Here is a 144,179-nt window from a genome sequence, read left to right as displayed (position 1 = left end):
TTAGGGAAGTGGAGGCAGGAGGATTCACAGTTCAGGTTCATTCTTAGCTGTTAGGCCAGTCTGGACTAAATGAGATCTTGTCTTCAAAAATTAGTAAATAAATAAAATCAAAGTATTTCTAAGATATAACAATGTTTACATATCTATATAATTAAATTCAATAATTTTCATAATCTTAATAATGGCAAAAAGCTGATAAAGGGCTAAATTTCAACATCATTAGTATGATATTAGAAATATTGTATGCCTATAGAATGAACTATTAACATGTAACAATCATTAACATAGAAGTTATGTTATTTATAAATATATTTATTAAAATTAATTGTGGTCTGCATCTATAGCCTAATTCTTGTCAGCATTTCTTTTCTATTATTTGTTTTGTGTGTTTATGTGGCAGGGAGGTTTGCACACAGGCCACAGCTCATGTGTGGAGGTCAGAGAACAGATTTGGGGAGTCGGTTCTCTTCTGTCCTGTGGGTCCTGGGGCCGAACTGTGGTTATCAGCTTGGCAGCCACTTTCCCCACTGAGCCTTCCCACTAAATCTGCATTTCTTTTTTTTTTTAAACATAATTTTTATTGATTCTTTGGGAATTTCACATCATACACCCCAATACCACTCATTTCCCAGTCCCTCCATATTGGCTCACCTTTGTATCATCCCTTCCAAAAGAAAACAATAATAAAAAATAAAAATTACAAATAATAACACTAATTAAAAGCCCAAAGAAACAAAAAAGCAAACAAAAAACAACCCACTTCACTCCTCCATCTTTCCAGCTTCTCCATCACCATTTCATTTGTCTTAGTGCCGTTGGGAGCTGTGGTGTGTCAAGCAGTATACTCTTGTCCAAACAGCTTTACTTGCAAATGTAATATGTTGTTGGTCTGGTTCAGGGCCTCCGGCTTTGGCACACCATCAACACCAGACCCTCACCGAAACTCCTCCTGGATATCCTGCTGTTGCCCTGAGTCATGGAACTCCTGTGGCCATGGTTCCCCAGGACCAGTCCCTTCTTGTGCTTCAACAGGTCATAGATGGGGTAGATGCTGGGGTGCCAACTCAAAGCCCTGGATGTGTGCCTGGGTGGTAGCTGAGTTGGTTAGTCACAGCTGTGGGGGGCCCAAAACAGCTTCACCACACACCCACCATGACAGGCCTAGGAACCCAGACACAGCTGCCATGACAGGCTTACTGGCAGGTACCACCCAGTGCTCAGAAAAAGCCATAGACAAATGTCAGCCAATCCCCTCACCCCAATCTCTGCTATGATAAAAATCCCACGCCGCCTGGGTTTGGGGCTCTCTACTCTCTGGTCATGTGGAGGATCCAAGCTCAAGCTTGAGTAAAGGCTCTTTGCTTTTGCAAATCTCCGTGATGGTCTTCTGAGGGGTTCCTGCGATCTGGGCATAACAGCAGCCTTTGAACTTCAACACACAGTTCAACACATGATTAAACACATGGTTAATGTAGGCTACTGTGGTAACACAGACCCAGCTGGATCAGGGCCATGGACCCAGACATGGCCAATAGCAGCAGCTTGGGCCAGTTGTCACCATGGCCCAGGGTGGCAGCACAGGCCTCTCAAATCAGAACAGGCCCAGCAGTCCTGTGGTCCCCAGACTCCAACAGGGCCCCAGGTGGCAGCCCAGACCCCAGGTAGCCACACCGCCTTCAATGACAGGAGCCACAGACATCAACATAGACCTGTCTGCAGTAGGGCCACAGCTTGGGCCCAGACATCACTATGACCCAAAGTGGCAGTGCAGGCTACCCCAATCTGTAGGGCCCCAGTGGCAGCCTGACCTTCAGATACCAACATGGACCCAGATGTTGGCCCAGACCCCTGGGTGGTAAAAGGAGCCACAGAAATCGTCTCAGACCCTGGCTGTGGTAGGGCCACTGACCCAGACATGGCCATCAGCAGCAACTCAGGACCAGATGACACCATGGCCCCAGGTAGGTAGCTCAGACCACCCAGATCTGTACAGCCCTGGCAGCAGCATGACCCTCGGGCATCACCATGGCCTCAGATGTCCTTCCAGACCCTGGGCATTTACACAGCCTTCGGCAGTAACAGGAGCCATGGACATTAACGCATGCCCTGGCTGCAGTAGGGCCACGGACCCAGACATGGTCCTCATCATAGCTAGGGCCCCAGATGATACCACAGCCCCAGCAACACAGACCACTCGGATCAGCATGACCCTGACAGCTACACATCCCTAGGACCCCAACATGGCCACAGGTGGCAGACCAGAATCTAGACATTCTTGTGGCCTTTGCTGGCAAAATGGGCCATGGACATCAACACAAACCCCAGCAGAGCAGAGACCATGGACCCAGACATGGTCCCTGGCAGTAGCCAGGGCCAGGATTTCACCATGGCCTTGGGTTACAGTGCAGGTCTCTCAGATAAGCATTGCTCCAGCTGCAGGGTGGCCCTTGGACACTAACATGGCCCCAGGTGGTGGCCCAGACCCTCAATGGCAACAAGCACCATGGATATCAACACAGACCCTGGCTGCAGTAAGGCCATTGACTCAGACATGGCCCGGGCAGCAGCTCCGCCCCAAGGCCCCCATGGCCCCTGATAGCAGTGGAGGCTAACTCAGCTCGGGGTGGCCCCTGTGGTGGCATGGCCCTCAGGCACCAATGTGGCAGCCCAGCCCCCTGACGTGTTCACGGTCTTTGCTGATAACAGGTGCCACAGACATCAGCAGACACACAGCTGCTGCTGATGAACCCAGACATGGCCCTTGGCAGCAGCCCAGGCCCAGAAGTCAACATGGCCCGGGGTGTCAAGCAGGTCTCCTACATCAGCTTGTTCCTTTTCGCCCTTGCCTCTTCAGATCTGCCTCTCTCCACAGGACACAAGCCAGTCTGTGTCTCTCTCTCTCTTTACCATACCCCACCATATATTGGCTCACCATGATAGTGCCCGACTGCCAGTGGTTCCTCCTCCCTGCCCAGGACAAGTAACCCCAGGCAGGCGGTGAGTGCCTTTCATTTACTGGGCCCAAATTCCTGCCTTTTTTTTTTTGTTTGTTTAAACAAATGTGCTATAGTAGTGAACAATCTATTTTTTTCACTTTGGTGGAGGTATGATTGACAGATAATGCTTGTATGTACTAGGGTTTAGCTCAGTGGTAGAGTGCTCTTGCTGAGCACATTCAATCCCTAGCATAGAAAGAATGAAAATGTGTTTACTCAAGGTGTTTAATGTGATGTTTAGAAATACAGATAGATTGTGAAATGATTACTACAACCCATACACCATCATCTCTTATATTTACTCTGTGTGTGTGTGTGTGTGTGTGTGTGTGTGTGTGTGTGTGTGTGGTGTTTAAAGTCTGGTGAGGATGTAGTTCAGTGGTACATAAATTTTCTGCCATGCAGAAGGCCCTGAATGAGATACTCCACACGTTCAAAAATAGAGGGGCTAGGGGTGTGCCTTAGATGGTAGGAGTGCTTGCCTGGTGTGAAGAGGCCCTGGGTTCAATTCCCAGAACTACACACACCTATAACGTCAATACTTGGGAGGCGTAACTGGGAAGAACAGAAGTTCAAGGCTGTCCTTAACTACATATCTCATTCAAGAGCAGCTTAGGCTACATAAGACCATGCCTCAAAATAAATAAATAATAGTAATAGGAGGTAAACAATGTTTTCTTTTATTGAAGATAGGTTTTTGTTTTTTCTCTCCTGAGTGGGACTCCATTGAAACTGATTTTTCATTTGCGGGCAGTTATCAATTGGAGCTAGCTTCTGGGTTAGGGAGGGGGAGGGGTGTGTGTGCCCACGTGGCTCTAGGGCTCATCTGACGCAGACCCACGCTGCTGCCACAGTCTCTATGGTGCAATGCTTCTCAGCCTTCCTAACGTGGCAACCCTTTAATACAGTTCCTCATGCTGTGACCCCCAACCTTAAAATTATTTTTGTTACTACTTCACACCTGTTATTTTGCTACATTATGAATCATAATGTAGGGGTTGGGGCTGGGGATTTAGCTTAGTGGTAGAGCACTTGCCTAGAAAGCACAAGGCCCTGGGTTTGGTCCTCAGTTCCTGGGGGAAAAAAGACAAAAATAAATTGTAATGTAAGTATCTGTGTTTTCTGTGTTTTCTGATGGTGATAGGCGGCCATGTGAAAGGATTGTTCAGCCCCTCAAAGGGATCTCAACCCACAGATTGAGAACTGCTGGTTTAGAAGGACTTGTCTCCTTGGCATCCTCTACCCCTTTTGGCTCTTACACACTTTCCACTTCCTCTTCAGGGTTTCCTGAGCCTGAGGGGAGAGATTTGATGGAGACATCCCTTTTAGGACTGGTATTCCAAGACCTCTCAGTCTTTGCACTTTGTCCAATTGTGGGTCTCTGTATCTGTTCCCACCTGCTGCAGAAGCTTCTCTGATGATGGTTGAGCAAGGCACTGATCTATGAGTACAGCAGAATGTCATTAGGAGTCATTTTATTGCTATGATCCTTTAGCAGAAAGCAGTATTTGGTTTTCCCATGGGTCCATGGACTATCTAGTCTCAGGTTCTTGGCCAACCAAGTAATGTTGGGTGGAATGCACCTTAAATCAGATCTTGGTTGGTTATTCCCACAAACTTTGGGCCACTATTGTACCAACATACCTTGCAGACAGGACAACATTGTAGATGTAAGGGCTTATAGTTGGATTGATGCTTATCATTCTCTTCTGGTAACTTGCAGAGTATCATGACCATTAGTCAGGGGGGGATAAAGGCACTAGGTAGGCACCAGGTTGACTTCTCCATGCTCAGTGAGCTTCTGTAGGTGTTTTCTCCAACAATAAAGACTTCTGGAGATCAACTAATAGCCTTGGTAATAGCCTGTGTTGTTTGGGGGTTCCCATACAACTCCTTTGGCCAACAACTCCATTAAATGTAACTGATTCTCAGTACTGAAAACTTCATTTGGTGATGAGAGATATTCAGTTGGGGCTCTGTCTCCTTTGTTATGTGGCTGCTGGTAGAAGTTTCTGTCCCTCCAGCAGCTCCCAAATAAACTCACCGAGGCTTATATTAATTACAAATGCTCAGCCAATAGCTCAGGCTTATTACCAACAAGCTCTTACAACTTAAATTAACCCATTTATATTAATCTATGTGCTGCCACATGGATCCTGCCTCTATCTGTCCTCCAGCATGCCTTGCATTCTCTGTATCTCCTGGTGACTCCTCTGATTCCACCCTTCTTCCCAGTGTCCTCAGTTTGGCTATCCTGCCTATACTTCCTGCCTGGCTACTGGCCAGTCAATTCTTTATTAACCAATGAGAGTAATATATATTCACAATGTACAGAAGGATTATTCCACAGCATATGGCAATTTCATTTGGATTGACTATATGTATGTATATACTATAGGAAGCATCTACTGTATTAGGGTTTCACACACCCCTCCAAGGGCCCTTAGTTTTAGCTGTCCCCCCATATTCCCTCACTTGTCCCCCTTTTCTCACATGTTCCCCACTTGATCCTCCCATCCCAGTCTTCCCATACCCCATCCATCTATAAATGTGTATTCTATTTCCTCTTCCTAGGGGGATCCATCCCTAGTCCCTAGTCCCCTAGTCCCTTACTCTATACATACGTACTCTAAACTATATATACCTATACATGTGTATCATACCTATATATGCATATGTAGGTATATGTAGACTATATACATGCACATATATAGGCACATGTACATGTATATGTATATATACATATATGTAGGTATATATATAACCTCTGTGGTTATACACATTGTAGCTTCCTTATCAATGACTTAACAGCTAACATTCACATATAAGAGAATACATACCACATTTGTGTTTCTGGGTCTGCACTACCTCACTGAAGACCATCTTTTCTAGCTCCATCCATTTACCTGCAAATTTCATTGTTTCATTTTTTAATGGCTAAGAAATATTCAATTACATAATTACACCACATTTTCTTTATCCATCCACCCATTGGTGAACATCTAGGTTGTTTCTAATTTCTGGCTATCATGAATAGAGTACCAATGAACATGGTTGAGCATGTATCTCTGTAGTTGAATGAAGTGTCCTTTGGCAATATGTTCAAGAGTAGCATAGCTGGGTCTTGAGGTAGATCTATTCCTAGTTTCCAAGGAACCACTACACTTATTTCTGTAGTGGCTGTATAAGTTTGTACTCCCACCATCAGTGGAGGAGTGTTCCCCTTACTACAGAACCTTGCCAACATGAGCTGTCATTTGCTTTCTTGATCTTGGCCACTCTGACTGATGTAAGATAAAATCTCAAAATATTTTTGATTTACATTTCCCTGATGACTAAATATGTTAAACATTTCTATAAGTGTTTCTCAGACATTTGAGTTTTCTCTTAAGAATTCTGTTTAGAGCTATACTCCATTTTTTAGATGGGTAATTTGTTTTCTTAATATTCAGGTTTTTGAATTCTTTGTTTATTTTGGAAATTAGCCATCTATCAGATGTGTAGTTGGTAAAATTCTTTTCCCATTATGGAGGCTGCCACTTTCAATGATGGTTCTCTTTGCTGTGTAGAAGCTCCTCAGTTTCATGAGGTCTCATTTTTAATTTTTATCCTAGTGCCTGTGCAGTCAGTGTTCTGTTCAGAAAGCCATCTCCTGTGCCACCGAGTCCAAGACTACTGCCCACCCTCTCCTCTGTCACAGGCAGTGTAGTGGCCTTATGTTGAGGTCTTTGATCCACCTGGAGTCGAGTTTTGTGCAGGGTGATAAGTACAGATCTATTTGTGTTGTACATGCAGCTGTCTGATTTGACCAGCACCATTTGTTGAAGATGCTGTCTTTTTTCCAGGGTATATTCCTGGCTTCTTTATTAAAAGTCAGGTGTCCACAGTTGTGTGGATTTATGTCTGTGTCCTCAATTTATTCCATTGATCAAACTGTTTTTATGCTATAGCTTTGTAGCACAACTTGAGATCAGGAACGGTGAGACCTCCTGCAGTTCTTTTATTATTTTGGATTGCTTTAGCTATCTTGGTTGTTTTTATGTTTCTCAATGAAGCTGAAAATTGTTCTTTCAAGATATGTGAAGAAATGTATTGTAATTTTGATGGGGGTTGCATTGAATCTGCAGATTGCTTTTGGTAAGATGGCCATTGCTGCTATATTAATCCTACTGATCCATGAACACAGGAGATCTTTCAATCTTCTGATAATCTTCTTCAATTTCTTTCTTCACTGTCCTGACACCTATTCAGGATTTCAGTGAGCAACTCCTATGAGTTCTAAAAAGGATGACTCTGTGATTACACACCTATTAGAAGTTATGGCCATCATGGGAATACCTGTACAACCTGAGACAGACAATGCCCCACCATGTCTCCAATAAAATGAGACAGTTTTTGCTTATTACAATATAAAGCATGTTACAGGTATGCCACACAATCCCATAGGCCAAGCAGTCGTAGAAAGACCCAATCGGTCTTTAAAGGATATGCTAAATAAACAACAACAAGTAACAATGACTCCTAGAAATAGATTGCATAGTGCTTTATTAACCTTGAATTTTCTCAATGCTGATGAGAAAGGAACAACAGCTGCAGAGAGACATTGGACAACAGAGAAAACTCCTGAGCTAAACCAACTGGTTTATTTCAAAGATGTGTTGACTTCAGAATAAAAACCAGGACATGTCCTACTTTGGGGAAGTGGTTTTGCTTTCATTTCTGCAGAAGAAGAAAAAGCTATGGATACCAACAAAAATAATAAAAATTCGATTCGAACAGGAGAAACCCCTTGATGAGGAGAAGTAAAAACTCATCCATTGATGTGACATCTCTACAAGTTGTAAGAAAAATTTAACAACAAGGGTTGGGGCAGGGTTATGTTTTTGTCTTTACAGGATTATAGAAATACCCATTTTCCAGAAATCATAAGGCCTTGGGTATCCAGACATCTAGAGCACAAAGAAAGAATCTATTGGTACCATTCTACACAGGGTAATATCTCATTGCCTAACATCTATCTCTTTAACTTTAGAAGAGTTGTGGTTCCGATTCAATTATACACCAAGCTGGCTTTGGAGTTGGAATTTGGCTCACTCCTTCTCTAAACCCAAGCATATTGCTAAAAGAAAAGGTTATGAAATTCTGTCTCATATCAGAAGAGCTATCTGGTGTGGAACAGAAGAAAACCAATAAAAAGGGACTATTGTCGTCAAGATTCTACTTCTCTCCATGCTTACTCTTGATTTATTGGAAACCTTTCTTACATGTCATGTCATATTTAAATGCAAACTTTCCATTTTGATATTAATAATGTTCAAGTTTTCCACAGTAAAAAATAAGTCTTTTCCAACAGCAATCTCTGAAGTCTTCAGAAGGAAGATGGGGCCCCACAGAAACAACTCTACCCAGTCCAGAATGATGCCATAGTATTCATAAACATTACTCAATGATCAACCTTGGACTGAAAACTCTCCAAGATAATTTCATAATGAGATGGTTCATCATACTACACTTCTAGCCAGAATCTCAATCTTACCCATTACTCTAAGACTGGTTGCAGAATCTACAGTTAGTCCAACTGAGACTTAACTATCTGAGTTTTCTTACAGGACCCCACAGAGATAACACCGCCCCCTGAACAGCAAGAGGGAATTCTAAGAAAATGAGGCCCCCCTTTCCTCAAAGGTTTCATGTTTCTCAGGGTTATGGATAATGGTTATAGAGTCGGGGGTGGAAGAAAACATTGGACTCAGTATTCCCCTTAAGAAAAGAAAAAAAGGGGAATAGATAGGTATAGGATATTAAGGTAGATTATTGTATATACAATAAACTAATTTAGTAAAATATCAGCCTTAGATAAATTGCACTGTTATGGATTCTTGTAGACTGATACAAATGTAAACTATTTTTATATTCTTATTCCAGATAATTTGTATATTGATACAAATACATAACGATATTTGTTGTAATGTATATATACTTCTACTCTTATTTGAAATGTTTGTATATTGATATAAATGTAAAATTATATTTGTCATACTGTATGTATGTTCTACCTCTGTTTAGGATATTTGATATATTGATATATATTCAGGATTATTGTTATATTGCATATTGCACTATACATTCCTACCTCTGCTTTAGCTATTTTGTGTATTGTCACAAGTTTGAGGTCATTGTCCTTTTACTGTACATTTGCTTACAGACTGTTTACCCTGTTTATGTGACGCCTTAGTCCTTAGGTTATCTAGGTAGATAAGATTTACAGATTTATAGTCACCTATGCTTGTCATCTCTATAGTTATGTGAGTTAGGGTCTCCAGACTTACAGAAACATATGTCAGATGGATAGGTAATCTTAAAACACTTCATAGACCTAGAGAATATGGCATTTAAATGTTTTGATAACTTAGAATTCTGTTGACATGATACATGATTGCTCCTGGCAGCACTGATCTGACCCCGAGAGAATGTTGGGCTTCTGAGACATTTCCATTTGGAAGTTTGTCTTCTTCTTGGCACAAAGTGGCCTACTGGGCAAAGAACTGTCCTTGCCTTGACTGCTGACAGTAAAATGGTCTGACAGATACTCTAGGCCTGTAGCCAATTTGAATGCACCAACGATGCTGAGAAACATTAGGTGACTGTCCAGGCTGCCAGCTGTCTCTGTCTACTCTTGCACGACTCCCAAAAGTTGCTTGCATCCTTCTTCCATTTCTCAGGTATCATTATATTCCTTCTCAGATCTTTGATGGGATTGAAGACTAGCAGTTATAGTTACAATCTTCTTGTATCTTAGCTAGAACATATTAAGTATTAGATTTAGGTTCTTCAGGATAGGGCACCTTTTGGAATGTTCTCTGTAACATGTCATTTACCCATGCTCCAGACTTCTCTGGACTTTAGTATGTGTCTCTTGTTTGATGTTGTTCATGTTGGTTGTAGTTCCATCTTATCTAGGTCATTATCCCTTACTCCTCCTGGATAATATTTGATAATCATTCCTATTGTATATAGTTTTGTATTAGGTTAGAACTTTCTTATTTAGACAAAAGGGGAAGATGTAGTGGGTAGCTGTTCCAGTTTTGACTTTGAAGTGGGAGCCCTTAAGACCTGAGATCTTTATGTGCCAGCCCTCTTGGCTCCTCACGATCCTGGATGCTGGATTGTAGACCAAGTCAGAGTTCTCCAGAGAACCCCACTGGACTGCACCTTACCTCTCCCAGATCCTGTAACTGACCCCTTCACTGGTTGTAAGTTACCCCAAAATAAACCTCCTTTTAACTACCAGATAAACTATGTGGAGTTGCCTTGTTAAATCCCCACTTTAGTGTGACCTTGTTGGAGGAAGTGTGTCACTGGGGGTGGGCTTTAGGGTTTCAGAAGCTCAAGCCAGGCCCAGTGTCACTCTGTCTTCCTGCTGCCTGCCGATCCAGATGTAGAACTCTCAGTTCCTTCCCCAGCACCATGTCTGCCTGCATGCTGCCATGCTTCCTGCTGTGATGACAATGGACTAAACCTCTGAACTGTAAGCCAGTCCCAATTCAGTGTTTTCCTTTATAAGCGTTGCTATGGCCAGGTGGTGGTAGCACACGCCTTTAATCCCAGCACTTGAGAAGCAAGTGGATCTCTGTGAGTTTGAGGCCAGCCTGGTCTACAGAGTTAGTTCTAGGACAGCCAAGCTACACAAAGAAACCAAACAAACAAACAAATAAACAAAAAGTTGCTGTGATCATGATGTCTCTTCACAGCAATAGAAATCCTAACCAAAGGCCAGGTGGTGGTGGTGCTCACCTTTAATCCCAGCACTCCGGAGGCAGAGCCAGGTGGATCTCTGTGAGTTTGAGGCCAGCCTGGTCTACAGAGTGAGATTCAGGACAGCCAGATCTACACAGAGAAACCCTGCCTTGAAAAACCACAAAAAAAGAGAAAGAAATCCTAATAAGACAACATGTGTTGTGTGATATTTTGCTTGTGTTCTGACAAATAAAGCTTTCCTGGAGATCAGGGAGCGGAGCTAGCCAATAGTTAACCATAGAGTCTAGAGGTCTGTACAAAGAGGAGACAGGAAGAGACAAGGCTGGGTGGAGAGAGAAAGTGATAAAGCAGAGAGGAGATAGGATCCTGGCCCCTTTGGGCTGGAGGATTCTGAGAGGTAGGAAGTGACTGTGGCTGCTTCCCTGCTTCTCTGAGTTTTCAGCTTTCACCCTGAGATCTGACTCCTGTTTTTTAATTGATAAGACTAATTAGGATCATGCTTCATCTGATGCTAAAGAATACCAGTGTGCCCAATCAACAGGAAGTAGTCTAGAAAACTATGCCCACATTCCCCCAAAATGGATTATGGATATTTATTATCTTCTAAGGGGGATTGGTTACAAGTTGTTATTGGTAATAGTCAGGAAAAAAAATCTGAACAAAGGAGATTAGATCTCAGGGATCTCATTATAATGGGAAAAGGGGGGATATAGAAATGATAGGGGAAAAGGGCAGATTATTGAATCTAATTTAATCCCCAAAACAACTATTAATCTTAAATTTTTTTTTTTTTTTTTTTGGTTTTTTTTTTCGAGACAGGGTTTCTCTGTGTAGCTTTGCACCTTTCCTGGAACTCGCTTGGTAGTCCAGGCTGGCCTCAAACTCACAATGATCCACCTGGCTCTGCCTCCCGAGTGCTGGGATTAAAGGCGTGAGCCACCACCGCCCGGCTTTTTTGTTTTGTTTTGTTTTGTTTTGTTTTTCGAGACAGGGTTTCTCTGTGTAGCTTTGTACCTGTCCTGGAATTTGCTCTCTAGACGGGTCTGGGCTCGAACTCACAGGGATCCTCCTAGCACTGCCTCCCAAGTGCTGGGATTAAAGGCGTGAGCCACCGCCACCGCCACAATCTTAAATATTTTATATTGGTATGGATTTTAGTTTATTGATACAAATTTAAAGTTATTTCTATTATATTGTATGTACACATATACATATATACATATTTCTACTCTTGTTTAAGGTATTGTGTTTATGCAGCTCATTTAAAAATGTATAATTAAGAAATACAGACTAATAGTCATCTATAATAGTCAAACTTGTAGTTATATTAGGTATGTTTTCAAGGTCATAAAAAGATATATTTAGATATATAAATGGTCTTCAAACACTTCAAAGACCTACAGAATATGGCACTTAATATATTTAATAACCTAAGGCTTCTCATGTCATTGAGACATGTATGCTGTTGGCAGAACCAATCTACTTCAGAGAAGATGATGGACATTGAAGAAAGTTTGTTTTCTTTATGGCTAAAACTAGCCATGTGGGCAAAGAAACTGACTTTTCCTCAATTGCTGACAGTTATTGTCCAAACTGTACCAGCAGGATGTAAGGAAAGCAACCACCAAACTTTGCCAAGACAAGGTAGGACAGCCCTTCAGAATTCCCTGCTTTACCAGGAAGTTTGTCAGATATCCTAGGCCTACAGGCCAGAACTGGATGCCCCAACATTACAGAGGAACTTTGGGTGACTGTCCAGGAAGCCTAATGTCCCTGTTATTAGATAACATTTTGTCCTTTTGGGGTCTTTGATGGATTTGAAGACTAGATAGTTATGGTTTCTTTAGTTATGATAAAAGATAAATTAGGTACAAAACTTTGGACCCACTAAGATAAGATAGATAATAGAGTATTTTTCTCTAATTTTACCAAATAAAAATTGACTGCATATTGTAACTGTAATTCTTACTTGGTAACTGTTTTTGTTGTATATAATTTTATTATGTTAAAGTTAAAACCTTTCTTTTTAATTAGACAAAAAGGAGGAAATGCTGTGGAATAATCCTCTTGTACACTGTAAAAATTTGTCATTCAAATTGATTTAATAAAATGCTGATTGGCCAATAGCCAGGCAGGAAGTATAGGCAGGGTGGCCAAACTAAGGATGATGGGAAGGAGAAGGGCAGAGTCAGGAGTCACCAGTCAGATGCAGAGGGAGCAGGAGATGAACATGCCATGCTAATAAAGGTATTGCCACATGGCAGAGAGTAAATAAGGAATATGGGTTAACTTAAAATGTAAGAGTTAGTTAATAAGCCTGAGCTATTGGCTAAGCATTTATAATTTATATTCAGCCTTTGAGTCTGTTATTTGGAGCTGGACAATTGGGACAGGAAACATCCATTTACAACATGTATATCTACACACCAGAAGAGGGCATTGGATCCCATGGGACTACAGTTATAGATGTTTGTGAGCTGCCATGCAGGTGTTGGGAATTGAACTCAGGACCTTTGGAAGAGCAGCCAGCACTCTTAACCACTAAGCCATCTCTAGCCCCCTAGATTTATTTTCATTTTATGTATGTGAGTGTTTTGCCTGTGAGCCAGGTACATGCAGTGCCTTCAAAGGCCAGAAGAGGGAGTTGTTGTATCTCCTGCAACTAGAGTTACAGACAGTTGTAAACCAACAGATGGGTGCTGGGAATTGAACCCAGATACTCGAAAAGAGCATCCAGTGCTCTTAACTGTAGCTGGAGTTTTCTCCAGTCCTGTCTGGGCCCACAGCCACTCAGACCCAAATAAACACACAGAGACTTATATTACTTATAAACTGTGTGGCCGTGGCAGACTTCATGCTATCTAGTTCTTATATCTTAAATTAACCCATTTCTATAAATCTATACCTTGCCACATGGCTCGTGGCTTATCAGTATCTTTACATCTTGCTTCCTCTGTGTCTGGCTGGCGACTCCTTACTCAGCTTTCCTGTTCCCAGCATTCTCCCCTCTCTTTGTCCCACCTATACTTCCTGCCTGGCTAAGTGGCCAATCAGCACTTTATTTATTAACCAATCAGAGCAACACATTCACAGCATACAGAGCGATATCCACAGCACTTAACTGCTGAGTTATCTGTGATGTGTGTGTGTTTAATCTTTATGTTCTTAAGTAGACAGTACATAGTCCAATATGGTGCTGTGTACCTGTATACTCATCATTTGGAAGACTGAACAATAGGCTCTTGAATTCCAGGCCAGACTGAGGCTATACAATAAATTGTCTCACTTCCCCTCCTCTCCCAAACAGACAAAACACAGGTAGGGGCAGCAGGCAAGCAGGCAGGCAGCACATTTATTTAGTATTCAAGGTTTTGTGGGGGTTTTTTTTTTGTTGTTGTTGTTGTTTTTTAGTTTGAGGTAGATATCAAGGGTCTGGAAACCCTAGAATTATACATAATCATACAAATGGGGAATTATGAATTCAATAATTAAGTTAAGTAATAAATAGCAAGGAAAAGTGCAAATAAGTGAATACTACCTCCAAACTAACAACTGTCTTTTTAGCATGTACATTTTATATGTGAGTTTCTCAAATCAGCATTTGAAAGATATGCTAGACTCTTGTTAAGAAAAATTATAGAAAAAATGATACTTAAACTAGGAAGAAAAGTATGTTTAAATTCACTAATCTAACCATCAGAAGTAGAGAAAATGATTTGGAGCAAGGTGTAGAATTGGCTACAGAAAAAGCAGGAAGCCTGAGCTCTGGAAGTATTTGCTGTTTCTCGGGCAGGTAGCACTTGGTGACTAAGTCACAAAGGCCTGTTTCCCGCCCACCCAAGGCTTACACTAACAGCTGGCTCTGGAACTAACCTCACAGAAAGGAGTTAGTGTAGTGGTAACAGGAGAAACTGAGGAACTAGACACAACCAGATCATCCAGTGCAGACTCTGGAACTTAGTAGTTGTGTTAGCTCACACTTTCTGAATCAGCTTGCTCATCTATAGCATTATCTTATCATACTATCCCAGCTTTGCACTGAAATAATGTTCTTATAAAGATGTCTGTTGTAAGAATTGCTCTGCCTGTGGTGAAGCACAACTTAATCCCCACTCAGGAGGCAAAGTTAGACAGTTGTCTGTGAGTTCAAGGCAGCCTGGCCTACCTACTGAGTTCTAGGATAACCAGGGCTACATAGAGAAACCCAGTCTCACAATTCACACACACACACACACACACACACACACACACACACACAAAGTAGCATAGTAAGGTACCTGACAGAGCACTGGCATGTAGGAATCTCTGGGTTCAACTGTTAGACATTTATGATACTAAAGAATCATAACCCTGCCAGGTGGTAGTGGCATATACCTTTAATCTCAGCATTTGGGAGGCAGAGGCAAGAGGATGTCTGTGAGTTTGAGGCCAGCCTGGTCTACAAAGCAAGTTCCAGGACAGCCAGGGCTACACAGAGAAACCCTGTCTAATAAAAAAAAAAAAAAAAAAAAAAAAAAAAAAAAAAAAAAAAAAAAAAAAAAAAAAAAAAAAACCACGGGGCTGGAGAGATGGCTCAGAGGTTAAGAGCACTGACTGCTCTTCCAGAGGTCCTGAGTTCAATTCCCAGCCACCACATGGTGGCTCACAACCATCTGTAATGAGATCTGGCGCCCTCTTCTGGCCTGCAGGGACACATGCAAGTAGAACATTGTATACATAATAAATAAATAAATAAATAAATAAATAAATAAATAAATAAATAAATAAATAACCACAAGAAAAAGAAGAAGGAGAAGGAAGGAAGGAGGAGGAGGAGGAGGAGAAGGAAAAGGAGAAGGAGAAGTCATAACCCTAAGACTTTGCTTGGCAGCCGGGTGGTGGTAGTGCACACCTTTAATCCCAGCACTCAGGAGGTCTAGGTGCAAGAAGGGTCCAGTTTTGTTAGGAGAGAGAAAGGGAAATGGTGATAAGGAAATACTAGAAAGGGAACTGAAGAGATGACTGCAGGGAAAGGCACTTGCTGCCAAGCTTAAGGACCTGAGTTCAATCCCTGGGCCCTGCAAAGTGGAAGGAGAGGAGAGAACCAACTCCAGTAAGCTGCCCCCACCTGGCTGTCCTGGAACTCACTCTGTAGACCATACTGGCCTTGAATTTACAGAGATCTGCCTTCCTCTGCCTCCTGAGTACTGGGATTAAAGGCGTGTGCAACCATGCCTGGCTCACTACACTCTTAATAAACAGGATAACTAAGATTTACATGCATTCCACTCATACTCCATCACTTACTCACAACTGCCTGTAATTCCAGCTACAAGAGATCTGGCCTCTGAAGGCACTTGCACACATGTGTTACACATGCACACAGATACATAAATACATACACATAAATAAGATAAAAATAAATCTTGAAAAAAATTTAGGGCTGCAGAGATGGCTTAGCAGTCAAGAGCACAATACCTTTAAAAAATTTATTCTATTTTGTGTGTATGAGTATTTGGCCTTCATGTATATATGTGTACCATGTGCATGCCTGCTGTACACAGAGGTCAGAAAAGTATGTTTGATGCTTTTCTGGAGTTATAGATTGTTGTGAGCCGACACACAGAGTTCAGTTCCCAGTACCTATATAGTGGCAGGCATGGGGAACAACCTCACAATGAGAAAGCAGCCCAACTCCATTTTAAAATCAGGAGGCATTTTGTTCTTTTTCAGAATTGCAACTGTAACTGCAAGCCATTCTGTGCCAGATGTTCTAGGGAGAGTTCCTTAACAGCTTTGTAATAGTAATACCTGGTCTCGCTTCTGTAACCATGTCTGCTTGCAAAATCCCTCTTCCACCAGGAGAGAGTGGTGCACACCTTTAATCCCAGCGCTCAGGAGGCAGAGGCAGGAAGATCTCTCTGAGTTCAAGGCCAGCCTGGTCTACAGAGCAAGTTCCAGGACAGTCAAACTGTTATATAGAGAAACCTTGTCTCTGAAATTCAAAAAGAAAAAGGAAAATCTCTTTCCCTGTGTTTTTGCCCTGTAAAAAGGGTGTGGTGGCTCCAAATCAACCCAAGCAGACAGAAGAGGTTCTGAAAAGCAAGATTTATTATTTGTCAGAGGCTGTGGGAGTATTCAGCAGGTGACAACTCATGTTCAGCAGGCTGACCCACTAGATGAGTAATTCTCTGATGGGGAGCCCCGCTTGACAAAGACTGTGGGGTCGCTGACTGTAAATGACTGGTTGCTTCTGTCTGTAATTTTTCTCATTTCTTCCCTAAAAACAGCTATGGGTGTTTCCCCACTGCTTATGTGTTTATTTCATGTATATATTCCATCTATTGGGCACACTTATAGTTGTGGATGGTCAGGAAGATGATTTATGCTTAAGCTGCATAATTCTGATGAATACTAGGATATTTTTCATAACTGACATAGGAAAGTAACAGTGTTCTCAATCACAAAGACAGCTAATTTTAGACATCAGAACAAATTCAAAACAAACTAGCTGCCCCTGCAGAGAATACACAAGGACAAGTCCTCAAGTGTCAGTTAAACAAAAGTCAGCTGAAAACACTGAGACATGGCTCCCTGTACAGGTCCTCTCTGTGGTTGGCTTTCTGCGGGTACTCCTAGCCTCAGGGTTCAGCTAACTAACTGTTTATTATTTAAGTCCTGGATTTCAATGTCATTTTCTCTCTGGGAATCCTGACTACTCAGAGGTAAGTGTTACTCACTGGCTGGTCAGTGCCACCTCCATAGCCTGAGACAAACTGTGTGGCTTACCATGTGTTATGAGAATGGGTCAGACCCTGAAAATGCAACGTAATTGTCTAAAGTTTGGCTGTTGAGTGTGTGCGTGTGTGCTAAAAGGGAGCTATAGCTGAGTGTGTAGAGGGAGGAATGAGGAAGAAGTGTGAAGATATGTAGCTGAGTGAGTAGAGAGATGTAGAAGATGTAGCTGTATAGAAGAGAGATGTGTATGCAGGGCAGTGATGTATGTGTAGAGAAATTAGTGAGTAAAGAGTGAGTGATATAGAAGAGAAATGTAAGTTATGAGTGAAGAAATATAGCAGGGTAGAGAGTTGAGGAGAGATGTATGGATAAAAGAGAGAGCTATGTAGATGAGATGTATAGCTGTGTAAAAAAGAGATATAACTGTGTGAAAAAAGATGTAACTGTATATAGAAATATATAGCTGTGCAGGAGAGAGATGTATGTATGTAAAGAGAGATATATATCTGTATTTAAAGAATGTAGCTGTGTGGACACAGATTTTCAGAAAGAGATTTTTTTAAAGACAAAGTAAAAGAAAAAGTTACCATAAGAAAGTGTGTTTCTTCACTGCATTCATGGATTTTTTTTTTTTGCATACCCCGGGCTGCTGGAGGCTGGCCCTCCAGTTAGCAATAATTATTGGGCAGCATTACAGAAAATTATCAATCAAGGATCACAGTACAGACTTGGGAGCTGACTGTGTCCCTGAACATTCGTTTCAACAAGTATTTAAGCATAAAACCCATAGACATCTGTGTAGATGTAAGCAACTGTCTTATTAAAATAAGAAACACAGAACCAATGTAAAAGAGAAAGCCGAGAGGTCAGAGCTCAGAGCTAAAATCTTACCTCCTGCAGTGCTCCTACCTCCCCGAAAGAGAGCTACTTCCTGTGTGTCTATCTTTACATAGTCTTTCTGTTCTGCCTTCTCATTGGCTGTAAACCCAAACACATGACTGCCTCGTCACTGACTGTAAGTACCGCCCTCCAGGTCTTAAAGGTGTGTGTCTCCAGTGCTGGCTGTATCCCTGAACACAGAGATCTACCTAGCTCTTCTAACCACCATGCTCTTGCAATCGCTCTAATAGCTCTGACCCCCGGGCAACTTTATTTATTAACATACAATGAAAATCACATTTCAGTACAAATAAAATACCACCATACATCTGTGCCAAGTTACAGTTTCGTTTTCCACCAGTCGGGATTCAAAGATTAGCGGCTTTCCCTGTGTTCCGCCATTGTCAGCCAACAGAATGGAAGCTTTCCAGTCCAGCCAATCAGATTCATTTGTTCTTTCTCTTGTTAGGGACAGCCATGATGTTTTTAGAGAATAAAGGTGCAAAACAACTATTTCTATGGTTTAAGGAGGCAGTTGGTCAGCTATTGGAAGGTTCCCAGCTCCCCCAAGGCTTGGAAACTTGAACTTTGTTTCATTCTACAGGTAAAATGGAGTATGAAGTCAAAATGGCAGCACTTAGGACAAAGTGCTTTTTGCCTGTTCCCAACATGGGAAATTGGCTTGGTGCTGATCTCTTGAACCTCACCTTAGGGGGAGACAACTGCTGGCTGACTCTGGTATATACGAATAATGCTTTCTTTGATTTGGCTATATTTTGGGTTGGTGGTCTTTCTCCTTTAACAACTTCCTGTAACTGCAGTTCCAAGTTGATCTTATCCTCTAGCCTCCTCAGGACCTGTGCTTGCACACACACACACACACACACACACACACACACACACACACACACGGGGGGGGGGAGAGAAACAATTAAAAAAATACAAATCATTAAAAAATTAATACTGGTCCAACTATTAAACCTATAATGTGGTTTAATTTCATATTTGTGCCCATGCCCAGTCCATGTAGATCAGCTCTTATATTTCTTAGCAATGTGCTAAACGCTAAACGGACATAAGCCTAGACCTAGCTCATTAGATTTTCCAAGTGTTCTGGTTTGGTTGACGCCATCCTTTCCTAAACACTACAATATGACCTGTTATAGAAGATTTATTTTATATTCAATCATTTTCATTTTTATCTCTTATTTGTTTATATTGCACAAGAGTCAAACTAGTCAGTAGTAAGTAAATCAACACAGTTGGGGAAAGGGTCCCTGAGGCTCCACCCCCATGGCTGATGGCTGTCTGGGCAGGCAGCTGTGGCCACATGCAGCTTACCCACACCCAAAGAGGCAGCACTGATAACTTTGAGGGTCTTGTTAGGATCCTACCCTCACTCCTCGGGATCTTACGTCTTCAGTCATCAGCAGACGCTGGCGCTGCGTGGTCACGCAATCTGCACCTTCAAAAAGCCAGATGTGGACCCCACTCTCTCTCTCTGTTCCCTCTCTGCTCTCTCTGTACCCTGCTCTGCTCCGCTCAGCTCCCACCATCTCTCTCTCTCTCTCTCTCTCTCTCTCTCTCTCTCTCTCTCTCTCTCTCTCTCTCTCTCTCCATCCTGACTCTCCCACCTCCTATCCCCTCCTTCCTCCTAATAAAGCTCTCTGTAACTCTGGTAGACGTGGCCGTGGCTCATGACTTTTCATCCAGCGCCGGTTACCTATCTATCACTTATGAGAATGGCATCTGCCTCTAGGGACAGGCACAAGGGTTAATCCGGCAAGGCTGATCAGGCATCTGGCTAAGGACCACTCTTCCCAGAATTCCTGTGCTCTAGTGCAGCCCTGGGTGAAGGGTGAAAAGGGCCAAGAGAAAATCACCTGGACCCTGACTCGACCCCAGGACCAGGGCTTGAAATCCCACCAATCCTTGAGTTTGCCCCAGAGTCAGGCCACAAAATATCCACCAATCCCAAGCCACCCTGTGGAAGCCCTGCTCCCCAATAAATCCTATACACGGTCTGTACCCTGTTCAGTTTGCTGCCACCTTACCCTAAAGGCGGCCACCCTCCTGGGTTCTTTCTTCCCAAGAAATCTCTTGAGTGAGGTTTGTTGTGCAGTGTGACATTTTTGCTGGAATGGCACCCAGCTGTAACAACTTTCCCTGGGGAAACTTTCCCCTGGTGGAGCCGAGCTGGAACAACTTGGCTGGGGAACCCTCTCCCGCTGGAGCAGAAACCTTTCCCTGGAGCAGGGCTGTAAGCTGCTATGTTAAAGGTGACTGGTATTCCTTGGCTCCCGACTGCCAGGATCCCTTTCCATCCCAGCTGCAATGCCTACACCAAGAGCTGACAGCCTGAGATAGGGTGGGTCTCTGCCTAAAGTTTTAAAGGACAGAATTTGTTTTTTCTCTTTCTATTATGCTTTTAGACTACTAGACTATGGATCTGCACTCTAAAGCCTCCTCCCTGCCTTGTGGCTACCTGTCAGTGGCTGACCTCTGGGCTTATCTTCTCCATTGTCCTCCAGGCAGCTTCAAGATTTATGGCTTGTCCTCCAGGGTTTACTCTTTACAATGCGTTCATTGCCCTGGAACTTCCACTTCAGGCCCTCCCTAATTCTTTTATTAAGGAAACTAAGAACTCCAGGAGGAACACCTGAGTGGGCTCTCTGGTGTCATCTGATGGCTCTCTTGGGACTCCCCAATATTTCTAGTGACATTTCCCCCCTGCTTTTTCTTTAACTGGCAGAGAAGATGAACCCATCCCTGTACCCTAGACAGAAGGGAGGATGGGAGGGGCACTTGTTGGGGAACCTGGAAGGAGTTGAGAGGAGACATGATCAAGATACATTGTTTATATGAGTGACATGGTCAGACAATCAATTAAAAATATTACTAAAAAAAAAAAAAATGGTGCCCGGGTGGTGGTGGAGACAGGCAGACCTCAGTGAGTTCAAGGCCAGCCTGGTCTACAGATGAGTTCCAGGACAGCCAGGGCTACATAGTGAAACCTGTCTTGAAAACCAAATAAAAAAATTTAAAAATGAAAAAATAAAAAGAATGAGATTATGGTAATCAGTCATCTGGCAAAATGGCTAGGTTCCGGGGACTGAGAGTGAAAGCTAGGCAGTGGGTGTCTACAGTGGGTGGAGAAAAGGTCCCTGGGAGTTACAGGAATGCTGGAGGACGGCTGCTGTGTGTGTCACCCTGAGGGCTGGCTGAAAGGCGTGGAAGGGAGAGGCACAGGTCACTAGGGCAGAGTCAGTGACCAAACGGGGATTCGGCTGTGAACGGCAGTCTCCAGAGAAAACTTATAAGCAGGAAGGATGGGTCTTAGCACCGGACTGTGGAAGGAGGAGGAGACTTTTTGGGGACAATGTCTCATTAAATACCTCTGGCTGACTTTGAACTCTATGCAAATCTCAGGACTCAGGAGGCAGAGGCAGGTGGATGGATCCCTTTGAGTTCATAGCTACCTAGTCTTCATTTGGAGACCCTGTCTCAAGAAAAGTAGAGAGGAGGAGGATAGGGAGGGAGGAGGGAGGGAAGAAAAGGAAATGGAAGGGAAGGGAGGGGAAGAAGAGAAGGGAAGAAGAGAAGGGAAAAAGGAAGGGAAGGGAAAAAGGAAGGGAAGGGAAGGAAGAAAAGAAGGAATTTGTATTACGAGCTGCGCACCACTGACTATTGGAGGCATCGGGGTAGACCAGTTGGCTCCAAGAACATTTGTAATGGATGAAACCAGATAAAATTATATTGAGTGAAGTAAGCGGGGCCCACAAGGGCCACAACCTCACATTCTCTCATGTGCAGACTTGTCAATCTCTGAGTGTCCGTGGAAGTCAGGAAACTAGGAAGAGTACGTGGGGTGGGGGTGGGGGGACATTGCTTTAAGGGAGGGGATGCAACAAGGCGAGAGTAGAGGGAGAACACTGGCATGGGAAGGTCTGAGCGAGGAGGAGGGTAGGAAGATTTGGGGAGATGGGGCAGGGTACCAAAACGAAGGGGATATGTAAAGGTCCATGGAAACCTACCATCTTGTAACAAATGAAAAACATGAAAGAAATTGAAGTGGTTTCCCTGCCTTTCCAGCTAGGTGATGCTGTGCCAAAAAGCCTCAGCAGGGGTCCCACTCCCAGGTGTGGAGCAGCTGGGTAGGAGTTGGTCCCAGAGCGCCCTCCCGCCCACAAACAACACAGCCTCTTGTCAGTCCTGGTTGCTCAGAGAAGACTGTTGCGGAAGACAGCGCGTGCATCTCAACAGTGGCAACATGCAGAGACATCAAGCTAGAACTGAGCTCGGTGCTCCCTCTCTGCTGGCGAGAGGAAAGTGCTAGAAGGCACTATGTAGGGTGGCGGGAGAGGGAGGAAGGCATCAGGGCGACCTTAGATACCCGAGAGTCCAGGGATCACAAAACCAACCCTCTCAGAAGGGTGTTCCCACCCGAGTGATTACAGCATGACTGCTGGAGGGGATAACTGACCACCTGATTGGATCTGAGCCGCATTCCCTGGCACGGAACCCATGCACGGCACTATAAGCCTGGTTAACAACCCTTGCTGGGGAGGGGCCAAAGGTCCCAGAAGTGGGACAGAGATTAATACTGCTGCCGTTTAAATGTGTACATTTATATCCATAAACAAAAGCTACTCTAAGCTTTAGTCAGACGGGCCTCTCTTGACAGCGAATGGCTGTGGATGCAGAGACCCGGGGATGCCCAAGGTACCGAGAGGAGAGTAAGTGAAGGTTGGGGGCTCAGCCATAAACAAGACATCTGCACCACTTTCTCTAACGCTCAGGGAGCAGCAGGAAGAGGGAGTGGGAAGTACGTAAGAGCTGGGAGAGAGTGAAGGGCTGTGGAATATGCCAACCTCTACGCAAACGTTGCCGTCATGAAATTACAACTTCGATTACATAAGACTGGGTGATCAACTATCAGTGTAGGGAGGAGAAGCCTGTGTTCAGACCCCTTAGTGGTAAACACTGGACCATGACATTCTGGAAGAGGAGAAGTCATTGTGTTCAGTTATGTACCCACTGCTAACCCTGTCAGACCCCATTGCATAGTTCCATAGCCTTGGAAGGACAGACATCCATGGTTAAATTCAGTGAGTCTCAAAACAAAATGAATAGTCATGAATGTGAGGAGGAGCCTGGGGGAAGGTAGACAGGTAACAGGGAGTGAGGAGAGAATGGTCAGCATGCATTATGTACATAATGCATGTTAGTACAACAGTATGAAACAGCTGGAATCACCAGAGAGCAAGTCCAGTTAATAAAAAAATGGTTAAAAAAGAACCTTTTTGTCTGTTTGGTTTTCTTTTTCAAGACAGGGTTTCTCTGTGCGGCCCTGGCTGTCCTGGAACTCACTCTGTAGACCAGGCTGGCCTCAAACTCAGATCCACCTGCCTCTGTCTCTGTGTTGGGAACTCAGAGATCCACCTGCCTCTGCTCCCCCACAGCCCCGCGCTGGGATTAAAGGTATGCGCTAGCACCCCCACAAAAGAAAACCTTTCACAATTGTAACTCTATGACAGTGTAGTAATAGGAATGCATTCCAACTGTCGGAAGGTCCTGAAGATTCCATTTCATCCACAAGAGGGCACGGTCAACCAAATAACAAAGTCACAGAGGCAGGCCATCAGCGCATGCAATCCCCAGAGAGAAGAGCAAGCCCTTTCCAGTAGACCTAACTGAAGTCTCATTAGTACCTGTGAATTTGTCCGTGACAGCACAGAATATCTTGGAAGAAAAAAAATGTGTTCACATTTTGAACATAAGACTAATATTTATTCAAAACATCATGTAGAAAGCACTTTATAGGGAACAATATTTTGTGAACTTCTTTAGACTTATGCGTGAAATTTAAGAAAGGGCTGTAGAGAACACAATACCAAGACAGCATTAAACTATTTTCACAGCGCCTGCCACTTCATATTATTAGCTCTTTGTGTTGTTTTATCTTACATTGTTATGTCTTGGATGGGCAGAGGGTTTTTTTTTTAAATTATTGTTAGCACAGTATTCCGTTTTACTATGACATTTTCAAACTAAAAATATTTTCGTTGATCTTCCCTTGCTGGCCCTGCTCTAACTAACTCCCTCTCTCCTCTGGTCCTTCCACCCCCAGCAGCCTCCTTTGGGTCTTCACATCGCAGTATCCTTTTCTCCTCTCTCCACTTTCTTGACACCTGTCCCCTTTTGTGGACTCAGTTTCATAGCCTATACCTATGCTCACACCCACATACATACAACATACACATACATACATACATACACACACACACACACACACACACACACACACATTCACACACATTGTCCATCTGAGTTTGGACCCGACTCATAATATACTACTTTCCAGATTTATCTATTTTCCTGTGAATTTCATTTTTCCTTACAGTGAATAAAAATTCTAGTGTGTATATATCATGTTTTTATTATTATCCATTCATCTGTTGAGGACATCTCAGTAGCTTTCATTTCCTGGTTATTATGAATAAAGCATAAGCATGGATGTGCAGGTATTTCTGTGGTAGGATTTGGGAGACCTTTGGCTCTCTATCAAGAGTGGTATAGCTGGTCATACCTACCGTAGTTTTATCTTTCAGATTTTGAGAAACTCCCATATTGATTTCTGTGACTGATTTCCCCCACATCCTCCCAGCATTGTTGTCAATTATTTCCTTTCTCTTTTTTTTAAGTCATTTGTTTTTTTTAAAGATATATTTATTTATTATGTATACAGAGTTCTGCCTGCATGTATGGCTGCACACCAAAAGAGGGCATCAGATCCCACTATACATGGTTGTGAGCCACCATGTGGTTGCTGGGAATTGAACTCAGCACCTCTGGAAGAACAGCCAGTGCTCTTAACCTCTGAGCCATCTTTCCAGCCCCGTTTTTTGTTTTTTTATATAGGAGCCCTCTCTACATAGTCCTGGTTGTCCTGGAACTCGTTCTGCACACCAGGCTGGCCTAAACTCACCTGCCTCTGCCTCCTGAGTGCTGGGATTGAAGGCGTGCGCCATCCTGACCAGTGTCAATTCAGCATTCATATGAGCACATAAAGCAAAACATGATTGAAAGAAGAGTGTGGAAGAAGGCTTTACAGGACTTGTAATGTGTAGGGAGGCCCTGCAACTGAATTAATGCGGCAACTGAGGGAAGAGAATGCAATGCTGTCATGAGGGAAGAGAAACACAACCAATAAGCACAAAAACAGAACCACAGCTATGTGGGGACTTACCCAGGCAGTGTGGCTTTTTCAATAAATGCTGGTGGACATGAATGAAAGGTGAAATATGTATCACTGCTCAGTGAACTATAGTACAATTGTGAAAGGCAAAACTGTAACAATGTTACTAGGTATGGAGACGCACACCTTTAATCCCAGCACTCAGGAGGCAGAAGCAGGCAGATCTCTGAGTTCACAGCTAGCCTGGTCTACATTGTGAGGACAGCCCTGAGCTCTCAGGGTGAGGGATTTTTTAAAGGGAAAAACCACAAGCAGGGTGGTACAAGTCTTGGCATCATGATTGGGTGAGGGTATGTAACCTTTGAACTTACTGGTTGGAGGTTACAGTTATCATTTTTGGAAAGAACTGGACAAGTCCCAGGCTCTGTCCTTGAGCTGTCATGGAGGCTGGCTGGCATCACACTGTTCACATTGATGTACACATGCATGTAGCTCTAAGTTGGTGAGGGGTCCCAGACAGCAAACAATGGACTGAACCTTGAGCAGTCAAGAGTATGTGCAGAAAGGGAGCTACTGCAAGGACTATGTTTTTGTTCATGGCCCTCCCAGAAACTGCTTGCTCAATTCTCAGGAAACTGAAATTGTGTCCTGATCTCTGAGAGAAGACTGAGCAGCCTGTTATGGCAATCTGTTTGGTCCTTTCAACTTAACTCTTAACTCTTCCATTACTGCCCCAAGTGTACCAGGAATGAAACCTCTACACTCACAACAGAGATGGCTCTTATTCTAAGGTGCATTCAGTCAGAGACAGCCATTGTCTTAGTTAGGTTTCTACTGCTGTGAAGAGACCCCATGACCATGGCAACTCTCATAAAGGAAAACATTTAGTTGGTGCTGGCTTACAGTTCAGAGGCTCAGTCCATTATCATCATGGCAAGACATAGTGGCATGCAGGCAGACATGGTGCTGGAGAAAGAGCTGAGAGTCCTACATCTTTATCCACAGGCAGCAGAAGGAGACTGTGCCATACTGGCCAGACTTGAGCTTGTAAGACCTCAAAGCCTGCCTCCATAGTGACACACTTCCTCCAACAGGGCACGCCTCCTAATAATGCCACTTGCTATGGACCAAGCATTCACACAGGAGCCGACGGGGGCCATACCCACTGAAACCACCACTGCCATCTATCTGTTAGGGACTGCAAACGTGTCCCTCACTCCTGACTCCATTCACACTGAAGAACAAACCGCCAGAGTCTCAGGACCTGACTGCATTTAGGGACAGCTTTGCTGCGGAGCAAATGTGAAATGAACACGGCGGGGGGGGGGGGGGGGGGGGGGGGGCGGGGGGGGGGGGGGGGCAGATGTAATGTTTTGGAACAAACCTAAATTCTCTTTTTTTCTTTTTGTTTTTTTTTTTTTTTTTTTCCGAGACAGGGTTTATCTCTGTAGCTTTGGAGCCTGTCCTGGATCTCACTCTGTAGACCAACGAAGATGATGATGACTTTTAAGAGGCTGATTACTAGGCCCTGAGCCCCCTTAGGCTAGAGGGGGAGGGCCCCGCATGGCGCCTCCTCCCCACCCCCACCTGCTGTACTCCTGGTGTCTCCACGCCCTTTTGCCATCTTTTCCCCTGCCAGTCACTCGGCTCCTTTGTCCCTTTTAGTGCTTGTCTTTGTTCCAGTTACCTGCTGCAAGTGCTTGAGTTGGGCCTGGGCCTTCCTCTGAAGCTCACAGTGTTCAATTTTAACCAGTCCAGGTACTCTTCTCCCCTAATCTGAACTGTGTTTTGAGCTCCAGCCATTGTCCAGGACTGTGTTAGAACTGGTCAGACCAGCTGCATTCCCGCTGCTGGCTTCCACTGGATCGCCATCCTGCATCTGCCCGGAAATGTCTCCTGTCACCTCAGCACCACCACCCATCTCATCTCATCTGCAGCCATCCACGGGATAAGGACCAAGAAGAAGATGATGGAGTTGGCCACGCCTATTCAGACTTTGATTTGGACAGCTCACCAACCCTTGAAGGGGCCAGTCTTAACAGCCTGGTTAGTTCTGTACCTACACCCAGGTTCCTCCTCTACCCTGCCAGATTGCTGCAGGAGCCCGATGTGCCTGCTTGACAGTTGAAATGCTGACATTTCTTTTTCTCCCATGCATCAGTTTTGCACAGCTGTCATTTTTTTTTTTTTTTACAGAATTGCAGCAGTCTCAGAGGTGGACATGTGGACAAGTAGTACTAAAATAAAAACAAGGAACAGGCAGTTAGCCCAGATCCTCTCTAGTACCTGGAAAAAGCAATGACATTCTTTTCAATAAATATCAAGCACTGCAAAATAGAAAAAAAAAATAGTACTTGTGATCTTGAGATTGTAATTCAGGAAGACTATCAGCCATCAGTTTAGGTCACCAAAGCTCACAAAACTGTCCTTTTCAAGTGAAGGAAGTATGTTAATCCCTTGACTAAGTAGTTTGTTGAAATCTGTAACAGATGATATTGAACCTAAAGAAAGTCTAGAGAAGATGAATTATATGTTTGAAGTTGTGGTAATCTATAAGCAGGTGCAGAGAGGCCATAAGCACTGATTGTCGTCAGATGTCAATGGGTTTCCATCATGTCAAGTCACGGTGTCTACAGAGTCCGTCTACACCATGGCTTGTCACTTCGGAGCTTAGTTTCTGTTTTGTTAGTTGGCTGTGTAGTGCTGGGGGGTTGAATTTAGGACCATGTACCTATTAAGTGTCTTAGTTACTGTTTTATTGCTGTGAAGGACACCATGACACACAGTTGACCAAGGCAATGTTATAAAAGAAACCACTTAACTAGGGGCTTGCTTATAATTTCAGAGGGTTAGTTCATCATCAGGGCAGGAAGCAGACAGGCATGGCCCTAGAGCAGTACCTGAAAAGTTTACCTCAAAGCCCACACACAGGGATACACTTCCTCCAACAAAGCCGCACCTCCTCCAACAAGGTCACGTCTCCTAATCCTTCCCAAACAGTTCTACTCACTAGTAACTAAGTCCCAATCATATGACCCCATGGGAGGCATCTCATGCAAACCACCAAGTACGGTAATCATCCTTCCACTGACCTACCGTTAGCCTTTAAAGTATTATAAACTTACAGAGAACACCAGAGTCACCCTGGGCTGTCTCTTTCTTGCTCTCTGTGCTCTCCTGACTTGGCTGATACACTGCTCCTGTTGAGGACCCGATTATGACCCTAGTGAGTGGAGGACAAAGCCAACCAGACTGACTCTAAGCCAGTGGTTCTCAACCTTCCTCACACGGTGACCCTTTAATACAGTTCCTCATGTTGAGCTGACCCCCAACCAAACAATTATTTTCATTGCTACTTCATAATTGTAATTTTGCGGAGCTGGAGAGATGGCTCAGTGGTTAAGAGCACTGACTGTTCTTCCAGAGGTCCTGAGTTCAATTCCCAGCAACCACATGGTGGCTCACAGCCACTTGTAATGAGATCTGGTGCCCTCTTCTGGCTTGCAGGGACTCATGCAGGCAGAGTATTGCATACATAATAAATAAATAAATAAATAAATAAATAAATAAATAAATAAATAAATGTAATTTTGCTATTGTTATGAATTATAATATAAACACCTGTATTTTCTGATGGTCTTAGGCGACCCCTGTGAGAGGATGCTTGACCCTCAAAGGGGTTGTGATTCACCAGTTGAGAACCACTGCTCTAAGAGACAGAGAAGGAACAGCCAGCTCAATGTTTCTACAGTGCCAAAGATTCTACAGCTATTCAAAATATTAATGTGTTTGATCAGAATGGATTAGATCAACAGAATCACGATCACTGTTTATAACATAGTGTACATGCATGAAGTACTTAGTATTTTGCAAAATATTTAAAAAAAAACTAGAAATAACTGAGTGCTGACTAAAAGGGGAAAGAGGCCAACTTCCCACTAGAAGAAAATCAAAACAAGCGAGGGCAGCGGTGCACATTTGCCATGCCAGCACTCAGGGGGTTAGGGCAGGAGGAACATGTGTTAGAGGCTAGCCTGGGCTACATGGTCTATCCTATTTCAAGAAGTCCCCCAAAACAAAACAAAAAAGAAAAGCAAACACTGGTACTCTGTTTAAACACCCTGGATAGCTGGCTGCAGTGGCGTACACCTTTAACCCCAGCACTCGGGAGGCAGAGGGAGGCAGGCAGATCTCTGTGAGTTTGTGAGTTCGAGGCCAGCCTGGTCTACAGAGCAAAATACAGGACAGGCACCAAAATTACACAGAGAAACCCCATCTCGAAAAACCAAAAAAAAAAAAAAAAAAAAAAAAAAAAAAAAAAAAAAAAAAAACAGAAACAAAAATATAACATAAATAAATAATTCAGAAAAAATTATGACTTTGATGTACAAGTATAGCATTATTTATATATAAAATTACTCCATAGTTGAACACAATGCTACACACACATATATTTATGAATATATGTGTATGTGTGTATATGTGCATATACATGTATGTATATACACAGACACTCACTCATGATACCTTTATAGACTTCTTTAAAATACTCACAGTAGAAATATATAGAGTGCAAAAGAAAAATGTGTTTTTTTGGTAGCTTTGTGAATGATGACTTCTGTGGGTTACACAGCTTTATTTCCGTTTGAATTTCAGTTTTTGAAAGCAGAACTATGCTTTTTTTTTGGTTTTTCGAGACAGGGTTTCTCTGTGTAGCTTTGCGCCTTTCCTGGAACTCACTCTGTAGCTCAGGCTGGCCTTGAACTCACAAAGATCTGCTTGCCTCTGCCTCCTGAGTGCTGGGATTAAAGGTGTGAGCAACCACCGGTCGCTAGAACTATGCTTTGACATCCAAAACTTTCTAAGATCTTACAGCTTTGTAAAATATGGGAGAAAAGCAAGACAACTTCAACTATAAGAGAAAAATAATTCTCTTATTATCACTTAGAGTCAACTTAGCTACCTCTAAAGATTCTTAGGAAATTTGTGAGGGATTTTTGTTGTTGTTGTTGTTTTAAAGATTTAATTATGTATCTGTTTTGCCTACGTGTTTGTCTGTTTGTTATGTGTGTGCCTGATCCCTGTGGAGGTCAGAAGGCATAGATTCCTCTGGAACTGGAATCAAAGGTGACTGTGAGCCACCATGTGGGTGCTGGGATCTGAATGCAGGTCCTCTGTAAGAACAGGTGCTCTTAACCACCGGGCCAACTCTCCAGCCCCATGCTTGGTTCTTTATGACCTTGAACTATCGAGCCTTCTGCCTCCACCTTCTAGAGCTGGGACTGCAGACAAATGTTACCATCTATGTCAAGATTGTGTTTTAACTTATGCTCGCAATTATATTTGTAGAAACAAATGTTTTCTTAATGGCACGCACAAAAAATTCTAAGCTTAGAAACAATCTAGTTCTACAGGTCTTTATCAACAATTTAAACACATTTGTGTCTCCAGAAATAATTTAAACACAATAGTGGAAAAACAATAAGATTTTTTCTGGCTCTATGTATTTGAAAAACAAACATTTTAAGGAGCCTGGTGCTAGAAAGGGGCTTGGAAAAGTCTGCTCCACAGGTGACTGTCTCATAATTTAAACTATTACTACAATGTTTAATATGTCTCATCTTCGTATAGCAAGGGGGCCTCCCTAACACAATTCTTTCTGTTTTTTTTTTTTTTTTTTTTTTTGAGACAGGGTTTCTCTGTGTAGCTTTGTGCTTTTCCTGGAACTCACTTGGTAGACCAGGCTGGCCTCGAACTCAGAGAGATCCACCTGGCTCTGCCTCCCGAGTGCTGGGATTAAAGGTGTGCGCCACCACTGCCGGCTGGAAGATTTTAACTATTTTTATATGTATGGGTGTTTCGCCTGCATATATGTCTGAGTAGTACCTGTGTGCAGTGCCCTCAGAGGTCAAAGAGGCTGTTGGATCTCCCAGGACTGGAGTTACAGATGGCTTTGGGCTGACATGTAGGTGCTGGGAATTGAACCCTGATCCTCTGGAAAAATAACCAGCATTCTTAACTGCTGAGCCATCTCTCCAAGCCCTAGGAAAAATGGTTTTGAGACAAGGTCTCAATGTAGCCTAGGCTAGCTTTGAACTTTTGATGTTGAGATTACGTTTGTGCTGCTATGCCCAGTGGCCCCATTTATGCAGAGCTGGGGACTGAACCCAGGGGTTTTCACATGCTAGGCAAGCACTCACCAGGTTCCTAATCTGTGGCTTTAAAGGTCTGTACTTCTGGAGCAGGGCGGTGGTGGCGCACGCCTTTAATCCCAGCACTCGGGAGGCATAGCCAGGCGGATCTCTGTGAGTTCGAGGCCAGTCTGGGCTACCAAGTGAGTTCCAGGAAAGGCGCAAAGCTACACAGAGAAACCCTGTCTCGAAAAACCAAAAAAAAAAAAAAAAAGGTCTGTACTTCTGGATCAATCATGTATCACTGTGTTTGAACTCTGAAAATACATTCAGCTTCCACACAACACCTCTCCTACCTTTTACACCTGTGTTTCATGGTTTGAGAGTTTAGGTGCCTCTCAGTGATTCTGGCTTTCATTTGGTAGTTTTGTTACATGCAAAAATTCAAGGTTGTACTGTGAACCAATAGCTGTGGAGCCTCCATGGGACTGGACTAGGCCCTCTGCATAGGCAGAGAGTTGTTTAGCTTGACCTGCTAAGGGGCCCCTGGCAGTGGGAACAGGATCTGTCCCTGGTGCATGAGTGGGCTTTTTGGAGCCCAGTGCCTATGGTGGGACACCTTACACAGCCTTGGTTCAGGGGGAGGGGCTTAGACCTGCCTCATCTGAATGTACCAGGCTCTGCTGACTCCCCATGGGAGACCTTGCCTTGGAGGTGGGAATGGGGGTGGGGGGGTTGGGAGGAAAGGCTGGAGGCGAGAGGAGGGAGGAGAGGGGCATCTGTGGCTGGTGTGTAAAATGAACAGATAATTTCTTAATAATAAAAAAAAGAAAAAAAAATATCAAGGTTGTCAGCCTCTCTGGGCTACCAGTAATGTGTTTAATTATATATTCACACACCCAGGAGTAGAACTGTGTTTCTTCTCTTGCATCACTCTTCATGCCTGGGGCTAAAGGAAGTCAGAAATGGGAGCTGGGTCCTCTAGAATATGAGTCATGGATGGTTGTGACCACTATGGAGGTGCTTGGAATCAAACACAGGTCCTCCTCAAGAGCAACAAGAGCTCTAACCTCTGAGGCATCTCTCCAGCCCTCTACCTGCCATGTTCATATTCATTCATGTACACATTCATTCATGTACATATTCAAAGAGATTATGTACTTAACAACAACATTTTTAAAATGTACTTTAAGAACTGTGTATGGATGGGTGCAGGTGTGCAGTGCCTGGAGGTCAGAAGAGGGAGCCGGATTCTCTGGAACTGGAATGACAGATGGCTGTGAGGTGCTATGAGGTGCTCAAACTGAACCCGAGTCCTCTGTAGGAGCAGCTAGTGCTCGGATGACCACTGAGTCATCTCTCCAGCCCTCGTATGCCATTTCTTGATATTTGTTACTTGTTCACAGGAAATTATAAAACAGCTAACAAACCAAACTCAAACAATTTTTTTTTATTTAAAAATCCACCTCAAAATTCAGTTCTGGGTTTTAGTTTTTGTTTAAAAAGAAGCGAACATTTAAAAGCATCCAATGTTACTAGTCTACAATTCATCTAGTTATGAACACTTAGCTTGTGGACTGAGAAAAAAAGCATAGTACACAGATTAGGCACAGTACTGTGGCCAGAGGGCCAGAAATCAGGGCACATTGTGTGCTCAGGCAACAGTTAAGAGGTCTGAACGGAGGAGACAAGCCTCAGCTGTGGACATTCTGTCCTCTGTGTCCCCTCCCCAAGCCATCAGTGAGTCTCAGATCAATGCATAGAGATTGTACGTAACTGGGGCAGACAATGGACAACGCTAGCTGCTTTCCAAGTCATACGGCAAAGCCGAGACAGACAAGTGCAATTACACGACACCAATTCATGGTCTGGACGTCCCAGTAGACAATGTCATTGTCCAGGTGACAGACTCGCACCGTTCCTCTGCTGGATTCAGAGGTCTGGCTGGGGGCGTTCACGACTACAGGGTCTCACAGCACAGCAAGGCTTCCATGGTTTGAGAATTGGGGCAGTGAATACAAATCACAGTACAAAACTCTTAATTCATTTACTCACAAAAGCAATAGGTGCTACATACAAGAATCAATTAAAATGACATTTCTGTTTTTTAAATGCAGATATAAAACATTAATTGCATAGGGATTTAAATATAAGGCCAAGAAGAGTATTAAGTAAAAAAAAAAATTGTAGAAAGGGCACTACGGTGTCAAAGAGAGACTTTCATTCTTAAGAGTAATAATCTTGAATTACTGTCTACTTAATTCAGAATCACAGTATGTTGCTGTAACTGACAGTGAGTGTCAACTGTTTCATTAATTCTAAACCAACACTAGGATTAATAAAGACTTAGCTGAAGCTCTCTGTCTAAACCTGATCAGTGTATTAGCACGTCAGTGCCCTGTACGTACCTCATTAGTCATGTGATCTACCTTCTGCAAGTAATGTTTAACACGTGTGAACACGTGTAAGAGCATCTCGTCAATCCACGTGCGGATGATGTGGGGGCTTAATAGTGTAACTAGAGACAGTCTTCAAAGGTGCAAGATCCCACCCAGCAGAACCTTCACGCAATGGACCAAAAACACTGTAATTAACAAAAAATAACAAAGTTCTGCTATTAAAATCTAAGTATACACGAGCCAAAGAACTAGGTCTTGACACCAGTATATACATTATCCCCAGTATTTTGGAAAAAAACGAAGGAGAAGTTCTTTTAAGCTACCAGTTACCACCTTCAAGGGAGAAGCCCATTTATGAACCGACTTCTCGTTTTAATGGTGTTAGGCTGTAGCTCCAGCTGGAATTTCCAGAACTAAAAGTAGCTCATTTAACTTAGTATTGTTATGTAGAGTAGTGTGAGGAGACAAAAAACTCCCAAGGGAATTCTGTTAAGGTACATGGGAAGACCCAAACCAATGTTTGAAATGAAAAAGTGCATCAATAGAGTAATACTACAGGTGTGTTAACTAGGAACAGACATTTCTCTGTGAACTAAAACTCAATTTCCCCACATTATTTACATGTTACAAATTCAACACCACACAGCACCATTTACGATCTAATTTGCTTGAATATGTCTGAGAGGTCCTTTTCTCTGTCCCTGCTTGCTCCAGGCTCTCCTGAGAGAGTCAAGCATCGGCAGCTTCCCTTGGCATCCATCTTTTCCTCAATTCTCCTTTGTTCGGCAGTGGCAATGGTTATCTTCACTTCACACTCTTGGTGGGAGTTTCGGACTCTGTGGACTGCCTCCCGTCCGTCCACGCTTCCCGGGTGCTCTTGAGGGCTAGAGTCTTCTGCTGGTCCACCACCACGTAGTCCACTCTCTCGTCAGCCACGCTGCCAGACCCACTGCTCTTTTGCTGAAAAACAAAGAAATCCCCCCAAAGTGCCGTCTGTGAGAGCGGTTCTGAGTGGAACTTAAGATTTAAAAATAAATAATATGCTGGGCATGGTAGTGCACACTGTTCATCCCAGCACCTGGGAGGCACAGATAGGTAGGTGGATCTCTACGAGTTCATGGTCAACTTGGTCTATGTAGAGAGTTCCAGATCAGCCGGGGCTACAGAGTGAAACCCTGCCTCAAAAACAAAGAAACAAAGACAGATATATGCAGTCCTGAAATTACATTAAAAAAAAAAAAAAAGACACTGCCTCAGTTTAACTGTAATATCTGTCTTCTCCCTAACTTGACACTGATTTCTCTTAATTTTAAAATTACATAGAACCATTCAAACTAATACTACCATCACAGATGAAAGTCATAGAAAACCAGGTTCATCTAAAACTCAGAGACCAGACTCTCTCTTTAGCTTATGTGGACCCTTTCAGGCCTGGATCAGCACCAGTACCAACCAACTGCTTCCTCTAAGAAAGAAATATTCAAAGGAAAACAAAACTGCAAACGGTGAGGTGATCCCTCTGCCCCTAACGTGCACCAGACACGGGGTAACTGAGAACAAACGCGGGTGGTAATGCTCCGTGGGGCTCTCGACAGCAGGGAAACAGCTAAGATCGGAGGGGAATGGTGGGCGGGGCAAGCCTCTGCACCCAAGGCCTTCGCCAGGAATGTGGATTGATACAGTGAGACAGGGGTGGGGGGGGGGGGGGGGGGGGGGGGGAGATATGGGATGATGTGGGGTGGGGGGGGGGGGGGGGGAGTGGGGGGTGGGGGGGGAAGAGATGATGGGGGTATGTGGGGTGGGGGTGGTAGGGAAGGAGGTGATGCTGGGGGTCAGGGTGGGTGCTCCTGATAAGTGGAGCCTCTAAGGAGGCTGATGTGGTCCTAGAGTAGTTATCTCAACTGGCTTCAGGCAAGGGAACTAGAGATGCTCTGTGCAGGAAATTCAGGTCTTCAAAGTTCAACCCTGAATTTGCAATAAAAAAACGCATAAACACACTAAGAGGCAAGTCATTAAAAGTGTAGGCTAGCGGAAACAAACACAAATTCTGGCCTCTGAGGACTTCAAATACAGAAATTACTGTATCAGACTATAAAGTGTCTGTAGAGTGTTAATGGGTAAATCAGAAAAGGCATTAAACATACAAGTAATACAGAGAAATTAACATCAGTTAAAATGAATCCAACAGAATTTCATTTCAGAGAAAAATATACAATAATTGAAAACAAACAACAAACAAACAAAAAACCCAAAGAACTCTCAACGAAAAAGAACTAAAAATTAGTAAATTTGGTGAGAGAGCTAAAAATTATCTAAAATTAGACAGAGAAAAAGACAAAGATGTGGAACCAGGTGTACTGTCTTAATTGGCAGGTAAGACAGGATATGAGCAGGGAAGCAGCATGGAGAGCCACCGTGACAGATTTCTGAGAATGAGAAAAACGTTATAAATGGGGGTGGGGGGGGGTGGGGCAGCATGACTTCTACCGAGCGGATCAGTGAAAAGAAGTCGATGTCTACACACACTTAGGAAATTGCAAATTCAGACAGGAACGAGCTGAGAAGCAGCCAGACAACAGACAGGACATGTACAAAGGGTGCCTTCCACAGAGGAGGGCAGTTGACAGTGGAGGAGGGTCCCTACGCGGGAGAGGCTCAGTGAAGGACTCATGTCACAGCTCAGCTCCCTGCCTGTGTGTGACAGTGCCCTTTCCCACACAGTAAACCGAGCCTTTCTCATTCTGTTAGGAGACGGTGCCGTGTAAACACAACTGCGCTGAGCTTTTCTCTGGCACAAATAATGACGTCTTTCTTCTTTTCTTTTCTTTTTCATTTTTTCTTTCCGAGACAGAGTTGTTTTGGTGCCTGTCCTGGAACTCGCTCTGTAGACCAGGCTGGCCTCGAACTCACACAGATCCACCTGGCTCTGCCTACTGAGTGCTGGGATTAAAGGCGTGCGCCACCACTGCCTGGCTATAATGACATCTTATATAAGCAAATTTCTCAATTTTTTTCAAACTTAATTTTAAAAATTCAAATTTATTATACTGAAAATTATCTAATTATGTCACAAGGGGGAAAAAAGGATCTCAACAAAACCTATTTCCAAAATAAAGACACACAACCTGAAAGCCTTCCACTTCAGGGACTTTTACAGGCTCTAGCAGAGAATGTGAGCTCTGAGAGGGAATGATGAAAAAGAATTGACATGTAGGAAAATGTAAGAAAACATGACAAATAATGTAGTAAGTGTGGCATCCCAGGAGCTGAAGAGGGCTGGGGTTTAGAGTGTACCCTGCTCTTGCAGAGGATTGGAATTTGGTTCCTAGCACTCATGCCCAGTGGCTCCCAACCACATGTCACTTCAGCTCCTGGGAGCCAATGCCCTCTTCTGGCCTCTGAGGGATCCTGCACTCATGTACATATACCCACACATAGATTAAAAGTTAAAAAAAAAAAAAGGATTATAATTAAACTGTCTAACTGGTAGGTTTGATGGAAATGAAATTTAAGAAAAAAATAGCACATGATTTGAGTCATATTTTCCCTTTCTTTCTTTCTTACCAAGGGCCTCTCTAAGTAGCCCTAGCTATTCTGGAATTTACTATGTACACCAGGCTGGCCTCAAACTCAAAAATTCTCCTGCTTCTGCCTCTTGAATGTTGGGATTAAAGGTGCGGCCACCATGCTCAGCTAAGACATATCTTCTCACTCTAAAGAGAGTGAAAGCATGGACAAACTTTGTTATTTGTTAAGTAATCATTTCTACACTAACCACAATGAGCAGAAAGTGTACAACTTCCACACCTCCACAAATCTAGCGTCTTCATAATTCTGTTGCGTGTGACTTAGGAAATAACAGTCACTAAATTTAAATCGGCTCCTAAGACTTCCCCAAAGAAGACGGTCTTTCCACATGTGCTTGAACTATCTACAGAGCATGTCTCACTCACCTTCCGTGGCGGGGTGGATTTCCCAGAATCCAGGTCTAGATCGAGGTACTCGACCTGTTTATCTCCTTTGGGCTTGATCATAGGGCTGCTCCCTCCATCAAGGCTGTTACTGCCAAAGAGATTCTGAAAGCACAGAAGAGCAAACAGTGGGCAGACATTCAGGAGCCACGCTCTTCCCCCGCCCTCCTCCTTGGGGGTGGGGGTGGGGTGGAGGGGGTGGGGAAGGGTCACTATGTTGTTGGAGGCTGCTCTTCAGTTCCTGGGCTCGAATTTAAATTTAGTTAAACCAAGACTTGGCCTGAGGAGAGCTAGCCAGCTGATAACTACAGGAGGAGGCAGTCATATTTCTCAGTGGAGTAGCTAGCTCAAGTCAATAACCCCTTACCTGCAGGCAACCCCACCCCCTCTCCCCGCCCTACACACACGAAATTCTGAAGAGCAATAATAAAAAAGACTTAGACATCAAGACACAGGTGGACGCAAAACCTCAAGCAAACGTTCTTTTTTGTTTGTTTGGTTTGGTTTTTTGAGACAGGGTTTCTTTGTGTAGACCAGGCTGGCCTGAAACTCAGAGATCCATTTGCCTCTGCCTCCTGAGGGCTGGGATTAAAGGCGTGGGCCACTATGTCTGGAGGGTGCTTGGTAAAGACTAAGGCAGTTTTGGAAGGTTTGTCTATGTACCCAGCTCAATTACATCTTTATAGTGAGGGACCCTCATACATCTTGCTTGTAAAGTGGGGAGAGTGTCTGGGAGGAGCTGGAGGAGGGGAAGGATATGACTAAAATGTACTGCATGGAAAATTTAAAAGTAAATACCCACATTTAATTTTAAGTTATTTAGAGAAAAATAGTTCCGAGTATGTTAACTAAAGGCTATTGATTGTGACTCTACTCTTTTTTTTTTTTTTTTTTTTTGGTTTTTTGAGACAGGGTTTCTCTGTGTAGTTTTGGTGGCTGTCCTAGAACTCGCTCTGTAGACCAGGCTGGCCTCGAACTCACAGAGATCCGCCTGCCTCTGCCTCCCGAGTGCTGGGATTAAAGGTGTGCGCCACCACCGCCTGGCTACTCCACTCTTCATAGTTAACTTCCTCCACTTTCTCTTAGCCTGATCTCTTGCTCAAAGGAACTGCATGATAAAATGACTCTAAAATCAGGTAGCAAAACCAAGAACAAAAAAGCTCGAGGTGGAGAAATAAAACAAACTTAGCAAGGGCTTTGCGACCAATGGCGCTGCAGCTCACAAGAATCAGAAACATTTGGATGCTCAATTAGAATGGATGGCACCCCCTTTTCCTAAATTATGAGAAGAACAAAACCCCTGCAACACACAACCACAATTTTTTTCCCTCTGAAGGATGGCACTCTCAGCTTGGAGTGTGGATAACACTCTGTGTCTGAAGGTGACGAGTGTAAACACACTCACGCTCCGTCTTTCCCTGGCTGGGGTAGTTTTACAGTATTTTAAAGCTATACCAGTGATACATCCATCCCTAGTACCTGCACAGTTAATTCCAGCTGGCTGTTCCCCAGAGAATTTGTCAGCTCCTCGCTGAAGTCTATGTCTAACTCAGTAGAACTGGCCTTCCCTTTCATCCTAAAGTAGGGCTGGAATTTAGCTTGTGAAAGGATGTCTATTGGCTCTTGCTCCAGTCTGGAGAACAGCCAGTCTCTCTCTACACCAGCCTTTCACCCAGTATTTTCCCCACACAGTTTTTAGAGAAACTCTAAGATTCTGAGACTCATCATAAGCATTTTGCACATTAAGTAACAAAATAACAATAGTGCTAGGTTTTTCTAAAGTTTTTAAGAAATGTACTATCTAATAGCATTTATGGCAGGAGTGCTGGACCAGAATTTAACTTTTGGACGCCTTATTAAGGGTTCATTTGATGGATGTGTGGCATGACCTTCACACACACACATCTGATGTGGTATGAATCTGTCCTGATTTTTCGGAGACTATTAATTTTTTTTTACACTGATTTAATAAATCCAAGGGCATGTTAGATCCTGTGAATTTCCATGGCATTCCATCCACACATGGTGTTCCAACAGTGAAGAATTCTGAGGAATCTTAACAATCCCATTCTTTTCTAATGAAGGGCCATGTGGGCCACTGAGTCCTGGCAGCTGGCGGCTTGGGGAGCTGGAAAGGGACACAGTTGACTTTTCAGTTGTATCTGGCACACAGCTATTTCTTCTTGGGTCCTTAAAAACAAAAACAAAAACTCTACACGTATGTGTTTGCATGTGGATATGTGCACATGTGTGCAGGTACTCGTAGAGGCCAGCAGAGGGCACTAGACCCCTTGCGGGTAGAGTTACTGCTGCGAACCATCTGGAGTGGGTGCTGGGAACTGAACTCTGGTGCTCTGTAAGAGCAGCAAGTGTTCTTAGCTGCTGGGTCATCTCTCCAACCACAGCTTGGGACATTTTTTGCTTATTTGGATATTTTAAAAGTTCATTAGCTCATGTTTATTTGGACATATCAGGCAAATCAAAGTACTTTCCTGCCTTAATGTCATAAGGTACACACAATTCTTAATTTTATTTCCTCAGCTTGACTTCTGATTGTAATTTTTTTTCTTTTAGTTTCCCTTTAGCCTAACCGAAAGATCACCAGAGTGACGTTCTGCCTAAGACAATCCTTCCAGAATCCCGTCATAACCTGGGCCTGGAGGATTTCACTGTAACACAGCTGAGAATATTTGAAATGAGCTAGAGCTGTAATGGCTGCAAACCCCTGGAGAGTGGATATGAAATGCCCTTCCAAGGGTGATGTGTGGGAGGCCTTGATCCTCGCAAAGGCACTACTGAGATGGTGAAGTCTTCAAGAGGGGGGTCTTCACTTACGTCACTGGGGTCACAGCCTGAAGAGGGTGTGAGATCTTGGCTTTCCCACTTCCGTACAGGTAACGAGGCAGGCAGTTCTGCTGCAGCCATGTGCCACCCCAGGCCCAAAGCAACAAAACCGAGCAACCACACACTTCACATTCCAAGAAAAGCAACCTTCTCTCTTTATAAGTCGGTTGTCTTAGGAATTTGTTACAGTGGTGCAAAGCTAACACAAACCTTCATGTTTTTCTTTTTCTCCTCCTCCTCCTTTTTTTTTAGTTTTTCAAGACAGGGTTTCTCTGTGTAGCTTTGGAGCCTGTCCTAGAACTCACTCTGTAGCCCAGGCTGGCCTCAAATTCAGAGATCTGCCTGCTTCTGCCTCCCCAGTGCTGGGCCACCACCCATGTTTTTCAATGACTTACAACTATACTGACAGAATGATTTGACTGTGGCTTGTACTAGACTATGACGGGACTTAAAAGAGCAAAAGCACTTGAAACATAGTCTCTGATTGTTTCTCAAGTATAGAAAGAAGGATGTGAGGGTAGAAGTGTGGAGACGGAGATGGCAAGCACGTCGGAAGCTGGCCTGGTTTCAGAGGGCAGCTCAGGACGGAGAAATGAATAAGACTGCACATACCGGATCTTCACTGGACAGGTTCGGGTTCATGGGGACGTAGTTCTCTTCGCTGTCGTGAGAGTCGCTGCTCGAGGTCGTACTGTGCACAGAGTCAGGTCGAGGGGACATGGGAAATCTAGAGGAGCTAAGGAAAAGAAGTGATCATCACGGACGCTCGGAACAGTTGTCAAATCACACCCGAATGAAAATAAGTGATAACATGTATCCTTTCTAGAATATTCAGTAGTTTACAGTTACATATTGGACATTTTTATTATAACACACGAGAGTTTTGACTTTGTGGAACCTTGGTAGGAGGGCTTCTCTAGGCTGTTGTTCGACCTATTGCCCTTGGAATAGGCATTTTATAAAGTTATTTCATAAAGTAGACTAACTGTCCTGCTATCCAAACTTCGTGTTTCCAGCACAACACTTACTCGCGAGCGAAGCTCCTGGTGATGGGAGATCTGACCGGAGCTTGCAGCTCTTCCCACTCTGGCAGAGGCTTTATTTCCAGAGGTGCCGGCTTGGCTAGAAAGAAAGAGAAGAGAAGGTCTGGGTGCACAGAACCTCGAAAAGTAAACAAGATCCTCTCAATGTCACCATTTCTACTTGGTAGGCACTGTCTTACACACGAGAACAAGGCCTGCAGTGACAGTCAGCCACTCAGTGACAAAAGCTGAAACTTCTGTTGCGTGACCATGAGCTCAAGGTCCAAGCTGCACTACTGTACGTTGTTTCTTAATGTAGTCAATACACACCTTGTAGATATACATTAAATGTAGAAGCATGAATTCTTTTAAAGGTGCTGGGTACTATTCTCATCAATCCATTGTTTTACAAATTTAATCTTGGGGTGGTGGGAGGATGTAATCATTTGTGTAAGACACACTGCCCACCACTGAAACATCAGTGAATAGCAACACATGGAGAAGGATGTGTTGAAAGGACCCAGAACTACTTTGCTATATCCCAAACCAAAATAATCGTCAAAAATTTCCCCAGGCTTTCTTACTTTATGTTAAAAAATATGTAATCTTAGCCATCTTATAAATGCCAGGAGAGCACAAAGTTGTCATTTCAAAGCTACAGATCACACGGGCTCACAGCACAAGCATAATAAAGACAGTTACTGAATCTGAGTTAAGAGTTTTACCCGTCTATAGCCTTAAAATAGACACTTGCAGCATAGTGGCTGAATGAAGGTGATTTTTCTTCAATTTCCTTTATTTATTGATTTTATTTTACATAAAAAGGTGAATAAGAGTTCAGCTGCCAATTTCTAAGTCATGCCCTAGTACAAACATCGAAATGATTTTTGTTCTATTTCAGGACAGAAAACACATACATATACAAAGACAGGAGACACTGGAGCTCACAGCAGCCCCTAAGCCAAGCAGAACAGCCTGCTGCTGCCTTGAAAGGGAAGAGAAGACTGCGGAGGTGGGGCTGACTGCAGTGGACGTGAAATCAAATATTCCCCACGCGGCTGCTGCCCATCAGAGCAGACAGGCTCATGAGATGTGCTCTCTTTAGAACAACACACTGCGAAGCCATTTGCAATAGCAGTAGTGCTAAAGCTCCCCTCTCCCTTTTCCTTCCTTCTTTTGAAGATAAAAACGTATGAAAATAAATAGATTCCCAGTGCCCCACGCAGGTACATACCCTTTCTTCTTGTAGCAAAGTCAGCTATGGTTTGTGAATCAGTTCGCTCTAAACCATGGGGTTTGGGTCTTAAAATTTTAGGACTCTGACCTAATTGGTAAAAAGAAGACTCTCTTATTATAATGTTACTTTTAAATTAGAAAATGGATTCTGTTAAAAAAAAAGTCACAGAACCATATGTAGAAATGTGACATAATAAAAGCACAAACAGAAACTGTTAGTGAAAAGCATTCCAGTCTCACTAGATACGATCCATGCTCAGTACGACGAAACGGAGGAGGCCGCATGCTACAGCGTGACAGGCACAGGGGACCGAGAGGGGGTCGGGGAAGGGGGACAACCAGCTGCTTAGTTTTCTTTACTTGAGGAAAGGGAGGAAGACCGTGTGCCATGTTAGCGTTTCTTCTAACATGTCTTAGAAACTAGATGATGTGAGAGCCTAAATGCACAGACAAAGGCTTCCTTTGGCTTCCCACTGCTCAGGGACGTGGCCTTTTCCTGTGGTTCTCTACAGAGAACCCAGGCAGCTTATCCGCTGGAGTTCAGTTTTGAGTTCTCCAGTTCAGCCGGAGATCTTACAGCCCTCTGGATGTGTTCACACACGGAGACAATCAACTCAAACCAGGCAGAAGGGTGTCCCGTACTGTTCTTAGACATGGAGCGGTTACTACTCCGAGCATATGGAAGTGGCCTGGACATGGCCTACCTGAGTGAGCGCTACCTCCCGGCACATGGACGGTCACACGACGTGACCATCACAAACTGCTCTCGGAGTTATCTTCAGTTTGTTGTTTATCCAGCGGTTGTCACAAGGGTCAACTGCAGCTTTACTTCCTCCTGAATTTCTCCTCAGTACTCTCCAAATCTTCGCTCATTGGAGACTGGGTCTCCCTAGTGGCCCTGGAACTCATTATGTAAACCAGACTGGACTGGAACTCACGGAGATTTGCCTGCCTCTGCCTCCTGAGAGCTAGATTAATGAAAGGTGTGTGCCACTGTGCCAGGCTGTACTCTCCAAATCTTATCTGTATTTGTGGGTAAATAATAGCTGCTGTCTTACTCTGGTATCTCACATTTTTCTAGCTCTATACTTCAACTGCCTGCAATTGCTGTTCAGTACTTAATGCGTCAGACCTCCAAGCCCTCCTTAGCAGGGCCAGCACAGGGGTTCAAAACCTCAGAGCTGGATGAGAAGCCTGGATCCTTCGAGCAGATGCATCTGTACTGAACATGTTAGGGAAGAGAGATCTTTTAAATGAGAAGCATTAAATAGAAGGAACAGGTCACCCAGGGGATGAGAGCCTGTGTGGGGTCACGAGGGGGAGGGGGAGGGGGGAGGGATGAGAGCCTGTGTGGGGTCACCCAGGGGGGGTGACAGCCTGTGTGGGGTCACCCAGGGGGGGTGACAGCCTGTGTGGGGTCATGGGGGGAATGATGGCCTGTGTGGGGTCAGGCCTGGTGGCTCCTGCCCAGAATAATCTTGGCTATGAAAACTAGTGAGGCTCTTAGAAAAAAAATCCATGTTTTAAAAAACAAGACATTAATCTTCAAAGTCCCTTCTCTTACTCTCCCAGGACAAACAGTGGGGTGGGGTGTCACAGACAATCAGAATCATCGGGATAATAGGGGTCTCCAGACGGCTGCTGGACTTGTCAAATGCTTAGCTGTCTAGGAAATAACTTTGTTTTAATGTTCTTTTTCTCCTGTGTTTTTCTTTCATAGACTTTTTTTTTCCTGGTAGGGGCAGTTTCAAATTAGTAAAGCAGAAAAAGTTCCCATTTACTTCCCCTTAAGTTTCTTCTATTAAAATCTTATTGTGGTAAAACAAAACAAAACAAAAGAAGTATGCTTAGAGGAAGAAAAATTAGAACAAATTTACTCTGTGTGTGTGTGTGTGTGTGTGTGTGTGTGTGTGTGTGTGTGTGTGTGTTTGAGACAGGGTTTCTCTGTGTAGCTCCGGCTGTTCTGGAACTCACTTCTGTAGACCAGGCTGGCCTTGAACTCAAAGATCCACCTGCACCACCAGCGCCCGAGCCAAGTTTACTATTTGTGAAGGAGGCTCTCTCTTTCTCCAGTATGTGTGTGTGATGCGTTTGTGTGCGAAGGTTGAAGTGTGTGGGTCACAGGACAGCCTTTGGAGGTCAGTCCCTGCTCTTTTCAATCCTACTCAAAAGCTTCAAGGACTCACTTTCTAAAAAAGTTAGAACAATAAATCTCCGTACAAATAGATACGGCTGAACAAAACCCAAAGAGACTGTACCACTAGGGGCTCTAGCCTCTGGAATGACCCACAAGATGGAGGTAGCAGAGTCTGGGTGAGCTAGTGACTGGCAGGCAGGTTCTGTGTGATGGCTGACTTTTACTGACATCCAACAGCTATTTTACAAAAGTTTTCAAACTTCACTTAACTCCTTTTCTATTAGAAAGACAAAGGCTCCACAGCCACTCAGGCTGTTCCTCTGGGTGCTTCCGGTGACTTCTCTGCTTTTCCGGTATCTCTTACGTTTAAAGTGCTGCTTGTTCAGGGCATGTAAAATCTGGCTCGGAGCAAACACTCCGGGACGGCACAGCAAACACTGGGCTGCCACCAAATGTGCGACTGCAGAGCGCGAGCCGCGCATCCATGCTGGCGTTCACAGCCCCTCTGTCCTGCAGCTTCCATTAGTCGGGAGCATCTGAAAACCTGGCCAGTACTGCACATGACGACAGCTGACTCTAAACCCAGGGCACAAACAGGACCAGACTGACACCTGTTTTCAGACTCTTGCAAAGAATGCAACCGCAAAGAACTAGTCAGCTGAGGCTCTGAGAGGAATGAGCACCTCTGACAGAACCAGAGTTCCTCGTGGGTTAGTTGATAAGAGACACTGAAATAACAGCTCAAGTCATTTCTCAGGTGTGACTGAACTGGCAGCTAGCACACTCACCTGTTACTATGACTAGTGAGAACCCTCTCAGGGCCAAATGAGACACGTGCTCCCTGTGCACACATTCACGGAGAAACTTAGTTGTGAGACTGTAAATTCAGTTTTTATTTTGTCTTGCTTAGTGTTTTGAGACTGTGTAGCCCTGACTGGCTGGGAACTTAGAAAGACCAGTCTGTGTCTGCCCCATGAGCACTGGACCCTCTGGCTGGAATCGGGATTTTTTGTTGTTGTTTTGAGCAGGGTTTCTCAGTGTAGCCCAGGAATTCGCTCTGTAGACCAGGCAGGCTGGCCTTGAACTCAGAGATCTGCCTGCCTCCTGAGTGCTGAGATTAAAGGCATGCACCACTACCTCAGAATCTGGGTTTGAAACTGTGCTTTTTTTTTTTTTTTTAAAGTTATACCTTCCCAGGGTGAGCTGAGGAGGTATCCCTCATGCAGCAAATACTTTCCTAGGTCTCCTCCTGGGTATCCTATTGATTGGAATTAAAGGTACAACTCTATTTTTTAAAAAAAAGCAACCCCCCCCTTAATAGTACTATGATATCAATAGCTTCTTTAATGTTTTGCTAAAACTGTCCCTGCATGTTGTCCCCAGCTGCTCTTCCTCAGTTCATCATGTATCTAAGCAAATCTGTCAAATCAATCATCTGGCCCATGAAGTCAGGGTATGGTTCTGGAGATGGGATTCAGAACCTGGCACACACTGGCCACACACCCAGCTCCCTCCCTTTGCAAGTTTGGTTTATTTTTAGAAGAATAATAGTCCCCAGAAGTGATCCAAACTTACTTTGTTCTATTCTATGGGGAAGTCACTTCAGGTTGATGTAAACCTGAGACACTTAACGCCCTGAGTACTAGAGCATGGTCCTTTCCCTATGTTCACAGGGAGGTGTCCAAATATGTCATAGTATGAAACAGACCTAGGATACTACATAATACAGGACATGCCAGCAAGGTCAGACATAGAGCCTCTGCCCCCCCCCACTCCGCCCACCTCAACATTTACATGGAGTCTAAAGACAATACAACTAACGTGGGGGCTGAGGAGTAGAGATTGTTTCTAACATGAACTAACCACAGGAAAATAACATGCGGGTTTAACGTCTTCAAAAGGATCTCGATACTCTGTGTCTCCAATTCCTATACTGATCTTTTAATGACCTGTGCAGCAATTATGGATCTCTTCATGTTCACTTATACTTCATGTCAAGAAGAAAACAATTAGTGAGATCTCTAATTAGTTAAAGACAAAGACAAACAAAAGGGAGAAAAGCTGTGGCACTCACACCCTTTCTAAAACAACTCCAGATCATGATCAGGAAGGGTGGGTGGCTGGGTGGCGGGTGGCGGGTGGCTACGGGTGAGGCCAACAGTGGGCATTTGCCGCAACAGCCGCCAGGCTACCTAGCCAGGTGTGAAAAGACAACCCGGAGCACTCAAATGATCTCTAAGCAGTCTGAAGCCTGTACTGATGGAGGAGGAAATGAGAAGCAGATGTGGGCAGGGCAAGGGCACAGAAGGGATCCAGGCGTAGAACGGAGGCCACAGGGAGGTGTTGCAGGCCAAAGCTCGCAGAAAGCTGAACCCAGTCATGGTAAAGAACACAGGGAGGAAAGAGAAAGGGAGAGAACAGAGCGGATGCAGAGACGCCCCACAAGACAAGTGCACAGGGTGGAGATCACAGACTGCCGCACGATTTCAGCAGAAGCACATCCTTATTGTGTAAGAATTAAACGAAACCCTTTACTCTGAAGTAGTCCGTGTCTCCGCCTCTGCTCCCCACAACTACAACGTGATTTGTGTTACTGATTTAAGCCCAGGTTATAAGAAGTTTGCATAAATATGTCCTGAAAAAGCTATAGACGGCATGTGGCTTTTCAAATGACTTGAACTCCCCCGCAGAAGCCAGGAACCTGTCATATAACAGACTTGAACTTCAGTTGGTTATCAAGACTAAGCCACGTGCAAATGGTATGCTGAACACAGTGGACTGTGTTTAAAAGATGTGTATCCAAATCTGCTTTCCTTTTGAGACAGTCTTAATATGCAGCTCTGGCTGTCCCAGATCTATGTAGACTGGCTTTGTATCACAGAAATTCGTCTGCCTCCTAAGCACTGGCCATCATGTCTAGCTTGCACCCAAAGTTTTAAAACGTGAGGAGACATTACCCAAAGGGGCTGAGAAGTTTCCTCTGAAGAAGGGGACCAGGCCTACCAAGTTCTGCTGCTTTGGAGCCCAGTTTCCTTAGAAGCCCAGAATAAGAGCTTCCACTTGTCCCAGAGCCAAAGCAGACTTTTTTTTTTTAAGTTATGATGTGGGGAAAGAGAAAAGATTATACAGACATTGTCACTATTGTTAAATAATCAATCAATGGCATTATAATTTTAAATCTAATTTGATATTATACAAATAGCAAGGGAAGGTCATATTTAGTATTAGGTTTGGTTTGCAATTCTTTTTTTTTTTTTTTTTTTTGGTTTTTCAGACAGGGTTTCTCTGTGTAGCTTTGTGCCTTTCCTGGAACTCGCTTTGGAGACCAGGCTGGCCTCGAACTCACAGAGATCCACCTGCCTCTGCCTCCCGAGTGCTAGGATTAAAGGCGTGCGCCACCACCGCCCGGCTGGTTTGCAATTCTTTTAAAAAACAAAATAGTTGGCAGAAATTAACAAGGAAAACAAGAGAATTCAGGTCACTTTCGACGTGTGTGAGGGTCACGTGTCAGTGCAGGTGGACCGTCGGGTGTCACGCGCTCCACCTCCATGCTTTGGGGGAAACAATGCGGGTTCCCCTGGCACTGCCTGCTGCTGCCATGGCTCTGGGTATTTTAGTCTGTAACCTTTCTTCTAGATTGAGGAGACCTGGAAATCCCACCTGGGCATCGAGGCATTCATTTACAAACAGCAGGACTTCTGTACTTAAGCTAAGGACCCAGACTATTATTTCCACGTCAATTCCCGTGTTTAGGTCTGGTTAAAGGCAGCCCCAGCTGCACCCTGGATTCCTTCTACTCCCCACACCCCCTTACCTTTTCTGTCTGGCTTGAGGTTCCTATCCACTGGGGGTGGTTCACAGTCAGCAGCAGGAACTGGCCTCCTGGGAGGGGTCTTTGGGCTGGACCTGAAGCCCAAATGAGCAGGAGGAGGGACTTGCATTCCAAATGAAGAAAAATCAAATGTCCCAGGGGTCATTGGCACATAATTTGGTTCCTGAATTGGTTCCGTCAAGCTGCTGGAATGTTGTCGTGGTGGCGAGTTGGGATTCATGGGGACATAGTTTTCATCCAGTTCTTCACCTGAGACACTTCCCACTGTCAACACATTTTTGATTTTCTAAAACACACATACATTTCTCTTAATAAGCAAAGCCACTGCCACACATGAAGACACAGTTATCACACCTGTTCACAAGGGATCTGTAGTTAGCTTCAAGGTCTCAGTTAGGGTCTGGGGGACTAAGTATGCAGATTCAGAAAACTCCAGGCAGTTATACTTACAGACTGGTTATGGAAGCCTTCCAGGGAACTAGATCTATCGCTTGGGAAGGTTCGTGGAATATCATAGCAATCTTGAGAGCTAGCGTCTGGAATTAAGAAAAAACTGTCAGTTTTTGTTCCCATTTTGCCAGCTTGCAGGTGCTCTGTTCTCAAGTCACACTTGTTCACACACACACTCCTCAACCTTGAAAGGACACTCATCAAATGGGCTCGAGCTGGCTCATTAAACACACACCTAAATGTTTACGAATATCATCATCTGACTAAGACTGGTAAGCCTGGCATGAGAAGGGTTCTCTAAAGATGGAGAAAAGAAATGGTATCCATTTTGAGCCACCTTGAGCCTAACATTTCACTACTCATATGTGGTGGTATTGTGTTCCCCAAAATATTGTGTACCTTAATAAACTTATTTGGGGTCAGAGAACAGAAAAGCCACTAGCTAGGCAGTGATAGCACACGCCTTTAATCCTAGCATTCCAGAGGCAGAAATCCATCTGGGATCTCTGTGAGTTCAAGGCCACATTGGAAACAGCCAGGCATGGTGACACACGCCTTTAATCCCAGGAAGCAAGCCTTTAATCCCAGGGAGTTATGGCAGAAAGCAGAAAGGTATATAAGGCGTGAGGACCAGAAACTAGAAGCATTTGGCTGGTTAAGCATTTGGCTGGTTAAGTATTCAGGCTTTTGAGCAGTAATTCAGCTGAGACCCATTCCGGATGAGGACTCAGAGGCCTTCAGTCTGAGGAGAGAAGGCCAGCTGAGGATCTGGCGAGGTGAGATAGCTGTGGCTTGTTCTGTCTCTCTGATCTACCAGCATTGACCCCAATAACTGGCCTCAGGTATGATTTTATTAATAAGAACTTTTAAGATTCCTGCTACACTCATAACTAGGTTATATAGCCTCTTTGGAAAGAGTTAGAAGGCCACATGCAGCAGGGCCATCCCCACAACCCCAGCACTGAGGAGGAGGCAGGAGATGAGGAGTTCAAGTTCATTCTCAGGTAGTAGTGAGATCAGGGTCCTGTGGTAGGAAGCAGGGAGGGGGGGAGGGGAGAAGGGAGGGGAGGGTAACAGGGATGGAGGAGGAAGGAACAGAAAATCTGAAATTGACATTGGAAGGCTGAACACATACTGGTAAAATATTTTTATGGTGTATTTATTGTTTGGCTTTTTTTTTTTTTTTTTTTTGCAACAGCTAGAAAACTACCACAAAATGCAAAAAACGCTAACACATAGTTTTTAAGGCATTTGCACCTTTTTTTTTTTTTTTCTTTTTAGAAACGGGGTTTCTCTGTGCAGCCCTGGCTGTCCTGGAACTCACTCTGTAGACCAGGCTGGCCTCGAACTCACAGAGATCCACCTGCCACTACCTCCCGAGTGCTGGGATTAAAGGTGTGCGCCACCACCACCTTGCTCTAAAACATTTTTTTAAATATTAAGACTTTCCTAGAGAAACAATAATTCTAGCACAAAAACAGATACACAGATTAAGGAACTAAGAAGGCCCAGATATAAACCCAGGCAGCTACAGCCCCCTGATGGTTTTTACAAAGATGCCAAAAATATACCCTGGAGAAAACACAGCCTCTTCAACAAAGAGTGCAGGGAAGACTGGATATCTACCCGTAGAATGACGAAACTAGATCCCAGTAGCTCATCCTGCAAAAGTCAACTCCTAGTGTATCAAAGACCTTACTGCAAGAGCTGAGACTCTGAAGTTGCTGGAGGAGAAAGAAGGGGAAACACTGTTGTGCAGAGGCAGAGGACATTCTCAACGGGCCATCGGTCACCTAGTGCACAGAGCCATCAACTGGCAGATGAGACCTCATGAAATGAAACAGTTCCTGTACAGCAAGGGAGAAGCTAACTGAGTGAAGAGACAACCCACAGAATGGGAGAAAATCTCTGCCACCTACACACCTCAGAGGACCGATATCCAGAATAAACTAAAGAAGAAGGAGGAGGAGGAGGAAGGAGGAGGAGGAGGAAGAAACACAAAACTACCTAACCCAGGAGTTCTCAACCCGTGGGTCTCGACCCCTTTGTGGTCAAATGACCCTTTCACAGGGGTCTCCTAAGACCATCGGAAAACACAGATATTTACATTATGATTCATAACACTAGCAAAATTACATGAAGTGGCAATGAAAATAGTTTTATGGTTGGGGGTCACACAACATGAGGAACTGTATTAAAGGGTTGCAGCATTAGAAAGGCTGAGAACTACTCATCTAGCCAATAAATGGGCTAAATAAAGGAATATCTAGTACACAAAAGATGAAATACAAATGGCCACTGACACACACAACTGCTTAACCTCACTAGCTGTCAGAGAAATGCATTAAAACTACATTGAGATCTTCCTTGCCCCAGTCAGAATGTTGGTCATTAAACAAAAACAAACAAATAAAAAACTACTGACAGGTGCTGGCAGGGAGGGGGGCAGAAGAGGACTTCCCAACATGGCTGGTGGGAATGTAAACTAGAGCAGCTTCTGTGGACCTCCGGATGGAGGTCTCCTAAAGACGTAAATAAGTGAGAATACATGTGCGGTATGACGAAGCTGAGCCACCCTGAGGGCTTCAGAGCGGCAGATCGAGACTGCACAACAGTGTTTGCTGCTGCACGGCTCACAACAGCAGAAGGATGGACAGGGCGAGTGCAGGCTATACACAGTGAGACTCTTTCCAGCCACAGAGAAGAATGAATTCGGGCTGGCCAGACGGCTCAGCAAACAAAAGCACTTGCTGCTAAGTCTGAGGGCCTGAGTTTGTTCTCCGGCCTTGCACGGTAGGAGAGAACTGACTCCGGAGTGTTGTCCTCTGTCCTCCTATACTTAATAAATGAATAAATAAAGGCAAAACCGAACCAAACAAAGACTGACATCATACTATTTGCAAGAAGGAGGATGCAACTTGAGACAATTATATTAAGAGGATTAAACAAATCGTATAAAGACAAATATCATGTTCAATGGTTACTAGATTTTATACTGATACACAAAATCATATGGAACATGAAAGCAGAAACAAAACTCTAGGAGATCAAGGGGACCAACAGGAACAGGGAGAGGGGAGGAAAGGAAAGGTGGGGCTCCAGAGACAATATGCTCAACACACGGCATTCATGCTGTACAAAAACGTAAGACTCTTGGAGAATAAGCCAGACCTATTCCCACTCCCAAAGTCTTCAGTTTGTGTTTGCAGGCTATATGAGACGTAGCAAGACAAGCGCACCCACTGTCGGCTCAGATAGACAGAGAAGACTCAGTGCTTTAAAAATTGAAGACCAGGTTAGCCGGGCGTTGGTGGCGCACGCCTTTAATCCCAGCACTCGGGAGGCAGAGCCAGGCGGATCTCTGTGAGTTCGAGGCCAGCCTGGGCTACCAAGTGAGCTCCAGGAAAGGCGCAAAGCTACACAGAGAAACCCTGTCTCGAAAAACCAAAAAAAAAAAAAAAATTGAAGACCAGGAAAGGCAAAATAGTTTGATGTGAACTGCGTCACTGCCTATTAAGACAAAAAGGTAAAAACTGCTGATAAAGGGGGAAACCCCAAGAGATCTGACACAGACGTGGCCATGGTGGCACACAGACGTGGCCATGGTGGCACACAGACGTGGCCATGGTGGCACACAGACGTGGCTAGGGCATGGCCAGGAGGACGTCTGCTCAGACAGCCTGCGTCCGCAGAAGTCCTCGACGGTGGGACAGAAACAGGTGGGAGGCATCAGACCACGCTTTTCCAGGCATGAGATGATCCAGGTCTTTTCTAATAGAGCAGGCATGCAGGCATGCAGACATGCAGGCAGGCAGGCAGGCAGGCAGGCACGCACGCACACACACACACACACACACACACACACACACACACCTACTGACTTGATATCATCGCTATATGTGTGGGGGCTGAGGGCTATAGGAGAAAAGGGATAAATACTTTTTAACACCATATTATACTGAAAAGAACAATTACCGAGAAAAATGGTTTTCCTGCATGTATATGGATGTGTCTGAATGAACGTGGTATATGTGCCTGAGGGTTCGTTTGCCTGTGAGCCTTCACAGTGAGTGGAGATAAGGGGGATGTCAGGTGTCCTGTATCACTCTGTTGCCAGGGTTACAAACTTGAGCAGCTGCTGGGATCTCAGCTTAGGTCCTTCGGCTTGAGCAGCAAAGGCTCTGACCCACCGAGCCATGTCCCTAGCCCCTCAGAAAAACAGGCTCTCTATCATCGACCCCTAAGAGAGTAGAAGCTGCCAGAGCTGACCTTTCCGTAACTTGTTCAGATCCACGGTGGAAACAGTATTACTCCGGGATGGCGGCACGCCTGCTGTAGGGATAGAGTAACTGCTGTCGTTGTCTGAGGCTGTGCGTGGGACGCCACACGTTTCCACAGGAGACCGGTCATGGGTCGGATGTGGCTTTGGTGGTCGAGGTGGGGGAATATCAGGAATGGTGTCCAGCTTGGATGACTGTCCCAAGGTGCCTTCTGGAAATGTCCGTGGAATCTGGTAAGTGTTACCAGGTGTTGGCGGAATGTCGTAACTGATGGACACATGTCTCATCTGAGTTTCTACACTCGAAGTCCCAGTTGGGGTATTGAAGATGTACAGCTCTCCATCTGCTTCAGTACCTGACGGAGACTCCTTTGGCAACACGTCATGGGAATAACTCCTGGGCAGGTTATAGAGGCTGGAGTCTACAGAGACAGCTGGAGCTCGGGGTGGCGGGCAGTCATACAGCAGTTGCTGCTGAAAAAAGCCATTCACTCCATGTCTGCTCTGGGAGGAAGCAGGAGGCTTATGGGAAGGGACGTTGTCATTGCAGTCTGTTTCAGAAGAGGTGGGCTTTGCAGAGTCGACGTGGGATCTGAATAAAATTGTGAATGTCAAAAATAAAACACGGTCAAGACAGACAGAGACAGTTTTGACACACATACTAGAGTTCAGCAATGAAAACGTGTCTTTCTGTTAGAATTTTTGTGTGTGTGTGATCCATAAAATTCAAGAAGCATAAATGTTCTTTAGTTGCTTATAATTATAAACCAACAAAACAACCATCAAACTGCCAGAAGCGGTCTCAATAATTTCTGTCCTGTGCTTGCCCACGCCCAGCTGCACCAAGGAAACACGCGCGCGCACACACACACACACACACACACACACACACACACACACACACACCCCACAATCCTCAGCACTGATCAGACACCACAGAATTCCAAACAGACACAGGGAACGCATCTTCCACTAAGAACATGCAAAACAAAATAAAACAAAACAAACAAAAAACCCTGGCACTAGTCCAGTTTACAAAGCTCATCTATTGCTCGTTAACCAGCCTTGACAAATTGTTCTGCAAACCAAAAACCAAGTGGAACTGCAGACGACATCCAGGGGACAGCAGGCTTCTTGCTCTCTTCCCTTCTCTCTTTGAGAGACATTTAAGCCCACACTATTAAGAGGGACGAAATCCATGATGTGGGGTTAACTAACTCCTAACAATCTTAGGAAATCTCATTTGAGGATAATCCTGCTTTTGATAGATTTTTAGTACCTGCAAAAAAGATTTATTTTTATTATTTTTAAAATTATGCGTATGTATGTGTTTGGGTATGTGCACATAGGCAGGTACCCAAGGAGGTCACAGAGGCATCAGAACCCCAGAACTGGAGTTACAGGTGCCTGTGAGCTGCTGAGTAGGTGCTAGGAACAGAACTCAGGTCCTCCTCCAGAGCCAGACACGCTCTTAACCACTGAGCCACCTCTCCAGCCCTGTCTGTTTCTTAGTAACACCTGGCTGTGTTAATTTGCTCCTGGGCCCCCTCCCACTTTGGGGCAGAGGAGCCACGCACGCTCTGCTGGACTGCTTGCCTTCTCCCTTGCTCCCTTACTCATGCCTTTGTTTAGGGACTGGCACCTCCCTCAGTCTCTGCTGAGAAATGACCTCCAAAGCTGCACACACGGCCTTAGAGGATTCTTTCTCACACCTCCACCTTCTCGGGGAATGCTGACAGCTCTCATCTTCTCACTGAACCCCGAGGCTCCTATTTTCAAAGTCCGAATTCCGCCTGCTTATTCCTGTATGACAGAACATCCTTATACTGCTCACATGCCCCAGAGTGAATTGCATTTCCTTTTCAAACTAGCTGTCCTTGACTTCATGGACAGAAGTGATTTCATTCAGACCCTCTGGTGTCAGTATCCTCGAAGCCTGATTCCCTGCGACCCCCGACCATCAGTCAAGCACTGAGTACCGAGTCCTCCCTCTCTCCCTCCCTCCCTCCCTCCCTCCCTCCCTCCCTCCCTCCCTCCCTCCTATTTATCTGTTCCCTGTTCTGTTCCCATTCTATTCCAAGTTCAGGCAGATCTCTGTGACATCCTCATCACAGAATCCTCCCCTTACAACCTGCCCACTTGAGCTAACACCAATATTTTCAACACATGGTTTTAATAGTAGTCACTTAATTAGAGGAAAAACCAATAGATTCCTAGAGGCTATGGGTCCATATACTAGCTCCCAGCATCAAGGCTCCTAGTAATATTTAATCACTTAGTTATGTGTGTGTGCGTGTGTAGCAAGGGCTGTGGACAACTCTGTAGAGCCAGCCAGCTCTCTTCCACCTTCACACGGGTTCTGAGAACTGAACTCAAGGTTGTCCGGCGACTGAGCTATCTTACTGATCTTCGTTTTTTTCATCTTAAAAATAATACTCAAACTATCCTTGTAGATGTTCTGAAGTACCCATGCTTGCTCTAAAATATGCATTTCATTTAGTGTACATGCAGGAGCCCAAAGCAGACGGAGGTGGGAGTCATGAGGAAGGCTTCTGGCTCCCACCAGCTTGTACTCTAGTGGTGGGAAAGAGGAACTACTGCGTTATTTCCAACACTACAGTAAGACAGAGATGTGGGCACTGGATAGCTAGTATGCTGTAAAAACTCAGAGAAGGCCGGCAAGATGGTTCAGTGGGTAAAGGTCTTCAGCACCAAGCCTGGGGATGGTCCCTGGAATCCACACGGTGGAAGGAGAAAACCAAGTTGTTTACAAGTTGTCTTCCGCTGTCTACACATGCACTGCACACATACACACAAATAGAAATAAGCAAATGCTAAAAGACAACAGTGAAACCCCACCAACCCACAGGGATGTTTCACTCTAAGAGCCCCGAGACAGGCTTCCTGGAGGAGCATGTGTATGAGCTGAGTCCTGGCAGATGAAAGGGCGGTGTGAGAATTACGACCTATGTGTGCATGTGTAAGCATTTCATGCTCACATTCTCTGGCTCCTTCAGAAGGTTCCCTCGAGAGCTCCCAGGGCGACTGCACCTCAGGGAACTGTGTCTATGGAATCAGGTTGTATCTTCACAGCACCTAGCACACTAGTGAGCATGGGTGGGTACTTCATAAATGTTTGTTATTGAACTGTCACTTTGGCAAAGTATCTTACGCAGTCATTTCTAGAACAGCTTCTCCTGTAGCAGTAACGATGTTGTGCCAGTGAAATTAATGAAAAGAAAACACACTGAACGCTGCCACTGATCAGCTGGCTTCTTAAGAACACGACACCAGAAAGTAACGGCGAGTCTCCATCAAGCCAAGTCTCAGTTAGTGCACAAGGACACATTCACAAGTGTGCAGTCTTCAACTCACGGCAAACACAGTCGAGTTAGAATTTGACAGTATTAACTAGTGTCGATTCATACAATTTTCTTGCTCTTACAGGTAAAATTCCATTATAACAAACAAGACAAAACCATCTGTGGAATGTTCCCGAGCTCCTCCCACTCTCCCAGGGAATGGTTCGCAGAAACCATTTCTGGGGATTTTAAGCTCTACATTGTTTGTTTATTTGTCTGCTTTTCAAGACAGGGTTTCTCTGTGTAGCCCTGGCTGTCCTAGAATTCGCTCTGTCGACCAGGTTGGCCTCGAACTCAGAGATCCTCCTACCTCTGCCTCCCGAATGCTGGGATTAAAGGTGTGTGCCATCATCACCTGGCAGGTTCTACGTATATTTTAAACAAGTATTCTCTGTAATCTTATACTAACCAAGAATCACTTTTTTAACACTGAGAAGAGAAACCTTTTTGTGTAACAAATGTCTATGTGTTCCTGAACACTTTGTTTTGTAGCCATCCCATGTGTGTAGAAGCAGCTCACTGACACTTTTGTACCGTGAATAAATAGACCTGTTGGCAGTCTGTCACTGATGGTCACAGGCTGTCAGTGGCAGGCACTGGCCTGTTGATTGATCTTCATTTTCTTGTTGTTTCTTCAAATAGTGAAATAACCGTTCTCCCATCTCCACTGCCACTGCCTTCCAGTTTCTCAATATCAAAAGCCAAAGATGATCAACTTATCGTATCTTTGGGCTTAGTATAGGGCAGGTGTGTGTGTGTGTGTGTGTGTGTGTGTGTGTGTGTGTGTGTGTGTGTGTAGGGGGTGATGACCCTGTACAGAGCACTTGGAAAAAGCTTTTTGGACCCTCTGAGTCAGACATTCCATAGATTTCTATTTAATAACCTGTGACATCAAGGCTTGGGGTCAGCACTGCTGCTTGGCTGAGGAGGAAGGTTTGAAAGTGTCACAGCTGTTAGCGGTTTATTTGACCTCATGAAATGTCCCTGTGCCCCAGTCGGCCTAGCTTCTAGGATTTGCCATATTGGGATTTTACCTGTAGTATTAGTTTCTCACACAGATCCAAAACTACAGCACACTCACTGCAATGGGACCGCTTTGCTTTCAAAATCTTCTAGCAGTAGGTACTCCTCTCCTTCTTCAGAAACAAAAGATGACCCTTGGCTGGTTTATAATCACATAAGAAATGGAGCAAGGTCACCATTTACAAGTCAGTGACATCTGTCAAGCAAGTAACACCCGTGAGTCCGTAACAAAAACTGCAAGACTCTTTCCAAAGAGCCTTGTAGGTAAACTGTGATTGGCCATGATGGCAGAAACTGTTTCATCTACAAAAGACCTCCCAGGCAACCCATTAACAAAGACTTGTTATAAACATACGTAATACAAACCTGCAGTGGAAGCCTACTGAGATGGTTCCACAGAAACTTCAAGGTTTAAAAAAACCTAAAGATTTAAAATGCATACACACGCACACACACATGTGCACATGCATGCACTCGCTCATACACATTCACACCCCCACACACATGATGGCAAGCACCATGTACCTGGTGGGTTCGGGCTTCTTGCTTTGACAGTTGATCAGCAAGAGGTAGTCTTGTGGATCGTCCTGGAGGCCCAGAGTGTCTGGGTGTGGCGGGAGGCTGATGAGCTGGTAAGACGGAGGTAGCGCGACCGGAGAGGCGTCCGGCTGGGTGGAGGCCGACGCGCCTAGAGGTGAGTCAGCTGGTGTTTGTGAGGAGTGGCCAAGGGGCTTCACGGGATCTGGAACAGAGGTGAACTTTCAGTTATCACAGTCAGACTGCTATTGTTGTAGACTAAGCTACTTTGAAAGTCTGGAGATGAACTGCTTTAATGCATGAAACCAGAATAAATGATAACAGTGTTGGTGAAAACAGATACTAACCAAGGCCATAGACAGTGGTGTGCAAGTGCAATGCTAGCTCTTCTGAAGGCAGATGTGGAAAATGCTCACACTCAGGAGTTCAAGGCCAGAATAAAGCGACACATACTATCCAAATAGCAACATTCATACGCTAATTGATTGCTGTCAAGACATCTGACATCTGAAAGACAACCTTTCCTTTTAGTTCAGGGGCCCTAAAGAAGTCACAGTTGAGGCTGAGGAGATGCTCAGTTAGTTGGTAAAGTGCCTACCATACAAGCAGGAGGGCCTGAGCTGGGACCCCAAAACACGCACAAAGAGCCAAGCAGATCCCTGAGGCTCACTGGCCACCTAGTCTAACCCTCTTGATTAGCGCCAGGCAGAGTGAGAGGCTTTGACTCAAAATGGGCAGAGACATAGAAAGACATCTGATGTCGACCTCTGGACCCCATATGCATGGGCACATGCCATACCTCCTCCCCATGAGGCCACGAGAATGCATCCCTGAAAAGTCTTGAAAGCACTAACATTAAAATGAAAGTGTTCTATGATCTTCGCAGGACACGTTTTCAATGTTCATTTAATTTAGTGTGCATAGGTATTTTAGCTCCATATATGTCTGTGCACTATACGCATGCTTGGTGCCTTGGAGGGTAGAAGAGAGCATTGGATGCCCTGACACTGGAGTTACAGGATCTGGGAATGGAACCTGGGTCTTCTGTAAGAACAGCCAGTACTTTTAACCACTGAGCCACCTCTCCAGCCCTAAGAGACAAGTTTTTTGTTTTTGGATTTTTTTTTTCTTTCCTGATCATTCTTTCCTTCCTACTTCTCACTAGGCTGGGGGAAATATATCTAATTTAGAGGCTAGTGAAGACTAGTGAACTCTTCATCCTCAGCATCCGAGCCTCTGCCCCGGGCTCACACCCACACCAAAGCTGTTTGCAGTCAGCGAGCAAAGAAGTAACTCAAGAATCCCTTAACCATGTTCCAAAAACGATAAATGAAAACTGCGCAGGGCATGACTAGAAAATCAGTTGCACATCTAAAAATGAAAGCTCTGCAGTCTCTGACATGACAAAGTCTAACTTTAAGGGCCTGGACACACTGATCAGTTATTCTGCCTAGAAACACAAGGCCATCACAGCCAAGGAAAAGGCAAATACTCAGCTGTGAATGAATAGAAAGGAGAAGGCTGAGAGAAAGTCAGGTTTTAAAAGAATAAAATATGCAAAACATGCTAAAAAATGTTAAAGGGATGAATGTTCCACCAACTCTGACTGAATGCAAGCCATTTAACAGCCTGATAACCTGAGTTCAGTCTCCAGAGCTACATGGTGGAGAGAAGTGCAGATTGTTCTCTGGCCTTCTGCTCTGTGGCATGCAACTGCATGCGTGCACACACACATGCACACACACACACACACACACACACACACACACACACACACACACACACGAGCATGCACACACACGCAGACAGATAAACACCCCCACACAAATAAATAATGTTAATTTAAAAACTTTGAACTATGCCTAAACAGTCTCTAATGTAAGACTTCTGTGAGAGCCAAACAACTGGTCCAGAAAAGACACCTGTTTGACCTCACAGGTGTGTGACTTCCGCCTCTGCTGGCCACACACCCGGTGGTGGAGACCACTCTCCTCTCTGCCCTGTTTGGATTTCTGACGTTTTACTCTCTCCATGGATCTCCAAGAAACAAACACTAGCTCTAAGTCTGCATACACGCACAAAATCATTTCCCATTTCTTAACTCGGAATGTACCAAGAATATAATTAACATCCATTAAAGGCCTAATAAACCACTGGAGCAAACTCCTAATTGAAATTTACTTAGAAAGTCATAAGCACGCTAAGGTGAGGCTTTCCAGGAAGCCTTCAGTGTAGAGGGGAAGATTATAATTGAATAGATCCACGAAGAAAAAACCGGCTCAGATGACCCCCTCACCCTATGCACTGGTTTATACTATTTAGGACCATCATGCTTTGTGTTAAAAGGAGATTGACAAGAATGGGGGGTATCTTATGTGGTGGTGAATATGGTCAAAATACACTATGCACATGTATGAAAATGTCATATCAAACCTATCGTATGTAATATATGATAATAAAGATTTAATGGCCCAGTGAGATGGCCCAACAGGTAACGATGTTTGCTGCCAAGCTTGATGACCGTAAGTCTGTCCCCAGGACCCACGTGGTGGAAGGAGATGACTCCTGCAGGTTATCCGATGACCTAGGAGCCACTGTCAGGGACGCAAACGCAGCTTGTACAGCTTAATCAAGCAGACAGGACCCTGAACCTCTTCCTCACCTCACAGCTGCTTTACTGTGCTTCAAGGACAAAATGTCCTTCACTTTCCAAGTCTCTATCTCTCAAACATTTCAAAAACCTCCTTGGAGCCTTTTAATCCTTAGGGGATGCTGACAAAAACAACATGCCATTGTTCTTATCCAGAGATCTGATGGCATGAAAATCAATTGTGGGCCAGTTGAGAAATCTACGAGGCTGGGCCCTACACAGGCACCCATTGACTCACGACTCAAACTGTACAATAGTTTCAAACAGAAGAGATACACGCTCTGGTTGAACTGCTGCTCAGGGAAATGCAAAGACCACTGGCAAGGCCACCACGAACCACTGACCAGTGTCAAATGCTGCTAACAAGATGGCTAACAATTTGTCACACTTCTGGTAGGAAAGCAGGTGGTACAATGACTTTGAAGACATAAAGTTATGATTTTACAAATGCTAAACTGCAAATATCTTAGGATTTAGCAGTTCTACTCATAGGCATGGATCCAAAAGAACTAAGAGCTAATGTTTATCAAAAGACACACACCCCATAACGGGCTGGAGAGATGGCTCAGCTGTCTTGCAGAGGGGCTGATGCACACACAGTTCCCAATACCTAGCAGGAACCTCAGCTCCAAGAGAGCCAATGCCTTCTTCTGGCCTCCCTGGCACCTGTACTCAGCACTCGAATGTACAGACAGACAGACAGACACACACACACACACACACTTAAAAATAATAAAAAGGATCTTTTTGTTTTAAAAAGACATACAAGAATGTTTACACCTTTGTAGAACAATTGAGATATCCATATACCAACATTCTAACAGATCCATATTGTATGACAGTCACAGGACAGAATGCTGCATGGGAAAAACACCACACACTTCAGCATGGTGACTCCTGGGGACTCAATGTTGGAGGAAGGAAGCCAGACTCAAGGATTCTGCTTACATGGCATTCAAAACAGGCAAAATTAACAGAAGTTAAAAGTATCCCAAATTTACTTTGAGGGGGATATCTCTAGAAAAAGGATTTTCTGGTGGAGTGTGAATGTTGAAACTCTTAATCTGAGCTAATGTCTATCAAAAGAGCACATGTATGTTTATACGTGTGCAGACAAAGAAGGCACCGACAATCTATGCCTGCACAATAGTAATAATAGACAAGGCTTTAATAAAGACAGTCAAGAGTGAGCTGGGTGTGGAGGTACACACCTAAGTTCCAGTACCCGGGAGGCAGAGGCAAGAGAATCTGAGTTTGAAACCTGTCTCAAAAAAAAGTTAAAAAGAAAAAAAACTGAAGTAATTTTTACTTATTAGTTCATGTGTAAGGGTGTTTGCTTGTATTATGTCTGCACCACTCGCCTGCCTGGTGCCTGCAGAAGTTAGAGGATGCTATCTGGTCCCCAGACCTGGAGGTAGAGGCAGTCGGGAGCCACCATGTGGGTGCTGGGAATTGAACTCAGGACCTCTAGAAGAGCAGCCAATGCTCTTAACCACTGAGCCATCTTTCCAGACCCTGTAAAAAGAAACTCAAAAGTCCTTGATTAATACTGCTTTACACAAAAGGAGACCCTCAAATCTTCCCCCAACCCCCACTTTCTTTCCTTTCCACCTCTGAGAAACGGTCTTTCATGTCTGTTGAGCCACGAATGACCTTGGACTTGTGGTCCTCCTGCCTCCATTTCTCAAATGCTGGAATTTACAGGCATGTACCATCACGTCGGGTTTATGTTGTGCTGAGGACCAAACCCAGAGCTTTGTACGTGCTCAGCAAAGACTCTACTAACCGAGATACCTCCTCGGTCCGTATGTATTTTTTTTTTTTTTCTTAAATGTCAGTTTTACCTATCTTACTGAAGGGAAGAATATCAAACTGAGAACTGCATTTTAAAACTAAACTGCTATGATCTGGACACTTTGAGAAAAGCAATGCAGGCAGCTTTCTAAGCTCGTGCCCTAAAATTAGCCCAGAGGTTTGCTAGATGTCAGCACGCTTCCTGCAGCCCTGGCTGGACTTCCCAGAGCTTGTTTAGCAAATTTAACAGCTTCCACCTTGGTGTGCCCAAACAAAAAAGTCAGTCTGCACATTTCCAAGAAAAACAAAAGAAACCGTTTTTTATCCTCAAACCCACTAAAAAAAAGTCTCCGTGGGAGCCACACACAGTTCAGTGTGCTAGAATTTAAAAACAGGACAGCCTGCCAGGATTCTGAGTGTTCAATAATAGCAGTGGTCACCTGGGGCAGCGGAAATAACAGGGTAATGGTATTTTGAGAGGTTCCTGGAATCAGAACATAGGTCAGATTCCCCCCTTCCTTTGTTTTCAGGGGAAAATTAGTTATTCTCACAGGGACCAGGAGGCTTTGCTGTCTGGGCACAGTCTGCTTCTTCCCACATCTGGAACTCAAACAGTAGAAAAGCATCTTGAGGCATCAGCCAACTTTTGAGCAAAGAACAGTGCATATTCCGACTTCAAAATGGAGAGCACAGGGCTTAGGACCAGACTCCAGAGAGGGAAAAGTACCCATCACTGTTGGGGATGAGTTGTGGGGTATGATCGGAAACAACAGAACACAGAACGGGGGGCAAAGGAGCTGGAGAGATGGCCCGATGGTTAAGATCACCGGCTGCTCTTCCAGAGGACACGGTTTAACACACAGCCTCCACACGGCAGCTCACAACTGTCCATAATTCTAGTCCTAGGGGACCCAACACTCTTCTCTGGCCTCCTCAGACACCAGGCATGCAAGTGGTGCACAATAATACATGCAGGCAAAACACCCAGACACATTAAAAACAAAAACAAAAGCAAAACAACCCTGTCTGCAGTTCCAGTTCCATGGGATCTGATACCCTCTCCTGGCCTCTGCTGGCTCTGCACACAAATGATGTGCACACATACATGCCGGCAGAACAGACAAATACATACAATAAAAAATAAAATTTAGCCTGAGTGCGCAAGCGCACACACACTTCTAAAAAACTGTGGTAAAGTTAATGGGGACACAGACATGCAGTTCTTATCACACAAAACTGGACATGGCTGCTAAGCTCTTCTCTGCTGTGGGTTTCAACACAGCTCTTGAGGTTCAGTGAGGCCATGCACAACAGATGCATGGGCTGTGGAATGGCTGTGGAATGGTTTTTAAAGCCTTTGTGGAGTTTTACCACCACACACCGCAAAGCAGAATGACACAGTGTACTGATCTTTCCGGCTCTCTAATTAATATGACATAATAATCACTCATCTTCTATAGACTTATTTAAGAACTCAGCTTAAACATCAACACAGTGTATCAAGGTATTTCTAACTGGCTATCTGGGGGAGAGAGCTAGAAGGAAGCTGTGAAAATATGAAATAATAACATCTGAAATATAATTTCCATTCGACTTAGACATAGCTCCCGAGCTGTAGAAAGAATCAGAGAAACTGAAATCACAAAGATTGACGGGATGAACACAGAAGGACTTGTGATTAGCAACGCTGCTCTCGTAACCAGCTCACAAAACACATATTCCACATTTGAATAATAATTGTAGAAATTAGCTCAGTCTTCTACCCTTCACACACGATTATGAAGACACAAAGTGTGTAACTTCATATACTGCTGATTTCCAAGGACTTCGGAGTTCTGCCACTAAAAAGGTCACTGCGGCTTTAGCTTTTATCTCTAAAGACCCTCGTCTAGCTGGGTGGTAAAGCAAAAACTGACATTGTGACCAACCGATTCTGACATCTAAAAATCAAGGAAAACGGTTCATTAAATATAGAAAAAAACAAAAAACCCACTCAGTCTATTTATCACACAGCATTTACAGCGTGTCCTTCTCATGAAAATAGGAAGGGCACACCTGAAGGGGGGAGAGGTCAAAAGGTCAAAGGGGGGGAGGGGAGCAAAGGAGAGGAATGGGACATATTTGAGAGGAGGGCTACTCTCAAGGAGGAAGGGAAAAGGAAATAGAGAAATGACTGGGCGGCGGCGGCCCACGCCTTTAATCCCAGCACTCGGGAGGCAGAGCCAAGCGGATCTCTGTGAGTTCGAGGCCAGCCTGGTCTACAGAGTGAGTTCCAGGACAGGCACCAAAACAACACAGAGAAACTCGGTCTCAAAACAAACAAACAAACAAAAAAAGAAAGAAAGAAAAAAATTTAAAAAAAATATTCTCAGGCCAGTGAGTGGCTAAGTAGGTAAAAGCATTTGCCATCAACCTGAATTAAAGCTCCAGGATTCACTTACACGGCGGAGGGAGAAAACAAACTTCTATGAGTTGTCTTTTGACGCCACCCCCCACTCCTTGACCCCCACAGTCACATACATGCCCCTCCTCCAAATGAATAAGATTCAAAAATTTACAAATGTTTCTTGTCACCTTCTTCATGAGGGCAGTTATTTAGACCCTGGCCCTATCGATTAAGTCTCTCAAAACTGTAGAAGTTCTCTCCAAACTGCCCGAAGAGTTCAGTGCGTGCTCTAAGTGTCCAACTCCCCATTGTAAAAACAAAATAACGAAGCTCACAAGTGATAACAAAGAACTTTGTCATGCTTCTAAAACTGCTCAAGCTAGTAACAAAACCTTAAGCTCTGGGTCTGGAGAGATGGATCAGCGGTTAAGAGCACTGGCTGCTCCTACAGGACCCAGGTTCAATTCTCAGCACATGACCACTCAAAATCATCTGTAACTCCAGTCTCAGGGGATCTGAGGGCTTCTTCAGGCACTACACGTATGTAGTGCAGACATACATGCAGGCAAAACATCTATACACATATAATACATTTTTACAAAATCAGACAAAACGGCACCTTTGGCCTACCTTCTTCTGTGGGGTTGAATCCACAGATGTCGCAGATGCAACGAACCCACTTGTTCATGTCCTCCTCACTGTCCGCCACCAAGTAGAAGATCCGGTCGATGGTGTTGATATCAAAGATGTAGCTGTTTTCAAACTCCTTCTTGTTGAATGTCAGCCCGGCATCGACTTGCTGGCACAAGTTTAGATCAATAATCCGGATGGGCTTCTTGGCGTGGTCATTTTTGTAGTACTCCAGGACGTCGGGGTCTCCAGTCAAACGGCCACTGCGTAACACAAACCACCTTCGCTTCCATGCCTAGGAACAAGCAAAACAGCCACCTGAGGTCAGGAAGGCACACTCTGCGGTGACACATGTTTATGAAGCCCATTGTATAAAGGCAAGGTCTGAAAAGTTGTCATATCTTGTATCAGTTCTCCCGTGACACAACAGAAGCCAATATAAAATCGTTTTTTTTTTTTTTTTTTTTTTTTTCAAGTCAATGAAGAGTGTTGGGAAAATGGTATCAGCCGAAGATCCAGGTCAGACATGCTAAGTGAAGGAAGCCATTCACAAAGAGTAAACACCGTGATCCTGTTATATGAAGCACTTAGAGTAGTTAAATCCAGAGAGAGAGAGAGAGAGAGAGAGAGAGAGAGAGAGAGAGAGAGAGAGAGAGAGGTTGTGAAGCTCTTGCAGAAATGGTCAAAGTGTTTAATGATGTGGATGTACTTAGTAACACTGACCTGGTTAGTTAGAATTAGTTAAAATTTTACCACTTTAAAACAGTAATGGTTTCCCACATCTTAATATGCCAAAGAAGGGCTGGAGAAATGGATTGGTAGGGAAGAGCCTGCTGCACAGGCATGAAGACCCGAGTTCAGGTCCCCAACACCTGTATGAAAAGCTGGCTGTGGCCAGATGTGCATCTCTATCCCTGCTCCACAGGGCAGACACAAGAGGGCCCTGGCTGGGGCCTTCTGGCCAGCGGCCTAGCTCTATGTTCAGTGAGAGACCACAAAGGAATATGGCGGAGTGACAGGGCGGGTCACCTGACGTCCTCCTTTCGTCCCTGTGAGCTGACACACATGCACACCGTCCCCAACCCCCTACACAAGAGAATACACTTACAGTGCTTCCTCACAGGAGATTTAAACTCTAGAATTCTCCGTTTTCTCAGGAGTGAGACAATGGAGGAGGGGAAATGGGCTTGGATGTTTTCCTGGTTGCTTCCTTGGGATGCCAGCAATGGTCTGCCATTCTAATGGCATTCTAATCTGTTGTTCTCAAACTACAGAGATCTGTATTCCCGAATTGTTATAGTTCTCTTCCTAACACACATACACGCACACACGCTCTGACACATACACACTATATTCAATATCCCCTTCCTCTAACAGCATTCCTGAAGAAGGTCTGGGGAGCTGGAGAGATGACTCAGTAGTTAAGAGCACTGGCTGCTCTTACGGAGGACCCAGGTTCAGTTCCCAGCACCCACATGGCAGCTCAAACCATCTGTAACTCCAGTTGCAGGGGATCCAACAACCCCTCTTATGGTCTCCAAGGGCACCTCCAGCACACATATGTGCATATATATATATACACACACACACAAAAACTCAACACATAAAATTAAATAAATCAGTAGAAAGAGAATCTTTTAGAAGAGGCTGTAATTCCCACTACCACCTTCTCTAAAGTCTATATTCATTGGCTAAAGCAGGACTAGATGGCTAAGTCTTCTTTGTCATCTCTGGCCCTGGACCCCAAACCAAGCCTCACTTCTTTTGAGTTTTATCCTCTAGCATAGACAGATAAATAGTAAAATCTCAGTCATGTTCTAAGATGCATCCACACTTCAGAATGAACCCTGAAGACAAGGTCACCTAAAGATGGCACTCTGTGAACCAGGAGGACTGAGACACACATTTCTACAGCTCTAGGAGCATCTAACATGGCCACTGTTTTGTTCACTGTCACAGTGTGTCAATGTTTTAGTTTTGGAAAACTGTACCCACACACACTGCATATCCTTCCAGTAATGAGTGGGATAAAGTCAGCCTCGCGCTCAGTGGTTTCAGGGTCCATCCATCACCCAATAGGAGGACTTTGGTTTGCTATGGTCTCATCAGACTGAGAATGAGCTTCATGTTTGTGCTGCTGATGTAAGTCGATCCCAACTCAAGTACTCCTGTGTCTTCATTAACACCTACAGATGTGTGTTCCAAACTCAAGTACTCCTGTGTCTTCACTAACACCTGTAGATGTGTGTTCATCAACTCAAGTACTCCTGTGTCTTCATTAACACCTACAGATGTGTGTTCCAAACTCAAGCACTCCTGTGTCTTCATTAACACCTACAGATGTGTGTTCCAAACTCAAGTACTCCTGTGTCTTCATTAACACCTACAGATGTGTGCTCATCAACTCAAGCACTCCTGTGTCTTCACTAACACCTACAGATGTGTGTTCCAAACTCAAGCACTCCTGTGTCTTCATTAACACCTACAGATGTGTGTTCATCAACTCAAGTACTCCTGTGTCTTCATTAACACCTATAGATGTGTGTTCATCAGAAAGTATCTCTTGTTTAAAGCCACCAAAAGCAAAATGACAAATGCTCTGTGTCATCTATGTATCACAAATTTGGCAAATTTAACTAAAAAGCACTATAGCATCAACTTAATCAGTCAATGAGTTTTTTTTTTTTTTTTTTTTTTTTTTTTTTCGAGACAGGGTTTCTCTGCGTAGCTTTGCGCCTTTCCTGGAACTCACTTGGTAGCCCAGGCTGGCCTCGAACTCACAGAGATCCGCCTGCCTCTGCCTCCCAAGTGCTGGGATTAAAGGCGTGCGCCACCACCGCCCGGCTTGTCAATGAGTTTTTGATTATTCTGAGAATATTGCACCAGGTACTTGTGAGGAGACAAATAAGCTACTTGGGCCTGTGAACCCTAAAGAGTGTAATGCTCAACAGTGAAGGAAACATTTCACACCCATTCAAACACTTCAGGGCGTAACAAAGCCAGCAAAACACTCATAGTAACAGTGGTAAATGGATAGACATTCATTTGTGGAAAAATATATGTAATCCTCACTGAAATGAAACAAAACAAAACAAAAAAACCCAACCCACATGCAATTCTTTTTTTGGGGGGAGGAGGTTTTCGAGATGTTTTCCCTGTGTAGCCCTGGCTGTCCTGAACTCTGTAGACCAGGCTGGCCTTGAACTTAGAGGTTCACCCACCTTTGCCTCCTGAGTGCTGAGATTAAAGGCACCAACATGCAATTCTTCTTCTTCTTTTTTTTTAGATTATTTATTATGTATACAGTGTTCTGCTTGTATCTATGCTAGAAGAGGGCACCAGATCTCATTATACATGGTTGTGAACCACCATGTGGTTGTTGGGAATTGAACTCAGGATCTTGGAAGAGCAGCCAGTGCTCTTAACCTCTGAGCTATCTCTCCAGCCCCCAACATGCTATTTTTTTTTTTTTTTTTTTTTGGTTTTTTGAGACAGGATTTCTCCATGTAGCTTTGCACCTTTCCTGGAACTCACTCTGTAGCCCAGGCTGGCCCCGAACTCAAAGAGATTTGTCTGCCTCTGCCTCCCCAGTACTGGGATTAAAGGCGGGCGCCACCACTGCCTGGCTTCCCAACATGCAATTCTTAAGTATCAGTATTTTATTTTTATTTTTTTGTGGAAGCAGCATTTCATGTATCCTAGGCCTGCCTTGAACTCTTGATCTTCTTGTGTTCTGGGATTACAAGCATGTGAACACTTGGTTTATGTGGTTCTGAGGACCAAGCCCAGGGCTTCCTAAATGCTAGGCAAGTGGTCTTATCAACAGAGCTACATCCCCCACCCCTAATATCAATATTTTAGATCAACTTCCCAAGGAAGTAAAGGATGTGTCCAGAAGAAGGCAGAGTGGAGCTCTGTGGATGTTCCAAGTAACAGGAAATCACAAGGTGATAGATACACATGAATGTGGCACTGGATTACAAATAAATAACAGCCATCCTCATCCAATGATCGCCTTTCGGGGTGTGGCAGTGCTCACAAGACCCTGCCCCCTAAAGCCGGCACAGCAATGGCGAAGTGGAAAGGAAGGAAAATGTAAGTTATGCAGGGCCATCACAGGAGCCTCTCTCCTCAGTGATGTCTCCAGACTGAAGAGGTTCTGTTTTTAAATACAGAAATGACTTTTAAAATTTTAATGGCTCACAAGGAGATCTTTCTGAAATGCCTTACTACATAATTCATTGACCATATTCTCCCATTCCCCAGTGGCTCAGGCTGAGTAGAATGGGCATCGGCATCTAAACTGCATCTCAGCGAGGCTGCTGGGCTGTGGAACAAGTCCATGGCTGGGTCTGCACCCTTCTCCTCATCTTTTTTGGGTATGTGGGTGTGCATGTGTGTGTGCATGCATGTAGAGGGTAGAGATCAACCTTGGATGTCACCCTCAAACACTGCATGCCTTGCTTTGTATTTTTTTAGATTGGTCTCAAATTGGTCTGGAGCTTGCCAAGGAGGCTAGGCTGTTTGGGCTCCGAGTCCCCGTGACCTGCTCTTCTTTACCTTTTCGGGGCTGGGCTTAGGAGCACATCCTACCATGCCAGCTTTTTGGCATGGGTTCTGGAGATCTAACTCAGGTCCAAATGCTTGCATGGCCGGTCCATACCTTCTTAACGGAGCAGCTCCCAGCCGGGTCTACAATCTTTCCAGTGTAGTTTCTAGCCTTATCCCTTACATTTTTTTAAAACCATCTATCTCTTCTGCCTTCTGTCTTTGAGAGAGGACAAACTCGGCATATTCTCTTTTCAAAAGTCTATTGTGTCCTTTCTTCCTCCAACCTTCTAGGCCATTCCTTTGTGGCCACCTTCAGAGTTCCCAAAGGAAATAAAGTTGTACAGTTTGAGGAAATATTAAATGCACTCTACCCTCATTAAATGAGATCAGTGCTTTCCAAAGCTCTTCCATGTGAGAAAAAGACATACATGTGAAAAACCACATGTAAGATAACTGCTCGCTCCCAAACACTGCCAGTGTGGTGGGGAAACCACACACCCAGAAGAGAAGGGGCTGGCGGTCTGCCTGTGTGCCTTTGAGACACGTGAAGCATCACTTTCTGTGTCCTGTTGGACCGGCTCCCCTCATTCGGTCCTTGCCATCACCAACACCCAAAGGCCTTTAGAAACTGCACGAGCCACAGTGGGCCAGAGACTCCAGGAGCAGAGCAGACACCATCCAAACATGAACCCTTAAGACAGGAAGCTGCAGCCTGGACACACAGAACCAAGCCAGGCAGCACCTGCCACTTATTTATTTATTTTCAACATGGTCCAAATGTGAACGTTTGTCTCAGTCACAAAATGAGTCACTCTCACTGAATGTGGCCCCGATGAAACGGGAGAAACAAAAGCAATTACACAAACTCACACTTGAACAAGGCAGATACAAAGGTTCTCTGCATTGTGGGACAAAGCACAATTTAGTCACAGAATAAAGCTCGATGCTGGACAAGAGGTCTGACATCAGCTCCCTTGCTAATCACAGCACAAAGACGTCTCTGTTTTGTCCGAGCACAAAACAGGCCCGCATAAGTCAGTCTTTGTTATCTGAAAATATCTGGGATTCTTAAAGTTTGTCCTATTTTTATCCGGCTGTCTTGGTAGCCCCAGAGACAGCTGAAGGCTGCCTTCCAGCCTTGCCTGAGTAACAGACAAGGCAGACAGTTTTCCTGAAACCTTCAAAATCAAATGCTCAGATTCATCTTAAGTAAAAATCTCATGAAAAACCATTTTAAGTATTAGACTTCCATGATGTGCAGGTAATGAAACAGAATCCATAAAACTAGTTGAGAATAATTACATAACAACTTATGGAATTATTATCATTTCTTACATACAACAAAGACTCCAACTTCAAGCTGAATAAACAATACAGTACCGACTTCAGTGAATCTGCATATTAATGAGGCTTTAAGTGTGATACCAACTCCCCCTGCTTACTGGTTCACTGTTTGCCACAGGAGAGAGCCCAAATTCTCTGACAGGGCATAGTGACCAGCCCTTATCTTTCCAGCCTCCAGTCACACCTCAAAGGCCTGCAGTCCTCCTGGGTCTCCTTTCCTGCCTCTGGCCCTAACACGTGCTGTTCTTTACACATGTTCCACCCCTGGACTCAGCTCAGCCCCCGTCCCGTCCCGTCCCACCCCTGGGCTGGCTTGGAGCTCTCCATTCTCATGTCCTTCAAGTCACAGACTGTTTGGTACTCTTATATTCGAATCACTTGGGGAAGCCTTGTCTTCTCACCTTGCCCCCAAGGGAGCTTCTATCAACCACCGATGGTGACGCAGTCAAACCCTTTGAAGCAAGGCCAAGAATATGGATGTTTCTCATATGACCTCCACATCACTGGCCTGGGCACAATCGGCGTGAATTCTCAAGACCTTTCAGGAGAGGATGGGGTGCATAAATAAACACTCAATTTGCTTCTCAGCCTCTAAATATACAAGAGGGTGTTTATGAACTTTAGTTGAAAAGAACTGTCTGTATAAACACCGTTTGCATTTAAGCAAATCAGGCAATGCTAAGCTGAATTCAGGCACCCTGACATACCTGCGTGGGATCTGAAAACAGGTTTCTCAGCTACTAAACAGTATGAGCACATCAGCAACAAGGTACAGATGGAGTCCTGTCATTTAGTGGGAAGCACCGGAATTCCCCCGGACCAGCTCCACACCATCCCTTGCTGTGTATTAACAAGCTTACAGAACATTCCTAATTAGCCTGAGTGGTGTTTAGGTTCAGTTTTAAAGAAAGACCACCATTTCTGCCATCCACTTGTTCTGGAAGCCTTCCTTCTGTGGTTAGAAATCACTGGAGAACTCTGCTTAGAAGAGGTGAGTAATGCCTTCAGAACAGCTACACCGTCATGGCTGATGTGTGGCGTGCGCAGGGTAGTGGCCTCCAAACACTCAGCACTTTTTCCAAATGCCTCTGAGCTATTTTTCCAACTAAACATGAGCCCATCCTTTTGTTTGTATTTCTTTGTATCATCAATAATGCACAGATTATTAAGATCTTGAGAGCCTTGATAAGACAACCTAGTGTTTTCTGCCCACCAAAACTCACCACAGAGAGCCAGTGAACTAAATGAAAAGACCTCAGGGAAAGAACCCAGAGGTCTAAATTACCAAAGTTGAAGCATTTGTTAAGGATGGCATATGAGCCTGCATCTTCCACACCAGGCATCTCCCGGGCTCTCCTTTCCACACCATTACACTTCATTTCTTTCTATTGTTTGTACCCCCAAAGACCTACATCCTTCACCCAATGATCAACTGCCTTCAAAACCCACATCAGGACATTTGTTTAAAAAGCCCCAACTCCCTCCCAGTGAAAGCACCTGCCATCTCCCGCTCTTCTGTGCTCTTCGGAGACAGCACCAGAAAGTCCACGGACAGCCTTGCTTGCTCATGGGAGCTAAAGAGAGGTCTCCAGGACCCTCAGAGGCTGCCGGAGCCCAACAAATTTCCATGAGTGAGACACAAATGGCCACAGATGTCAGCCTGCGTCTACCTGAGAAGGTGTGGCAGAAAGTGCAGCGGAACTGGTTTTGTTCTGAAGTCTACTAAAATGTACCACACAACTGATGCTTTGTGGGGGAACTGAACGGCCAGTTCTTTGATGGCTAGAAGGCAACTTTACACATAATCTCAGAAATCTGTAAACTGTCATGAAGACGCTAGAGCTTCTGTCTTTCGGGTTGAGATTTTTGAGGCAGTCTCATGCAGCTGCCTCTCACTTGCTATGCAGCAGAGGTTGGCTCCTGTCTCTATGACCCAGGTGATGGGATTACAGGTGTCGGCACTATGCCTAGTGAGAACACTGAATTATTTTATCTATCATCTGTCTGCATGCCTGCCTATCTATCTATCTATCTATCTATCTATCTATCTATCTATCTATCTATCTATCTATCTGGTTTTTTGAAACAAGGTTTCTCTGTGTAGCCCTGCCTGTCCTATAACTCGCTCTGTAGACCAGGCTGGCCTCTAACTCAGGGATCCACCTGCTTCTGCCTCCTGAGTGATGGGATTCAGGGGTGTGTGCAATCTTGTCTGTCTGAGAACACTGAATTTTTTTTCTTTTTTTGAGAAAAGGTTTCTCTGTGTAATGTAAAGGTTTCTCGTGGAACTTGTTTTGTAGACCAGGCTGGCCTCGAACTCACAGAGACCCACCTGCTTCTGCCTCCTGAGTGCTGGGACTAAAGTTGTGTGCACCACCATGCCTGGTTCAACACTGAATTTTTTAATGATATAAGTTCGACTAAAGTTCAAAAGCAGGAAAATGGTTAAATTATGTGATACCTGTACAATAAGTCCATGCGAAACATTTTAAAACTATTTAAAATATATATATATATATATGAAATATGCCCACAAGATAATTGTCTAATTAAAAAAAAAAACAGTTGCATGGCTCATGTCTGTCTGTAATCCCAGCACCTGGGAAGCTGAGGCAGGAGGATTACCATAAATTCAGTCAGACTGAAACACACAGCGAGTTACAGGCCAGCCCTAGACTACCGAGACCTTGTCTAAACAACAGCAGAATTGTCCATAGGGCATGGTTCTATTTGTGTGAAAATCATGTGTGCATACACACAATACTGTTTAGAAAAAGGTCAGAAAACATGCATATCCCACTGGTAGTGGTGATGATTGTCCCAGGGGTCAGAGGTTCAGACAAGCTGCACATTCTTATTTTATATACTTCAGTATAATCTGACTTTTTCAATGATCTTCCATGTATTACTTTTATAATAGAAATGTTACATGTTTTAAGTTTATGCCTAAAAAGGCTTTGAAAAATAAAATGAATTTTTAAAAAAAATCTAGGAATGGTGTACATAAAATAAAAAGTTTGTGTTGCCCGGAAATGCCATTTTCTTGTTCCTCTGCAATTAGTGAATTAATTTCAAGTTTCTCTCAAATACAGAATTCCAGGATACATCTGGAAGCAGCTTAGTCAGGAAGTGGCTTAAACAAAGACGTTGTTTTGAAGACTGGATTTAGGGGTTAAAAACAAACAGGCAAGCAAAGCTGGTGAACACTTAAAATACTCTGATAAGCACTCTGCCCCTTCCTCCACCTAACATCCTCCACATTCTCACTGCCTTTACAAGCTAGCAGCCATGCACTCCGATGTTTAAATATCTAAAAACACAAAGTACGTGCCTAGGGATTTGCTTTCTCCATTCAAACTATGAAATTTCCAAAATACTGCTCCAAGTGTAAATGAAGTCAAGAAAAACAAACTATCCATGAACAGGGACAAAAGAGAAGCCACGTGCTTTCAAACATGCAGTTGTGTTCCAGGAAGCGTTATCTTCTCTCTGAGAGCAAAATAAGGAAAAAGCAGCCTTTGTGGGAATTCCCATCCTGCCAGCTCTGTCATTACGACCGTCTGTTCCAAACACACGCAGCCTAAAATTTCCTGTTTTTAAGCCATGGTCACCATTTTCTAGCCTTGTTCTATCTGTGCTAACTTTAGTTTAGTAACATAAACAAGAGAACATGCTGGAAACATTGAAGAAGGACGCCTCACTCCAAGCTCTCGGCTGTCCCGCGAACTTCCCAAATACCAGTTTTCCAGGCTTCGCTCGGATGAAAACAGGTAGCCAAATGTGGAGAGGGTGAAGGATTCTAACAAGAGTGGAACCAAATTCAACAGTAGCTGGAGAAGCTTGAGGGTTTTGTGTAGGCAGTTTGCTAAATTCCTGTCTCCCTGACGGCCGGGTATAAATTCTGCATTCAAACAAGCATGCACCGCCACAACAGAAATGTATCAGTGTTTAATATAAAAAGCTGTACTTAAACTTTTTTCCTGAGGCATGAACTGACTCTGAGAACTTGATGAAAGCAAGCAGAGAGTTTCCTGGGGGTGGGGTGGGCACAGACTTGGAACCGTAAAGCAGGACTTCTCTTTAATACTGACTACAGAAAAGGCTGCTCTACCTTGGACTCAAGGCTGGGAAACGGAGCTACCAACACGCCAAGCCAGGCATCCTCTGGTGTTAATTCTCAATAGAGCACTTTGGGGCATTTGGGGGTATTTTTTACTAATGAATACTAACTACTGCTTGCATCTAGTTGTATTTCCAGTTGTTGAGACAAGCCCAGCCTCTGCTCCCAGAGTTTCTTACTTATTCTGACCAAGAAAAGGCTGGGAAAAGATAACCATGCCACTTTCTGCATGAGCTGGAGGAGGCCTTGTAGCTCCACAGGGAAGAGAGCCAGCCTGCCTTGGGTTCACTGATTCTTCTCCTCCTCACCACCTCAGACACCGAGATGAAAGCCCAGGTGGAGCGAGGTCATCCATGTCTGGGGGGCAGCATTGGCAAGAGGCAGCTGCAGTTTCTATGTTATCCAGCCAGCTGAGAGCCAGCTGAGATTTGCAGCGAGCCAAGAACACATAACGTAATGGGGTCCTTCTCCTGCGAAGGCAGAGGAAGACTGAGTGCCTGGGTAGAGACCCACCGATCTAGCTGAGCAAGCCAAAGGGCACACGCGCTACCATGAGCCCAAGCACGCCAGAGCAGACAGAGGCGGTGGCAGAACCAGAGCGCTGACGACTGCTGCAAAAACGGAGCTGATTTTCTGACTTCATTGAAATTTGGCTGCTGTGGCCTGCAGCTGTCGTGTGGACACTACCGTTTGAAAGGACAATTCTGTAACTCATGGATGAGGCAGCATCTTGCGGCAAAGTCCAGCTCCAAACAACAAGACCCACAATGAACATTCTCCTGTGCACTACTGTAAGCTGGGTGTACTCTAGACCCTGTGGATGTCACTCACTGCTGCCACTGCTACGTGGAAAACAACGGCCTTGTTTACATACATTTGTATTTTAAGAAATGCGGCTGGTGTGGTGGCACACACATTTAATGCCAATACTGGGAGACAGAGGCAGACAGGTCTCTGTGAACAAAGCCAGCCTGGTCTACAGAGTGAGGTGCAGACCAGCCAGGGCTACATCCCAACACCTGTCTCTGCTGGTCTGGGGATGTAGTTCAGTAGGGTGGCCGCCTAGAATCCATGAATCCTCGTTGATACCCAGCATCACAGAAAACCCGGAGTGTTGGCGCATGCATGTAATCGCGGCATTTGGGAGGTAGAAGCAGAAGCACAGGACGTTCAAGGCCAGACTCGGCTGCTATGGAATGCTGTCCGCTAGTCAGGCCACAGCCATTCCCCTCTGTAACCCTCAGCAGCTGTGATTGATTACCCATAGCCGTGGCTCTCAACCTGTGGGTCTCGACCCCCACAGGGTCGAGATCATATCAGATATTTACATTATGATTCATAACAGTAGCACAATTACAGTTATAAGGAAGCAGCGAAATAATTTTTATCTTCTGGCTGGAGAGTTGCTCAGGAGTTCAGAGTTGATGCTGATCTTCCAGAGGAACTGAGTTCAGTTCTCAGCACCCACACCAGACAGCTCACACCAATATGTAATTTCTGCTCCAAGGGACTCAATACCCTCTTCTGGCCTCCACAGGTACCTGCACACATGGGCACAACCCCCCCCCCCCAGAAACCTATGTGCACAGAATTACAAATAATAAAAACAAATCCTTAAAAAAAAAAGCTATCTTCTGTAAAAACCCTCAAATCTCTCAACTTCATTTTTTTGTTCACTGTCTCAGCTGAAAATATTTATTTCTGGAGTAAAATGGGTTTTGCTTTTGAGTCTTCAGCAACGTAAAAACACACTGACTTTCTAAGTTTCTTGTGGCGCATTCACAATGTATAATAAAGCAGAGTGGGTACAGTAAGAACCGGACCACAGGGGCCAGAGAGGTGGGTCATCAGTAAGAGCACACACCACTCCTGCAGAGGATCTGGAGTCGGCAGCTCCTAGCTGCCTGTAATTCCAGTTCCAGGGAATGAGATGCTCTCTTCTAACCTCCAAGGGACCCTGCACATGTGGTGGACATACACACACTAGGCACATACACATCACATCCCCATAGAAACAAGTAATAAATATTTGTTTGTTTTTAATTGGGTCACAGTTCAAAAACAGTACTTTCACATGTATCACTGAAGTATTGACAAAACAAATTTAAATTTCCATAATGATATTAATATGTAATAAGCCCGGATAACGCTCATATACTTCCTTCTGAACATATAACTCAGTTTAAGACTTCCAGACCAAAAGCATGAGGCAATTATGAGTTTCCTTGGGAAAACGACTCCAACGAGATAAATCATGTGTGCATTAGAGTTACTAATGCAGACAAGACAAGTGACCTTATCCAAAGACAAGTACCAGGTACAAAATGGACCCCAAGACAACACTCCTTCACAAAGAAGGAAGTAAAGTCTCTAATGCAAACATGGAAGACTTGATCACATGTGATGCCGGGCGTCTAGGCCCGGCTCTTCAAGGAAAATTATTTCCATTCATGTAATAATCCAAGCAAGATCTTGTCACACAAGAAAAGCTGTTGACTATTAACCTCTTTTTGTTTGTAAATCATGCAAGAACTAGCTGGCCCATTCTAGGCTGTGGACCCAAACTGAACCCATCTTCCTGTTTCCTGTCAACTTTCCATTGCTCTCTTAACCACACTCAAGCCTCATAACCTCTGGCCAGCAGGAAAGTAGTACAAGGTACTGAAGACAATAGCAACAGCAAGGACCTGAGCACACACCACCGTGTCGGAGGACCAGGACACAGACAATAGTGACAGCAAGGACCTGAGCACACACCACCGTGTCGGAGGACCAGGACACAGACAATAGTGACAGCAAGGACCTGAGCACACACCACTGTGTCGGAGGACCGGGACAAAGCTGGTATAAGGAGAATCGGGGTCAGGGCTTCTGCCAAGTGGCAGCACCTGATGGATCTTCAACTAGAATCAAAACTACGGCCCGAGTCACCCAGCACATAAAAACAAAACACCCACAGTCACCCACACTGCCCCACTGTGCAGCTGATGCTGGCCTACACGCTCACGGCTTTGGATGTGTTGGGAACCCTGGGGGACGATTGGAGTCAATGACATAGTATCTGAGGTACGGCAACAGACACTGCCTCTGTCTACGGGCCAACTTACAAGTTCACTAAGGTCTACAAAAGCTAAAAATAACCACATCAACATGTTTACAGTGCTTAAAAAATACAGGATCCACACAGTCATCTAAATATAGCCCCGGAGTTCAGACTGCAGGGGCTGGCCTTGGGTTTGCAGAGATATCTCCCTGACAGGACATCACAGACACTCACATTTTGCTATCTTACTTTAAATATGCAATTGCTGATGGTTAATGAGAAGGAAGGAGCAGAGGACTGGGGGGAGGGAGGACAAGCAGGAAGGAGGAAGGATGCCCCCTTTAACTAGAATGCTCCGAAGTACCACAAACTCCTGCCCATACTTGCTGGAGGGACCTGACCTCCAGGGGATGTCCTGCTTGTATTTTTCCACTCAGCACATCCACTCTCCTCCCCAGTGCTCCCGGCCCCTTCCCTTTCCTCATTCCTCACACAGAAGGCTCAGAGACAACACACACAAGCAATACAGAACGGACACATGAAAGGTCTCCATACAGCATCTGGCCCAGCAGCTGTAGGCTTGTGAAAGACAGTGGCTAATTCTGGCTCTTTTATTTGTTTGCTTCTGTTTTCCTAGACAGGGTCTCCCTATGTAGACTAGGCTGGCCTCGAATTCAGAGATCCATTTGCCTCTGCCTCACCCGAGTGCTAGGATTAAAGGCACGAGCTACCACGGCAAGCTTCTAATTCTGTTCTTGAGAAGCAGGATGTTCTCAATCAAACCAGGGAAAATTTTCCCAATAAAAACCCTAACACTGGTCCTCGGTGGGATCTCAGGGGAGCCATGCAAAGACAGACTAAGCATCTCATCAGTATGGTACTGTGAGATAAATGGTCAGATACTGTTGGTTTAAATTTTATCCCTATAAAAAACAAGAGGAGGAAACTTTTTTCACAGCTCAGCCCTCTTCTTGGAAGTAAGAAACTGCAAACATCTGCCTCTCTTAGAGGACCTTGGTGGACTTTTCATTTCTGAAGGTCGTCCAGTGTTTCAGGAAAGTGTTCTGAGTTAATGTTGTGCAGGTAGTACTGTTTTCTTTAACAATTTACTTTGAAGAAATTAACAGCAAAAGTGAAAAGTTAGGGGGTAGCTATAATAAAACCACAACCATCAATAGGTGTATTTTCCATATTTGGATCCAATTTTCATTCATACTCACATACATGCTTTCAAGCAGCTACCTGCTAGAATTTCCTGTTTTGGATGGAGCTTTACCAGCCCAGTACATGCTAGCTAGACACGTCCTCTATGTGGGCTACCCCCCCAGTCTCTAGTCTTTCGAGACAGGGTTCCACTATAGTGTAGGCTGGCTTTGAACCCCCAAGCCTCCTGTATTACCTTCCTGAGCACTGAGAGTGCATGTGCACCAGCAGGCCTGCCCTTCTAGGCAGTCTGCAAAGAATAATGGAAATTAGAAACTTCACAGCACTGTCGCCATCGAGAATTCCTTTTTCCCTCCCAGTGTGGTCCCCTCGCCGAATGGCCTTCAGGACGACCACAGCTACCATCTGTGTGTACTCAGGTTCCTGCCTCTCTCACTGCTGCTCTTCTCTCAAAACCCAACCAAATGGAGTGTCGACGTGTGAATTAATGTCTCCGTGCACAGGTGAATGCTACAGGGAGCATCAGATAGTCACCAATGGGCTGGAGAGATGGCCCAGAGGTTAAGAGCACCGGCTGCTCTTCCAGAGGTCCCGAGTTCAATTCCCAGCAACCACATGGTGGCTCACAACCATCTGTAAAGGGATCTGGTGCCCTCTTCTGGTTTGCAGGCATACATGCAAGCAGAACACTGTATCATGATAAATAAATAAACCTTAAAAAAAAAAAAGACAGTCACCAATAGGTGATCATTAAGTGGCTTGATGATGGATGTACCAGAAAAGCAAGAGATACTATGTCAACAAACTGAGGAACTGCCAATGAAATAGTATAGATTTAAACTGTAGAGAATTAAACATAGGAAAAACAAACTAAAAATCACTATCTGAAACATAACTAAGTAGAAAGACTTGCCCCCAAGTGTCTGGGGCCTAGGAATGAAGACATGTCTGCCCCCTAGTGGAGTGCCCAGAAACAGGGGAAGCTTAAAACAGGTTTGTACTGCAAAAACCCAAACAAAACAAATCTGAAAACCAAACGGCCCTGGGGCAGGAAATGAAATATAAAGCCAGAGGTTGCTTCCATCTCCTACAAATCAGTCACTCAAGAAAAGAAAGGTGACTATGGGTTCCTGGTTAAGCACCTTTGACCCAGAGACAAAACGCATCTACAGCCTGGTCAAGCTGTTTGTTCCCGCACCTTTGGACAGTGATCATTACCTAGTAAGGAAAAGCCCTCGTTCTAGATTGTATCTAGTTACTATGTGGATTTCTTCACAGAGAAGACATCTAGGCCGACGTAGGCTGGCCTATTTTCGGTTTTCAGATGTCCCAAACATGAAGAATTAAAATAAAAACATTTCCATAAAGAGGGCTCTGGAGGTCTCAGGCAGAGAGAATCGAACACTGGCTAGGGATGGCTGCAGGCGAGGTGTGCGGCTCCTCCTGACGCACATTTATCTCTGCGGGGATCTTTCTGTGGAGAAGGGGGTGTGGCTTGCCTATGACCTCATCCTCAACCACAGCTGCCTTCTGAAACCAGCAGCTCCTGTCATATTAGAGATCCCCACTAATCCACAGGCAGTTCCTGACAGACAGGATGACAGGCAGGGCGGCTGGCCGTGTACACAGCCCAGATGGGGACTCCACCCCGGGGACTAGTGACACCGGTTCCCAGGACAGACAGCCACAGCTATACAAGAGGCACGGACAGAGTAAAACAGAGAAACGGTGCCCGAAGGGGAGGCCCAAGCACTGGGCAGTTTCTGCCCTTCAATGATGGGTGGTTCAATTTCTTTGTTCCTAGGCAACCAGAATGCATGGTTATCTCCGTCTCCTGAGGCGGTTCCAGATTTCCCCCATATTTAAGAGCACATAATACTCCTTCTGCAGCAGTCGGAATTCTTAGAACTGTACAACAGTCAAGTGAGAAAAGGTATATAAAAACATTCTGAAACTGGAATCAAGGCACACAATAGCATTTACTTAGCCACTGCATCACCATCCGTGGAATGCACTGGACTCATCTAAACACAGTCAGCCGCTAATGCTCTCTGTAACCACACCTTGCATGGATGCCGTGTTAGCTGGACAGACCCCGACCAGCTTTTCTGAAGGCAGTGAAATCAGTGTAGATGGAGTACACACACCACCTTATCAAGCAAATGCCCAGGATATAGAAAGAGAAAACTGAATTTTCCTGCTTTCCTGTTCATTCACTACCGTGAATGCCATGGAAGACGGACAGGAAGGGAGAAGGCTGAATCCACCCTCTCTGTTCGCTTCTCTTTTCCCTCTGAATCCAAACCCCTCAGCAACAGGACACACTACAACACACAGACGGACATTCTTGCCATTGCCTGGGATCGCTACCAGAAAAGCAAATCTCAGCCAAGGCATCCTGAAAGATCTGTTCCAGTTAAAGGTCCTGCTGTCGGGAGGAAGGAGGTGGGGGAGTGTCCCCAGCCCTCTGTTCTTAGATATAGCTCCCTGAGTTAATTTTTATCCCTTGTCTCTTTTCTGTCTTCCTGCCAAATTATTTACGGTGGGGAAAACAGCGCGAATAATTCACTTTCTTAAAATTCACTATATTTAGAGAATGATGTCACCACTCAGTTTGAAATACATGATATAAGTCTTAAAGCATGCTTATACGTCTAACTTCATGTTCTGGAGTCAGTTCAAATTATTCATTAAAATGAGTAACAAAGAACAAAACACAGAAGCGGCAGCTGTTGCATTTGAGATCTGATTTGCATCAAGTGGTGTATTTATAGTTAGACAGCGAACCGGGCTAAGCAGGGAAGAGCCACTGCCACTCCCAAGGAATTATAGTGAAAAAAAGTCGAGCAAATCGTTAATTCAAGAATGAATTTTTATAAATGTGATTGTGCATATGTGTGGAGGTCAGAGGATGACTTTCGGGAGTCTGTTCTCACCTCCCTCGTGTCTTTGAGGCAGGGTCTCTCCACGCTATCACTACGCACTACTCCAGGCTGGCTGGCTCCAGAGCCTGGAGGTTCTCCTGCCTCTGTCTCACAGCAGGGGTGCTGAAATTGCAGGTGTGCACTAACACACTGCAGCTTTTTTTTTTTACAAGAGTTCTGGGCATCAAACTCAGGTTTGACTCCAAAAATTATTATTATTTTTTTTACAGCGTTAGTGTTTTTATAGGTTCTGAATTAAACTTTTCTCATCAGTCATAATTTGTAAACAAATTGAGGGCAGAGACTGAGTCTGTACTGTCTACCAAGCTCTTAGCACATCAAATAACATGCGCAGAATGCAAACTTCACCGTAAGCTGCTCTATTAATCTATACGTGCCCAAAGTCAAAACGTCAAGTGGTACAGAAGGGCTCCTGAGGAAGCATCGTGGCTGCTGTCTCAGGGGACAGACGTGTGCCCAGGCTTCCGTTTCTCTTTGTGGATACCCACTCCCCTTCCGGTCAGCCTTGGTTCACCCCCACCTCTTCACCTCACTACCATCCTCTGCCCCGCTGTGTTTGGGGAGGGCAGACTAATTCCCCTCCACCAGGGTGCTCCCAGGGACTTGCTCCTCCATTGCTCTGATGCCCACTGGACTTAGGCACTGTTTTTTGTTTGTTTCCTGAGACAGGATTTCTCTGTGTAGCCCTGGCTGTCCCCAAACCCACTTTGTAGACCAGGCTAGCCTTGAACTCAGAGATCCACTTGCTCTGACTCCCGAATACTGGGATCAAAGGCGCGTGCCACCACTGCTGGGCTAAGAACGGCTTTTGAAATTGGCCTGTATTTGTATTTTTCTTTCCTCTGTCCTTCAACTCACCTAAACCAAAGGAGAATTTGAAACATCTGTGAAAAATTCAGTTTATGGTGAATATGCTTAAAAGAAAGAAAGAAAGGAGCAGAGAAGGAAAAGAAGCTATGTGTTCACAAGTAAAACAACCTGCTTTCATGCAACCTGTCAGTGTAGACCTCCGGTCAGGCTTTCTAACTCCCGTTCCGCTTCTTCCCGGTGCGGCTTCCCTCGGCTGGAGAGGCTTCAGGCCACACGCTCACACTGCTCCTTCTTCCCTCAATCTCCAAATGCCCGACTTCCTGGCAACACGAGCTTTTTCTTCTTTCTCTGCTGTTCCTCAAGCCCTTGCACTGTCCCTAATTCCATCTGCTGTACCAGCGCGACACTGTTTCCCTTGAAGTCTGCATCAATTTAAAGTCAGCACAGCAGCACAGGAGTGAGGGCAGACACGGGCCCCGGGCCCCAAGGTGTCAGTGTCCTTGTCCTTTGCCTCGTGTCACTAAAATGCTCTCACAGACAGGCTCCCAACTCACCAATCAATTGCCTTCCCAGAGCAGTTGTAGCTTGAATATGAGTGTCCCCCATAGGCTCCTGGTCCCCAGATGGTGTCGCTGTTTGGGGACGTTATGGCACCTTCAGGAGGCAAAGCCTTGCAGGAGCAAGTGGGTCCCTGGGGTCAGGCTTTGAGATGATTATTCTGACATCACTTCCCATTCTCTCTCTGGCTGCTTCCTGAGTGTAGCTACAATGTGATCACAGTTTCATGTTCTTGACACTGGGAACCGTGTCTTCCCCGCCATGACGAACTCTATCCATTTAGAAGTATAAACCAAAATAAACCCCTTCTTCTGTAATCAGAGCAACAGAAAACTAATATGTACCCCTCCCCCAACACGCATGCACTTACTCAGCCATTCTGCACAGGTAGCTGCTGAAATCTACTCCTTGCCCGTTTTTCCCTCAGAGATGGGGGCTCATAAGCCTCATACACGAGCCAGCAAATCCCTAGAGCATGTCTTCCCCCTTGGTGTGCTCACCTTACTCTACCCAGGGCCCAAGAAAGGGTGTGGAAGTCAGGCTTCCAAGGACGCATGACATAATGGTCAATGGTATTTTATAATTCACTCTGTCTGAAAGAGAGGTTCAACAAATTTTAGTTTTTGCTGCTTTATCATCTTAGAACACAGAGAACAGCAACCTTTTAAAAGTGCTCTCAGATTTTCTTAGAGGGTACGACTTCTGACTGAAGCCTGGGTCACTGCCTGGACGGCTGCATCTAACCATCCTGTCAGTCACCATTTGCCCAGCAAAACTATGAATACATGAAAGCTGTAGTTGAATTTCCCTTTGGCATACTCAACTGTGGATCTGTTCAATGGAGATCATTCAAAATTTACAACATTCTTCCTAGCAAAAATAGATGTAAAATAATGCCAACCGGCAACCTACTTCCATCTGGGAGAGGTATTTTATTGGGAACAATGGTTATATTTATTTAGTCCATTCATCCATTCACTCATTCCAAAAATATTTATTGAGTACCGACAAGTGCCACTACTGTCACAGATAAAGGGTGGTGCTTTAATGAAAGGCAGAGCATGTCTGCCTCGGCAAACTCAAACTCCAGTAGTGGAGGACAAAACTCAACAATAAAAAAAAAATCAAGTCTGTCATCGCTACAAAAGAACACTCAAGTTGATCTGTAAGTCCTAACATTTCCTAAATCATCCTAAGGACACGGGGAAATGCCCTAACAGGGTCCCACAATGTATTTCAGCAGGCCAAACCACCACCACCCTTGACATGGTCCCTCTGGGAGATGACAATTAGCAAGCTCTTAGGCTCAGATCCTGGGAGCTGCACAAGCTTAAAAGCACTGCAATCTCCTCCTCCTGAACGTCTCCATCAGCTAATACGATGAGGTAATCAATGTGAGGCTTCACCGTGTAATCCTCATGCAAGGCCATTACTCCAGTCCCTGACATCATCAAATACCCAGCCTTGGCCACTCATCACTCCAGTCCAGTATCCATCAACAGAATACACAGCTAGAGTGAGAAGAGGGAGAAGGAGAGAGAGAACCATATTTCATTAAATTTTAAAAAGCATTTTCTACATTTTCTAAATAACCATTTGTCCCAAGTGAGAAAACAGAGCTATCAGAGAGGATAAAGGTACTCAGATGTTGATCAAATGTTGATGATAACAGTGGCTATGATTAGCAGCCAGGTGTCCTAAAAACTAAATATGCAAAATGTGATGATTATGGATTCATGGGGGGTTCTGAGGTGACATATACAGTGTATGGTTACTTGATGCTGAAAATTTATCTCTGCAACAGAAAAGAATCAAACAAAAGGAGTCACACATTCCTTGGAAGCAGAGTGATTACACTGGACACGGAGCGGTCCATGCGGATGCTGACACTGGGCATCCTTGAGAAGCCTCCAGCCTCCCTCAGCTGGGTCTTCCCCTCTTGTTTCATCCCCCTCCCTCTCTTTCCACCATTCTCTCTTCTACACCTCTCACTTCCACACCATTTCTTCTGCTTCACCAAAGTACATCAAACGACTTTTGTGTTTACTTTTTTGGAGGAAGGGTCTTTACCATATAGGAAAGGCTGGCCTGGACCACATCAGTCTCTTGCCTGCAACTCCAGAGTGCTGAGATGAGAGGCCATGTGTGTGTCAACATGCCCAGCACAAATGAGCTTTGCCTGCCCTTAATGTAGGAAGCATCTCTGTTTATGTCTCCCCTTTTTTCAAGCATTTTCTCACATTTGAGTGTAGATTCAACTTGATTTTTTTTTCAGTAAGGCATTCACCTAAAAAACCAAAACCCCAAAACCCGAACCAGCCTTCCCTTCTTAATGCAGAAATCACCAAGTGGGTTAGAATGCTTACACACACACCAGCTGACACCAAGAACTAGTTCAGAGTTCTTTTAGGACTTTTCCCACCACAGGAACACTGGTTAACATTTATTGAGCACTCATTAATCCCAGACATTGTTCTAAGTACTTTATACATTAAGTTAATCCTCACCACAACCCTATGAGGCAGGGTGTAATTATTCCCAATTATAGATGCGAAAATGAGACAGAGGGATTAAGTAATTTGCCCGAGTCAAACTGGAAATGGTAAAACCAAGATCTGAACCAGTGTCGGCTTGAGAGCCCACACCCCTTCCACATGCATCTTGTCTTCCGGCGGCAGCACATGTTTTGTAAAAGCGAACTAATACATCTATCTGTCTCATGTTCTTCCTTCTTTTGAGACAGGGTTTCTCTGTGCAACAGTATCCTGTCCTAGGACTCACTCTGTAGACCAGGCTGGCCTCGAACTCACAGATCTACCTGCCTCTGCCTCCTGAGAGCCAGGATTAAAGACCTGGGCCACCACCACCACCTGGCTTATTCTTTTTTTTTTTTTTTTTCAAAACAAAGAACTTTCTTAGACAAAACAAGCCCAGCAGTCCACTTTGCTGACCTCTGTTCTACAATTTTATTATTTGTGTGTTTGTGTATATACATGTACGTGAGTGGTGGTGGTGGTATGGCATGTGAAAGTATAAGCACTTGTTAGCCTAAGTGTGTGCATGCGCTGGTGCCTGTGCATGTCAGTGGGTACAGAGGCCAGAACTTGGGTGCTTTCCTCTACTGCGCTTGTATTTTTTGAGACAGGGTGTGTTGGTCACTGAAACCGAGGCTCATGAAGTCGGCGAGGTGAGCTGGCCAACTCCATTCAGGGGTCCTCTGTCTCCACCCTCTGCCTCGCTAAGGTTCCCAGCTCCCTCAGGCAAGGCTGGGCTTTTCACATTCATTCTGGGGATCCGGACTCAGGTCCTCATGATTGTGCGGCTGACACCCTACAGACCAAGCCATCTCCACAGCCCCACTTTTATTATTTCATATGTGCCAGTCTACTCCTGTCACAGAGACAAGTTCAGGCAGAAGTAAGTTTATGTGAGATTCCAGGCCGTCTAATGGTCCATGACCCAGGACCCATGTGTGCAGACACAGAACACGTAAAGAGACACAAGCAAGTAACCAAATCCGTACGGTCTGTGGTCTGCACACAGGACACACAGACCCCAGATAAGAACCAGGCACAGTAATCACAAACGAGAAGCAATAGTGATAATAAAACCCATGACCCTGAGTTTCACAATGAAACTTAACTTCTTTATCTGTGGGACTTAATACGATTGTTGGTATCGCTTGCTGACATACAGCAGTGTCTGTACACTGAGAAGCAATCTTTAGTCAGTCACTTATGAATGCTGGCTCATTATTTCCTTATCAAAATACTATCTTCAATGTCAGAAATGAAAGAAAAGAAGTGCATTCGCTGATACCTCAGTGCTCCTGAATGTGAACGCCATTAACTCGGAGTCTCCCAGGACATCGGAGAGACCTACTTACATAAAATAATAACCTTGGCATGCTCTCTCACCCTCTTAATGCATCACAATTTTGACATTAATATTTTAGGTCACATATATTTTACCACAACTTAAGCGTCTTTTAAAAGTCCAAAGCTCTGAACCAGCAAGATGGCTCAGTTGGTAAAGACACTCATTTGCCAAACAAGGCTGGCGACCTGAGCTTGATCCCAGGAACCCACGTGAAAGTGGCTGGGGAGACCTCTCAAGTTGTCCTCTGATCTCCACACATACCCCCACCTCAAAATGATAATTGTTTTAATTATAATTAATAATTTATATTATAATCTAATTAATAACCCAAAGATCCAAAGCTCTGTTTTGAATTTAGTCCTTTGCATTGGCTTTCAATCTACCAAGATACACGGCTCTGTCTACAAAGTCCACGCTCAGAAGTTCCTCCTCATATAAAATTTGGCTAATTTTAGCCTGGGGGAGGGGCACAGACATTAAGAATGCATCTCACATCTACTTTCTTTCCTATTAAACTGCGGCCATCTGTTTAAAGTAACAACAGTTGTTTTTAGCAGTCAATCAGGACCAGGAGGGTACTTGTAACACAACAGCCACCTCTTCTCAGCATCAGCCCTTACCCAGGGCAGTGGTCTCACACACACACACACACACACACACCTCTCTCACACACACACACAGCTCACACACACAGAGCTCACACACACAGCTCTCACACACACATACACAGAGCTCACACACACACCACACACAGCTCACACACACACACAGCTCTCACACACACCACACACACACACAGCTCACACACACAGCTCACACACACAGCACACACACACACACAGCACACACACACACCACACACACAGAGCTCACACACACACACAGCTCACACATACACACCACACACACACAGCTCACACACACACACACACAGCTCACACACACAGAGCTCACACACACACACACCACACACACACAGCTCACACACACAGAGCTCACACATACACACACCCCACACACACACACACACACACAGAGCTCACACACACACACACAGAGCTCACACACACACACACACAGCTCACACACACACACACACACACACACACACACACACACACACACACACACACGCCTCCCAGGGTGCTACTGGCACTCGTGCTCTTACAGATTGTTTGAGAATCCCTGGTTGGTTTGTTTTTGTTTTTCATTCCTTCTGATTGTTTTCAGCAGTTTCTAAGCACAGAAGAGGGAGGGAGGAACCTGAGGTGTCAGGAGCATCTGACAGTCTCTGACAGCCCTCACTGTTACAACTCGTCTGTCTGTCTTTATGAATCTGTGCGTCTGTTACGAGGCAAGCTGCTCACTCCCTGCTTTTGTCCAACCTGAATTCCTTCCCCTGAATGCAGACGCCTGTGCCTTCAACCCCTTTTCTCCTGGGGGACAGTGACAAGGGAAAGAAAACACGTGCGATGTCCCCTCATCAACAACGCGGTGCTCTTCACAAGGAGGCCCACTCCTGGCCAGTCCCCCGCCTACCGCACTGTTTCTGTGACGTTTCTCTTAGAAGCCAACGTCCTTTGCCCTTGCCAGGTCAGATAAGGCTTAACTCGAGAGCAGGCCTCTCTAAATGTTCTCATTCTCTTAGTTACTGAGTTAACTGTCCATACTCGCCAGCTACAGTTTGACAGCTGAGGACACTGTGATGGTAAAACCACAGGAGTAAGCATATGTACTCCTTACGTGTTAATTTTTTTCAGTTCACGTGACAACCACATGCATTTGTAGGGCACCGTGCAATGTGTCAACACATGCACACAATATACACTGACAAAACCAGGGTAAGCAAGCCATGTTCCCGTCCTCGCCATTAGTGCTTGTTTTTGGCAGCACAATTCACGAGATGTGGAATCAATCTAGATGGCCATCAGTGTAATGGATAAGAAAATACGGCGTAGTAATTTCATGAAAGTTTGCAACAAAATACTATTGTCATTAAAATGATATCCTATGATAGGCACAGAAATTGGTGGGGTTGGAGGACACCATGTTTCATCCAAATAGCCAGAGACAGAAAGTTAAGTGCCACATGTTCTCCCCGACACGTGGATGCTAATAAGACTCAGTGACATGTACGACAGCAATTGTAAGGGGCTGAGGGGGCTGGTGAACAGCTGGGAGAATATTAGTAAGTTCTAGAATACCACAGTGGAGGAGACGTGGGATCTGAGAGCTATGAAAAATTTTAGAAACGACTTAAGGAGAAGTAGGCCTTTCTGTCAGTCAGTGTAGCTGGGTGAGAGGGGGAGGGGCCTGGCGACTCTCTGCACACGCCACTGTGCTGACACTGCTGTCCTTAGTCCTTGGAGGTTTTGATCTTTTTGAGGCAGGGTCTCATGTAGCCCAGGCTGGCTCCGAACTCCCTATGCAGTTGAGGCTGCCCTGGAACTTCTGATCTTCTGGCCTCCACCTTCAAAGTGCTTGGACTACAGGCATCCTGAGTCAGCATCTTTCCATTGAGTTTTACTCTTACCTTTTTAAAAAAAAAAAAAAAAAAATTCAAGGGTTTTTTTTTTTTTTTTTTTTTTTTTTGGTTTTTCCACACAGGGTTTTTCTGTGTAGCTTTCTCTGTGTAGCTTTGCGCCTTTGCTGGAACTCACTCTGTAGTCCAGGCTGGCCTTGAACTCACAGAGATCCACCTGGCTCTACTTCCCAAGTGCTGGGATTAAAGGCATGCGCCACCACTGCCCGGCTTAAATCAAAGGTTTATCCCAAGTTTAAATTCAATACTTAAAGGACTCCACCAAAATAAGTAAGTAAGTAAGTAAGTAAATAAATAAATAAATAAATAAATAAATAAATAAATAAATAAAACCTCTATCTCACGTGAGAAACAAGGCCTGTGCTATGGCTCTGAGGTTCCTCTCCCTGAACAAGGACATTTAGATCTTTATTTGAAATGCCATTTTAGTAAATGCTGTCCACACTGTGAATGAGCAGGAACTGGCTACACATACCCACGCAGAAGCAACACTTCTTCCCAGTGTCTCTGGCAGTCGGCTGTGGTACCTTTTCTAGGTCCCGGCCTACTGTCAACGGCCCGTCTGACTTCCCGGTCTTCCCTCTGTCCAGCATAGCATGTCCTAGCTCCTGCCACAGAGATGGCCTCTGAGAGGCTGGGAGACGGAGTAACAGGTGGAGGGAACGGGAATCCTTAGAATTCAGTTCTGCAAGGGGCATTCCACCCTGCACGCCTGCGATGCTCCCTGCCGGGCGACCTTCGGTGCAGCATTACAGTGCAGCATGAGCTCCTTCAGTCACAAACTTATCAGCCGTCATGGTTGGGAGCAGTACTCACTACACACCACACTCTTCCAGCTGTTTCCTGTGGGCTAGCTCATTCATGAATTTTGGGCACAAGTCTTGCCATTATCCCCTGCTTTGAAATAAAGAAGCCGACAAAAAGACGTGGTGGGCTGGATGTCTTACTGTTCCCCCCATGACGAAGTGCAGGCTGGTAAATGGTCAACTACTGGTCTGCATGATGCAAAGTGCAAACAGCTACTTACTACAGATGCTGCATCCTCAAGGAAGGCTCCTGGCCACGCAAAGCGTTTCTCTCTGAGATCTTCCTCCTGTGGACTCTCTCATATCTGGGCCAGAAACATTAGCTCAGAATTAAGGGATTTATATTTGATTTGTTCACAAATACCCTTAATCTACTGTTTATTTTTTATTGTGTTATAAGAATACGTGTGTGTGTGTGTGTGTGTGTGTGTGTGTGTGTGTGTGTGTAAAACTCAAACTTTGAAGAAAGTAGACAGCAGAACAGCTTCTGAAGGGAACTTTCTTGCTGTTTTATAAATTTTACAACGTCTCATGTAAGACTACATTCTGCACCACAGTTCAGTGCTGTAAAATTCTAGATGATTAAACATGAACTCAGTCTCCATCCATGTCTGTTACAAAGGGTAGGGAAATGCTGTTACACGCCACAGGGGTCCTCCTTTTCATAAAAGGAGGCTACATGCCTTGACTTTCCAAACTTCTAAAAGCAGGAGAGATGCTGAGAGGCATGAACACGAGGAGAGGACAGAGTGAAGGAGGCTGCCTGGAAGACACCAGCCTTTTCGTCTTTTCCTCTTAAAATAGCCATTCTGCTTCGGGTTCTTTCATTTTCCACAAAGCGCTGATATTAAGTGCCAAAATCCACCTCATTTATTCATTCAGCAAACATTTATTGAGCACTCACTATCAGCTGAATACTCAGCCAGTTGCTGGGTACATCTTAGCAAATTGACTAAGAAAACAAGTCAGAAACTTTCATACATCCATCCCGGCGGACATCCTAACTCAGGCGTGAGGAAAACTCCACATTAATTTGTTTTACCCGACTCACAAAAGCATAAGGAACAAGACCCCTTGGCTTTCCTTCCTAAGTGACAGGTGCCCCTGTCAGCAGGACCTGGAAGCCCCACTGTGTTTGTGCTTCAAGCACCAACCTGGACTCAGAGGAAACCCCCCACCCCCACCCCCGGGACTATCTTTCCTGTTGATCCTTTTAGAAGTTCATGGTTATCTCATCCACCTGCCTTCCCAATGCCGTCGCCAAGCTCACCAGGTTTTAATTAATAAGCGATGAGTGAGTGATGTGCGTTGTTCTTGGCCAGCATGGGCAAATATTTCATTATTTATATTAGTCTGCTCGTTATATGCTTGGTTACAAAGACTAAGGAAGAAAGGATTGGCACCCCACATGGTCAATCATTCCTATCAAAGTAAAAGCTCCTTGTACCATTGATTAGTGGCTGTGGAAAGATGACGGGACACATATGACACCAGCTGTGGATGAGGTCCCTGGCAGCCTGCTGTGGGAAGTGCCCTGAGCCTGTCCTTCCAAGTGGCCTGGGCTGCGTTCCGGCACTCACAGGCAACTCTGCCTTCATGCTCCTCCTCGTGTCTCTCGCTGGCCCACCCTGAAGTTTGGAAATGGACCCACTGTAGCAAAGAGGTACCGTCTATATCCTCCTATGGATCCATCCGCATGACATCAGCACCCTCTTGAGCCCCAGTCATGAAAGAAGCAAGAGAAAAATGCACAACAATCTGTGGGGTGCAAGGGAGGACACCCCTGAAATACAGCATGTCACCTTGAAGGTAGTTCACAAGAGAAGCAACTGGATTACAAACAGCTGTGAGCTGCCTGGTGTAGGTGCTGGGGACTGAACTCAGGTCCCCTGAAAGGGCAGCCAGTGCTAATCTCTCTAGCTCCCCCAAAGCAACTTTTTGCACCCTCTTTCTTCACCCCTACCAAATAACTTCCTGCCTTGCTCCAAAAATCGACCCCTGAACACTGCTTCCTCAACAGCACACCAACTAAGCTTCCTGTGAGCTCTCAGTCTTCATAAGCACAAAGTCCCAGCTGTGCCTTTTCAAAGCAACGTCTGACTCTGTTTACCATGCTGCAGACTGTGGCACACTCTATTGGTTACTCCTCTAATTTCATTTCTCCATTTTATCTAGCAGATGTCAGCAAGCTTCTGAGAAGGGCAAGATAGTAAATGTGTTACGCTTTGAAGTCTATACGGTCTCAGAGAACTCCTCAGCTCATCCACGGTGCTATGAAAGGAGACAGACTATCCACAGGCCAATGGGCATGGCTGTGTCCCAATGTAATTTTATTTACAAGTTCAGGTGGCAGGCTGGTTTTACACCATTAGCATCACTGATTCCTTATGCCTATTCTATATTGACAGAGCCTGTGTGCTAAAGTGTGTATTTCATAGCCTCCCTTGCAGCTAGCTATGGTCACATGACTGTTCTGGATACATGGATGTGAGTGAAAAATGACCTATACAAATCTACATCATCCCCATTTTCTTGAGCTGAAATTAAACCAGGGGGAACTACGTTTGAATGTAGAGGTAGGAACAGCTTTCAGAATGAGAGAAACAAGCTAGAAGGAATCACGTGGGCTGGAGGAAGAAAGGGGAGAGGGAAAAGGGAACAGAGGGAGGGAGGGAGGAAGGAAGGGAAGGAGAGAGAGAGAGGTGAAGAGAAGGAGGGGGCAAAACGTTTTTGTTGTTGTTGTTTAATTCAATGGACTTTGGAGATCTTTTAATAAAGATTTGCATTTCCAAGCTTAGTTCAGAGCACAAGACTGTAATTGATTCAGAAAGGAAAGCAACTTTGTTCTAAGACTACAAAAACCCAATGATCCAGCCACATGCCCACACAGTGGAGTCCGTGCCTTGCCATGGAGCTCCTAACACCGCAGTATCTGATATCTCACAAAGGCTAACTCACTGCTATGCTCTTATGTGCAGCCTCCCTCTTATCTGTATAACAGTTGATATTATTGTCACTTTTAGAAATGACGCTCAGGAGCAGCTGCACAGATGTCTTGGGGACACAGAGTTCTTAACCACACTCTTTTCCCCAAATCAACTCCCTTGGGTGAAGAACAAGCCACAGTAATATTTAGTCGATTGCAGCGAGATCTTTAAGAGATGGCTTTGTGACTGGGTTTCAGTTTTCAAGCTGAAAAGCACCACTAAGATCTTCTGGCAGATGGCTCTGGTTTAATTATGACTCTCCTTTAAGAGCCAAGTAAACCAATAACACAGGTTAAATAACTTACCTCGGGTTCCTTTGAAAAACTTTGAGAATGCCAAAGAGTAGATTTCATCAGACAGCCCCAGCAGTCTGCCAACCTCCAGCCCCGGCCGGTGCTATTGCCTCCTCCCCGACTGCCCAGCGGCCGCCGACCATCTAGACACTTGCTGCACCAGGCTGAGCGAAGCCTGCTACGCACTGGCAAAACCTGCTAGTGAAACCGAAGCAGTTTTCCCGCCCTGTCTGTCTGTCGTCTGTCTGTCTGTCTGTGTGGCATCTACCTCTGCTGGAGGTTTGGCACCTTAATGGGGACCATCTGGCTCTGTTTCCTTGACTGCCATGCCTTTCTTGTCCTATACAGTCTGGTGGGTCAAGGAAAGTCAAGAATACCCTGAGACTACATCACAAGTAGATAAACTCAAAAGCCAGTTGCAAAAGAAGCGCTAATCTTACTTTAAATTTAAAGGGAACATTTTTTTCCCGCAGTGGTTTTGTTTTGTTTTTATTTTTAAAGTGGGGATAAAAGTTGATTGTTTGAAAATTTTACTGAATTAATAGCAATGAATAATAGCCAATTAAAATAATTATTCTAATTAATTGCTGCTATACAAAGAATTTCTAATATATACTATAACATATATATGTTCATTTTGTTACAGAAATTTTGCAAAGAGTAAGTCTTTTGTATGTAAACATAAAATTTGCATGTTATCAATTAAACTTTGAAACTAATTATTTTTAAAATTGGGGAGGAATAGCCAGGTGAGTGTGGTCTGCAGGTCGGGTAGCCCGGTGTCCTGGTTTCTACTGCTGTGGTCAAGCATCATGACCAAAGGATCTTGAGAGGAAGGGCTTACGTCATTTACACTCCACATCACAGTTCAGTGTCGCAGGGAGTCAGAGCGGGAACCTGGAGGCAGGGGCTGATGCAGAGGCCATGGAGGGCTGCTGCTTACTGACTCCCCATGGCTTGCTCAGCCTGCTTTCTTACAGAACCCAGAGCCACCAGCCCAGGGGTGGCCACACACAGTGAGCGGGAAGCTCTCACACCAGTTTTTGGGTGTGGGGCGAAGCAATGGCCAGTCTAGTGATGGCATTTACTCAATTGAGGTTCCTTCTTCCAAAATGACTGCAGCTTGTGTCACAGTGACACAACCAGCCACACACCCATCCTTGGGGACGTGCAGGCGGGAAGACCATGAGCTCAGGGGCAGCCTGGGCTACATGAGACAAGGCCTTAACATTTTCATTTAAAAGGCACAGGGGTGTTGGGAAGATGGTGTGGTATGCCATACAAGTATGAAGATCCGAGTTTGACTCCCAGAACCCACGTCATACCTGTAACCATACCCCTGAGGAGGGAGAGACAAGACCTGGGACTCCCCGGCCAGCCAGTTTAACAAAGTTCCAGGTTCAGTGAGAGAGTCTCTCAAAAAGTAAGGTTGAGCGCACCTGAGGAAGGCACCCACATCAGCCTCTGACATGCGCACACATGTGAGCGCACGCACACACGCACGCACGCACGCGTGTGAAATAAAAAAAAAACTTTTTAAAAGAAAAGAGAAGGAAGGAGACAGCTTCAAACCATGCTTCTTAATTTTAGTGCACATTTTCCTTTAACTCTTTACAAGAAAAAAACATACCAGATAAAAAACTATGCAGCTATTTAAATAATATTTACCAAGAATAATCTGGGATGTGGAAAATGTGCTCACATACTATGTTTTATAGACCCAGGCTTCCAAACAGTTTAAAGTATTTTCTACAAGAGAAGGGCCAGGGCTGCTGGATGCAGTGGTGCACACAGAGATGGAGACAGGAGAATTAGAAGTTCAAGGCCAGCCAGGATCCTGTCTCAAAAAGTCAGAAAAAAAAACCAAATAAATAAAGATACATGCATATAAAATTAATGTGAAAGTAATTACTTCAACATTTTAACAGCAGTTTTTCTATGATTGGCTCAATAACTGTTTCCTTCTTTATAACTTAAGAATTTGAATTTTTTCTATAATACATTGTAACAATATGGTTTTAATTACTTGGTATTTCTGGAGTTTAACTCAGGGTCTCACATATGCTAGGCAAGTAGTTTGCCTAGTTACACACCCAGTGCCCCCCCCACATATGCACACAATTTTTTTTTTAAGGACAGTCTCACTGTGTACTTAGCTTTTCCTGAAGTCTAGACTCTCCTGCCTCAGCCTTCCAAGTGCTGGGATGACTGATATGAACCATCATCATATATTTTTTAAGGAGAACTAGGTAGAAAGACGCCACGGCACTAGAAGAAGACTTCCCCCTTCACTGTTAAGAGGATGAGAACAGTGGTCTGGGAAAGAGTACAAGCTCATCGCTCTCAACCGTCAGAACCTGGCACACTCACAAATTAAGCATCAAGTGAGGACTCGAGGATCCAACAGTAGAAAGTCTCAGGAAAAATCAGCAGCTATCACAACCCATCAAAATACAGGAGAGAGGGTCCTGACACACCACCGCACACCAGCGCTATGGCCACACTTCATTAAATTGACAGTGAAAAGCGGCAGGTGGTGTGTGTCTGCGGCACTCACGTATCTGTGCTCCTTATGGAAGTAGAATTTCTTAGGAATTATGATTTCACAATTACTGTTTTGGAACTGAGAAAACAGAAAAGAAAAAAAAAATACCCAAATTGTTGAAATAATAATAATAAAGTGCATGCGTCTCATAATTCAGCCGTGGCTAACGTCATGTAGAAAGCAGTTTTCATTTCACAGTGGAAAGCCCCCAATCATGTAGGAGCCTAAGACAGAAGAAAGTTTAAGTCTGGATAATGTTATCTTTCCCATTCCCACCAAAACAGAACAGAATCTGAGGGCGCACAGTTATTTTCAGATATTAATAATTAAAAACTATTTTTTTTAACAGCTCAGCTGCTCAGGCTAGCTAACACCATTGTCCTGTCTCACTGACGGTCACACGATCCTCAAGCGCTCTTTCTCAGACGGCGTCTTCCCTGGCAAACAATACCTTCTTTCACGAGCCAACAGATCATCAAAACAGCCTGGGCTCTGGCGTCTGTGCTCTTCAAAGCATGGAACCTCTCCAGAGCTAAACAGGGAGTATTCCAGGAAAGAGCAGGTAGAAAGTTCAGGAAAATGCCTAATAAAGTTCCACTGCCTTTTCCCAAAACACAGCTTCCCAAGCCCCAAATACTACAGCAGAGCAGAAAAACAAGTATGTTCTTCAGTCACGCTCCTTAGATAGACTCTTACTGGTTCTTCAGTGAGAACTCTCTCCACAGCATTATTCATTTCATTAGCAGGGGAAACACACACACACAAAGCCAACACCGGTAACACAGGTCAACAATCGCCACCTGACCTAGCCTATTACAAAGTACCTGCAGAAACAGTCAGGCTCATCAATGATTCGACCGGCATAAATAGATAAGATTTTCTGCAACGAAGTAACAGTGGACAAAGGAAGATGGATTTATGACAGACACAGCCTCCGTCAGCGTAAGCAGAGAAGAAAAGGCAACCCAGTGGGAAAGAAGTCACAGAGATAATGAGCGGGATTCAGATCTAGTCACATAAATACGATGAAGAAGACAAACATACCTTTCATGTGGGCTGCCTAGAGAGGCAGCTTCCCTGGCCCGCTGACTTCCATCAATCCGCTCATGACCAGTCCAGGAAAGTAATATATGACTTCAGTAATGCTTCCTGGCCTTCACCCAAGTCAATGACTTCAACCGCTCCACATTAATAACAAAAGCCAGCCGGAGTGGATGCAGGGAGAAAGGAAGAGATGAAAGGCCAGCGCAGCTCCTCAGAGGACAGCTACCTCTTGTTAAAGATGCAGCCAAGCACCGACTGTTCGGAAGCAAGAGTCTCCTCCAATGAGCTATTAGCGGCTAAAGAGCCTACTGTCGGCCCGGTCCACACCAAGCTCTCCCAACACAAAGATCTTCACTGTACAACACCAGGAGTGCTCTGTGCACGCTGCACAGCTTGGAGGCTGCTGGACTGCCAATCAGGTCGATGCTACTCGCCTCAGCGTACTGAAGGTGAGACACTCACAGGTTAGCTGAGGCAAACGCAGCTTGTCTGGCTCCTGAGGAGATGGGAAGAGCCACTGGACACGGCCATCACCCAGTGAGTGCTCTGAGGAGATGGGAAGAGCCACTGGACACGGCCATCACCCAGTGAGTGCTCTGAGGAGATGGGAAGAGGCACTGGACCTGGCCATCACCCAGTGAGTGCTCCTGAGGAGATGGGAAGAGCCACTGGACACGGCCATCACCCAGTGAGTGCTCCTGAGGAGATGGGAAGAGCCACTGGACCTGGCCATCACCCAGTGAGTGCTCCTGAGGCTCACAGCCCAACCCATATGAGGCTGGAGACATGGCAGGTGAGATGGAAGTGGCTGAAGCTGACTTTTGCTCAGTGGCCACACTGGGTCAGACCCTGTCCTACTTTGCTTCCTACTGTTGTTGTAAAGACCATGACCCAAAGCGCTTTGGGGAAGAAAGGCATTTATTTGGCTTACACATCCTCATCACAGTTCATCACTAAAGGGAGTCAAGGCAAGAAGTGAAGCAGAGGCCACGGAGGAACTCCGCTTACCGGCTTCCTCAGCTTGCTTCTATATACCGCCGACAAGCACCTGCCCAGGGGTGGCACCGCTCACAGTGGGCTGGACCCTTACACATCCATCATTAATCAAGAAAATGCCCCGCAAACCTGCCCACAGGCCCATCTAATGGCGGCATTTTCTCAGTGGAGGTTCCCCAGATGACTCCAGCTTGGGTCAAGTCGGCAATAACTAGCATAGTCCCTTTAAAACAACACATGCTGGGGGCTGGAGAGAGCGCTCGGCCATTAAGAGAGCTTCCTGTTCTCCCAGTGGACACAAGTTCACTCTCCAGCACCCAAGCACGACCACCAGAACTCTAGCTCCTGGGGATCCAGCACTCCCCTCGGGCTTCCTAAGGTACATGCAGTGGTGGCATACACCTTTAATCCCAGCCCTTGGGAGGTAGAGGCAGACTCTGTGAGTTCAAAGTCAGCCTGGTCTACAGAGTCAGTTCCAGGACAGGCTCCAAAAAGAAAGAAACCCTGTCTTCAAAAAAAGAAAAAAAGAAGCAAAGATACCTGAAGTCCATCGCAGGACACAGTACTCTGATAAAGACGTCCTGTAACAAGTACAAAATAAGACTCCGAGGAGTCAGGTATCTTGTCTAAAGCCACTGGGAGGTAATGCTGGCCTTGGGACCCTACACATTGGAGTTCCTATCACTATAGAAAGGTTAACTCTCGAAAGGGGTGACTCTCTCAGTCAACAGCTGAGGTCTATCTCCCGTATTTCAATGGATACTTCTTTGGCTGTGGGCAGGGACACAGGAGAAGGGAAATGTGTGCCAACAAAACTCCACTACAACACAGAATAAGCTCTCATGCCCTAGAGCATTCCCCAAACTGTTTCCCACTGAGCAATGCTGCAGAGAACCAGCGTCTGGGTGTGCATATCTGTCATATGGGAGCCAAACATCTATAAGTCATGGGACATTTCACACTCGATCTTTACCAAAATGCTAAGAAACTATTCATTTTACATTTGAAAGGTACTGAAGATGCTTGCTACTAAAGGATTCTGAGGTTAAATTCCTCTGTAAAGGTAAAAGTTCTTTTCTAATAATCTAACTGTCTTACTTCTTGAATTCTCAGAAGTAGCTATTGTCTATTTTAGCCAGATCTCTTAAGGTATAATATATAATCATCCAAATTATTTTGCATGTGCTTGCTATGTGGTTTTGCCTTAAACTTAATGAGTGGGCCACTCCACAGTTCCACCTCTCTGTCTGTCTGTATCTCTATGGATTGCTAAATTGCCAATCATGACAGCATATAAATTATTCTGCATTTAACAGCTTGGCTGAGACTATGGTGGACTAAAAAGAGTAGGCAGAAAAAAAAAGAGAGTAGACATGATTATGATGATTATAATCATAAAAGCATGGTGAGGCTGGGATTCGCCAGGAAGAGGGTTTTGAGAGCTAATCTTCTTATATTCTGGAAAGGAAGGCCAGGGAACTAAGAGTGAGGGTGAGAAAAGAGGGGGTGGGGCATGAGGGGACATAAGTTTAAGAGAGGTAGATAATAGGTGGATGGATGGATAGATAGATAGATGATAGATAGATAGATAGATAGATAGATAGATAGATAGAAAGTAAGCATGACGTATCAACACATGGGGCTCAGGATGGATGGGGGTGTTGAGCCCTGAAGCCCAGGAGTTAAAGGATGCTTTCTAAGTCTTAACTGGAGTCTGTAGAAGAAACACCAACCCCATTAGAATGCTATCTACTTCCACACCGAGTCTAGAACACAAGCCCGCTAACGTTAACATGACACTATATTAACATTAATGTAAGGAAAAGCAACTGTGTCCTACTTGACATCTTTCTTCTTCTTGATTGCCCTGATTAGTCAATAGTGCCAATTGTCCCTGGAAGGGGGGGGGCATATGGCTTCATATCTAGGATCTTAATACATAGTTGTGTAAATTCAGCGCCAATTTACAGCAGACAGAAGGTGTGACAAGACCCCGATGTCCTCTGAAACGATTCAAGGTTGGCAAGTGGAGGTGCTTTAAATCAGCTAATGTGCCCAGCCTCAGATCCTTTCACTGCAGAATAAAAATCTCTCCTTTCTCGCCACCAAACACTGGCTACCGCTTGAATCTTAGGGCTCTGACACAAAAGTCAATGCTTTTATGAGTTCTTTTAAAACAAGGATTTTCGGGCTGGATAGGGGGCTCGGCCAAGCCCGTTCTTGCAGAGGACCCTCGGTAACTCCTCTTCTGACCTCTGCCTGGGAACCAGGGGAGGGTGGTGTGAAGCTGCCTGAGGCCAAAGGCACCAGGTCAGAGAGAGGCGAGGACTGGGAGTCTGTGGCCTGTGCGTGACCTGAAACGGGAGCTGAGAGGAAAGGTGTACTCAGGGGCTGGGGATGTTTATACCGAAAAGCCACCTTTTCCAAGGAACAGATTTCCTTTGTTTTTAACTGTAATTTCAATTTTGACTCCTGGATGTAAGGATGATGGCAAGTTACCATTGAACCTTGTCTGGATGTGCATCATTGCCCTGCACAGCAACATGTAAGAGAAGGCGAGTTAAATGAACTCCGAGGGCCTGCCTGCAAACTCCACCACCACATACGATGTACCGCTTCTACAGAGCACCCCATTTCACGTTCTGACCAGCGGAATACAAAGTTAAGGATTATGTGTTCACGTGACCAGGGCTAAAATTAACTACAATTGCAAACTGAAGCCTTTCTCAGAGATTCCTTTTCATTTCTTTTGAGCACAGGCAGACGTACACAGAGCATTTCAATGTAACACAAGAACCTTCACAAAACCCCCACATACTAAGATGGGAGGTCACAAAAGGAGTGGGAAAGTCCCCTCTGTCCTGAGGGTGTGCCAAGACATCTGACATGGTCACGTCACCAGGACTCTACAGTTATTCAACCCAGAATCCGTTTTTTTTTTTTTTTTTAAGTTAAATCAGCATAGATACTGCAATGTTCCAAAAAGTCCCAAGCAGCATTTCTTGCCGGAATAATTAACTTCTTGATGTTTGCCAAAAGATTTGTTCTGAGAAAAATGTCTCCCTGCTAAGGAATTCCAAATACAAAATGCAGAGAGGCAGGTTTTTCAGTTATTAATTTCGAACAAATAAATCACCAAAATACATAGTCAAAAGTTTTTCTGGAGAGATTATATCAAGTTTAATACTGAAGAGAGGTTTAGAAAAGAGAGACCTCAGAGCCTGAATGTGGCCGCCATGTCTACGAAGCAATGAGAACATTAGGAGAGGTTCAGCCAGCACAAGCTCTGCCTTCCTTGCTATACAAAAAGATTTATCCACAACTGTTCAGAGTTGTTTCGTCTCGGTGTGACTGTCTAAGGTCTACATGAAACCAAACAAAAGACAAAAGGACCATCCAACTAAATCTAAACGGGACATGAGCCGCACCAAAGGCCACGCAAGCATGGCAGCTTTTACTCTACCTCAAACACAGGTGGATGGCACTCCCCGCACAGCGTCCTGCCGTTTCCTCCTGCGACTCACTAAACAAGGCCCTCCAAGCAGAATCTTTGAAAAGACAGAGTAAGAATGATAGAGATCAAAGCAGAAACAGCGGACACGCAAGAGAAACTCCGAATTGCCTCATGTCTGTCCCAAGGCGTCCCCGGCTGCCGAGCGTCTCTGTAAGTTCTGATGAAGAACAGCATAAGCCCACTTAAAGCTGTTTGCAGTCAGAAGGTACAAAGTGTGAGAACCAAATTCTCTCAGCTATTGAGATGAGTCTTAAAATAACCACAAGCAGCTAATATTTAATTTGGTGTTCTTACCTTCATGTGAGAAAACCTAGCGAGACACAAAATGCCCCTTATAAAACATAACAACCCACGACAGAAGTCACGCACAGTCCGTTCCTCTACAGTGGGCCTCATCTCAAGTTTCTAGAGAGAAAAACCAAAGGTGGTTTTTTTTTTGGGGGGGGGGCAGCAAATCATTGTCTCTTTCTTAAGTACTTGGAACAGTCTCTCGTGAGCTGGCAGACGGTCCCACAGGGCTATGCCAGAAGTCAGCTTCCAGTGGGTTTGCTTGGTTCGTGTGAACCTGAGAAATGTTTACTCTGCATCTCGAACTTAAAGAATAATGGGTCTAGACACTCGTTTTTCGGGGACATTAATAAGCCTTTATAAGCAGATGAGACAGCTCAGGAGCTGAGGGAGCTTTGGGACCCACATAGTGGAAGGAGGGAATTGGCTCCCACAAATCGTCCTCTGACCTCCACACATGCCGTGATACCCACGCATCCACTCACCCCATAATAAATAAACTTAAAGCAAATAATCATACAATTCCAGCCCGGTATTCACACACACACACACACACACACACACACACACACACACACACACACACAAACATTTTTTTAATGTTCACTAATCCAGAGTGGGGGTAGGGTGAGGAGGGCCCCAGAGGACAACAGGCTGTGTGCCTTCCAGTCTATTCCAAAGCTGAACTTCATTTGCTGGCTGCCTGCTCTGCATTTACAGGAAAGCTGATGGCTATTTTGCTCCCAGGGGACATTTGGCAATGGACAGAGACATTTTTGGTTGCCACAGGCTGGGGGTCGGGGAGTACACAGCATTTAGTGATTTGAGACCAATATACAATTAACAATTACAATATACATTATGCATCCTATAACACAGGCACCCCCCACAACAGGCTCACAGGCCAAACTGGCAGCAGTGCTGAGGCCAGGACCCGCTGCGGAGGAAAGCATGGAAAACTAAATATTACAGAGTCTGAGGCCACTCCCCCCATATCCTATTCTAAGATGTAAGAAACGGAAGGGTTTCCAAGGGTCAAAGGGCAGCAGAAAGCAGGAGAGTTTCCTCCTACTTCCCATCCCTTCCTGCTCAGTGCTGGGACTCAAGATGGGTAAGTCATGATTTTTGTCGTGCAGAGGCCACCACCTAGCAAAGGAGACAGAGCCAGCTTCATGCCGCCCGCCTAGGTGGGTGTTTAGCAGGGACAAGGAGTAAGCAGGAGGCTTATAGAAAGAAATTCCTCTTTACGAGGAATCCACTTTAACCCTCAGCTGCTACTGAAGTGCCTTCTTCATTGGTGAATTTTAAATAGATACAGTCAACCAAAAAGCTTGGCTATCAATGTGTTCGATCTAACAAAATCATGCCAAGTGTCCCGGAGCCATCTTCTAAGGGAGGCTATGCCCAACATCCCATGGAGAAAACCAACAGTCTTCCAGTGATCACTGGGTCTATTAGCTCAAGGAGACAGACATCTGTCTTACAGGGCAAGGAGAGCAAGGAGCGTCCATGGCGGGGGGGGGGGGGGGGCAGCCTGCTTCCTAGGATATTCTGGATGGTATGGAGTGTCCCTGCACACCCAGGCACTTCTGAAAATGAGTCTGTCCAGGTGGAGACAGTGAAGCAAGACCAGGGTCCACCAGAGCCACCACCTCAATGGCGGCACTTCACAATCAACCCATTTGGACAACGGTCCCACATGAACTCTGTCAGCCACGGAGAGCAATTATGAGCAGGACTGTTACAGTTTCTCATCAACTGAAAATCACTCAGAACTGAATAGACAGACACAGGATACCTGGCAGAAAATCCACCGACAGTACATCCTGTTGATGAACCCCGTCTAAGACTCCAGGAGAGTGCCTACCAGGTGGAGCTCTTCACACACACACACACACACACACACACACACACACACACACACACACACACAAAACAAACAAATAAACAAACAAAAAAAACAAACAAGGGAAACCACAGAGTAGCCTCTTCTCCTTAAATTTAGCTAATAAACCGATCCTTGGCTCAGCAGAAAAGCCACCTTCAGTGGACTTTTGTATTAGGCAAGAGACGGCTTTAATAACTCTTCTTTGAAAGTCACATTGTTACCCAACCGTGGTGGCACAGGCCTGTAACCGAAGCAGTTCAAGGCCAGCCTCAGATACACAGTGAGCTTTGGGTTAGGTCATTTAAGCAGAGTTAATATGTGATATATAGATAATTTCTAACTCCTATAAAATAAGACACCAAGCAAAAATAATTTTTAAGTTCTGCTTTTAAAAATTCATTCGGTGTTATTATGATTTTATTTCTGTGCATGTGCTTGGGATGGTTCCCAACACATGGAGCCATATTTCTGGCCCCAAACAAAAAATTTCAAGAGGTGTTTAAATAAAACACAGGAACCTTTAAAAACCATTTCAACCACATTTATTTACTTACTTGTGGAGGGGGGGACCACGCGCTCCCAGGCACTTGTGTAGAGCCCATACTAGTCAGTTATCTCTTTCTACCATGTAGGTCTCAGGGATTGCACTGACCTGAGAACAATGTAGTCTCATACAGAACTCATAAATTAAAAAAACTAAACCCAAATCATGCCCCAGTGCTTTGGCAGTTAGCTAAAACTGAGTGTGAAAAGGAATTCGCCTCCTGAAGAGAGGTCAGATAAAGGGGGCGGAGCCCAGCAGCAGCAGCCAGTCAAGCAGCAGGGTCCACAAGGACCCTGGTCCCATTCTCCCACGTTCTTCTAAGGTTTACGAGAAGCAAGAGGAAAACACCAGGAAAGAGGGTGGCATGCCTTCACAAAGTCAGAAGACAAATGATTTAGTTTCTATTTGACCTCGTTTTCTTCTAGATAACGATCACGGCAGAGACTTCAAGTTGGAAATAGTTACCCTTGAAAAAGTGACAAGAGGGTGGTTTAACTGCAGCCGTGGTTCATCTTTAGGGACCCAGGAGCCACTACAAACAAAGCCTGCATACAATGAGGACACGATGACAGTCAAGACTGTCCATGGTTCCTGCCATGCCGTTTTCAACCCCTCCCCCACCCTTTTTCTGGTTGTCATTTGAGGTTTTTAAAAGGGGTATATTTATTTTTGTTTTCTGCACGTTTGCCTGCATGTTTACCTGCGTACCTTGTGTATCCTGATGCCCATAGTGGCCAGAAGAGGGTGTTGGGTCCCCTGGAGCAGGCGTCACAGGTGGCTGTGTGTACCACCATGCAGTGAGGGCAGCACATGCTCTGATTCACAGGGCCATCTCTCCATCACTACAACGCCATCTTAAAGGAAGAAAACTTAGCGACGGGGAACGACCTGGTACCACTTCACCATTTAATGAAACAACTGTATTAATTACATAGTTGAAGCCTGAGAATGTGCTTATTAATTTTGCAGATGACAGTATTCAAAAGGATCTTGGGCTAGAGAGATGGCTCATCAGTTAAGAACACTAACTGCTCTTCCCAAGGACCCTGTTTCAGTTCCCAGCACCCACACAACAGGTCCCAACCATCTGTAACTCCAGTTCCAGGAGACAGGACACCTCTCTGTCCGACACCGGCACCATCCACACACGGTGCACATACATACACACAAAAGCTAAACAGTCACACACATAAAAAGAAACAAATGGAAAATGGGATTTTTTTTTTTGGGGGGGGGGTCTGGGTTTTTTTTTGGACAGGGTTTCCCTGTGTATCTTTGACTGTCCTGGAACTCACTCTGTAGATCAGGCTGACCTCAAATTCACAGAGATCCTCCTGCCTCTGCTTCCTGAGTGCACCACCACAGTGGTTAAAGGTGTGCATCACCACTGCCTAGCGGAAAAACAGGATCTTGACAGAGAAGAAAGCATGGATGACAATGAACTTACACTCTAAGAGAGAGAAATAGAGGTACACAAGAATATTCTGTACACATGAATAAACTGGACAGACAGAAATGCCAGGGAACTGGCCTAACAATACTTGGATACTGAGAATCAATCACCAGATCAGTCTCTTGTTTCTATTTTTTTTTTTTTTTTTTTTTTACAGGAAATTCAATCCCCAACTGCCTTACTAAATGGAAAAAACTAGTTCAAGGGAAGAAAGTCAAAAAGGCACTACCCAAGGTGAAGCCACATCTGGAGACACCAGGTACATTCCTGGAGCAGCGATGTGGGAGGAAGACTCACGGGGTTAAGAGACAGAGACCACGCATGTGAGAAATTTGATCGAAATGGAGGGTCAAACCCAGAACACTGCAGGAACCAGGGTCATGACGGCTTTCTTCAGATGGAGAGACCTCCTAAACATGTTCTAGCTTCTTGCTGTCTCTCCAAAATGTAAAGCCCAGCCCTCCAACTCTGGCTTGACGGGAAGACAGCAGGCAGGACCTCTCAGCATTCACAGGCAGGATGATGACGCGGCCTGGGCTGGAGCTGGACTTCTTGGCAACCATATCACCTGGTTGACTCATATGAGTTAAAACTTAATTTAAAGCAGTTTCTCTTGTGACCAGGGTTAACTGCTGTTAACAGTTAACTGCTGTTATCACTGACAGACATCATGTTTTATGTTTGTTGGCTCTAAGATGCCTCTGTCTGACCCTGGGCACCGAGAACAAATCATGCCCACACGAGATACTCCGTAAGTGTGAGCTGCATACACGGATGACTATTAAAGAAACAACCAAGAAGCTGTCTGGAGAGAAAAAGACAAATGCAAGAAGACAGCCTTGTCTTGTGCAGCTCCAAAAGACAGAGAACAAACGGCCAGGCGAGATGGCAGGGGATGAAGGCACTCGGGGGCAAGGCTGGCAACCTGACTTGGATCCCCAGATTCTGCATGGTGCAAAGAAAGAACTGACTCCCACAAGGCGACCTCTGACCTCCACAGGATTCTCATGGACCGCACATGCCCCCTCCCTTGCACCAAACAAACGAACGAACAAACAAAATGGTTTGGAAAACAAGAAGTTAGAGGAGGCAGATGTCACTGCAGAGAAAACTTTCCACAGAGATTTACTCAGCAGCAAGCAGAACAGAGTGTCCCTGGAGCACACGCTTGTTCCCTTTACCTGAATATACTAAGGTGGATGTTGAGTAAATATGTTTTAGGATACCTGACAGGGTAACTTCAAGCATCTTTGAATCAGCGACTCCCCAGCGAGTTCCGTGGTATCAATGTGGAAGACAATGCTGCCCCATCTGAGAGGACATCTGTGCTGGCCAGTTTCCACTCCGCCTCCAGCCCGCGCTGGATCACATCCTATGCTGCTTTCAGACCGAGGAGGCTGAGCTAACTCGGTCCCTCTTAGATGGGCGTGGCCTGGGGGCAACGATGGTAGGAGATAGGAAAGGAAGCTGAGATTGGAGGCTGGCTCCGGGCGTGCATCCTTACACAGGCTCAGGGTTTGGCTTTAACTGCCGGAGGCTTGAGCTGCCTGCAAGGCAACCCTTTCCACAGCCACCTCACTGTCCAAGTTATAAACAATCACAACCAACACCATCTACTTCAAAACTGACCAAGTCCAAGACTCTTGACATCCGCTGTTGGGAAAAAAAAACAAAAAACCTAAACCCCACAAATCTGGATTCTCCCCCCTTCCCAAACTGGGCTGCGGTCCTGCCCATGGGTTCCTCTTCTCTCATGTATGACCACAAAAAGTAATTTAGCACTAAAACATAAGAAATGCTTTGCCATGCTGACAAAAACCCATCTTTTTTTTTCTTCTTCAAAACTAGGGCCAGTCATCTGTACTTCCCTCCAATAGACCTGTGGATACGGCTAAAGTACGAGAGCAAAGAGCAGGTTCATCTACGTTGCCTTTGACGTCTACGTGTGCAGAGAACACAGCGTGCACAGAACGCAAGCGTGAAACTTCTGAGAGTTTAGGATGTGTCAAACTAAAACAACATCCAGAAAGAAAAGGGAATTTGCTGTCTTTTAAGTCCCCAGATCAAGTTCACCTTGGACGTTAAAAAAAGTTAGCCAAAGTTAACATGAAGCTCACCATCTGAAAAAATGTTCCCATGAATCAGGTAACAGCACCTGGGGCCGCCCTCCGTCATTCACACCTCTGATATGAAAAAGTCCGGCAATTTGCAGATGTCAGTGTCTGTCAAATAGTCTTAATTTTCCAAATCTAGTTGATCTTTTCCATTGATGAAACTGTTACTTCACTGTGTAGCTAGTACGTGCCCGTTATGAAAAAGCGTTTTCAGCTTGGAGGGGCTCAGTTAACAAAGCACTCTCAGAACAAGTCTGAGGGCCTGCGGTCCCTCTCCAGCGTCACGGAGAAGCCTAGCGTGGCAGTGTCTGCCGTGAGCCCAGCTTCAGCCCCTTTCCGCCTCGCCGAAGCCAGTCACTGCACATAACTGATGGGCTGTTCTTCCACTCAAACAGAACTAATCTCTCAGGTGTGAGGTTTCGATCTCTCATAATTATGGGAACCAGATTCCAAAGAAGATCAAGTTTCCTATTAAAAGAAACAGCTCGGATGTTGGCTAAGAAACCCAACATGTAGCTTATCCTTATATGCAGAGAGTAAAAAGAACTCTAATACAAAGCTGCGTGCATGAGTGAGCAGGCAGATAGATATATGACGGTAGAAACAGGGATACACAGCTGCTGCAGAAGTGTGGACACAGGAAAACATAGAAAGCAAAAAAGGATGTAGTCCCAGCACTCCCAGATGCAAACTCAAGTTATGTACAGATTTGGGAATTCACATGTGCAGATGCTGGCCACTGAAAGAGTGAAATCTGCTCAGCTGGAAACAGTGGCAGCGTCTCCCCAGGTCCTGGGAGGAAGCGGCATCAGCTCACTTGCCAGGAGCATTGGACTATTCGATTTTCAGGCTTTATTAAAAGTAAGAGCTATCCACCAATAAGAGGGTCTGTTGTTCAAAGATGTGACCCACAGCACTAGGAGAGAGGAGGGGGAGGAGAGGAAGGGGGAGGGGGAGGAGGGGGAGGGGGAGGGAGGAGGGGAGGAAAGGGAAGGGGAGGAGGAAGATGATTTGCAATTAGCCAGACAACTCAGTCTCAAGTTGGAAGGGAAAAAAATGATTACTTCACACAACTCCTCACAATTCAGAAAGCTCAAAATATAAAAATATAAAACCAAAAAAGGTTGAGGTAACTTTCAGGGAATTTTAAATATATTTTATAAATACCAGCGGTTCTCCTGTGAAAATGCAGATGCCCCACATCCCAGCTCCCAGTGCTACAGAGATGCATGGGGTGGGGACACACAGGGTAACTGACCTTGAGAAGCCTACGCCACTCAAATGCATGTCTGACTCTAAAGACACAATGTGCTGTGTGCATGAGTACACACATGAAGGACACACACATATGAAGGACACACACAGTACACATGAAGGACACACACATAAGAAGGACATGCACAGTACACATATGAAGGACACATGAGTACATATGGACACACACGAGTACACACATGAAGGACACACACGAGTACACATATGAAGGTGGAATGAAGGAATAACACAATTGTTGCAAAAAGTACACAGACCACAAGAAAACATTAAAAAGGCAGAAGTATGTATTCCTACCATATGTGTGTTAAACTTGTAGGAATCACATGATTTTTAAAGTGAAAGTATCTGGACTTTAAGTCTTTGTCCTTCCACGTCAGTTTCTTGATGTGTCTTTATTCTTTTTATTATGAAAAAAAAAGCTAAAATAAAAATGCACTGGGTGGGCTACCAAGACTGCTCAGTGGTGAAGGCACCCAAGCCTGTGATTACCTACGGGACTCCCGCACAGCGGGCCGCCTCCGACCCGGGCCAGGCACAAACCACACCCAAACACCTGTCTTCACAGAGATCCTTTATTGAGAAGGGAAGAAAAGGTAAAGTGGCTGCTTCTGACTCGGGCAGAAAACAGCCGCAGATGACCTTGAAGGTGTCGTTCTTAAGAGGAGAAGGGGAGATCAGTGTTAGGATGGGCTAGGACGCGGTGGTAGAGGAGATAGGGGATGAGGGAGAAGGGGAGGGGACGAGAGAGGGGGAGGGGATATTCCAGAGGGACAGAGGACGGCCTCTTGATAGGGAGGAGGCCGACGTGGCACATGGGCAAATGGCAGCTTGGAAAGGTAAAGGGGGAGCCCCCTCCCCCTCTCATGTTAGGATGAGGGGTCTGATTTTAATTGCACATGTTAATTAGGTGAGCCAAAGGGGGCTTCTGATAGCTGGACCTTGGTAGTCAACCTCAGAGGAGGAAGTGTCCAAATAAGGGAACAGACCTTGGTGGCTAGCTTTAGGAATGTACCTCTAACGGTTCTTAGCGTGGCAGAGGGAACAGGAGAAGGGCAAGGCCTGCCAGGCTCACCAGCTGGGCAGAGTCCCTTCAGGACCCATATGGTGAACATAGAGAACTGACTCCCAAAAGCTGTCCTCTGACCTACACACGTTAGAATGTGTGTACACACGCACACACTAAAATATCACAAAAGAAATTAAGAGGGCTAAATCACTTGGAAGTTAATAATTGGCTATGTCACAACATAAAGTGAAATGAAATAAAATGACATCACACTGTCTGCTCTAGGCTTTGGCAGGGTCATACTGCTATTGGCCACTTGAGAATGTCACTATGCTTTCGTCCACTGTCATCTGAAAATAAGTTTGGTAACAGAACCACAGAAGCCAAAGGAAACAGGCAAATAGGTAAAGCCACTCAAAAGTCACAGAATCAGCATGTCACATCTGGAAATGACTTTCTGGCCTATGGTTGAACTCTTAAGTGAAATCTCATATTGACTTCTGCTAGGTAGAGTCGGCTTCATTCACGTGTGAATCCTTCCTACCCCATCATCCAGCATGTGCTAGGCACATGGCAAATACATCTGACATAAACTACCCATGTTTGTTGGATGAAGGAAATTCATTTTAATGTAATAATTTATAATCTCCAGAGAAGAGATTCCTCAGGCTCTGATCCTTCAGCAAAGTAACTGTCCGCTGTTCACTTATAGGAGAAGTGGGTAAAAGCTGAGCAGGAGGTACACGATGGAGGTCCCCACCAACTGGGAAGTTCTCCTCGAGAACTCAGATACAATGGATTCATCAGATTCACTCAGATCCGTGTTCCCACAGAAACAAAGTCCACTATGGTCTCTTCTTCAACCAGCATCTGAGAGACACTAAACACCATGTACAAAAATGCTCCATGCAGAAACTACTCAGTACCCCAGAGTGGGAACCCCTTCCAATGCTCCCCAAGAGGAGGACTCCTTCAAGGTTAGTCTGGGGGACATGTGGACAGAGAGAAATGGCCGGCTCCAATTCTCCTCTTGCTCTTTGCTCACTCACCAAGTAATGGGGATGGAGCCAGGGCCTCAGACCGTCTACACAGGTTCTACCACAGAGCTACATCTTAGCCCCAAACAACCATATTTTTGAGGCCTTTATGTCACACCCCATGCTAGACATGGTTTCTAACAGGGAAGGGAAAAAATCAAAAGGGTTAGAAACAAGAGTGGTGAGGTGAGAGGGAATGATACGCAAAGGAGAGAAGAGGATCAGAAAGGTCAATCATAGTTTTCCCTCGTCTCCATTTGTGCTCTGCCCATCACCGGGGACAGAAACAGATCCTCAAATGTAGACATGGGGAGAGGTAAGCGTCTCTTTACTTCTCACATCTCTTGTAATAGATCTTCATGCCAACTAGCATGGGGCTGTCATGATTGGCAAAGATGCAGGGCGGGGCAGAGGACAAGCCGACACTGGAGCCCCAGCCCGATCTGAGGAAGGGCCCCTCATGACCCCAGGACAACGGAGAGAAGCCAGGCTGGAATCACAACGTACGAGTAACGCCAGGAAGGAAGCAGAGCTCTCAGAGCCCAGCTGAGGCAGATGCCACTCCGGATACTTAACCCTGCAGTCACCAAGTGTGCCTCAACGTAGATCCAGCTGCGCCCGTGGTTTTCAAGAACAGACTTTCTTTCCTGCACTATGATGGTAACTTGGCATCTTCCGGGGTGTATGGTGGTGGAGGGGGAGGCTGGCTCTAAGTTCAAGTCCCTTACAAAAATGCCACTCTATTTGCATAAAACCTACCCACAGCCTCCCAGACTGCCTAAATCATTTTAATGTTAATTCTAGCAATTAATACATGTAAATATTTTATAAAGTACTAGAGCCTGTGCATATACAGTAGAGATGAAAACTTTTCCCAAGTATTTTCTACTGATGATTACTTGAATCCAAGAATACAGAAGCCACAGTACGGATATTTTTATTCCATGCCCAAGCACTCTACAGTTCTCTCTAGAGGTGATGGTCAGAATACTCTAGCTAGCCACATTTATATTTTGTAATTTACTTAGTTTTTGTGTATGGGTGTTTCACCTGCATGTCTGTCTGTGTACCATGTGCATGGCTGGTGGCCCTGCAGCCTGAAGGGAGCAGAAGTTATAGATGGTTATGAACGATTTGTGGGTGCTGGAAACGAAACTGGTCCTCTAGAGAAGCAACAGCACACTTACCCCTCAAGCCATGCAAGGCTCCAGCCCAGAGGCGGCATTTAAACCATCATCTTTTGTGAGGTGAACTCAAGGCCCTGCAAGGGTGACATCAGGAAAAAAAGACAAGCAGGCATCGGAACTGGATGGGAGTCATCACAAGGCCTTACGGGTTGGAAGGGAGGTGGCAGATTGGCCTCTGTGTAGAGACGTGTAAGAGACCAGTTATTCTTACCAGAGGGCCACCTAGAGCAACAGCATGGGGTATGGGGGGGGGGCTGGTGACGACACCCTAGTTTACCTAGAATGTTCAGAGAGTCAGCACCCAAGGCCCCACAGGAAAACCACTAAAAACCCAAGCACAAAATCGTACCTGTCCCAGAATAAGGTAGGTCTTGTTGCTGTTGTTTGCTTGTTTTTGTTTTTAATCACTGCACTTCTTGGCTGATTTAGAGAGGGAAGGTAGGCCGAGAACACAACAGCAAATTTCACAACATCGGCTTAACTTCCTGCTTGGCCAGCTCACCCCACCTTCTCCAAGCCCCTGGCCACTGGCCACTTTCCTTTTAAAAGCGTGCTCCAGCTGCTTCGCAGGTTCCCAATCTGGCCCTCCGCCCGCCAAGTCAGAAACAATCTTTTGATGGTTCCTCCTTGTCTAAGCTGCCCCTGAGCCAGCGTTCTGGCAGCTTCTCTCCTCTCTTGTGGACGGATGGGTTCCTTCCGTGCAACCTCCTCAAGACACCAGAGCACAGGGACTCCTTCAGCCTGTGACTCCAGAATCCACAGCTGGCCCCTGCCACTTTCTGGGGACTGGCAGGGTCTTGCAACTCTGGATAAGAGGTAAAATCTTGGATTAAGGGACATCATGCAGAAACACCCGGAAACTGTCTACTCTTAAGTCAGGGAGCTCGTCTGTACTCCTCTAAAAGATTTCTGTGCAGAGAAGGCTGATTCAAAGGCCAGAGCACGGTTCTGGAGCAGACAACCATGGCTTGGAGTCCGTCTCCTCACTCCTGTGTGTGGGCTGGGGACCTACTCCGAGCACCGGCTTCCTAGATAATAAAAAAGGGAGCAATGGCCTCTACTTTTCAGAGTGGTTTCACAGACTACAAAAAAGAACAAACAAACAAACAAATCCAACCTGGCCTCTCTGGAGGCCTTGCCAGCGGGTCACTGGGCCACCGTGGCTCTGCACTGCCCCAAGGCTACAGGTCTCCAGAAGGGCCTCAGAGTGACCGAGAAAGCGAGTAAGGCCAGGCCCAGCTGGTGTTGAAAACATGTCAGGCACATCACTGGACCTTCCAAGTTCCAGCAGGGTACAGTAGTCTGGGGGCTGTAAAGTTTGGCACCCTAAAAGAGGGGTCCACTGGAGCTCAAGGGTCATACAAGAGACTCAGGACACACACGCCAGGAGGAAGTGGGAGGGCCGAACAGCACAAGACAGCCACCACAGAGGACCACTGAGCCCACCGGTCTTAAAATAAACGTCTGTGTGAGAGCACCCCACCCCCGCCAAGTCCCACAGTTGTCCACCACATAATAGCTACTTCTGTGTTTGTGTGTGCTATTATGAGAATATTGAAAACTATGGGTTTTACTGCACTTTTCTCATTACTATTAACAGACATTTTATATTTCCCAAATTAATTATTTTTTGTGTGGGTTAGGTATGGGATAGGCAAAGGTCAGAGGACAATTTGCAGAGGTGGTCCTCTCCTGCCATGTGAGTTCAAAGGACTGAATTCAGGTCCACAGGCTTCAGAGCAAGCGCCTTTACTTCCTACACAATCACTGGCCAAATATTTCCTTAGAATTAAAGTACTTTAAGACTTAGCTCACCTTTATTTTTTTCTACATGCTGCCACAAGCCACATGTAATGGAGATGTGATTTTTCTGTGTTATACAATACATGCCACCAACACACCACATGTGATAGAGCTGTTTGTGTGTGTGCGTGTGTATGTGTGTGTGTGTGTGCACGCACGCGCGCGCCTGTGTGTGTGTGTGTGTTATCCAATGTCTGAGCTCCCCTTGCTGTGTCAGAAAATCATTAACACTACAAAAATGAAAGCCCAGGTAATCATTTCTCATTGACTCTCTAACCTAAAATGTAGGTACAAGATCCAGGCCACTGGCTCTGCCCACTAAACCCACGCCGGCTTTTGAATCATTTTAAGGAGCAGGAATGGGGCCCCAGAGCCGGCTTGTGGAATAAAGGTGCTTGCCACCCAGCCTGATGACCTGAGTTCTTTCCCCAGGTTACATGGTGGAAGGAGGGAGAGAACGGACTCTCCCAAAAACTGCCCACTCACTTCCACACACGCACTACGGCATGCCCCCCCTGCCCCCTGCAATAAATAAATGTAATTTTAAAAGTTATCTAAATGAAGAAGCATCAGTGAGAACTATATAAAAAAATCTGTGTCAGTGGTTGGGGTGGGAGGCAGCTGGGGAGGGAGGCAGCTGGGATGGTGGTACTGTCTTATGTCACCGGTATGGGCAGTGTGTGAGGTGGGACCTATGGTCATGGCCCACAGGCAGGTGGGATGTACTCCTTGGACCAGTCTAGCTATGCTGTTCCTAGGCGACAAGCTTCCATGGTGGGTACTCAGATTCCCAGAAAGATTATGAGATACCTAATACCCACCCCCAGAAGAAAGAGAGAGATAGGGGAGTGGAGGGGAAGGAAGAGGAGAGGAAGGGAGGGAGGGAGGGAGGGGAAGAGAGGGAGGGAGGAAGAGAAAGGTAGAGGGAGGGAGGAAGAGGAAGGTAGAGGGAGGGAGGAAGAGGAAGGTAGAGGGAGGGAGGAAGAGGAAGGTAGAGGAGGGAGGGAGGAGGAGGAAGAAGGAAGAACCTCTTTCTTTCTGACTGAAGCAGAGATTTCTGTTGCATACAACTTTGACTCTTAACCGATATGGTCCATCAGGTAACAGCTCACTGCTTTGGTCAAAGCTACTGTTAAGTTTTCAGAGCAAGCACATGCAACGAATCATTTTAGTCAGAGTCTGTAAGTTGCTGAGCAAGAGGTTATGGGCATTTCTGAATTATTTTTTAAAATTAATAGAAGGATGAATATATTACCATAGTGTTTTAAAGGTAATAATCTATGACGTGGGTCAGGCTGAGGCCGGAGGATGCAGAGCTGGAGGCCTCATTGGATAAACTGCAAATTCAAATCGAGCCTGGGCTACAAAAACAAGACCCTATAGAAAACAGAACCAAAAACTAAAAAAAGAAGAAAATCTGTTTTTACCAATCAGATGGAGAGATGCAATACCACTCTTCCCTCAAAAAGCATCTATAGCTCGGTGGTTAGGAACACTTGCTGCTCTTACAGAGGACCTGGGTTCCAGTTCAGCATCCACATCTATCTGCAACTTGAGCTCTGGGCAGATCTGATGCCCTCTTCTGGCCTCTGCAGGCTCCTGCATACATGTGGCATACATTCACAGAGACACACACACATAAATAAAACTAATTTAAAAAAAAAAAAAAAAAGCATTCTTGTGTGTTTGACATTTTATCACACGAAAAAGCCCTCTAAAATACAAACAAGCAAGCAAGCAAGCAGAAACTTGTTTTGTTTTTGTTAGTGCTGAGTTTTAGGGCTCTGACACACTATTCTACCATGGAGCTACCTGTCCAGCCCCAAAGCTTGAGCTTGCTCTCCTGTTAAATACAATGCTGCTGCTCCGCTGAACGGGTGTGCGTGTGCGTGTGCGTGTGGGTGTGTGTCAGCGAGGGGCAGAGGCTTGTGGTGACCTAACAGAACACAGCAGCAACAAGCTTCGATGGAGCTCAGACCAGCTCCAGATTGAAAAGTATATTTTGCCTTCCACTACAACCGACAGTTATTCTCATTTTAGTCACTATGGGTAGTGTGCTAGCCTCCTAATCATTGTAACTAAACTGTAAAAAAGTCTGTATTAATGGTCCCCATGGCTTATTACCAAAACATTACCAAAGTACTTTAAAAAGTCTTTTCGGTAAGACCCAAGTTGCTACAAGAAGTCACATAAAAAAACTTTCTCCAAAAAGCAAGCATAAGGATTCTGAGAAGAAAACAGCTTACAAGGAAACTTTTTTTAGCGCGGAGGGAAAGGGTTTGGGGAAGGGACTTTCGGGAAAAGGAGCTCCAGCCGCCAGCTGTCCGCAGGCTCCGGCTGGTGCAGCGCTGGGTGTTCCTAAGTGTCCAGGAGAACTCCTCATCCCAGCCCTCACGTGAGTGTCCACTCGGTCCTCTGACAGCTACCCCAGAATGGCAGCCACTGTCTGAATGGAGGTTCACCAACCCTCAGGAACCCCGAAAAGAGCAAAGTCGGGCCGGCAAGCTGGCTCCTTGGGCAAAAGTGCTCGTCACCAAGCCTAAAGAACTGAGTTCAACTCCACCTGGGGGAAGGAGAGAGCATTGCCTTCCACAAATTATCTTGACCTCTACATGCAAGCCAGCCAACACACAGACCCACAGATGCGTGTGTGTGTGTGTGTGTGTGTGTGTGTGTGTGTGTGTGTGAGAGAGAGAGAGAGAGAGACAGAGACAGAGACAGAGACAGAGAGAGAGAACACCAATATGTGTAAAAAATATATTGTATAAATAAGAAACTTTCAAGGAGTAAAACCTGTTATTTTTAATTTTTTTTTAAAGAATAGAGAAAAGCAGTCAGGCGGTGATGGCGCACGCCTTTAATCACAGTACCCGGGAGGCAGAGGCAGGAGGATCTCTGAGTTTGAGGCCAGCCTCATCTACAGAGCGAGTTCCAGGACAGCCAGAGCTACACAGAGAAACCCTGTCTCAGGGAAATAATAATAACAATATAGAAAAGCAGTTTCTCAATCTCAACTAAAGAAGCAAATTTAAATAGAAAAGTGCTTTTTAAAAACCAGGGTCAAAAAAAATAAACTGTTTGAAAACCATCTCAATTCCAGAACTGATTTTTTTTTAAACAGGTGTAACACACAGGCTTATCATCTCCCTCACTATTTAGGACAGAATGGGGAAACCTCTTCACACAAGGACTAGTTTGTCTGTGAGCCAGCCTTAGTTAGATCACCGGGACAAGGCCACAGAGTTATGGCCATTTCCTCTTCTCTCCAGAATCATTCAACACCAGCGATGCAAGGCAGCCAGGCAGGTCGCAACCTGTCTGACCTACAGAAACGGAGACTCTTTTAGGGTATTTCAAACTCAGAGTGACTCACCGGGGTGGGGGTGGGGACACAGGCTGGTGCTAAACTGAGATCTTCCTAAGAGTTACCTCCCTGTCTCTGAACAGAGAGCGAGCCTACAAGGGTCAGCATCGGACTTCCACTTTGGATCTTCGGGAGGAGAGGGGCGCTCCAGGAAAGTATCCATACCGGCGGGGCGCAGAGTCCTGCAGAGAGCTCAGTGCACTCGCCGGTCCGACAAGACGCGTCCTTCATGATGTGAACAGGACAGTGTTATTCTGGGAAACGTCTAAAGTAACCCTACAGCTGAGGAACACAGTGTCACACAGTGTCACACAGAAATGGCCGTCACGAAACACTCTCCTACCCAGCAGGTCCCACCCAGCCTTCCCTGTTTTCACAGTGCGCACGGGCAGACGAAATCTCTGCTGCCATGGGTGCAACTCCTGAGGAAGCACAGTTCGCAGCTATCTGCTTTTAGCCCCCGGGCATCTGCGGTATCAGGCATGACGTGCTGCATGTCGCATGTGGAAGGTGTGTCAAGACCCAGCCTTCCTTACTAGTTTCCCATTCATTTCCTGTAACTCAGAGAATGGAAACTGACCCAAAGGCGGCAGTCCCTGGGCACCTGGCCACGGGGCCCTTTAGTGCGTCACCCTTCAAGTACTGTTTAACTTCTAATACCATTTAAAATGTTATCGCATATTTACTTAGCTCTGCAGTTTATAACCAACCAACCAAACAGGAGAAGCCAGTCTGAATTATACAATGTACCAGGGAGCCAGCTGCCGTGGGACGGACAAGTCAGAACACGGCCTGAGCGAGCTGAAGCTCACCACACTTGAAGGCAGCCTCCCCGACTCACTTCTGTCCTAGACGAGCCTTTACAACTGAAATGTGGAGAGCCTAGACACCAAAAAGAGGCTCTACTGAGGCCACCAACATCAGCAAAGCCGCTGCGAGCCGACAACAGTCATGTGAGACAGAAAGGCATTTAAGCTTGGTCTCTGAAATCTGGCACGCCCCCTGAATAGCTCAACTTGGGTCTGATAACAGTAAAGCATTCTGAAGAGATTATCAGTAATTAGCTGCTTCTTCCCCCATGAGCAGGCTATCGGCTTCTTCAGCATGGGCCAGGAGCCAGAGCTCACGTTTCACGAGTGTTCTTTTATGACCGGAATATTTTAGTTTCATGCATGTACTTGCTGAAAAGAAGATTTTACATCTACCACCTTCATGGGTGTTGAAGAGGTAGCCAAGCAGTGAAATTGATAACACTTTGTAAATATCCCGAAGAAGCTAATGCGAAGAAGACCCCCAAATAAAATCACAAGCATTCTATCCCCAAAGAAGAAAAGACTTTCTGATATGATACTCAAAGGTGTTCACCAGCTCACATCGCTTCCTGGAGATCACAGGCATTACTGACAAAATTACATGTCAAGCATTGAATTCAACAGAAGAAAGCCGCCATATAGTGACTTCAGTCTAGAAACTTAAAAGCTTATTAGCTACAAATAGGACTGAAATATAAATATATATGGCTCAGAAGAGAGCAGCAGATCTGGATCACTTGGTTGTAAATCATTATGTGGTGGTGGGAACTGAACCTGGGTCCTCTGCAAGAGCAGCAAGTAATCTTAACCACTGAGCCATCTGTCCAGCCCCTGGTGAGCCTACCAAATGTACTTTTTAAAATGTCATTACTGTATTGATGAAGAAGAGGAAGAAGAGGAAGAGGAAGAAGAAGAGGAAGAAGAAGAAGAAGAAGAAGAAGAAGAAGAAGAAGAAGAGGAAGAAGAAGAAGAAGAAGAAGATGATTAGAGACAGGTCTGGCTAGACGTCTAGGCTACCCTCAAACTCTGATCCTCTTGCCTCACCTCCTAAGGGCTAGGATTACAGGCACCCAGCTTCATGTCATTGTCTTTGATAGGTCATATTTGCTGTCACTAATCAGGAACATTCCATCCCAAAGAGTAGGCATGAGCTGGGAATGCAGCCCGGCAATGCGCCTGTCCCACATGTGTGAAACCCTGAGTTCAGCCCCAGCACTGGAAGGAGAAGAGGATACAATAAAAGGATGGGGTGGGCGCCTAACTGCAGAAACCACCGCACTGTGGTACAGACTCATCACGGAGTCATCCTACACACCCTTCGTGGCAAATAAACTGGAGCAGTGCTCCCCAGATCTGCCTCCTGAAATGAGAACTGAGCACCTGTATCTCTGCTTCACACCTGCCACCCCCCCAAAACAAAACAAAACAGAAAACACTATAAATGAAAATATCCAGCAGCCTTCTCTTTTGCCAAGGAAACATCAAGAAACTATGTGGACAGAGACAGACCCCAGGCCACATCTTTATGCGGCATCTTTATTTGTAAGCACCACTCTACAGGACCCTTAGCTTAGCCTGCTGTCCTGGAACAAGCATTTATGGTCTCACACACAAACCCTCAGAGAATGCCTTCCTCCCCGAAAAAGTCTCAAACCTGCCGGACAAAGGTTGGATTACCAATCTCCTATGGCACTGTTTAAAAATTAAATTAAATAAAAAAATCTGGGTGTGGTAGCTCACACCTGTAATCCCAGCACTTGGGAGGAGGCGGAAGCAGGTGGATCACTCAAAAGTTCATGTGTAGCTTGGTCTACATAGTGAGTTCCAAGTCAGCTCAAGCTACACAGTGACCCCCCAGATTAACAACCACAACAACAGAGAAAGTGGTAAAAGAGAAGATCCAAATTTACTCAGAACCGAAACAAAACAAAACAAAAATCCAGAGACAGGTTGTCAGGAGAGTGCGGACAATAGTCTTAATGGCATGCTCTAAAATCTTTCCCTTCCAAGAACAAAAAGAAAAAAGACTGCAGGCGCGCATCTCTACACTCCTCTCAGAAACTCCCACTGCTGTTGGGCAGGTTTCCAAATGCCCGGCACACATTCCAACACAGTTATTCAAAATATGTTAATGAGGCTAGCCCAGGGCCCACATCACACACGCCTCCTTCCTCGGCTTCGTGGGAAGTGAACCTGTGCAGGTTCAAACAGGCGTGCCCGCCCGACACTTGCTAAATGGGATGGCAGGCACTGGGGCGAGCTGCCAGGTAAGACCAGCTCATAGAGGACAGCTCCAGGTGGTCCCTTTGGGGACCAGTCACTGGCCTTCACACTTTGCTCTACTGATATAAAAAGTCATTAATGATTTACATCCTTTGAAATTACCCTAGAGCTTTCAAGGCCCCGGGGAAGGACTGCAAACTTTCCAAATAATTTTCAGTGAAATGGGTTGCAGTCTACAAATGAAGAAATGAAGTAGCAGTTACACACTGTGCAGAGGATCTGACAGGGCATCGCTCTCCAGTGAGACACATTCAACAACATCTCCTGAAGCCAGCAAGTCTGTCTTTGGGGGACAGAGTGAAATCACAAACAACTAGTCACTCAGCTCAATTAGTCTACAATTGAGAACTCAGACTGTCCTAAAGTTGTAGATTCTCCTTTTCCCTGCCTCCCCAGAAAAACATTTGCTTTCTTGTCTGAGCAGACATTCCAGTCATAGCCTGCATTTCAGAGCTCAAGCTTTGCAGCTTAGTCCTCAGCAGAACTAAAAAGCACTGCTAAAAAAAAGAAGGAAGGAAGGAAAGAGAGAGAAAGAAAGAAAAGAAAGGAAGAAAGAAAGGGAAAATCTCACCACCTTCCCCAGGCTTTAAAAGCAGTCTCGGGCCAGGCGGCGGCGCACACCTTTAATCCCAGCACTCGGGAGGCAGAGCCAGGTGGATCTCTGTGAGTTCAAGGCCAGCCTGGGCTACAGAGATCCAGGACAGGACAGGCAACCAAACTACACAGAGAAACCCTGTCTCGGAAAAAAAAAAAAGCAGTCTCTGTGTTAGACCTTACTCACACTCCAAGATCGTCTTCAATTTCAAAAACTAACTCGAAGCTGGAAGGTGTGAGTGATTGCACACTTCTCCAGGGTGACTCATTCTCATATGCTCAAGATTAAACACAGCACTGAATCCAGCATCAGGAAGAAATTTTTCCTCAGGGGCAGAAAGGTGTGTGGGATTTCCAAAAGCACACTACAGTAGGATCATTTGTGTGGGTTTAGATGAGTAAATCCCACATAAAACTAACTTCCTACTGCCGTGAGAGCAGACACCATGGGGGTGCAAGCCTTCCTGAAATGTGTTTGTACAGAGCCCCTGGGATGCGCCCTGGGATGCGGAGGTTGGATGGAGATGCCAAGGATGGGCGATACAGCAGTGAGCAGCACTAATACTACTGAACTACTGCGTGGCTGGAACTGGCATGGTGGCACACGCCTGCACTCCCAGCAATGGTGAGGAGACCAAGATCTAGAGTTCCAGGTTCTCCTCAGCTGCATGAACCGCTGAGTGCTCAAGGCCTGGGCTCCAGTGGTCTGCTCTATAGAATGTGGCGGTCATTTATTTCTAACCACATTTAACAAACAAAAGAGACAAGCTGCGATGGATTATGATATTACAACCGCTCTGGGGGCGCCTAAAAGGCTCTTGTCACGTGTGAAGCTCAGAAGTCAGCAGTGTCCGAGGGCAGAAGAATTTGCAGGCTGGGAGGAGCCTCCCTCCGGCTGGACATCTGGAAGCCGAGTTCTGGTCCAGCTCCGACTGCTAGAGCAAGTGGTCTTGGATAGAGAATGTTTCCTAGGCTTACATTTCCTATAGGCCTCATTTTCCTCATTAAGAATAGGAAGAGGATTGGGGGTGTGGTTCAGTGGTGGGGTGCTTGTCATGAAATGCAAGGGCCAAGGTTTGACCCCAAGGGCTGAAAGAAAAACAACCGTGGGGAGGAAGCCAGTCATGGTGATACAGTCACAGCCCCAGCGTGTTGGAGGTCTACCTGAAAACTCCCCTGGAGCATGCAGTGAGACTCCACAGGGAGCTGGAGGCCGATCTGTCAACAGTTTAAACTTCTGTCTCAAAAACAAAAAACAAAAAAACACCACGATTGCTGGACATAGCAGCACCTGCCTGCAACGCCCACCCAAGATGCAGGAGGATTGTCACAAGTCTGAGGCCAGCCTGATCTACACAGAGAGCTCCATGCCAACTAGGGCTACCCAATTAGGAGACCCTGGCTCAAAAGAAAACAAAAAGAATAAGAAAGAACAATATAAGTTTTTCTCCATTGATTAAATAAGAGAAATGGGCCTTTACCACCGGTGCGTGCGTGCGTGCGTGCGTAGTGTGGTCACAGTCCATTTTGTTCCCTGAGACAGTTTCTCTCACTGGCCTGGAGTTCACTGAGTATGGCAAGCAGGCGGGCTGGCCAGGGAGCCCTGGGGAGCCACCGCTCTGAGGCCTCAGTGTTGGGGTTCAAAGCAGGAGCCACCACGGGCAGCAGCTTTACACATGGTTCTGAGGACGGACTTGGGTCCTCACACTTGCAAGGCCCTTTGCTGACTGACCGCACCTTCACCCAGTTCCGACACTTTATCTCTTTCTTCGATCATGTGCTTTTACTTAAGATGCTTCAATAACTGCTTCAGACTTAGATAACATGTGGTTTACAAAAACAAGAAGCCTGTGTGAGAGCAGGCAGGACTGTGCTCAAGAAAGAATTTACTCCGAAGTTGAGAAAGTGTTTAAAGAGTCAGCTCGAGCTGCCCCTGGTCCGAGCTCAGGCTTCTCACTAAATAACTCACTTCTCACTTCCCAAGTTGGAACTAAACACATTTGCTTAAAAAAAAATCAGAGTATCTTCTACTTGCTTAAAAGTTATTTGACAAGCTGGAGAGATGGCTCAGTGGTTAAGAACACTGGCCTCTTCCAGGACTCAGGTTCAAGTCCCAGTACCACATGGCAGCTCACAGTTGCCTCTAACTCCAGTTCCAGGAGCTCTGACACCCTCACACAGACATACATGCAAGCAAAATACCAATGCACATAAAATAAAAATAAAGTAAACTAAAAAAAAGATCTCTGACATCTCTGCCTTTCCCTGCTTTCCTCATCTTACGCAAACTGAATCCAAGCTACAGGAATGGACCAGCAAGAAGGCGAAGTCTGGGGTTTCAGTTCAACTCTGATGCAGACCCACAGGTGCAGAAACAACTAAGTAATAACCTTGGAAGCAAGAAAAAGTTACTGGGTTATACAGATAGATTTTTAAAGGCTTAAATATACCAGGTATATTAAAATTTATGATCTAAGCCATGCATGGTGGAGCACGCCTTTCATCCCAGCACTTGGGAGACAGAAACAGAAGATCTTTGTTTGAGTTTGTGGCCAGCCTGGTCTATACAGCAAAGGCTGCACAGTGAGACTGTGTTTCTGTCTCGAAATAATAATAATTAATATTACCTAAAATCAAATACCAACATAGTATGTATGAACTGCAAGTCAGTCTACGTACATATTCTATTCAAATATAGACAGCTGTAAAAACATAAAGATGTTATAGGACTGAATACATTATAGTTCAACAGTAGTTCTAATAAAGAAATAGTTCCCCCTGGGCTACATGAGACTGGGGGGGGGGGAGGGAAAGAGAGAGAACATTTCCTTTTAGTAGCTTACAAAGACAATAAATCTGCTAACCAGTATCTTATAACCTCTTATCTCTGTGCTAAACCCCACAAGAACCCGAGCGGCAACAATGACTGACAGTTTCTAAGTCATCATTTCTCAGTGGCACTGAGATGATTTCCTGATTAGGCTTCCCCTGTAAGCATCACGACCTGTTTTCTGGGGTGACTGGAAACCTTTAGGTTAAATATATATGGACTAGAGTGGACTCCAAAGTAAAACTAGGACGGTTAAGGCAAGTAAGAAACATCTAACAAGCATATGACCACAGAAGCATCAAAAGCAAGGGTATAAAGTCACCTGGGAGAAGAGAACACTCCTGTGCTTGGCCTTCAGTGCCTAGAGAAGAATGGAAGTCATGGAAAGCGCCTTGCCGGCAGCGGAAGAAGCTGGTTTTGGGTCACCACCGGCACACAGCCACAGCCTCCTGTTTGTTTCGGCAGCTGAAGATCTACTGACCCAACTCACTTGTTCTGAGCAGTGCACGGGTGTGGCCTCCACTTCCCATAATGACAATAATGATCCTCAACACTTACAAAGCAGATATGAAGATGTTTGGAGATCTTGTAGGCAGATGGGCATGGTCATTAAGAGGATGAAGTGTCCCTGGGTAAATCAGTGAGGGAGGAAAGGGGAATGGAAGGCAGAATAGAGAGGGATGATGGGCAAGTAGTTCCCGTGACTCTATGGCGGTAAGAATTCTAAGGAGCGTGTGAGTGGAAAGCAGAGATGTTGGTGCCAAGATGGATGGAGCTGTTAAGGTGGACGGTTTGATAAAGGTGGGTGATACCCATCACATGATAAACATCTCCCAAATCATTATGGATATCTTTGGTCACTCTCTCTCTGTGGGGCAACACAGAAGGAAACACTATGTCAGCAACAACAAAAACTAACTTTCTGGATGAAGACTAGACACAGTTGGGAGAAAACTCCTGCATTCCCCTGCTGGGGTTAAGCGGCCATTCTTACCTGTTCCACTTCTTGGATGATGTTCTACAACAGACAGGGTCTCTCAAGCTCTCATTCTCTAGGGTGAACTTTGGGCTATACACATACATAAATAATAGCTGAAAAGTAAGAAGTCTGACGTCTGTCGCTAAGAACAACTAGTTTGGTACTCTTTCTACACCAATCACATCTCAGAACCAAAAAGTAGGACAAGCCAGTGGGAAAGCTCTTTGAATTCCGAACTATTCCAGGAAATGTGACTTTAATAATACTCTTTCAGATCCTATAACCAGAATAACCAGTACTCGTGGTGAAGAACTAATCCCCCTTCATCTCTCGTCCTCATCTCTAAGCCATCCACAAAGTCTGGATCCTCTTTTGAATGGATACACATTCTTGTCTAATGGATGTCAACTTAATACTTTCTCTGACTCGACATCTTTTGAGGACTTAGTAACACTTAGGTACTTTTTAATAGTCTGACCATTCTGAAAATTCTCTTTTAGTTTTATCCTCTTCTAAGTACATCCTTATGGAGGGATAAGGTGGTGTCAATCACAACCAGAAAACAAAAAGACAAACTAAACACCTGTGTTTCCAAGGATCCCATACTCCCCTCATCTCAAAGAAACAAAACAAAGGAACTCTGAGCACTGATTTTACCTTCCCATTCCAATGTAAATAATATTTGCTTTCACTAGATCTTTCATTCTTCTTTTTCCCTTTGCACCAAGATCAGTATTTCCCAAGAATTATCTGAGGCCCACCGACATCAAATCATCAGAGTTGATTAGATTTTTAACTGTAGGATTTTAGAACTGGGGAGGTGACTCAGCTGTAATGTGCTCGTTGTGGAGGACCTGAGTTCAGATCCCAGCAGGCACATAAAATAAATAAAGAAAAAGCCAGGTGTGGTAGTGGACACCTGTAACTTTAATGCTGGAAAACCAGAGCAGGGGGATTCCTGGGCCCTACGGACCAGCTGGTCTAGATGATTAGTGAACTCCAGGTTAGTGAGAGACCCTGCCTCAGAAAAATAAAATAAGATAAATAAGGTGGAGAGCAACTGAAGACATTGGCATAGACCTTTATATTCCATTTGTGCAAGTACACACATGTATGCACACACCCAAGTATGTACATCTACAAACCCCACAGATAAACACAAAATATACAAATATTCGCTTTAAAAAAACACTTCTTTTCCTATCTATGTGTACGTGTGTCTAGGTCTGTGTCTATGTCACATGGGCCATGTGGTCAGACCCCCTGGAGTTGAGCCACCCGATGTGGGTGCTGGAAACAAAAGCCAGCTCTTCTGGAAGAGCAGCAAGTACACTTACTGCTAAGCATTCTCTCCAGCACACTACTTGGTTTCCTTTTCTGTTTCCTTTTTTTTAAGTTTCTAGACCCTGGGCTGGAGAGATGGCTCAGAGGTTAAGAGCACTGGCTGCTCCTCCAGAGGTCCTGAGTTCAGTTCCCAGCAACCACATAGTGGCTCACAACCATCTGTAATGAGATCTAGTGCCCTCTTCTGGCCTGCAGGCATACATACTGTATACATAATAAATAAATAAATCTTTAAAAAAAAAAAGTTTCTAGACCCTTACCTAAAATTACTAAAGTCATCGGTGGGGGAAGAAAATGGAGACCGCGAGGTTGCACTTTAGCAGTAACAAAGGTGACGTCATGAACATGGAGATTTGAGGGCCACGACCTCAAATCTTTCCTTTTCCCAAACTAAAGGAAAACAAGGACTCTACCAAGTCCTAACCAGGGGTCCCATCACGGAACCCGTGCCAGGTCTTCCAGGTAAAAGGCAGGAGAGACAAGTACGCTTGGCCAGTAGAACTTGTACCCAACAAGAGACTTCAGCACAAATGCAGACTCGTTGGCCCGGCTCTGTGGCGACTGCCAATTACAGTAGCCAGACCTGCAAGAGGGCTTGATTACATGTAATTTATAAAAAGTAAACAAGCTGAGCGGCTTATGAACAATGAATGGTGATCTTCCAGCCAAGAGGTAATAAAAAGCATGGATAAATGACTCAGCACTCCCCCACCCCCCAGACAACAATAGCCTGTGCTCTAGCTAGGGGAGTGAGGCGAAATGAGTATTGGGTTATGATTCGAAGGACAACAGCTCTTTGGACAGAGGTTCTGCCTGGCACATAAAGTCTTTCCCAGCCTGTAGTGTTCAGAATTCAGCTACTTACATGACTGTTCTGGTCAACTTGACCAAAGTAAAGAAATGCTTTGACCCCAGGGATGCAACTGAACTCTGCGTAGGAATGGCAGCTTCTGGTGGAATCATGGGAAATGAACCCAACAGATAACACGGGGGTAAGAACAAAGTCTTACGAGGGGCTTCTCTACAGAGGGGCTGCTCACCACGGCACACTGACAGCCAGGGCCAGGCAATGGTTTGTCCTGGGGCTGGGCTCTGCAACCCAGGAGGTGTTCGCTCCTGATCTGCCTCCCTCCAAATGCTGCAAGAGAAGTCCGTCTTCAGCCACAGCCAAAAGTGCCGTGCCCGGGCAGAACTGCCTCCCAACCCCACACAATCACTCACCCCTCTAAGGTAGAAACATCTCAAGAAACATGATTGTTAGTAAGCCGGTTCATGGAACATATTTTTGAAATCATAAAAATCTCAATGGTTCTTGCTCTAAAACACATATAAGGTAGTAAATATGTACGTTTTTAAGTATATCCTTCTAATTTTCTAAGAATTGTTCTATTTCCAGGGACTAGACAATGACATCTTAGGATTGCTTGCCAGCTACCTGGGAGATTACAGAGTGCTACATAACTGAGGAGCTGAGTGGCCTTCTGGCCTTTGTCCCGATCCATCAGATGACATATGCTGTCCACTTCATCTGCAAAGCATTTCTGTTCATTCAACAGTCAGTGTACCCATTCACACAAAAGGGACAGTGTTTGGTGTCTACGACACTTTAATAAATAAGGCTTAGAATATATTTATATTGCAAAATATATTTTTTGCTTACCCTGCCCGTGTGTGTGTGTGTGTGTGTGTGTGTGTGTGTGTGTGTGTACGCGTGTGTGTGGTGTACATTCACACATTTTTGCAATTTGCAAGAGTTGGTTCTCCCTATCCATCATATACTCCAGGGATCGAACTGAGGTCTTCAGACTTTAGGCAAGTACCCTTTGGTGGTTTGAAAGAATACACCCCTAAGGGGAGTGGCTCTATTAGGAGGTGTGGCTTTGCTGGAGTAGACGTGGCCTTGTTGGAGGAAGTGTGTCACTGTGGAGGCGGGCTTTGAGGTCTCCTATATGCTCAAAATAATCACTTCCCATTGCCTTTCAATCAAGATGTAAGGACTCTCAGCTCTAGCACCATGTCTGCCTGCATGCTGCCTTGCTTCCCACCACGATGATAATGGACTAACTCTCTGAACTGTAAGCACCCCAATTAAATGTTTTCCTTTATAAAAGTTGCTGGGGTCACGGTGTCTCTTCACAGCAATAGAAACCCTAACTAAGACAGACCCTTACCTAATTTTTCATTTTTTGTTTGTTTGGCTTTGGTTTGTTGACTATTTCACTATTTGAAATCAACCTGCCTCAGCTACCCACGTGTTGAGATTATAGATCCGTGTCACCACACCTGGTTTTACATTTTATATGCACGGGGATCCTATGAGATAAAAGTACCTGGAGCTCACGGAAGTCACAACGTACACAGTGTGTCCGTGCTGGTGATGGAGTCCAGGCGAGGTCGACAGAGAGGAGAATGAGAATAAGCAGAAGTTAGTGTAGCTGTGGAAATAGACAGAGAAGGCCAAGAATTCACACGGGCTGGAGGAAGTGCAAAAGCCCAGAAGACAGGTCTCAGGGACAACTGGGGACACAAAGTCCAGCAAAGCTGAGGCAGAGGCTGACTGAGGAGGGCAGCAACAAGTCTGGACGGACGTGGTGATGCCACATGATGAAGCCTGGTGAGCCAAGGGGAAAGGCCTGGGTCTTACCAACAGCAAAGGAACCAAAGGAACGCAGCAGAACCAACCACTGCAGCCTAGGGGGATGGCGTCACTGGATTTCTATTTCAGGTGCGTTGCCTAGCTGCCTTCACACAGAGATCTCTGCGAGACTAGATGCAGAGACCAATCAACAACTGCAGCTTTTCAGAAGAAAGGCAGCAGAGGACCAACAGCTGCGAGCTACTGCGGCGGCAGCGGCAGCGGCAGCGGCGGCGGCGGTCAATGGACAGGGTCTGTTTTGGTCACTGTGTGCACAGGATGAGGAAAGCTGTACTCTCAAGCCACCTCTCTAGAGCATCTGAGCAGTTTAATCCTCAGATTATCAGCATAAAACCTGAGGGCATTTAAGTGTGCGTCGTGATTTGCAGATGGGCCCTACAGGTCAGCAACCATACAAGTCACAACACTTGTACGTTTCTAAGAATTCTTGGGAAACTGAGAGCCCAGAGCTTTTGATTCTTTAAACATTATGACCATGGGCATATGTCTGCCACACTGTGCACATGAGACATCCAGGGGAAAACTCGGAAGAGTCGGTTCTCTTCCCCACCACGTTGGTCCTGGAGATCGAGCTTGGGTCACTCCACCTGGCGGGTGTCTTTCCTTAAAGCCGATCCAGCTGACCCATCAGAACTTTCGAGGAGTTCACAGCCTCACAACTGATGAAAAGCCACTGACAGACGGCAGAAGGAAAGCCAGGCTGGGGCTCTTAGCAACTCCAGAACTGAAGCAGACTATGGCCTGTGTCAGGAAGGCACAGGAAGGGACTTGGTCACATACACCCAAGAATTTCAAGAAAGTGCACTCACGGGGTGACTATAGGATTCACCCCTCGCCATGACACATCTGACCCAGACAGCACAGCTGATCACATTGCACGACCTTAGAAAGATGGATCGTTCTCCCTGAGGCTCGTTTTCATTCCCTGTAACACAAGGGTTTGGACTCCTTCCCCTGAGTGGGGAGGAGATGTGGACAACTGGAAAGACAATATTCAATAGAGTTAATGTTTTTGCCATGAAACCAAAGAGTCTAAATGAAAAGCAGAGGACAGGAGCACACCTGAGGAAGGATTCAGAAAAGCCGAGGAGGCACTGGACAAGGTGGTGCATAATTCTGGACTCAAAGTCTACAGCTGTTTGGTTATACTGGTCAAGAGACTGCACAAGGCCCCACATTTGAGACAAAGTACAGATGCCCTCTGCCCTCTGGGAATTAATATCCTGCCACAAACACCACAGAACGATAAACGAAGCATGATGATCTGAAATAAATACACTTTTTATTGTGTATACTGTGGGTCAGTATGAACACCATCTTGAAAAATGCTTCCTGCTCGGAGCAATACACACTGATGAATCTGACCCGACTACCTGATGGCTCACAGAGCACTACTCAAGAGGACCTGTTTGATTCTGGCCCCTTTCTGGGGGGCAAATGACTTCCATACCCAGTGAAGAGGCTTGTACATAACACACCATTAGAGCAAGTTCCCTTCCCCAATACTCAGTATTTCCTTTCACTTTCTCTCGGTACTTCAAACCATTTAACTTGAAATTACCAGGGAGAACTTCTCAGGCCCATAATAACCACCAGAGGCTGAGGGTTCAAACATTACCTCCCTAGCTGAACGAGGCCCTCATTCCTCATTAAGCCCACGCCACCATCGGAATTCAAATGATGGAAGGTGGCATCTTACCAAGTATTTCTCGTTCCAAACTGAAATATTAAAGTGCTTCTCCACTGAAAGTCAAGTGTAACCTTGCCAACCAGCAGCGGTTAGATCTTGGCTGCCAGACTCCGGCTGGAGCACTGTGGGGAGGCCAGACCCCAGGCCCCAGGCCGGAGCTGAGAAGACAGCAGCGAGCATGTTAATTCTTTAATCAGGGAGCCATCTCTGGGCGGAGTCCTGCAGTCAGAAGTGGCCCAGCCACATTTCCCAGTGCACCAGTAACTAAAGCTGTGTATCAGGGGGATGAAGCGAGCAAGCTGCCTACTGGGTAAAACGTTGTCACCATCCCAGTCCCGGCTACCTTACAGTCGTAACCCAAGTTAACAGCAGAGCGGAGGGGGCTCCGGAAACAAAGACTTACTTTTCTCTGACTTCTGAAAGTTAGCAAAAACAATTTTACAGCGACAGTCAAGCCAAGGCATTGAATAGAGCAGAAAAGCCAGCAGTAAGACAGGCTCGCAAAACCCCGAATGCCATAGTACAAGTCTGAGAAAACAGGCCTTCCAACTAAAGTGATGTTTACCTGGGCTAGAGAGGTGGCTCAACACTCCGATCACTTACTGCTCCTGCAAGGTCCCAGGTTCGGTTCCCAGCACCTATGAGGTGGTTCACAGCTATCCATAACTCCAGGACCACGGGGTCTGACACCTTCTTCTGACCTCCACTGGCACCAGGCATGCGTGTGGTGATGGCACAGACATGCACTCAGCAAACATTCATCCATGCAAAGTTAAATAAGTCAGTCTAAAGAATTCTTAAAATAAATAAAATTATATTTATCTGCTTATTTCACGTAGTGATCCAATGTTAAGCTAAATTCAACTTTATCTAGTGTTAGGAGAGGTATTTCCCCGCTTTTCTTCAGAGCAGCGGCCAGGCCTCTTTCCAAACAGCAAACAGAGCTCTCACTGTTATTGTCCATGCACTGTAGTCTTGAGAAGACTGTCTAAAATGGACTCAAGCTACTTGAGTCAAAGCAAAAATAAATAAATAACAGGGAAAGGAAACACACTTGATAGTACAGTTAAAGCAAAGTCCAGTAATTTTCTTCCTTTAAAAAAATGACAGATTTTTTTAAATTGAAATGAAATGTTTAAACTTTAGTATATTGTTTTTAATTCAAAAAAAACAATGTGGTGATGTGGTTCCCACCTCCCTTTTAGGGCATTGTGTTTCAGAACAGACATACCTAGGCCAAGTAGGAGTTCAAAGTAAGAAGGAGAGAGACGACAGAGACAGAGACAGAAACAGAGAGAAGGAGGAGGAGGAGGAGGAGGAGGAGAGAGGAGGAAGAGAACAGAATGATTAGAGCCTGTTAGTAAATGCAGTGTTCTTTCCAGTATATAAAAACGAAAGATAACTTAGTTTAGAAAAATGACAGACATTTCTAGAAAACACACCAAGGCAGGGAAGGGCGACTTAACCAGCAGGAGAATATTGAAGAACTCACATTTCCCCTTCCAGCAGCTTCTCCTCTCCAAACCGCACCTCCACGGTGCGCTGTCCCTGTCACAAACAGCCAAGGCAGGCCGCATGGAAACTTTTTGTTCCAGATAATAGTTCAGGACAGGACTTGGCGGCTAAAAGTTGTAATCAGCAAGCTTCAAGAGCTAAAGTAACAGAGATAAGGACCAAATATGCAGTACAAGGCCCTGCCTCTCACAAAGCTGCAGGACAGCCAGAAGCCTGTGAGCTTACCACTTGGCTATGAATTTGGAAATGAGAAATTTTCAAATAGGGAGATTTTTTCCCCCTTCTAGATGGATAAAAGAATTGCCTAAAATATAAACACACTCTTTCTTCCAGCTCAGGAATCCTTGGATTATTTAAGGTGCCCATGTGTGGAGTTCAGAATGGTCCAACAAAAACTTCTAGCTCCTGAAATGACTTTTCCCAATGACTCTACAGGCCTAAACGTTGCCTACAGTCCATGAAGTTCCCAAACCACCCCCACCCCGAGTTTGGGGTGGAAGGGTCTATGTATGTAACAAATGTGGAAATCCACCTCACAGCAGACCTCTTTCCCTCAGTAATCCAAAGAATACTGATGTTATCTGTGCTGTCGTCCAAGAGGAGAAAAGAAGGAGCCTTGCGAGTCTAAGTTTTCCCTAATTAGCGGACACACGGACTGAGATAAAAGGAGTCACAGAATGTGACTTCCCTCCAGGTTCAAATGGCAGAATCCGAGGGAGCTCTAGCTCGGGAGAAACGAGGCACCATGTTAACGTGAGGACCCCCACATGCCATCAACGGTCAGACGAGGTCTCACGTGATCCAGTGGCGTGCGTTATTCTCGCCCCTCCAACACCGGCTGGCACTCGCACAGCTGGGCTAAGATGGCTTCCAGAACCCAAGCTCTGACGCAGAAGCAACGAATCAAAGGCTCTTTATTCTCCTCCCACCCGAGCATGCTCCCTCTCTGGTGTAAACTGAAGCCTTGCCAGAATGAATTATTTAGCTCAAAACAGACACAGAGAAATCTTAAATAACACAGGTCCCTTGGAATTTTAATAAGCCCAGGTGACCATACAGGTTGCTGTTTCTTTCTTCTTGGTTGCAGAAAACACTGTGGTTAGGTGCCCGTGAAAACCTTACTAGGCCATTGCAGAGACAAAACTTCTCCAAGTTCCAGCTGACACCCAAACTCCAGGCATGAAGCTCGAGCAATCTGAAGAATCTCTTGTCACGTTGACATTCTCTTTCTTTACTGAAAACCATCCTTCCCTTAGGATTCTGCCATGGCTGTCTTCCTGGAACAGCTTGAAAGTCTGGTGACAGGTTGTCTGTGGCTGCCTTCTTCCTGCTCGGCTCTCAGTCTGAACTGAGGCGATTGTAATCTGTAGCCCTCATCAGCAAGTCATCACAGATAACGCCATAGCCAATCTCTTAAAAGCTATTTAAATGTTCATGCATCTATAACTTGTTTCCACAGATTAGAACTCCTCACAGACAGGGAGTGGACACATGCCTCCACCGCATTCCACACAAGGCCCAGGACCAAAGCTCCTGAAATACCTGTTTATTTATTCAACCAGCAGATAAGCTGCGCAATGAGCCAGGTACTGCTTGTGAGTACACCGGCACCCTAGTGCTGCGGCCAACTGTCCCTCTGTGTTCTGGACTGAGAGGAACCCTGGGGAGGCCACAGAGAATTCCTACCATGTTGCTGCAGCTACCAGAGGTGAGCACTAAGGCCTAGCGAGCAGCGTCCTGGCTGCCCTCGACGTCAGGAAATGTCTCGAGGATGCTCTGGCTGGAGTTTTTACTGCCCCCCCCCCAGGGAAACAGGATCAGGTGGGAGACCAGAGGCACAGCAGGGCACTCAGCCTGAGTTTCCTCCTCCCTCAGCAAGCCTAAGGCACACTGAGACCCTCAGTGCTTTTCATCCGATCCCTATTCTGAGACGCGGTTTTGCTATGGAATCTCAACTCAGTCCTCCTGCCTCTGCCTCCCAGGCGCTGCGTCTGAACCACAAGGACCCCTGCTCATAAGGCATTTTAAAAAAATAGACAAGCTAGCCTTTTAAAAAAGCTAGTCTCAAACTATGTAGCTTGGGGGTGATCTTGAACTTCTGACCCTCTGCCTGCACGTCCCAAACGCAGGGATTATTGGTGTAGTACACCATGTGGTTTTATGCATTGCTGAGGACTGACCCAGGCTTCATCTGTCATGCATGCTGGGCACACTCACTCAACTGCACCACATCCCCAGACCAAAAGGGACTAAAATTTTTTTTTTTTTTTAACCAGCAGATTTCTAAATCTGTAGTCCTGACAGCCTAGGCAATTTAGCTGACCTTCTACCCTACCCTAGTCTTGTTTATCTTCAAGAACAGGGTGTCTAAAAGCCAAAAGTTCCTCTTCAGGTGGGCTAGCCAAGCTGGAAGCTGTTTGGACCTAAGTTGGCTGAGAAAGAGACCACCAGATGGCTTCTAGCTCTATTATAATCCCATCTGCACGACACACCTTCCGATGTCAGTACAGTTTACAGTCGCCATGTTGACCCTGGAAGGAACCATAAAATGAACAAAGAGAAGTGGCCCCAAATGCTCCATGAACTCTCCGCCCATTCCCAGAAAAGACATGAATATTCTCCACGTCATTAGCCTATCCTCTCTTCATTTCTGTTCCAGCCTCGAACTTTCCCAATCCAAGAGGTGAAGAGGTGAAGACTCTCTAGATTCACTTCCCATTTCTGTTCTTGGCGGAGCTGAGCGTCTTCTTCACAGTCCCGTGAGTGCCTGCATCTTGGTTTTGGTTCCACAATTTTAGAAGAAAAAGAAGGATCCAGTTTGGGGGTAAAAAGTGTCAGAGAAACTACCACATGACACAGCTTCCGAACAGCAATTCTGAACCCCCAAAAGTTTAGGGTTTAGGGATCTGGCAATGCTAACGGGGAGCTTTATACTTACCATTCTGCCCAGGCACAAGAAAAGAATTAACTATCATTAACTAGTAGGAAGGCTTAATGTAATTGGTAGTTAAAGCCCTGTGTTAATAGACAATGGTCCTGCCACACTTCAAAAGGTGGAGTGGAGACAGCAGGCCTTGAAGTGAACCCTCACTACCATGAAGATAACAAGTAAAAACATCCTTCCCCTGAGATGCCAGTCTTCACTGTAAGGCTGGGAGAGAGGCTTTAGTTTGGTACACACTCTCCTTTATCCTTGAGCCAAGGGGATGCTGCAGACTCCCCACCCATGTCAGATGTCAGGTGCCCACCCAGGGAGAGGTGATTTCTGTTTCTAGGCTCATTTCCAGAACTAGGGGTGAGTTCTCAAAGTCCAGATGGAACCTGCCCTGCTAACTGACAGCTGCCGCGGCCGGGTGACAGACAGATCACCACCCGAGAACTGCGGAGGCCTTGCTCCAGGGCTGCCTGCTAACAGGCCACCTTGCTCTGCCTTCCCAGGCAGGTTCTCCGACTGAGAAGGAACACCTGCTCCTCGCTGACAGCTGCCCAGAGCTGACAGCCGGCTGTGTGGAGGCGCTCACTGGGTGTCCGGGCTGGAGGCAGACCACAAGAAAGCTCCCCCTGCAGAGATACAGTGAGTGCCAGCTGGCTCGAGGCAAGCCTTTATTAACTCATTTACATCTATTTCTGTGAAAATTTCAAATCCTAATGAAAATTCCATCAATGCTTTAAAAAAAACCTTTTATTAGGTTTGCTCTTTGAAGTTTTCAAAAATGTCTAATGTTCATTCTGGATATTATAATCCCCACCAGCACTTTTAAAAATAAATCCTCGCCGGGCGTTGGTGGCGCACGCCTTTAATCCCAGCACTTGGAGCAGAGCAGCGATCTCTGTGAGTTCGAGCCACTGGCTACAAGTGAGCTCAGAAAGCGCAAAGCTACACAGAGAAACCCTGTCTCGAAAAACCAAAAAATAAATAAATAAATAAATAAATAAATAAATAAATAAATCCTCATGAATCTGAACACCTATTAAAATGTATATTTTTTAACTATCAGGAGAGATGTCCAATGGGCTGTCAACACAAACACAAAGATAAAATGTTTAGGGAGATAAACAGTCTAACTACTCTGACCTGGTCATTTCATTTTACACATATGCACTAAATCACCACACTGTAGCCCCAAATGCTGAGACAGCAGTTAAAACATTAAAAAAAATTTTTTTTGAGACATCACCTTGGCAAGCCTCATATCTACTAGTAAGGATGATCTTATTAATCTTATTTTTTATTAGGTAGAGGTGTGTGTGTGTGTGTGTGTATGTGTGTGTGTGTGTGTGTGTGTGTGTGTGTATGTATGTGTATGTGTGTGTACACACGCACAAGCGCTATGGAGCTTGGGTTCAGGTCAGAGGGCAACTTTCAAGAGCCAATTCTCTCCTTGCAAGGATCAAACTCAGGTGATCGGGTGTGCTCTTATCCACTGAGCCATCTCCCCGAGCCAAGGCCGAGCTTGAACTTTGGATCTTCCTGCCTCCATCTCCCAAGTGCTGGGTTTGCAGGCTTGAGGCGGTGTGACTGGTTCAGAAGTGCTGGAGATCACATACAGGACTTCCTGTACAGCAGGCCATCCCGAGCCACATCCCAGCCCTGCAAATTTAATTTTAATAAAAAATCTGAGCACTACCTTCGAGCTCACTCATCTCTATAACCCTGGTAACTCAGCTCTGGCCATCATTCAGCAAAACTGAATGAAAGATGCATGGGATGCTCACTTCCAATGTGAACTGACTGCAGCAAGCTGCCAGGGAATGAAGCATGCAAAAATTCTTACCGTTTTGCACAGAAAAGATTGAAAAGGAATGACTAAAGAATCGACTTTCAGCCCGGCGGTGGTGGCGCATGCCTTTAATCCCAGCACTCAGGAGGCAGAGCCAGGCGGATCTCTGTGAGTTCGAGGCCAGCCTGGGCTACCAAGTGAGTTCCAGGAAAAGCGCAAAGCTACACAGAGAAACCCTGTCTCGGAAAAAAAAAAAAAAAAAAAAAAGAATCGACTTTCATCACGTCTCACTTTTTCTCTCTCTGAGAAGCTCAAGGAAAGTTCCTCTACCAGATGAGCACGGACAGACACAGAAGCTGGAGCTGTAAGAAATTCATCAGGCGCCATAATTTGAGATGGGCTTAGAGATGAAACCAATATAACTGTGTTGTGCATGTGCATGCAGTATGCATGTGTGTTTGTGTGTGGGCACACACATATAATGTACAGGTGCATGTGTGTGAGTATGTGTGCGGGCTCACAGAGGAGATCAGATGTCTTCCTCAGTTGCTCTCTACCTCATTTCTGGAAGAAGGAGCTCTCTTCAGTGCGGGAGCTGATTGGGCCAGGCAGCTGGCCCCGAGTGCGCTGGGTAGAGTTCCCTGGAGCTGGAACTGCAGGTTGCTGCTGCCGAATCCGCCCTGCTGTTCACAGGAGTTCTGGGGGCCAGAATTCCAGTTCTCATCTTCATGAAGATGAGGCAAAGTGACCTTAACAGTCATCTTAATCAGTGTCTGGACTCCCCTACAAACACTGCCAACAGTGAGGTGAGCTTCAAAGTCCCACGGGCAACATTTCCCAGCAGAACCATGATGCTCAAACTCCCAGAAGTCTCATTTAATAATTACAGTACAAGCCTCCAAGATAAGCTTTTCGTGGTGAATCTGCTCATTAAAGACCATTATCAGGCAGAAAGATGGCCCAGAGGGTAAGGCGCTTCCCCTAAGCCTGGCAGCCCGAATTGGATACTCAGGACCATGGGGGAAGGAGAGAACAGACTCCCACGAGTTGTCCTCTGACCTCTACCGAATATATGCACACACACAAATACACACACGCATGCACACGCACACGTGCATGCACACACACAAAATAAATAAGTAAAGACTAAAATTTTAAAAAAAAAGTGCCAAGTGTGGTGACATATTTTTCATCCCAGTACTGGGCAGGCAGAAGCAGACAGATCTCTGAGTTTGAGGCCAGCATGAGCTACCTATCAGGTTCCAGGCCAGCCATGGCTACACCGTGAGATCCTGTCTAAAAGAAAAAAAAAAAAAAAAAAATCAAGGCAGTGAAAGATGGCTCCATTGTAGAGCACTTACCACTACTCTATATGAGACCTCAGGGCCTTGGGTCCCACCCTCAGAAACACACAAAAAATGAAAAATAAAAACCATTATCAATCAGTCTTCAGCCTATTTTGCTGGATTCTTTCCACGAAAGAGAACAAGAACAGAAAAACGCATATGTACACGCCTCTATCCTCCCTGGTCAAAACTACTGCAGAAATGAAGCCAGACACCAAAGTCAAAGGTTCTATAATCTGAGGGTGTCAAGCCTGGGGACTAAACCACTTGGCAGTCACCTGTCCACTGTCACCCTGGGCCATCCTCACCTACGTCACGTCGGCTGGAGAGATGGCTCACTCGATAATGTGCCTCCCACAGAAGCGCAAGGAACTCAGTTCAACCCCAGCTCCTTGTAAAAGCCAAGAATGATGCTGTACCTTGTAATGCCAACCCCGGAGAGGTGGACACAGGGGGCGCCTGGATCCCACTAACAGACCAGCCAACCCTCATCAGTAAGTCTCAAGTCCCAGGGAGACACTCTGGGAAAAACAGGGGGTGGCTCCTGAGGGATGCCATACCTGAGGTTGACCTCTGGCTACCACATGTAAACATATGCATACTGGCATGCAACACACATTAACACACACGCACACACACACACACACACACACACACACACAACACACAAAACACCAGCTTCCTACCAACCAAGAAACCTTGTGGCTTCTCCCACATCATTCTGCTTACTGAAAACACAATTTAGAAACCTGGTTTTCTCCTGAAGGCATCTATGAAAATCCGCACCACCCAACTTGGACACGAAGATAAAAACCACTTTCCATTTTGGCCGCCTTTCTCCACATATACTTACATTGCCGTTCCCCACACTCTAACAAATTTAAGAGCAAAGGCTGGGTCTTGTGCTTCAGCACTGGGTACCTGACGGGCACGTCTTGAGTTCTCAGCTAGTAGAGTCTGAAACGACTGTACGACCCAATCCAAGTCCCACGTTTAGCGAACTGCTGTAGTTTATGGCCATGCCACCCTGCATGAGCCCAATCTTCCCCGACTCAAGCTAACAGGGTTTGGTCTAACTGGGTCTCTAATGGGAGAAAAACTGCTATGGTCAACAAACGATACATGTAAATATTCATAATCATACACATGTTTATTCCCCCCACACTTCCATTTATTTTTATCTATGTATTTATTATTAGCATTTGTATTAGTAATAAACTTTATTTTGCGTTTGTGGTTTTTGTTTGCTTTTGAGATATATAGCCCTCGCTACCCTGGAGTGTGCTATGTAGATCAGGCTGGACCTGAAGCCTCCATTTCTGTCTCTCAAGTGCTGGGGATGGGCACATACCACCGTGCTCAGTTTTTATTTTATTTGGCCCTTGTTAAGACTATTTGTTGTTGTTGATTTTCCTCCTTTCCTCTTCTGTCCTTCCCTCCTTTGGCTGGTGCCTAGTACAGAGCTCAGCTACTGAGCCATAACCTAACAGGAAAGAATGCACGGGACTTCCATTATCGTGATCAGCAAATATGCTGTGCTTCAGTTTCCCCAAGTATCCCAAAGCTATCTTTCCTAAGCAGTGCTTCTCAAGTCCAGAATCCCCCTTTCCTCCCCTTCCCCTCCCCTACACACACACACACACACACACACACAGAATTACAAACAATTCTGAAGACGCCACTGCCACTCTCAAATTTTTGGAATCAAGTTGCCATCTCTACCAAGAAATCCAGGAAAACCGTGACAGATGGAGCGACATCTTTGGGGATCCTCTGACAATTTATCAAATCATATCTTTCAATGAAATTGCTGGTCTGTGATACATTCTAGCAGAAAGTAACCAGAAACTCGCTAGTGAGCTCTGTGAAATAAATATTGCCCGTTTTGTGCAGGGAAGCAGTGAGCACTCGAATTAGCTCGAGGTGGGGGTACTTGGTGCAGAGTCCCTTCAACCAGAAACAGGTTCCATCAAAACCGGTAGTGAACTCTACTTAAGGGGGTACAGTGTACGTTTTGCTTTTGGAAAACACGTTTACTCGAAAAATATTTCATTTCTTTGCTAGCAGGGGACATCGTAAAATTAGCCGATCTGGAGGAAGACTTAAGATCCCAGACGCCTGAAGAGGACACAGATTTCCGCTGAAGTAGTGTAGGTTCCTTCGAGATACAGTTTTCCTAACAGCGAACACAGTTTAACTCACAACCGGCATCTTGAATCAATTACACAACTACCCTTTGAGCTGTTCTGGTGCCCTGTAAAAGAATCACAACACCCAGGAACCCCTGCAGGCTTCAGCTGTCCCCTCCTGCGGGGCTTGACAGCGCGTCTGAGGCGCCCAAACATCAGCCACCAGGCTCCCCCCAGCGCCCTCCTGTCGCATCAAACCGCCAGCGTTCGGGCCAAACTCCAGTGTCCCTCAAAGCAAAACCGCGAAAATGTGAACCCTGCTAAGCAGACGGTAGGGCGCCTAAGAACACCCCCCCCCCTTGCCCTGTTAGAGTATTTTGAGAAGTTCGCCAGTACGATCCACTTCTCGCGTCCACGGTTAGCTTCCCTCAACCTCCTAGAGGCGCAGAGGGGGCGCGGACCCACGGGAGAACCAATGATCACTACTACCTCCAAGGTTTCTCGGTGCGGGGAGATTTAACAGCTCCATGTGAATCTGGTGCAGAAAATAAAAGAAGGCTCTTTTTCCCCGTCTCACCCCACCCTTGCTAAATGGAATTAAGAACGAAAAGTATGAAGCCAGCTTTGCGCCTGGGCCCCTCTCAGGGGCGACGAGGCCTGCAAGGGAGGCGGTGTGCAATATGGAGGGAGAAAGTTTGGCCGCCAAGTGGACGCCAGGGTGCGAGTGGACCGCACCCGGCCCGAGGCCAACCGGCCGAGAGAGGGATCGAGGAAGGGGAGGGCGGGATCCCTGGAAGAGCTGGGCGAGCAGGCTGCTGCTGCCGCGGCCGGCGGTGCCCTGACCGGTACTTACATAACGCTTCAACTTCTTCTCCGGGGGGGACTTGCGGAGCCATCCCGAGCAGACCACTTCGCCGCCGCTCATGGTGCACGCCGTGAGGGCTCGAGGGCCGGGCACCGGAGGGGTCGGTGGAGACGGTGGACGCGCTCCGGGCACGGCCGCCACACACAGCCCACGGGAACTCGCAGATTCCCTCGACGGGGCGGGCGGGCTCCGCGCGCCCTGGGTCGGCGGTCGAGCCTCTCTTCCGCAGATCCGCGGACCGGAGCGGAACCCGAGCGGGAGCCGCGGGGACCAGAGCTGGCCGGCCTTCTTTCAGTGCACCCTCCTGGCCGCCAGGCGCGCCGTCCCGCCGCCTCGGCAGCGGTCGGGCTCGGCTGGGACTCTGCCGGGACCTGGAGCCGGGAGCTCGATGCCCCGCGCTCGATGCCCCGCGCTCCGCCCCTTGGGGACGGGACCTCCCGCGAGCGCTCCCTGCTGCGGACCCCACGCTGCACGCGCACACACAATGCCCGCGCGCGGTGTCCGCTCCGCTCCGCCCGCTGGCGCTTTCAGTGAGCAGGGCGCGATCTTTTCCTTCTCCCTGCTCCGAGGAGGGAGCCCGGGAAGGCGTACGGCGTCCCGATGGCAGCGGGCGCAGGGACAGGTCCCGATCCGCCTAGGGAGCGCGAGGACCGGCGGCGAGGCGTGGGGCGTCGCCGGGCGTCGGGGGAGGTCGTGGGTCCGCGGCGGGAGGGTGGGTCTGCGCTCCAGTCTCCGACGAGGGCGGGGATCAGCACAGGGACGAGGCGCAGGGCGGCTCTGCTCCGGGGAGGGACCCCTCTGTCCCGTCCCCTGCGCTCCTCCCCCACCCGGGGACGCGCGGCGGGTTCGGGGGGGCGCGGCCCGGGCCCCGGCCCTCCTTCTTCTGGCCTTTCCGCCTCCCCTTCCCACGATCGGTCGCCTCTAGCTTCTGCCCAGACTTTCTCTGAAACTCCTCCGGAGCGCTTCCAGCCAAAACAACAAGGGCCGGGAGGCGGGGCCGGCGCTGGGAGGGAGCAAGATGGCAGAGGCACCCTGGGATCTGTAGTCAGCCGGCGCGCTGGGGTCCTCGCCGCCCCGCCGCCCC

At 45.5% G+C, this 144,179-nt stretch overlaps 1 protein-coding gene across 6 annotated transcripts; it reads right to left on the bottom strand.

Annotated features, from left to right (window-relative positions):
• Positions 1-33,114: 33,114 nt before the first annotated feature.
• Gab1 (GRB2 associated binding protein 1) lies at positions 33,115-143,254 on the bottom strand. Of its 6 annotated transcripts, none has more exons than XM_028881767.2 (12): positions 143,084-143,254; positions 66,232-66,526; positions 58,760-58,976; positions 58,293-58,373; positions 53,840-54,441; positions 49,571-49,656; positions 49,103-49,406; positions 43,150-43,239; positions 41,922-42,015; positions 41,506-41,629; positions 38,032-38,154; positions 33,115-35,038 (listed from the first exon to the last, which is right to left on the bottom strand). In XM_028881767.2, the coding sequence occupies exons 1-12, from the start codon at positions 143,153-143,155 to the stop codon at positions 34,883-34,885; spliced, it is 2,244 nt and encodes a 747-aa protein (XP_028737600.1). In that variant the 5' UTR covers positions 143,156-143,254; the 3' UTR covers positions 33,115-34,882. The 6 variants fall into 6 exon arrangements, with proteins under 6 accessions (XP_028737600.1, XP_028737605.1, XP_028737606.1 ...); XM_028881772.2 differs by lacking the exon at positions 143,084-143,254 and adding an exon at positions 134,012-134,943; XM_028881773.2 differs by lacking the exon at positions 143,084-143,254 and adding an exon at positions 98,863-99,161.
• Positions 143,255-144,179: the final 925 nt, after the last annotated feature.

Source organism: Peromyscus leucopus, chromosome 5, assembly GCF_004664715.2.
Source record: "Peromyscus leucopus breed LL Stock chromosome 5, UCI_PerLeu_2.1, whole genome shotgun sequence".
In the NCBI taxonomy this organism is placed as follows: Eukaryota; Metazoa; Chordata; class Mammalia; order Rodentia; family Cricetidae; genus Peromyscus; species Peromyscus leucopus.
The sequence above is the reverse complement of the archived record's forward strand: the minus strand, read 5'-3'. Positions and strand labels throughout refer to the sequence as shown.

Excerpts from the sequence above, each read along its gene's own strand:
- Gab1 (XM_028881767.2), bottom strand. The coding sequence starts at position 143,155 with ATGAGCGGCGGCGAAGTGGTCTGCTCGGGATGGCTCCGCAAGTCCCCC. Across the intron at positions 49,657-53,839 it reads TCTGAACAAGTTACGGAAAG|ACGCTAGCTCTCAAGATTGC; the intron begins GTCAGCTCTGGC and ends TCTTAATTCCAG. Across the intron at positions 38,155-41,505 it reads ACCTGTCCAGTGAAGATCCG|AATCTCTTTGGCAGTAACAG; the intron begins GTATGTGCAGTC and ends CTGTGCTTTCAG.